Source organism: Anabas testudineus, chromosome 13 (assembly GCF_900324465.2).
Source record: "Anabas testudineus chromosome 13, fAnaTes1.2, whole genome shotgun sequence".
Lineage (NCBI taxonomy): Eukaryota > Metazoa > Chordata > Actinopteri > Anabantiformes > Anabantidae > Anabas > Anabas testudineus.
Window position 1 is genome coordinate 12,453,143 of NC_046622.1, and position 118,316 is coordinate 12,571,458.

The 118,316-nt window shown below is 39.9% G+C and overlaps 9 protein-coding genes across 10 annotated transcripts; 6 read left to right on the top strand and 3 right to left on the bottom strand.

The window, feature by feature from the left end:
• Positions 1-6,518: 6,518 nt before the first annotated feature.
• Positions 6,519-16,901, top strand: bace2 (beta-secretase 2). The gene is made up of 9 exons (XM_026363442.1): positions 6,519-7,084; positions 11,106-11,194; positions 11,548-11,764; positions 12,124-12,255; positions 12,895-13,029; positions 13,253-13,354; positions 13,745-13,888; positions 13,986-14,154; positions 15,151-16,901. The coding sequence occupies exons 1-9, from the start codon at positions 6,797-6,799 to the stop codon at positions 15,390-15,392; spliced, it is 1,518 nt and encodes a 505-aa protein (XP_026219227.1). The 5' UTR covers positions 6,519-6,796; the 3' UTR covers positions 15,393-16,901.
• Positions 16,902-17,520: 619 nt separating this feature from the next.
• Positions 17,521-40,398, bottom strand: atm (ATM serine/threonine kinase). Its single transcript, XM_026363430.1, has 63 exons — positions 40,303-40,398; positions 39,878-39,982; positions 39,626-39,738; positions 39,128-39,270; positions 38,807-38,971; positions 38,439-38,604; positions 38,054-38,292; positions 37,524-37,693; positions 37,190-37,368; positions 36,657-37,028; positions 36,341-36,544; positions 36,106-36,207; positions 35,713-35,947; positions 35,484-35,615; positions 35,280-35,405; positions 35,077-35,166; positions 34,754-34,946; positions 34,151-34,344; positions 33,998-34,077; positions 33,700-33,855; positions 33,458-33,533; positions 32,990-33,129; positions 32,776-32,893; positions 32,500-32,670; positions 32,173-32,348; positions 31,813-32,056; positions 31,372-31,487; positions 30,894-31,020; positions 29,780-29,979; positions 29,520-29,694; positions 28,946-29,104; positions 28,529-28,661; positions 28,344-28,439; positions 28,069-28,240; positions 27,838-27,979; positions 27,557-27,733; positions 27,068-27,245; positions 26,294-26,399; positions 25,957-26,115; positions 25,714-25,822; positions 25,286-25,374; positions 25,008-25,110; positions 24,674-24,822; positions 24,472-24,576; positions 24,254-24,373; positions 23,920-24,154; positions 23,668-23,838; positions 23,314-23,433; positions 22,803-23,017; positions 22,471-22,678; positions 22,183-22,308; positions 21,844-21,984; positions 21,259-21,397; positions 20,827-20,909; positions 20,529-20,669; positions 20,266-20,382; positions 19,913-20,062; positions 19,535-19,700; positions 19,355-19,441; positions 19,106-19,220; positions 18,839-18,902; positions 18,586-18,728; positions 17,521-18,356 (listed from the first exon to the last, which is right to left on the bottom strand). Exons 2-63 carry the CDS (start codon positions 39,947-39,949, stop codon positions 18,176-18,178), a joined length of 9,273 nt encoding a protein of 3,090 aa, XP_026219215.1. The 5' UTR covers positions 39,950-39,982; positions 40,303-40,398; the 3' UTR covers positions 17,521-18,175.
• A 343-nt stretch (positions 40,399-40,741) lies between these two features.
• On the top strand, positions 40,742-50,477 carry npat (nuclear protein, ataxia-telangiectasia locus). The gene is made up of 17 exons (XM_026377965.1): positions 40,742-40,919; positions 41,121-41,239; positions 41,344-41,404; positions 41,512-41,584; positions 41,732-41,772; positions 41,928-42,170; positions 42,430-42,505; positions 44,245-44,368; positions 44,618-44,709; positions 44,872-44,953; positions 45,050-45,146; positions 45,253-45,369; positions 45,615-47,006; positions 47,131-47,231; positions 47,621-47,714; positions 47,872-49,205; positions 49,784-50,477. The coding sequence occupies exons 1-17, from the start codon at positions 40,883-40,885 to the stop codon at positions 49,862-49,864; spliced, it is 4,164 nt and encodes a 1,387-aa protein (XP_026233750.1). The 5' UTR covers positions 40,742-40,882; the 3' UTR covers positions 49,865-50,477.
• Positions 50,478-51,081: 604 nt separating this feature from the next.
• Positions 51,082-65,356, top strand: vmp1 (vacuole membrane protein 1). 2 transcript variants are annotated; one of them, XM_026378918.1, is made up of 12 exons: positions 51,082-51,160; positions 51,654-51,761; positions 52,113-52,245; positions 52,598-52,688; positions 53,242-53,352; positions 58,202-58,366; positions 58,706-58,837; positions 60,407-60,487; positions 60,686-60,802; positions 62,037-62,098; positions 63,757-63,856; positions 64,333-65,356. In XM_026378918.1, the coding sequence occupies exons 2-12, from the start codon at positions 51,683-51,685 to the stop codon at positions 64,474-64,476; spliced, it is 1,215 nt and encodes a 404-aa protein (XP_026234703.1). In that variant the 5' UTR covers positions 51,082-51,160; positions 51,654-51,682; the 3' UTR covers positions 64,477-65,356. The 2 variants fall into 2 exon arrangements, with proteins under 2 accessions (XP_026234703.1, XP_026234696.1); XM_026378911.1 differs by lacking the exon at positions 51,082-51,160 and adding an exon at positions 51,167-51,264.
• Positions 65,357-66,673: 1,317 nt separating this feature from the next.
• Positions 66,674-69,923, bottom strand: tubd1 (tubulin, delta 1). Its single transcript, XM_026378900.1, has 8 exons — positions 69,634-69,923; positions 69,274-69,421; positions 68,732-68,948; positions 68,402-68,633; positions 68,075-68,239; positions 67,786-67,914; positions 67,380-67,563; positions 66,674-67,006 (listed from the first exon to the last, which is right to left on the bottom strand). Exons 1-8 carry the CDS (start codon positions 69,782-69,784, stop codon positions 66,901-66,903), a joined length of 1,332 nt encoding a protein of 443 aa, XP_026234685.1. The 5' UTR covers positions 69,785-69,923; the 3' UTR covers positions 66,674-66,900.
• A 949-nt stretch (positions 69,924-70,872) lies between these two features.
• Positions 70,873-79,390, top strand: rps6kb1b (ribosomal protein S6 kinase b, polypeptide 1b). Its single transcript, XM_026369641.1, has 15 exons — positions 70,873-71,035; positions 72,320-72,363; positions 72,463-72,583; positions 72,679-72,747; positions 74,181-74,328; positions 74,816-74,873; positions 75,001-75,101; positions 75,296-75,386; positions 75,529-75,619; positions 75,742-75,849; positions 76,312-76,374; positions 76,570-76,647; positions 76,856-76,963; positions 77,161-77,273; positions 77,577-79,390. Exons 1-15 carry the CDS (start codon positions 70,967-70,969, stop codon positions 77,824-77,826), a joined length of 1,512 nt encoding a protein of 503 aa, XP_026225426.1. The 5' UTR covers positions 70,873-70,966; the 3' UTR covers positions 77,827-79,390.
• On the bottom strand, positions 79,099-85,126 carry slc33a1 (solute carrier family 33 member 1). The gene is made up of 9 exons (XM_026369640.1): positions 85,045-85,126; positions 83,820-84,271; positions 83,553-83,706; positions 83,250-83,445; positions 82,750-82,949; positions 82,412-82,596; positions 82,202-82,319; positions 81,402-81,617; positions 79,099-81,302 (listed from the first exon to the last, which is right to left on the bottom strand). Exons 2-9 carry the CDS (start codon positions 84,227-84,229, stop codon positions 81,135-81,137), a joined length of 1,647 nt encoding a protein of 548 aa, XP_026225425.1. The 5' UTR covers positions 84,230-84,271; positions 85,045-85,126; the 3' UTR covers positions 79,099-81,134.
• A 2,238-nt stretch (positions 85,127-87,364) lies between these two features.
• gmps (guanine monophosphate synthase) lies at positions 87,365-100,437 on the top strand. Its single transcript, XM_026375223.1, has 16 exons — positions 87,365-87,512; positions 89,972-90,144; positions 90,301-90,415; positions 90,852-90,949; positions 91,946-92,049; positions 92,331-92,524; positions 93,159-93,324; positions 93,534-93,685; positions 94,015-94,188; positions 95,194-95,299; positions 95,515-95,630; positions 96,460-96,585; positions 97,286-97,401; positions 97,514-97,644; positions 98,122-98,294; positions 98,416-100,437. Exons 1-16 carry the CDS (start codon positions 87,486-87,488, stop codon positions 98,515-98,517), a joined length of 2,073 nt encoding a protein of 690 aa, XP_026231008.1. The 5' UTR covers positions 87,365-87,485; the 3' UTR covers positions 98,518-100,437.
• Positions 100,438-101,768: 1,331 nt separating this feature from the next.
• LOC113174483 (vomeronasal type-2 receptor 1) lies at positions 101,769-106,792 on the top strand. Its single transcript, XM_026378535.1, has 14 exons — positions 101,769-101,989; positions 102,497-102,788; positions 102,874-103,116; positions 103,231-103,422; positions 103,515-103,640; positions 103,713-103,894; positions 104,037-104,157; positions 104,245-104,472; positions 104,586-104,709; positions 104,991-105,151; positions 105,254-105,449; positions 105,665-105,897; positions 105,985-106,184; positions 106,456-106,792. Exons 1-14 carry the CDS (start codon positions 101,769-101,771, stop codon positions 106,763-106,765), a joined length of 2,829 nt encoding a protein of 942 aa, XP_026234320.1. The 3' UTR covers positions 106,766-106,792.
• The last annotated feature ends 11,524 nt before the right edge of the window (positions 106,793-118,316 follow it).

The window sequence follows — 118,316 nt, forward strand, 5'->3', positions numbered from 1 at the left end:
TTGCCCCACAGCACATATAAAGCTCACTAATTGGTTTGTTTTTATGGATTAAATAAACAAGATATAGTATATTCATTAGTGAGCAATTGTTTTTTTAACCTCAGACAGAGCCAGGCTAGCTTCACATAAGCAAGGGTATAAGTACTCTCATCTAACTCTTGCAAGAAAGTGAAAAATAAAAATGTCAGATGGCTTCGTTTTTCACTAAATTACTAATTCTACAGTAATAGTAAATTACTGTCAACACATATGAGAACATTTCCGAGGTTAGATGCAATATAGACCCAGATTTCCTGAAAACTGTATTTTAACCTATAAGATTTCAATTCCACGCTGCAGAATGGACCACAGCACATGCACTACAGTAACCTTTCATGATACTACCACCCTAGTCTGCTACAGCAACCCCAGCCAGTTTCCCATTGGTTAGCCCCAAGGCACAGAGGAGCATATCTGTAGCCAACCTTGACGTGCTAAACTAGGACGCTGAAGGGGACAGAAATGGGAGGAGAGGCAGGGGAACAAGGGAAAGGAGGAGAGAGGGGAAAATGTAATGTAAGGCTGCTGGAGGAGTGGCAGAAATAAGGAAGTGAGGTTAGAAAGCTGAGAGAATGATGGAGAGAGAGGGGATAGAGAAGGGAGAGGTGTAGAAGGAAGGGAGTGAAGGTGAAGAATGTAAGTAAAAGGAGGGAGAGAATAGGGGGGTTTTTGGTGATTTGTACTCTGACTGCATATACGCCTGGTCTCCATCTCCTCCATTCTCTGCTTGAAAACTGGAAAAATCAATACACCCACAGTCTAGTGTATCCCCACATGAACTGGATCATTAAAAATATATAATCAAACACCCCACCTTCATTTTTCATCACTATTACCATCATACGGATACTGCTATATCACCAAAATGGCTGTAACCATGTAATAACCTAATCAATGGCCTTCTAATTATTTCAGTGCCTCAGTTAATCGTCCAGTTAAAGCAGCCTTTCAGCCTTGACTCTGAGAATGGTACATGCAGACAGGCTGCTTGTTAACAAATGCACACAGCAGAACCAAAGCAGGGCTGTTGTAATAAGAATATCTGACTTCTCAGCTTCACAACTCAATCCAACTCAGGGTCGCAGTGTTGCCTAGTAACGATGGCACACTACTGACCTTATCTATGTGGTCATAAAAATGTATGAAGAAGCCCCCCCCTCTTGCCTTCCAACATCCTCCCTGCCAGCCTTCGTTCAGTCTACAACCTCCTCACAGCCCTTATCTCCCCCCTCTCTGAGTAACACCTAGCACGGGGGCAACCACCCTCCATGCTCTCCTACCCCTGCTAGGGCAGTTCTGTAGTGGGTGTTATGTGCCCAGGAGCTCCCTTTTGCAAAAACACAATGCGCTTGTGTGCACAGTATGTGCATAGTACATGCACGCAGAGCACAACAGATACAGCGCTGGTGGGCGGGTAGTGGGAGGCTGGAAGGATGCAGATTGCATGCTATGAAACTGATAGATAGCTGTAAGAACAGAGGGACACAGTCAAGCGCAAAGGAGACTCAATACCACATCGCAAGGTGAGTCAGTGAACCAGCCTTCATGAGAATATCAGTTCAGAGTGGAATTTCTGCTCTGCCTGCTGTGGGAAAACGGAGATATGGCAAAGTGTGGGAAAATGTGTTTTATAGGAGCAAACAGAAATACAGTAGGCTTACCTCTGCAATGAGCATCACAAGAGTAGTGCACTTGTGAAAGTAATTTGCTTGTGAGAGATGAGATGTATCTGATCTCTACCCACTCATGAGACCTGGGAGACAAGTTCAGCTTTTCTAATTGGCTTTCACCTTGGAGAGGCCCATCCTAATGAGGAAACAAACTCCAGGTGATGCACCTGACATAACCTCGGGGAGTCACACGGGGGGGACTGTGACACATACTGTATATACGCACACACACACCTGCTCCATCTGTTTGCTCCACGATTAACAGTGTCAGGCCGACATATGTCAGGACTCGCACAACAAAGTTGAAGTAAGAATTTGCAAATCGCCTTTATTCAGCTGTTGATAGGAAACACAGAGCTGTTGTATGTGTGAAAACACCTAAACCACCAAAGTGTGCTCAAATGTATATTTTCCTAAGCTAATTTTAACAAGTGAACATCTACGTCTGTTATTTCAATTACCACAAACTGGATAAACAGTCCTCACTGGAGTTATCATCGGCAAAAAGCTTTGGATGTTTTCAGATAGTTTCCACAAAGTAAATAAAACACACAAATCTCATTTGGGTCTTGGAGTAAATGCATTAAACTGATTCCAGTACAGAACAGCATCCTAACTAAGTTGACAAACAGCATCTGAATAATGAGGACGGCCACAGTCTGCCGCTCTCCTGCCCACTGCTACTGAAACATCTGGTCTGTGGCACCCAGCGCATCAGGTGGGATCGGTGGTATTTGAACAAACACAGGCGGCATGTGTGTGTGTATGTAAGTGTGAGAGTAACTAGGGATACTGGTATGAGTAGTGCCTCAAGGAGAGGAGCAGAAGGGTGGCAGGGTTGCTGACTCCCACCGCGGCCTGTTTAGACGTTAGCCTATGTGACTCATCTACATGTCACTAATGTTTTTCCTATGAATGAACAAACAGATAGAGATACACTGCAGTGAGGCAACGCCACCACCACAGGGGGTAGAGTAAGTGTGAATAGCCTGTGAGAATAGCATGCGCCATCCTTAGTCACACTCCCGCCTGTCTGAGCAGGGAGAGTTGCCATACAGTTACAAGTAATTGATCTAAAAAAACAAAATAAATCAAAACCAGCTGTCTTTTATATGACTGGAAGCACACAGTGTGGTACCAGTGAACGAGCAGTGATATACCCACGCACCTATTGTCTGTCTCATCCCTCTCATCTTATCCAGGCTCTCCTCATTTGGTCTGCTCTCCTGCAGTAGCAGCTGTGAATATGTACACCTTGTTATGAGGTTGACAGTTCTGGCAGAGGGAGAGACAGGGAAGTAGCTTGTTATGGAGAACAGGCTAACTATATGTCAATCCCTGCTACGCAGAAGCAGGGAACAAAAACAGAAGAATAAACGAGACATCTTCTTTAAAACACGAAAAGATGAAAATCATCTCTTCATCTCAGTCTAAATTTATTATCAAAGCAAAATACATTATATCCACTTAAACATTCAAAAGTACTAAACTAAAAGCTCATTGACCTTAGTCACTATACAAATAAAACAGTTTGGTAGACTGGATTTCACAGTGAGATTGTCTCAGAAACATGTGGCCCGGCCTGACGATTATGACCTGCCCCGCTATAATCCCCATTTACCGCTCATCCAGTTCTGTCATGTCTGTGCTTTAATTACACGGCATCTAATATAACAGGGAAACGCCACCAGATTCAGCAAATCTGTGATCAGCTTTATAGACTTACAGTGACTGGGCTGTCTGTGGGGCTGCTTATTACGGCCCCACATGATGCCAAAAAAGGCAGAGGGCTGGAGTCAATAAACAAGCAATAACATTAATTTAAGACTGTGGCCAAGCTTGCTAATGTCTGACTGAACTTTGAAAAGCCTAAATGTAATGTGGTACATTGAGATGTAAGTTCTCACTTCAAAAAACATACTTGATATTGTAAAAAAACGATAATAATAATGTGTTATTCTGTGACTTTTAACTGGTGTATGGCCCTAAAATGTCCATCACATTTACAGTTTGTTGATCATTTAAGTTTTCTAAATACTTATTAATATTTGTCTTTACTACGACTTTTGTATTGTAATGTGGATCTAGCCTGTTGACTCCCAGGTGTACACATTTTACACATGCTGAGAGTAGATGCATCTTTACTCAATTATTCACTTTACTGAATTGCATTAACAGTAACATTGCAGTGATCAGTCAATTAACCAGTTAACCATCAATAGTTGAAATAAGCTATTATTAACTTTAGCAATTTATCAAAAAAATAAATACAAAACTGTTTTTTCAAATGTATGTAAAAAGTATTTATTTTTTATTTTATTATATCATTATGCATATGTATATTTCTGGGTTTGGTCTGTTTCTGACATTGTGATATATCACTGTTGTTTTACAGACTAAATGATTAAACAATGAATAAAAGAAATATACAGATTAATCAGTAATGAAAATTATTAGTTGCAGCCTTATTGAGCAGTTTTGTCGCCCTGTTATATATATAAAAAAAAAAAAAAACATCAAGATGTTATTTTTAATTGGCTATTAGTGTTTAGACTATATAAAACTGTGTTTAACTTTTACAACTAAATATAAATATTTCTGTTTTTGAGATATTGGGCAATTTTATATCAATTAACCACAAAGCAAAATCCTGAATACACAAAGCTTATATCTGTGATCAGGTGGAGCCGGTGGTGTATTGTGAAGGGAAAGGAGGAGTGGGTGCATATGAGACACGGTGTAAAGCGCTTGCCTCCTGTCTCATCATCTGTAATGATCAGAGCTGTGGGGATTAGATACCAGTGTCCCAGTAAAGGAGCTTTGCACTGCCAAATGTAGGACCACTGGTTCTCCTAAGCCACCTAATTTGTTCACACGAACACACAATGCTACAGTGCCCTGTGATTGGATTAAAGGCACAGGAATGGTGTGGAGTGCCTTCCAGTGGCTAGCTGTGGCACTGCAGGAGGACGCTGCATGGAAACATGAGAAATACAGAAACAGGTTTCATTACTAGATTCGTAGTTTGTTTTTTTAAATTGACACCTAAAAAAATAGGTCATGAGACAGAAAGCCCTACGGAGATACAACACACATGATCAACCACTGGATTCAGTGTTTCATGGGTAGCATGAGACAAATAAACTATGTATTCCAGCACTCCCTTGCTTTTTATACACCCAGGCCAAGAAAGTAGAGTTGCAGGGAAGAAGAAAGAGCACTTGTGCTTAAATGGGTCATTCACAAGATTCAGTGCATGACAAGAAATACACTGGAATGCTAAATGTTTGTTGTCTTACCACACATCATTCAAGTTATTATAACTATAGTGCCTAGCTTCAGTAGAAAAAGAAAGAGAATTGGGGGTGAACATGTGACACTGTAACAGTGGACACATGAGGAATCTAGAGCGAGACAGTGCTTGTCTCTGTGTGAACCAGGCAGCATGGAGAAGACCTGTGACATTGATCTTGCCTTACCACTGGGATCTTCTTCCTCTTTCTCTGTAGTGTGAATGCAGCAACACAACCCTGGCTGAAATGAACAAACAAAAGAACAAAAACCTCTGAGGTTAAAGTGCTTTTTTCCATATGCAGTAGTTGGTACTACCATATTGTAGCAGACAATCATAGGCCAGCAGTAAAAGAAATGCATTCCTTTGTGTGGGATTTCTGGATGAATGAAATCATATAAAAACCTTTAACTTTACGGTATTGGCTGAAATGTAGATACAGTGTGGATGACTGGGTTTGAAAAACACTTACATTAGGCTTTAAAGCTTTGTCATACATGATATAGTTTATTGACATTTGTCAATTTGCTTATTTAGAGTAGATTATAGTGCAATACAAAAATAAGCATTTTGATATTTGAGATCAAATTAGGCTTCAAGTGGTGTGTAATAAATACAATGGGGCTAAATGAATTATTGATTTAATTGCGTTACATAAATCATACATTTGACATGTCACTATACCTTTATGTATTCTATATTGCAATATGTACAGTTCTGAAATACTTGTACCAGTGGCGGAAATAAATACATAAAACTTTGGGTATTACCTTTAAAATGTAATGATGTAATGTTACAGTTAGAGTAAGAAAAACTATAGTGTCTATGTACACAAATGTAGGCCTATATTTGAATAGTAGCAGTAAGACAAACATATCAAATGTTTTAACATGACAAACAATGGTTTTTAGGAATATCTCATTTCATAAGCAAAGACAAGAACACATGAGAGAATATGTAGACTAAAATACATGTGAGAGATTAACAAAAAAAGGACTGTTCTCACAACATTTGCAAATAATAAGATAAGATTACTTTTGCAGATCTTAATTGTACAAGGTATTCATCGGTGGGGGGGGGGGGGGTTCTTTTGACTGAACCCTTTTAAATCCACATCAAGTCAAACTAAAAGCGATGGGAAAATGTTGTAAAATGGGATTCGCAATACAAATGCGGACACATTAAGAGAAACTAATGACTTGATGTGTCCCTGCAGTGCTCACATGTGGTGGTGGGAAGTCGCTCACGTCCAAGTTTGGCTCCAGGCAAGCACCGGAAGTAGGGGACAACAAAAAAGGCCTTCCAACTAAATGGTTAGACTAAGGTTTTTGAATTAATAATAATAATTTGCCTTGAATACAATTGTATTTATAAAGTAGCAAAACATATGAGTTGTCCCACCTTTAACGTCAATCGACTACATAACGCGACTCGAAATGTACGTGACAAAAACAATAACTCCTACTTTAATTTGAAGGGAACGAGCGGAAGTGCCACCTCCTGCTCGGCGGGGTTGCTGTTGGAGCAGAGGTGGATGGAGGCGAAACAGGTTGGAGGAGTGTGTTGAACGCAGATTAACAGCTGCTGCTGCTGCTGCTGCTGCTGTCTCTCAGATTGAGTTACCATGTCAATATGTTTAGCTTGTTTTTGACGGCGGACGAGCGGTGTTTTTAATGGCGGCGCAGCCGTTTCCACGATGGCTAAACTGAAAAGTTAGGCAGCAAACTTTGAACACGGAGTTGGAGACTTTTTCCCAGACGTTACTGATAAACATAAAAAAAAAAAAAACGCCATCATGGCTCACAGTATTTCGGTTTCGATATGGGCATTTGTTTTTATTTTAAACATCGGCGTGTCCAAATGTTATTTTTCCGTACCACTGAAAATATACACAGGGAGGTACAACGTATCCTCGGCGGTGGATGTGACTCCTCTTCGCCGGGTAGCGTCTGATGGCAGCGGCCTGTCTCTGGCCTCTGATCCCAGTGGGATAGTGAACTTTCTGGACATGGTGAATAACTTAGAGGGAGACTCTGGAAGAGGCTACTACATAGAAATGTCAATTGGTACTCCGGGTCAAAAGGTAATGTATCCTAAACCCTGCTACTGTTTGTGGTTGTATGTATTGATATGATTTGGTTATGGTTGGTTCAAAGTGATCAACAGATTCACATATGTTCAAGTCTGGCTTAAAACAACAGTGAGGCACTCATATAGTGTAAACACCAAAAAGAGGTTTTACTTGCTTTACTTGCTGTGCTCCTATTTACATTGGCCATGGGTTGATCCTTCCCTACAGCCCCCTTCAACTGAAGTGAGACAGAGTCTGAGCAAAACTGTTTTCAAAATCTTCCACATGCAATCAAATCAAGTGGATATCTTTCACATTTGAAATCCCCTCGCTACGTTTTTGTTGAGTTGCAATGGGAGGAAAATGAGAAAAGAGGCAGCTTTGTACTAAAACACTACAACATTGGAAGATACAGGTTGATGCTATATGTTAAAGCTGCTACAGTGTTCACATAAGTACTTGACCATTGTTTTGAAATGCACTCAGTGAAATTAAATTTCTTTCTTTTAGTTCTTTTCTCTAATTTCCTCACTGGGTTTACAGTGTCAATTGTCATATTCAGTCACTGAGAGCAAATCTGTTGTGTCTGAAATGTGTGAACAGGGGCTGCTCTGTCCAAAATATGATCTATTGAAGGGGGTCTGTGTTAGAGAGTGGCCTCTGTGTGTTTGTCGTCTATGGTAGATTTAACATTTTAAACATACTTAACAACTTTTTGTTATTCCCCCTACAGCAGAACATTCACTTAGGTTTTGGGAAAATCATCCTTGGTATACTTAAAATCAAATCAGATATTTATTTCCAGGCCTGTCGGGAGCCATCATAGCAGCAGAATATCATAGCTGTAGGGTGCAGCAGCTGGTTCAGTTCCTTACAGCCTTGGGGTCTCTAGGTAGACTAAACCCCAGCTCACATGCACTCACATGATACTGCCTGTGAGGACCACTGTTTCTCACCAGGCAGCTGACTGGGATTATGAGGCTCCCAGTGAGCCAAGAGCAGCCCAGAGTTGTACAAAATGGTACATGCCCTGGTTCCAGCATATCTGCTGGGTATTTTCTCATGGTTGCGTGCAAATGTGCCTATGAAATTGTCAACATTTCATATTGCTTGTTATGTAAAGTGCCTAATAAGATCATATTAATGATTAAGGAGGGATAAATGGCCCCAGAAGAGTTGGAAGAGGGATTCTCCCATCACTATTAAAAATACATCATGCTTTAGGGTGTTGTAGGTTTAAGACTACACTCTACTGTCTTGTAAGTAGATGCGTTTCAAAGGGAGCTTAGAGCAAAGGTGAATTATCTCATTAGTAACTTGACCTCTTGTTCCTGGGCTTCTCAAGTTAAACAGATCAGAGCCTTTAAGACTCTTGGGTGGCACAGCTCAGTTTCTCAGGCTCACAGAGGCTTATCAGTACTGCCTGCCATGTCACTGCTGGGCCTGTGTCAACCTCTGAGAAGATAATGTTGCAATAGTTGCTCACGTACGGTTCTCACACTACTTTGCACCACTGCTCTAATCGAAGACCAAATGAGGAAATTCCTCAGAATTCATGTTTGTTCAGATGGCAATTATTTCAAAGCACCATTTTACTCCTGTGGATTTTTTTTGGGCATCCCAGAGGGCAAGTGGTACATTTACCTGTATGCCTGTATAGGTGTGGTAATTATATCAGATTTAGAATATTATCATTAGATTCCATCATGATTAAGTCTCAGGAGAAGTAGTCATGGCTTAATTTCAAACAAATCACCCACAGTATATTACAGTAAGAAATTAAAATACTAATATTTTGTAATTAGTGGATAAACGTAAGCTTTTGCTCTATAGGCATTACTGTTTTGAGTATATGTAATTAACTTTTATTGAACGTAATAATAGTAGCGTCAAGCATCTTTCACCTGTTGATTACTAATAAATCCTTTTGGCAAAACTACATATTATTATAGCGGACAAAAACAGATAGAACTAATCAGAGAGCCAGCATGAACAATACAGTACATTGTCCCTGAAACCAGTTCACGTTTATGAACATCAGTCATTGTTAACGTCACTAGTTACACCTGCAAATGTTATGTTTAAATGTTATATATGAATAATGGTACTGGGGGAGATGTGTTTTTCTCTCAAACAAAATATTTATCCTGATCTAATGACTTTTTAATGTACAGTATAGATGGCTAATGGCTTATATCTAGTATTTGTCCTCTGATTTTACAGCTGGAGTATGTCCATAGAAGCCATCACTTTTACATGTTAGCAGAACTCAGTACATTTATATATTGTTTATGATTTGCCAAAATGTCCTGTAATTCAATGCTATTGAGTTACACTCTCAGTATTATTCTAACTAAATGATGATGTGATTACAGGGCCGTGGTGTTAAATGAGGCACTATTCAAATGAGCCACTAATTGCCACATCTGTTGGCATGTGGCACTGTCAGGCTTAGGTGTCAGATGGGGAGCCTCACATCTGCTAATTGGTACAAACAGGTAGCAGATGCACGATGCCGCCATGGAGCCACTGCCAATTAGACAGTGAACATTTAGCTATAGGCAACTGCAGCCTGCTGCTGCAGCGGGGAATGAGATTTGCCCAGGGCTCAGGAGCCAAGCTGAGGTAGGATGGTGTGACTAGAAAAGATAGGCGGTGCTGGCATAAGGAAATGCCACTGCTTCCTCTTCTTCACCACGCGGTTCCTGTATTTTCCAGTTTGGCCTGTACTCCTGGTTCATTCCTTGTATGAGTGGACTGACGCCATCTGCAAAGAGGCAGACGGGTTTTTAGATGGCACAGTCACAGTGATGGGACCAGGGCCAGTTCAATGAAGAGTAAATGATAAGCCTCACTCCTGCACTACGGGGACTTTCTGTGTCTGACTAAACCATTTGATAAGACGTGGTTGATAATTACAGTGTTTCATAATGATTACATGCATACCTGACCATGACAGTGGGCTGTCGACTATAAGAAATTATATTTAAAATGCGATCGTGTGTTTCTGGGCAAATAGTGCAGTATAATGGTGAACTGGCTCTAGTTAGATGTGGTTTATGTATGATTTCCCTGAACAACAAAGCTTCAGGCAGCATATTTCTTCTTGTTATGTTTGGAGGAACTGTGAATTTTAAATAAACCACTTCCAGTTGTTCTGGTCTATGGGAAACTAAGGCAGCCACAGAGGGATGATAACTGATTTACTGCTGGAGTTACTTTTTCCTTCGCTTGCAGCTGAGCATGCTGAATGAACACTTGGTATTTTCATAGACTGTGTCATGTGACATTGTTGAAGATCCACTATATAGACCTCTTTGTTGTCAAGTCATCAGGTGGCTGTGGGGCATTAGGTTTACGACCCTGTCACAGTGGGGAACGCATGCTAGTGAGTGTGACCACTGCTCAGTAGTGGAGGTGACAGAAGTCTGCTAGCCAATTAGTTCCCCCTCGTTGATTTGAAGCCTCAAAGACAACATTATCTCAACTGTTGTTAGTCTGCACACACTGTGCACATGACACATACCAGAATGGCTGAGTATGTCGTACTGCCATGTCAGTGGCTTGAGGCCATCATGTTTGACTCATAGTTCACACATTAGAGAGTAGTTATATTAGAGGTTCATAATAATTAGTAAATCATTTATGTGTGACACTGAAATCTAAATCTACTCTAGCTTGTCCAGGTTCATGTGAAATCTTTGATTATGCCCAGTACCAAAGTTATGGTTAAGGCTAAGTTATGAAATAGCTGTATAGTGTGCACTGTGTAGCTAAAATATTTGAGACGTGAAATATTTCATAACTGCAAAAAAAAAAAAAACTTAAAGACACTTATAATTAAATGCTAAATTAGAAATATTACATTTTCCAACATAATTTCACCTAGCAAACATTTTAGCTGTTTGTTGCCATGGCTTACAGTAAAGCACTGTACAAAATGTTTTTGTTTCTGTCATCCTGTCCCTTTTTCCTTTACTAACTGTAATGGTTGTTAAAGCAAACTGTTCCTTCTTGTTTTGTTTTTTCCCAGTTGAACATCCTGGTGGATACAGGCAGCAGTAACTTTGCCGTGGCTGCAGCCCCACACCCATATATTACTCACTACTTCAACACTGCACTGTGAGTGACTGCAGCACTATTTGTAATCTGATATGCCAGAGTCTTCAGAGTTCAGTTCTTGTTTTACCTTGTCTGCTCTCTCATGACAGAGGCAGCTTCGTCACACAAAGAATGGACATTCCGAACCTTTCTATATTCATTAACTAAATTTATAAGAATATTATGTAATTAATTTTGTTTTTGCTTTGCTTTAACTTTGCTAAAACTAAAATAAAATAAAGGTTTCAATTTAAATGTATCTTTAGAAATAGCTCCTTTATTATTGTCTTAATCCTTGTCTTTTTTTCTATTTATTTACTTACTACAGACCTTTGTAATTATTCATACTTCTTGGCTTCTTTCCCTGTGTTTAGCTCCAGTACCTACAGGTCACCTGGCCGCACTGTTGCTGTGAAATACACCCAGGGCAATTGGGAAGGTGAACTAGGCATAGATCGTGTCTCCATACCCCAAGGCCCAAATGGGACATTCATAATCAACATAGCCGTCATCCTGTCTTCTGAGGGTTTCTTTCTTCCTGGGGTAAACTGGCAGGGAATCCTGGGACTGGCCTATCCCATGTTGGCACGGGTGAGATGAGAGAGAGAGACAAGAGAACATCCTGTATTGTTTAAATTTATTCTTGTATGTTTTTTGTTTCATCTTTATTAGAAGAAATAGCCATTTCAAAAACTCACTGTAATTGCAACAATAAAAGAAGCCAGCAGTATCAGCAATAGTTGCAATGCACTGCCAGCAGTTAACTTTGCATACTGTATCTCCGATGTTTTAAGTGAAACTCCTGTCTGGCTCCACATACAGATAGTGGGTGAGGGTGTTTTAACATTCACATTCATATTGTTAATGTAAACAATAAGACAAGCTAAAAGCGTAAAACTCAACTCGATTTTCACAAGTTAACCATTATACATCTTGTGCCTCTTGATCAGCCTGACTCTTCTGTGGAGCCCTTCTTCAACTCTATGGTGCGACAGTTTGGAATTCCTGACATCTTCTCCCTTCAGATGTGTGGAGCTGGACTTTCAGCCAGCAACACAGCGGACCCCGCTGGTGGCAGTCTTGTGAGTAGTCAGCTGGAGCTGCCTGGGGAAGAGTTTGTTAAAATTAACATATCAAATAAGGTTTGGTTGTAAAGTTTGCTCAAAGGCAATGAGCACAGTTGAGGAGAACAGTCACTTTTTATATTTTACGTGACTTCTGCCTCTAATTCTGTATTTTCGTGATACATTTTGTGCCTAGAATTATTTCATGTGCAGAATCAGTTGTGCACTTGACTGGATGTGGTTGAGTGCTCCTCTTCTTAGACTAAATAAAATGCTTCACTAGTGGATCAGACAGAGCAGCTCAGTGCAATTACACCTAATAGCTGGTATCCTCCTTGTCAATGTGGTTTCTCCATTGGAGGCCCAGTCTAGTTACAGTGAAGCTAATTAAGCTAATACAGTACCCTGCTGAGAGCAGGTCTGCCACTGTTATACGCATGGCCCTGATGCCTCACTAACTGCATCTTCATCATGTCACCCACTGATAGAGACAGATGGATAATATGGCAGGAGTGCGTGTGTGTGTGTTTGTGTGTGAGTTTATCTATGAGGCCAAAATGTGGCCAGAGAAAGCTTTGCTAGAGTGCACTAATGTTGGCTATTCAGTGTGTTGTTGTGGTCACAGTTGACCTATAGATGAGTTTTGTTCCTTCTCAGATCATGGGAGGGATTGAACCAACTTTGTATCGAGGGTCAATCTGGTATACACCCATAATAGAGGAGTGGTACTACCAAGTAGAGGTTTTGAGGCTGGAGGTTGGCGACCAGAATCTGGATCTTGATTGCAGAGAGGTAAACTACCATCCAAATGATCATTAAATGCCTGTAAATCAAATCATGTCTTTAATAGAGAAAAGAAATACTGAGGAGCACCACTGCAAGGTAGTGTAAACCAGTTTGTCTGCTTGTGAAAGAACCTTATTTATATTCTTTTGTACGCTCAAGGTCTTCCATAGGAACCTGTTGAATAAAGAAAAACCTTACTGCACTTCCCTCTTTCTCTCTTTTTTTTCAGTATAACATGGATAAAGCTATAGTTGACAGTGGGACGACGCTGCTGCGACTTCCTTTCAAAGTCTTCAATGCAGTGGTAGAAGCCATCACACGCAGCTCTCTGGTACGCTACCGCCTTCCCACAGACAATGATGAAACATGTTGTCAGAGCAAAGAGATGCTGGATAGGAATACACGTACTCCCTATTCAAGGACATAGTAGCTTTGAGTGGAAGATTTTTTTTTCCTCTTTTTTAGCTGTAAACATACGTTGGGCCATGCTTTTGTTGTGTTTTTTTTTTTTTTTTTCAGCTTTGCCATTTTCACCTTTTTATAGCTGCACACAAACAACACTCAAGGTTAATTTGAACCCGGAAGCTACATTTTCAATTAATGTACCCACGTTCTTGCAGATTAATCCCAAGTGACAAAATGAAAGACTGGCTAAACCTTTCTTGGCATTGTACTGACCTTCTGCTTTGCCTCTGTCTCTTTCTGTGCGGTTCATATCCAGGAGTTCTCTTCAGGGTTCTGGGATGGCACCAAGCTTGCATGCTGGATGAAGGGAGAGACTCCCTGGAGGTTTTTTCCCAAGCTGTCCATCTATCTGAGGGCCACAAACTCGAGCCAGTCCTTTCGTATCACTATCCTGCCTCAGGTATCTGGATAGACAGAAACTCTAGAGCTGCTCCATCAGCATAGGAAAGGAGAATTGTTTTTGTTCATCAGTCTTCTTCTGATTTGCCTTCCTGCAGCTGTACATCCAACAAATCAAAGACGTAGACGGCTCTCTGGACTGCTATCGTTTTGGGGTGTCTTCATCAGCTAATGGACTGGTGATCGGTGCTACTGTCATGGAAGGCTTCTATGTGGTGTTCGACCGTGCGCAGAAAAGACTCGGCTTTGCACTCAGCAACTGTGCAGGTGAGGGTTCGTACAAAAAATTACCAGGAAAAAAGCATATTAAACTCAACACAACTTACCTAAGTGCTGAAGTAACAACTCTCCACTGTATTTCTACTAAAAGAGCTCTAGTCACTAATGGCACTGAAACAATGATTAACTACAGCAGCTTTAAAGTGTTTCTACTGCTACAAACAAACGTATGAGGAAGTGAAGGCCCATTTATTACTGTCTGTTTATGTGGATGTGAAGATTATTTTATAGACTGATCTCTTTTTTTATCTGGTGGTAGATGTCATTTGCTGACATTATGTTAATATCTTTTATAGAAATGTTGCTGATATTGTTGCTTTGAGACCTTTTAACACTAAAAAAGTCAATAAATGGCAAAAAAGTCCATTGATTATGTAAAAGCAAGCTGTGCAATGTACTGTTTAATAAAACTTGAAAGTACAATGACCACCAAAGGTTTAACCTTAACCAAGAACACTTCCTTGAAGTTCTGTGTAAATATCATCTTGGGCAAGGTACAAAGATCACTTTTGTTCTGTGTTAAACAAACAGACATGTACACCTACAGCTGATGTAGGCACAGGGTTAAGGATGCAGGCTTGTGACGGTGAGGTTGTTGTAATTCCTGAAATGGCTGGTGAAATCCAGAAGGAAAAAAACTGATGTGTAATCAAATAAACTCAATATACTTCAACAAATATACTTCAACTATCCTGCTCAGCAGCTGTTTTAAGATGCTGCTTTTCATTATTTTTTATGTATAACAAATCCCCTCTACACCTGTCTTTCCAACATTTGTTTTATTAAAGTATTGAAAACATTTATCCTATTTATCCCATACATTGACCTTTTTTTTTTTTTTGAATTTACATTTTACGTCATCACTACATTTGTTTGTTGTATTGATATTTACGTGACCAGGTGGCGAGTGTTCAAGCACCTAACTTCAGATGTGATTCAGTGAGTGAGAACCTCTTTCTGTAACACTCATTTCTTTCTCTGCAGTGAGCGGTGGAGTGGCTCTGTCAGAGATTGCAGGATCCTTCTCAGCAGCAGATGTGGCTGCGAACTGCTCCGGTGGGACGCTGAAGGAACCTCTTCTGTGGGTCATCTCCTACACCCTGATGGCGATCTGCGCCGTGATACTCATCATCCTGTTGCTCCTGCTAGTCCTGCCCTGCCGACGCAGAGACCACTCCGGGGAGATAACGGACGAGTCCTCGCTGGTCCGCCACCGCATCAAGTGACTGAGAAGAAAGGGACAGGGGAACAGAGTGAGCGGGCAGGAGGACAGTGAGCAGAACCCATCCACAGTGGTGGAGAAAGGGGTGAGGATTGACTCTGAATGTCTAACTGACTCGAGACTGCATGCATCAACCTGGCCCATGGAGGTAGACATAGACAGATCAAGTGCCTCTTAAAGGGAAATATACCCTGAAACACTGCTGTTGATGTATTTATGATTCCAATTTCTTTCTTATTCATACTGATAATTTAGACACTGCGGCATAAGAACATCTTTTTCAACTGGAAAGACTCATGTTATCAACTCTATTCACCAACACCTGCTGAAATCAAGCAGGAGCTTGAGAGCACACTCAGATCAAGTTCAGGCTTTTTCTCTTTAGGCTTGGTCAAAAGGTATTATTTCAAACATAGGACATCACTATGAAACAGAGAATAATTTCTGTGCACACTAAACATCACACCAGCAATGATGTGTAACAATGCAGGAACATCTTACGCTGGTTTCTTCCTTAAAAACAATCCTAGACTGGGGAAGACATAAATAGTATGTGCTCAACAACGGCTGGTGCATTATTACACAGATTAAAAGTTACTGATGTTTTATTAATTTCTACGTGCACACAACGGATGAGAATTTGCCACCAACAGATCTTTGTTTTGTTTTTAGTTTTTTTTCTGATGTCGACTCAGTCATCAGTTTCTTGTGCCTCCTTAGATTGTAACGTTTACCTCTGGTCTTTTGTGGAGTGAAACGACTGCTTGTATCTACTGAAGTTGAGGAGAAATGCTGCTCCAACAATCACTGTTAATAGGAAGAATATTACACGTGTTTACAGCCTGTAGTGCCTTTAAGTCTCAGCTTAGTTTGAGATTCGCTCTGCTGAATGGCACTTTACTCCTGAAGTCGATCAAAAGTGTAACATAAAGCTAGAGATCAATATTGTAATGTAGTTTTACTTATTCAGTATACACCAAAATTTATATTCAAATATTTTTGAAAGTGATTGTATTATATTCATATCTTCGCTTTGTAGACCCGAGATGTTCAAGGGTACATATTTAAATTGGAAGCCAAAGGATTTCTTTTTTTAAACTGACACATTGAAAACACATGGATCCCTGGGGTACCTGTGGACTACACTTAACTTTCCAGCAAAGCTCAAAAATGTTGAGCTGACACTAGTGGTAATGTCATGTGTAGAAGTGGGTGGTACAGTGCTTCACAGTCAGGCATTGAAACTAGTGCTGATACTGTGGTTCTGATCATTATTTGAGCTGCACTAATGTCACTTATTGCCAAAATGTAAACGTCTGAAATGATTGAGTTACACTTGAATCTTTGAATGTTCACTTTTGTAAGTGTATGTTTCTGTGCCAAAATATTTAAATTAATTAAAACTACTTGTGACCAAATCAAAGAAGTTAACAATTTTGAACCTTTTTCTATTTCTTGTTGTTTAATTGTATTTAGTTTGGCCAATACCTATTAAACATAACGTGAAAACTAACATTTCCCCTATGACTTGTCATAAAGTTGCTTAAATAAGCTTAAGTACAACATTGTATTAAAACCCTAACTTGTATAACAGTCCTGCTGTGATTCAGACATATTGTAGGTATTGAGTACAGTCTAGCTATTCTGCTTGGAGGACCAAATATCTAATGCTTCTTATTGCATCTGGTCCTTCAAAGAGATTAAATCAAATGTTCTGAATGATTTATATATACACTGATATTAAATCACACAGCATGGAATGCAATCAGATTCTTTATGAAAGAGTGAAGGTCTCTACTAAAGCTTTAGATCTCAAACACTCAACAGAAAACTTACATCCCTGCATAGTTTCACCAAAACCAGTGTTCTAACGTCTCTGTCCTTCATACAGGAAGATGTTTATCTGCAGTGACTCCTCGTCTACAGTCATGTCAGAAAGGATTAACCTTTTACCTTTATAATGTTCTAAAGTGGAAAAATGTGATTTTGTTTCCCATCAGTCTACGCACAATAACCTGTAGTATATAAATATAAAAAACAAAAAATTTCTCATGTACAAAAGTATTCCCAGGAACACAGTGCCTTCAGTAACTGTGAAATGGAAGAAAAAAAAAAAACTGCTGAATAAAGCATTTCAATTTCAAGTGTAGTTTATTTAAAGAGACTTCATACATTCATAAAAATAGAAATCATGGTAAAGTGTTAAGGGTATTTATTGACAATAACTAAAATAATCCACATAGTCAACATAAAAAACAACAACTAACCATCACATCCCATTGGGTAAAACACAAATAGTATAGCTTTTACATGTCGTCCTTTAAACCAGGACAAAACAGTACATTGGTCTTTTTAATTTTCTTCAGAATACTGCTGTAAAAATCTTGCATTGTTGACAATTTTCCATATTTCTTTATTTTCTATTAAAGTGCAAAGATTTTTTTAAACCGATGATTTAAAGGCCAATACAGTGTTGATCTATTTGTATAATCTGTTTTTGCTGCTATAAGCTCAAGGGTAATGGGTACTTTGTACTTTATTTGTTAACTGTGGCCAAACATGAATGTTTCTATGTATTATATACATATATGTACATGTATGTATTCCAAAGCTTATTTGGAGAGTGTCTGTGCACTTTTTTTGTTCTTTGGGGTGATAGTCTCCTTTCACTTGAGAAAATTATCATGTATTACTTACAATTACTAAGCATCTGTCATCAAGGACAGTTTTGAATTGCGAATTCTTATTCCTGTTTTTGTCTGAAGTAGGAACCTCAGGTGTTCTCCTCTACACCCAGGCCTGCCAGCCAGGGAACAGTCTGCTGAGGTTTTTGGGGTCCATGGCTTGTTGGATGAGCAGGTTGACCTGCCCCCCAATGCTAAGTACTGTGCCCTCCTCCACCCCTTTTAGTTTCTCCTGCAGCCGCAGCAACACCCGCTCCGCCACCTTGTTGAAGCTCTGACTGTCACTGGAGGAAGATGATGAGAAGAGGAAGAAGAGTTTAAAGATACAGAATCAAGACCACAAACATCAATTATGAGGCTCTTATTTTGCATTTAAAGGAAACGATCCCTTAACATGGTTCCTGCAGCTTTCAACAACTGTTAAAACTTGTTAAAACTCTATCAGTAAGATATTAGATTATACATGTAGTGAGTTTCTAACAAGTTTTCTAAGCACATCCTCTTCTAGGTCACCTGGATTTGCGATGGTTATCTAAATCATCTCCCCCCATAGTGGAGCCGAGCGTTGCATTGAGCTCCTGCTGCTCGTCGTGCTGCAGGTAAAAAGCTTTCAGAGGGTTCATGGTCCAGTCGAACAAAGGGTCGTAGAGCAGCACCTGTTCCGCAAATCGACCAGCACACGAACACAAAAAGGACACAAATACCATGAGATTAAGAAAACACATAACTGATTTGATACCTTCTAAGACCATTTGTGCGTTTGTACCTCTACAATAGTCAGCACAGCTTCCTGAGAGTTCCTCATCACCTCCATAGTCTTCTCACAACATCTAACCAAAGCAAACAGGGGAGTTTTCCAGTGAGAAACAAAACGATACGAGCTTCCACACAGACAAATCACCAATACACTGGTCTTTTAGCTTTTAAATAACTTTAGTTAGCACCACAACTTAAAATAGTAACTCTGACTGAGACAAATACCATATGACACCACTCTAGATCAGCCCTGATCAACTCTCAGACTCTTCCTCACCTCCTGAAAACTCCTTCCACTCCAGTGATTCCCATTGCGTCCACGATGTCTCTGGAGAGTCTGAAGGGGACCGTCTCGGGGGTGGGGAGGATCTTCCCCTGCTCAAAGGCCACGCCTGAGCGCCAAGAGCATGAACAGGAAATAGAAAGAGGGACAGGTTACAATACACGTTTCAAGTTTTCACAATGTCTTTAAAATGTTGTTGTGCAGAGAAACAGTCTATGGATAATTAAGTTTAATTAAATGTACCTAAATCAATATGCACCAGCTCAGCAGTCTGCTCATCAATCAGGATGTTCTGAATGTGTCTGTCCCCCAAACCTACAATGTAGCCAACTGTGGTACAAAACAGAAATTGCAGACTGAAACAAACAGACTTGAGACTTGATGTTGGGTGTGACATGCTGTAGCCTACAGTACTGTTTGTACCTATGGAGGAGGTGGCCACGCTGCGGGTGTAAGCTAACCGTTTTTCCATCCACACTGCTGGGTCCAAGAATCGTTCCATGCAGAAATACCTGAAGACCGGCCTGAACTTCTTGCACACTTCGCTGTAGGCCTGCAGCTTCTCATCAAATCCGAGTCTCTGAGCCTCCTACGACGACAATACGACAGAGGATTTACAGGAAAAGGTTTTCAGCTTGGAGAGCATCCAGTTTTGATAGTATATGCAGGGCTAATGTTACTGTAGCCAAATCAACTTAAATGCAAAGGCTAAAGAAATAAAGAAACCCCAAAACTGATCAACCCATGAGCAAAGTGAGTGTGGGAGTGAGTTTTTCATTCAGCACAGTTTCTGAGCAGTACCATCATCTTCTTGCGACAGGCTAAATTAGTCATGTCTTGAGGTCGGAAGCGCTTGTGTGCTCCTTTACTGGGATCCACCAGGAACTCCCCGATGGGCACCGTGCCTGAACACCACTCCAACACGCCGCTGCGCTGCGAGAATGGCACCACCTGCAATGAAGTATGAGTGAAATGACACAGGGTGATGCAAGTGTATGTTTTTTTTTTTTATGCTTTGATGTTTTCCTTTAAGAAGACAAGGTAATTACAAGTAGAGATCAAAGGAAAGATCCATCATTTGAACTCAGTGCTGATTTATTATTCTTCTTGAATGAAAACTAAAGGCTTAAAGGCGAGTAAATTATGTGGGTAACCTTGTATCGTCTGATGTTGAGCTTCCTCTTGCGAGTGTCTGTGTTGCGTTGCAGCAGCATGGAGCACATGCTGAAGACCTGCTGCATCACTGCATCTTGCCGCAGGTCATCCTGACCCTGTTCACACACAAAGGGCACAAGTCACTGCATGTCATATAGTACACTAGCAGACTTGTGACTTATCAGACTTAAATTACACATTGACAGCATCCTTAGCTTCAAATAGTGAGGATTAGTTCAATTGAGAACACACACACACACACCTTGACCAGCTGTCTCCTGCTTTTGCCATCAGAGCCGACACAGTCAATGATCTTGGGCAGGTTGACTCCTCCGACCAGGTGATACTGGGGCATGAAGGATCTGACAGTCACCAGGTTGTCATAGCATCCAGATGGATCCACCTAGTTACACAATGATTCACTTCAATCCACTTTCCTTGTAAAACTTAACAAGGATCGCCTGTGATCTATAAACACATTTTCATATCTTCCTTTCTTCACAATCAGAGGTAATGAAAGTTGAGACATAGTTCAGCCTTTTTTTTTCTTTTTTTTTTACCTTGATCTCCATTGTGGGTATGACAACCTCACCCAGGTCTTTGATTTGCATGATGGGCTGATCAGCAGGAATGGGAATAGCCTCTGTAATGAAACAAGGACGCAGCAATGACTCAGCAGGTGGACACAGTAATATGCACATTTACAAGTAAGGAAAGAAAGTCGTCTTTCCCCTATGGTCACCCTAAACAAACAGAAATACCTCTCTTTGGTAGCTTCTATCTCTTTGCCCAAAATGTGTTTACTGTCCATGTAGACAAAAAAAAAATCAACATGTTATTTTTACTTTTGTAATTCTGCTGCCTAAGTGTGTAGCATCAGGATAAATGATGTAATTGTTTGATTTTTTTTTAAAGAAAATGGAAGTCCTAGACTCTTTGAAATGCCATCCAGTGTGTCTGTTTTTGTATGTCCCTGTGCTCAGACTACTCACTCTTCTCAGTCTTGTGCTTGCTGGCATCCATATAAGCCAGAGAGATATAGGCATCACACAGACGCTCGATCCCTCGGATCATCTCGCCTTTCTTTTTCCTTATCGCGCTGATAATCTTCCGGGCCACATCTGAACGGTCCTGGATGATGAAAACTGGACTGGTGATAACAGCACTAGCAAAGTATAAAACTACTGAAAAAATAACACTAATGGCTGTAAATAAAACACTGAATATCAAAATGTTATCCAGGAGAGCATCTTCTATTGTATCGGCTCACTGTTTGTAACAGCAGCATTCATTATGCTGCTCTTAAACTCTTAACGCCAATGACGAGATATCCTTAAAACAGACATCACAATTACAATTGTTAACTGCCGTAACTCTGGGAAGCTCATAAACCATGGCCTTAACAAAGACAAGTTAGTCTGCAGTAAACATACACTACTGTACTGAAGGCAGAGATTGCTTACTAGAATTCAGACATGCCGAAGTAAGTTAGTAAGCTAGTTAACACTTGAGGATAAAAACACATAAAACATACTTAAATATATATATATATATATATAAAAAACTAAATAACCTACCAAATCAAATGGTGATTGCTGCCGTGGGGTGCTCTTAGACAGCCTGCTCCTGCAGAAGTTCTCGTCTTTGTTGGCGTTCACCAAGGCGAAGATGATGAAGAGTGTGTGATGAGGATGCTCCAGAGATGCTCGGCAGATCAGCTAGGAGGGGAGCAGCCGTAACATTTTCAAATGCTGCTGCACTTACAGTATATTCATTATATGTATGAAGGTTCAAGCCATACTTCACTGACTTTTAGTGTTACTTAAAACAAATCATCAAGAAACGTAGGTTGGAACTGGCTGTGTCTTGCAGAAAATTTGCAATATACTGTTTGTTGTTGTATATAAATATATTACATCGTTGAGGACATTGTGGAAGCCTGTGTCCTCGCCCATGCCAGTTGCCATCTTGGTTCCCATGCGTGCAGCTAGCTGATACATGAGGGGCAGAAACTTGTAGGAGGGGATCTGCTTCACCCCTTTCTGAAAAAAAGAAATAAAAGAAATAAACAAATAGAAGAAAGACTAGATTAAAGGTAACAATTTTACATTTAACCAAGTGGCTTTCTTTCCAAGTTGTTCTAAACCTTTGCACATAAAGCACAAATACTGACAAATAGAAGACTTTCAGGTATTTTCACAAACCTTCATCATGTCATTTACAACCTTAACACCAGCGTTCTCGAGCCAGAGGGACGCCAGGCGGAACCCCCAGGTGTCGTGCTCTTCACCTTGTTCCAGACACTGGATGTAATTCTCCACTGCCTTACACAAGAAGCGTTGTCTGTCCGACTTCAGGTTGGACAGGGCCTTCTCGTCCAGTTCCAATTCTCTTTGCACCTTTACCGTATACCTGCAAGTCAGTGACAAGTGATGAGTAATTAGAGAAGAACATCCATAACTTCCCTGAGTACTTTAGAAAATTTGATTAAAATGCGAAAGCAGACAATGAGAAGAGCAGTAATAAAAGCACAGACCTGTTGGACACCTTACTCTCCTTTATTAAGTCCACTTCTTCTTTGGCCTTCTCCAGCAGGGCCTGCTTGTTCTCAAACTCAGACGAGTTCATGTATTTGTCGATGCTCTGATACTGAGCATCAGAGAAGCGTGCCAGAGACAAGAAGGCCTCAGTCCGCTGACTCTGCAGCCTGGAGTCCTGCATTCCCGATTCCTCCTCGATCACCTCCACTGCCTAAAAGAGCAGCACAGTAGAGACAGTGGGCACTAACGCATTCAGCTCTCTATAATTTGAAATATTTCATCAAGTTACATGTGTTTGCCTTTGAGAACAAGATAGACTTTTACGTCTCATTTCTTATTTTAAACCCTGAGTAAACATTTGTTTTTATTAAAACTGTTAATCTAATTATATTGGGAGGTTCTCCTGAGCAGATATCAAAGCTTATTCCTTGTCTGTAATCTGGGCCTATTATCTTTTAATAAAGCTGCTGTAGCCTGGGTTTTAGGATACCATACTCTTCCTCTTACCCTCTCCAGATACTTCTCCAGGATGACTCCAGGACTTTCCAGGCAACTCTCAGCTAGCCAGTTACCACAAAGCCTCAGGCTCTCAGTGTAGACAGGGACAAGAGCAGGATTGAAGTCCACCTGGTCAACATGCAGCAGAAAAACAGAGCAAAACAAAAAATATTTTTGATTTTATGATAAGAGCATGATGAAAAACAGACTTAGTTACTAAAATATAAACCTTGTAAGAATCCTATGCCTGTATTTTCTGTCTATGATCCTCTCAAAATTGAAGGAAATTATTTAAGAAAGTTAGAAGATTAGGAGAAAATTAGTTGTGATTGTACAACATAGGTGTATTTGTTTATTTCTGACCTTTTCTTCTAGGTTGTGGATCATCTGTCTCAGCAGGCCCAGAGCCAGACCCTGCTCTCCCTTTGCCCAGAACACCTGGGCCTCCTCCAGTTGCCATGATGACACAGGTGATGACCCCCAGGCTGCTCCACCACCATGCTGCTTCATCTGGTAGACTGCCCGCTCTGCCAACTGGACATATGTATTTAGTAAATTGGTTTACTTTTCTGAAAACTGCTGACGTGAATCTGACCGTACATGTTCAGATCCTACCTGTCTATTCCCAGCCTTGCGGGCCAGCCGGCAAAGCTCCATGAGGTGATCAGTGAGCACCGAGCTGAGGTATTCTGTGCTGTTGGGGTCTCCCACACTGGAAATTAGGGTTTGCTGGGACACAGAGCGGACAGCCAGAATGGGCTCCACCAAAGCAAAGTCACTATCACCGAGCAGCTGAGAGTGTTTACGCCACTGACTGCAAACATCCCTAAGGGTCACATCTGAGAAGGGCCTGTTATAAAAAAAGGATGTTAAAACATCATACATCTATGTTTATCCTACAAACTCTTCCTGACTGTGTTGTACGTTATTGCTTAACAGCATTTATCACCTAGAAAACAGCTGTTTAACACTCTCCAGCTCTCTGATGCTCTGCAGGTTCCTGAGGGCTGGGTACAGAGAAGACACGGCCTCCAAACTCCCTTTGCACAGCTCTTCCACTTCTGAAATCCTGTGGAAATAGACCAGCACACAGATGGGTGAATGAGTTTACCAATGGAGAACTGAATAAGTTAAAAATTCACACGCAGCTAAATGTTCCTTCCATACCTGGTCTGTTTCAACATTTCTTCAAATACGGAGAACTCTTTGTCTCTCAGTGCTTGCAGAGAACAAAACACTGATTCATGGAAGCCAGGTTTGGATATCTCATTCCTAACTAATATATATGAGGAAGAAAAGAAGTTGAGTGAGAGTTTAGGCTCTTAGCATCCTTTGATATGTATGTTTATGCCCCGCTCACTCCCCTCACCCGTCTGACAGCTCACAATCCCACTGGCTGTTCCTCCAGGCGGTCTGGAAGCGGAGCTCTCTCAGCTCAGCTCCCCACTCCACCCCTTCACTCTCCAAACCCCTCAAATAGGTGGTGAGGATGCTGCTCAGACCAAAGTTCTGCAGACCCTGGTGTCACATTTGTGAGAGAGAAATTACCACTGCAGTACACTGGTGTTAATTTAGGAGCGATTTCACGTTTAATTAAATCTGTTTATGGCTCTGACCACTAAGCAGAGTACAACACTATTTCTATTATATCATTGTAGTATTTTAACAGAAGAGCTTGCCAAGTGACACTTTCCCTGTCTTACCTCTACAATTCCTACTTGTCGAGTGACTTCAGGCAGAGTAGAGTGGAGGTCGTATGAACTCAGGGCTTTCCCCCACATAGCCTCATGCTCATAGGTACGAATCCTGTAACGTACATGACAAAATAAATTTGTGCTTTTGAAAATGATTCAATTTTGCTCGCAATTGGCTACACTAAGAAACGGAAAGAAGCATCATAAATTCTGCTTCCTTCTTATGATTGTAAAAACACACCTGATGTCAAACTACAATGTGTGTCAGTGACTTTGTCACTGTTTACCTGGTCAGTGGGCTGGTCATTGTTTCCCCTCCACAGCCATACAGGCTATCAGGCTCTCCAATGCTCCGATACACCTCAATAAGCAGCTCCTACAGACATGTAAAACAGTCATTAACAAGAACAACAAACCAAAAGTAATACACAAAGTAAATAAAACATTACATTACATGTAAATGAAGTTGTGTCCTGACCCAGTTTATTAACACATGAACATACAGTATATTAAGTTGTGACATTGATAGTTATTACACACACTTACACACTAAATTAAAATTGTGTAATAAACAATCAAACTGAAACAGTTATTTTCAGCTGGTATTTTCCAATATACCAATAATATGAGAAAACGTAATCAGTAACCTCCTTGTACTAATTACTTTAAAAACTAAAATTGAATTGCAAAAAGCACTAAAACATGAAGAACTGACCTGCAGACTAATGTTGGTGTCTTTCATGCTCCTCTCAGTCAAGCTGGAGATACTGAAGTTCTGACTACTTTCGTCAAAATTGATCTTACGGGAAGCTCTGGACTTGGTTCTGCAGATTTGGTAAATATCCCCCGAAAAAAAAGAAAGAACTGGATAAAACTCTCAAAAGACAGGAACCAGACTGTCCCATTATTGACTATAACTTGGAATAAAAAAGAACTACAAGAACTACTCCATGCATACCTGAGACTTTCCTCCATGTTAGCTTTGATTTTATCAACGTATATCTCAGTGTAAAGCAAAGCAGTGAAGTGAGCTGAGCAGGACTGAGCAGCTTTGGCCACCTCCAGATAATTCAGGTCCAGCCAGAAGTTTGAATCACACACTGTGCCGCAAGAGTTACTAGAAGAAAAAAATTATATCATTATACAATTGTTTTTGATTTTACAATCAGCTAATCAGCACCTATAGAGGTAAATACACAAGTTTCCCTTCAGTAGTAGTACCACATGAATAGAAGGTATAAACGTTTACTTCTATATATATAAAAAAAAAAAAAGATATGTATATAAATACAAACCTGTTGGAGTCCAGTGGTCTCTTTTGGTGTCTTAGGTAATCAATAACTGCCAGCATCGTTCGCAGAGAGGTTTGGTCGTACAAACCTTGACTGGCCGTGTCTGACTCTGTAAAGAATAACAGATGGTATCAAAAACAGCAAGCAAACACTTTGAGTATGTGAATGCAATGGTAAAATTTGATGGTTAAAATTAAACCAGTTAACAAATTGATTATAGTTAATATTTAAAATGTATTGATATGAAATAAATGAGTGAAAAAGTTAGACCATTCCCACTTTCTTTACTTCATGAGGATTAAGTAAAAAAAAAAAAAGTGTGAATATTACCACTAAAATAGTAAAACACTAAAATTTAAAAGCACAGAAAAATAGCAAATAAGTAAATCTCATAAATTAGAAGGCTCAATTACTCATTGGCTTATGTGACTGAGATTGTTGAAACAGTGAGCATTTTGGGTAAACAGCCAGAACAGTAAACATTTACTGAGATTTAAGTGGATTGTCACATCCTTCTCCTTTATTTGACAGCTAATATTGTAGATGAAGAAAATGTGGGCAGGCAGGAGGAGGATGCTGGGATATGTAGTATGTGACTTTTAACCAACGGGCCACTGGATGCCCTGAACTGCCCTGAACTTATCAAGCCACACCCTCAGACTTTCTGTGCTGACCCATGTTGTTCTAGGTGGAGCTGACCTACTGAGGAACTGATGAAGAGAACAGGCATCTGTAGTTATAACTAAAAGTTTTCTGGAATCAAAACCTCAAACTTACCAGAGTAAGAGTTGAGAGGTGTGGCAGACCGACTGGAAGCCTGTGCACTTCTTGAACAAAAGCTGAAGAAGTCCTGAATGTGGGATGACAGTAACTGCCTCCATGACCCATCTGAGTCCTCTAGCAGCATGGAGTGGATGATGAGGGGCAGCAGCCTCTGACAGCAGTCCACTCTCACCTGGAGACAGGGTGAGAGGAACAAGGTGTGGTTACATCTAGAGCTCTGGATTAGAGAGCAGATTTGACCAAAACTGGTTCAAACTGGTCTATATATACAGTATATGAAGAAATGTGAACGACAGAGGCTACAAAATGCTCTAAATCAAATACAAAGGTTAAACACTAGTTGTGATAATTTAATTATTACTTTCTAGAACAACCCCTGACCAGTCCTTCCCATTCTGTACATGTTGTGGAAACGTCAGCAGTTCTTTTGCTTCAAACAACACTTTTGTTAATTCCTGCTTAAAGTACCATCCATGTGCTCACCAGACAGAGTGGCCGTGACAGCACCAGAGACTCATTCCTGACTCCTCCACTGTCCAGGAGTGTGGTGCACAGAGTCTTTAGCCAGGCCTTGTGGCCACCCGCCTGAGGAATCCAAAACCTCTGACTCTGCAGCTTCTCTCTGGCCTCAGACGTCTCAGCAGCGCTCACAGTTACAACCTAATCAGGGACAAAAGTACAAAATACCCATGAGGGGGAAAACATAAGTACAAACTGTAAATAGGATACAAAAAATAATGGACATGTATATATCTCTAACTCACCTTGCTCTTCGCCTTTCTAAATGGATTCAGGTAGGCCAGCATGGGGTCTCTGTGGTCTTTGTGTTCCTCCCAGAAGTCCACTCCCGACTGAGTGGCGAGGATGTTTTTCACACACTGAGCTGCTGCCTGCCTCACATCAATACTGACGGAAAAGCACAGCACAGAACATTAAAACAATTCTCATCCATAATCAAACATAAAAAACATTTGGTTACAGAGGATTCACTGTACCGCTGCTGAGTGAGTGCATCGTTCATGCAGTTGAGGATGATGTACAGACACTGTGACTCAGTGCGGGTGAAGAGAGATACAGCCTTTTCATAGAGTGGGTCTCTGCCATGAAGTAGGGCAATGGTGGAGAAATCAATTGGACCCAGTTCTCCCAGACAGCTTCCTGCAGCCTCTGTAAAAACAGAAGGATATGCTTTTACTGAAAATGGTTAAATTATTCAGACATAGCAATGAAACTATTAACTATATTAATTGAACTGTTTAATTTAATTTACCAAGAACGCCAGATCCTTCAGGATGGTTGGCAGCTAACTTGCATAGCTGCAACAGACTAAGAACCAGTTTGACCAACACACTGTCAGTAGGGTCAGCTACAGCGAGGACAGAGAGGGAGAACATTTAGAAGAAGCACATAACATGTTTAACATGCAACAACTTTTTTAGTCAACTGGCATCAAACCATGGCACTCTTTAAGCAGCTCTCTGATCTGTCCCTTGTTGTCATGTAGTTGTCTGGTCAGCTCCTTTAGTCCTTCTAGTCTAGTCAGAGGTAGGGAGTCACAAGGTGTCACTGACAAAAAGTGGGTTATCTCCTGTAAAAGGCAAACATGGAGGATGTAGGTCAACAATAAAATCCAGAAATGTTAATTTTAAGTGATAACCACATGACCTTTCCATGCCTTGATTCACTTAGGAATTAAAGCTACATATAATAAAAAGAAAATTAGGAAATTCCTGTACTAATGCACTCATATCCTATCCACATATTAAAACAACAAATGCAGTAATACAAAGATCTATAACAGCTAATACACTAAAATTTAAACAGTAATGACAAAGTTATGTGTGGCTATTAGTTTGTATATTTTGCAGTTACCTGTCTCAGTGTAAAAGTCCCAGCATTATATTTGAGTTTGTGCTGTGCAGACCGCAGCTCTTTGAATTCAGGTAGGTCAGGAAAAGGCTCCAATCTGCTGAGAGAACCCTTCAACTTCTGTTGGTTCTCTATCACGAGAAACTGCAACAGATTAAGCACCTAGACGCCAGGAGAGAAACAAAAATATGTTGCAAAAAAAGATCAGCAAGTTATCAGAATGATAAATATGCAAAAATGAAACATGTCTTAGGGTTTGTTAAATGAGAAATTGTTTGGAAATTCCTGATACAGTGTGTACTGTACAAAGCAGCATAGACGCCGTTCAGTCAGAATACCTGTGCTAACCCGTTCACCACAGTATTCAAAGTCTAAGTGTGGGAAACACTGCTTGATAAGTTCATAGTGAAACAATATGCAGCAGCAAAATATCTTTAAAAATCACCACAAATCAAGACAAATGAATACCACGGTAAATAAAATATTACTTCAGTGGCCTTTGAAATGTTTGTTTATATGTATGCACAGTTTTTCTGCATTTGCCTCCATGATGCAAATCTGTTTAGAGGAATCTTGCCTGCTGTGAGATGATGGGCCGGCAGGTCACCAGAGCTGTGAGAGTCCCAACGATGACCTGTAGGTGGCAGTCTAGTGCATCATCACAGAACTGCAGCGCTGCGCGACACACAGAGGTCAAAAGGTCGCAGCAAAGAGAGAGGCTTCGGTTAGAAACCTCATCACCCTGAACTGGTCTGTGGATGAACGGAAAACAAAATGGTTCACCTGTGTGTCGTGTGTATGTATGTAGAGCCTGTGTGGTACCGCGTGTGCACCAACCTGCTGTTCATATGATGTATGACTGTGTAGATGATGTCTCTGAGGACAAATGCCCAGGCTCCTCCCAGGCCGTCCTTCACCTCTCTGAGCAGCAGGTTAACAAACAGGTGATACATGAGCAGGATACGATGTCGTTCGTAGCTGTTGGTTGTCTCTGCTGCTCTTTCACAAATCGCCAGCAGAATCCTCTGGATAGAAATCTACAGGGCCAAAAAAAAAAAAAAAAAAAAAAAGTCACCACCTTGATTTAACTAAGCAAATGTTTTATTATGTTTAAGCCTGATATGTTAATCTGTTTCCAAATGGTAAAATTATTGGTATGAATCAAGCAAAGAAAACATCTAAGGAGATTGATGAAACTACTAAAAGTGGGTTAAGAACTGTCCAATGGAAGGAGGTCAAGTGGTCTGATGAATCCAGATTTACCCTGTTCCAGAGTGATGGGCGCATCAGGGTAAGAAGAGAACCGGGTGAAGTGATGGACCAATCATGACTAGCACCTACTTTACTAGCCTGTGGGGGAAGTGCTATGATCTGGGGTTGCTGCAGTTGGTCAGGTCTAGGTTCAACAGCATTATGTGCACTAAGAATGAGGTCAGTTGACTACCTGAATATACTGAATGACCAAGTTATTCCATCTATATGTGATTTTTTTCTTCTCTCATGCCACGGGCATATTTCAAGATGACAATGCCAGGATTCATCAGACTCAAATTGTGAAAGAGTGGTTCAGGAAGCATGACACATCATTTTCACACATGGATTGGTCACCACAGAGTCCACACTTTAACCCCATTGAGGATCTTTGGGATGTGCTAAAAAAGACTTTGCACAGGGGTCCAATTCTCCCATCATCAGCACAAATTGATTGCAGCTCATTCAGGAATAAATGTTGTGACATTGCAGAAGCTATAGAAACCAGGCAGTAGTGAATGGGTTCTGTAATCAAAGCTAAAAGCTGTCCAATGAAATATTATAGCGTGTGACCTCTGTTGTGGACGGCAGTGTATAAAAATCATTACGTCAAACAGAGACAATGCATAGTCTCCAAAATTATATATGATGAGCAACAGCAAAAAAAGAAACCATTTACAATTTAAATGAAGCATCTTACCGGAGTTTTTGACAGAATGGCAACCAAAGACTTGTGGTTTGCACTGTGGCAGTTGCTGAGGTAGTCCAGAGTGGCTTTGATAACATAGGAGCTGAAGTATGGTGGATTTGGTACGGGGTCAAGCTCCCTGTGAGTAGGTAAAAAGTTACTGAGTCATACTTTATTTTTTCTTGAATATGTAAAAATATAGACTAGAACCAACTTAGTGTTAAATAAATTTAAAAAAAAAATTTAATTACTGATTGAAATGTGTGAATACTTGTTCATAGCTTAATTATAGCAGATCAAGTTTTTTATTGAACATACAGTAAATGAGAGCACCCTCTGTTGGTCATTTTACACAATGCAGAAACGCACATAACTCTCCATAAAAGATCATCATGATCATATAACCATGATTTGTCTAAATTTTCTAGAACTCACTCGTTGAAACATGATAAGAAAAACACATTATAAATAAATTTTAAATGATGAGTACCCTATAAAGCATTTCAAGTCTCCTCTGTCCCCTTCACGTCCACTTCCTTCATATAGAGTCATGAGCAGTTCCACCACTATGTCTGCCAGGTTACTGTGGATCAGGTTGTCGATTTGCTGCAGGTATGAGACAAAACATGGAGACAAAGATCAATTTGCTAAATCTTTACTAATATGTGGCCTACACCCCACATTGTGCCTGATTTCTTTGTAACTGTTAACAATCGCTATGTTACACATAACTTTCTTTCACTACAGATTTTACCTTAAACTTAGGATACAATTTAGATTTGAGTAAATGATGTACCCATTGTGTCTTTATCTGTTTTTTTTCTTTTCATTGCTTTTGAAACTGATTTTTTTTTTTTTTGCTGAATGTCATGTGGTGCAATTATAACAGCTGCATGAAACTTCAGGTGCTAATGTTATGTAGCTATTTTACCTGTTTGCCAAGACAGTTGGCATCTTTCAGCAGGTCGTACACCTTGTGGGCCTTCTCCCTCTGCTCTGCAACCTGTGAATCCTGACCAGACAAGGCAAAGTATGGCAGGATGTTGACCATGATCTTGGGGAAGCAGTTGGCCAATAGCTCTTTCCAATCTCTGCCGAGATATCTGCCGATAGACTTCACCTGTTCAAAGTCATCCAGGAAGACAAGGTGGGGGATAAGAACCTGGTAGGAAGAGCTAGAAGAAGAGGAGAGACAGAGAAGGTGGAAGTTATCATTAATCCAGCGGACACAGCACTAATTGTACTGCAGCTGGGACACCAAAAGAAAGATAGAAGATGTTTGTTTTCTCACTTATAGAAATCTTTGACCGTGTTGAGATCTAGCAGAGTGTAGGGGAAAGATCCAATGGTGTAGCGGTCATCCGATCGTCTCTGTGCAAGCCACTCAGCCACCAAGTAGTACAGGTGAGAACTGACAAAGGATTTTACACTCCTGTAGCCCAGTTCTCTGGATACACTGCACAGCATCTGTCAAGAAAAAGACAAAATCAAACATGTTACCCTGTTTCTGTAGTGTAATGTTTTCAAGGGGGGTAATTTCTGTGATTTTTAGGTTATTGTATATAGTAAAGCAAAAATTAAGTTGCAAAATTAAGACTTAAGAACACATACAAATTACCTTTTTGATGAGCAGCTCTTCAATATTGTTCTCCTTGTAGGACTGGAAGAGGGCAAACAGAGACTGTTTTTCACACACGGGGCTACAGCACAGCACAACAGACAAACTCTTCAGCAGGGTGGCCTTCCGGTTGAACGCCTCGTCCTGCTGGTCCTCTGAAGAGCTGCTTCTCTGTGTGCAATCACACAGACCAAAAAAGTGTTAGGAAAGTCAAACAGAGGCAGGAAATGCATATACAAACTATTCCTGATTTGAGGCAACAGTGGATGTCCTTACTGGGAGCTTCATTCCCTCTTGAGCCTTGAGGTAAACATTTTCAAAAGCAGCCTGCTGGTGTTTTAGTGGCAACATCTTCCGTTTATATGGATGTTCTGGGCTCACCTCCAGAAACAACCTGCATACAAAAGAGAATACAGTAATAGAAGAACAGGGTTTTTCATCTATTATAAAATAACATTTGTCTGTCTATGAAATGTATTTTAAAGACTACCTCTCCACTGATGTCGCTACCAGCATGCGGACTTGATGGTGAGCATCTGCCAGGTGAGAAGGAAGGATGACAGACACTGGATGGTCCTCTTTGTCAGTACCTCTCAGACTTAGGACTGCCCATTTACAACATGGATCAGCCTTTTAGAGAGGAGAGAGAAGAAAAAAATGGCAAACAGTACTTGACCGAGGTGCGAAGAAAACATAAAAAGATTGTTAAGAAAAATGTAAATGTTTTTTATTGAGTGGCAACTGGAAAAATCAATTTTTTAAATTGTGCATTGTCAAACCAAAGCTATGTTTGCTGTCAAACAAAAAAATTAACATGATCCTTTAAAGTTTGATGAGCTGTTAATATAGTGTCTACACATTTAATATATTTAGAGAGATCCATGAAAGATACAAATCTAACATTTTACTTTAGGGCAGAAAAGGCGTGGAACAATAGTAAATGTACTCGTGAACTTACCTCCAGCAAAGCGACCAGACATTGCACTAAAGCGACTCGTACAGTTACCATGCATTTCCCTGTTTGGCTCAGGAAGCTAAAAGAAAAAGAACAGTGGTACAACAAGTATAAAAAATGTAAATCATAGAATGTTTAGAAAGACATTTGTGCATAGACAGAAACACATTGTTTTGTGTTGACTAGGAGAGGAACATCAAAGTTCACTCCTAAAATTAGGCAGAAGCAGAAAATATGGTACTGACCTGAATCCAGACAACACTTGTAACAGAGATCCCTGAACATGTTTCATCTCATCTGGCATGTGATGGCTTTTCCCCATGCTCCTGATGTAGGGTAACAAACCCAGCAGCACAGCAGCACAAATCTCTTGGTCCTGACGGTACATATCGCACAGGTCTCTGTAAACACAACAAAGCTTTATTTTTTATTATTATTTTCTAGTTACTAAAGACCAAACTAACAGCTGAGATTAGACAAGCCTTTAGGCAAAATAAATATGATTAACTGCTATTATTTGTGCCACATGAAGCTTTTCCCTACGCCAGAGGACGAAGCAGCAAATCAAATTCTTCTGGACAAAGTGAATCTGCAGCAGGAAGCTTCTTCAACAGGACAAGATACTGGAAGAGAACCAGATATTAATGATCAGCAGGCAAAGAATCACTACTACCATAAACAGCAGCTGCTACTCACCATGTGGAGGTGCAGGGCTTTGCTGAAGTCTATCGGCTCCACTAGCAGCAGCAACCTGCGGCGCACTTCCTGTGGTTTAAAAAGGAGGCGGTGGATAGGCTGGACAGAGACGGATTTACACAAGAACTCCAAGACTGCAAGAAGAGCCAAGTCCTGCTGGGCCAGGTGATCCTCTGCTAACAGGCTTTTTGCACCTAACAGAAGACAGGACCATGATTTGTTATCAAATATCACAATATTATGTTTTGTGATACTATATCGATTCTCATTTTTTAAAATCTCCAGTCAGAAGATATAGTTGTGACTCTCATAAAAAGGATTTCTCCCTTTTTAGATTTTTTAAAATAAACTGTAAAAAGAAGGCATCAGTCTTGTGAAACCTGTTTTTTTACAGCCGATGTTTCAGATGAAACTATGATATTGAGACTGTAAGATACATATGCTGATGCTGACATGAGGTGGCGCCTCTGCATCAGGTCAATAACTTTATTAACCATAAAAAAAAAAAAAAAAAAAAAAAAAACACACCCCACAGAAAATGACAAAATTATGCATTTTTTATACTGCACCAATTTAGTAAATCAGAAAATAACTTCTCCCTACCTGGCCCACAGAAAGTATCAGTGTTGTCTGCTAGCTGTCTTTGGGTCCCCTTGGTGCTGCTATGAGGCTCTTCGTCATCTTCAAACAGGTCAAAATCATCCCCTTGTTGAGTTCTGGTAACTTCCAAGTCATCATCCATATGATCATCTTCATCCACTGACTGAACACTGATCCTTTTAGAAACACTGCTTAACTGAAAAGAAGCAAGGAAGGAAGAAAGTACGATAATTTCAATAAGTTATTTCAGTTCTTGTTTACCTTTGTGTCCCTAAGCTACTACCATTACACATAGTGTACATGCCATATACACCATAGACACTTACCAACAGCTTACAGATCTCTGCCAGATCACTAAGCAGACCAGCTGGCAAAATCATAACAAAAAGATTGGCGGGGACAGGACAAACATTACCCTGCAAAAAAAAGATAAAGTATTTACATTTGGACTGTGTGAGTGTGTGAAATGTAGGAAATGTGGTCAGATGGTTGATTTGTGATTCAGTTCAGACAGACAGGATTTTTTCACCTGGATTTTTCCAGTGGCTGATTGTGTGCAGAGCTTCATGATGGATATCAGAGTGGCCATGGTCCCCTCCTCTGTCATCTTCACTTTCACACTAGAAACAAAACTGCTGAAGTCCTGAGCCACAGCCTGGAAACAAGAGGACAGAAATTACCAAATGAAGAAAGGGCACAACATGATCAGGATGGGTTTTAATGAGTGAAATACCTTCGCTTTAGTGAAGAGCTGTGAGCGGCAGGCCTCCTCCTCAGTCAGACATCCAGTGGAGATGTAACCTGCTAGAACACCAGTGAGCAGACTGAAACAGCGCACCAGACACTCTGGAGGGGTGGACGGAGACTGTATAGAGTGCAGGATCAGCAGACTCACTGTCAATGTGATGATGATAAACAGAAGACAAAGAGAAAACAAACGTATACGCTGAACTTCCACTTACATCAGGAGAGTAGCAGTTGAGTAGGTTGTCAGCCACGCAAAGAAGGGACTGCTCCAATTTGTTTCTGAGGCCGGAGACAGCAGCAAATTGGCCGTTAGTTGAGGACACTTTCACTGACTCGTCATTTCCTTGGCCCTCTGAGGGCAGCGGGTTAAAGTTGAACTGCAAGTACAGCGTAACAATCTCTTCAAGTTTGTCTTTAGCATCAACGGGAACTTGTCCATGGACAGAGGAACTTGAAAAAGAAATTGAGAAATACATTATTTTAATTTATTTATCAGAGGTTTGAATCAGATAGCAGAGATTTTCTTTAAAATGAAATACAGTTGGCTGTGTATCAATCACAGACAACAGAACTGAAAAATGGACTTTCCTAAATTGTCTGTGCCTCACCTGTCTACTCCTTCTGCACCTAGAAGAAACTTCAGGCCAGCTCGGGTGTCTTTCAAAGTCAATGAGACCAAGATGTGAGCTATTAAATTGTGTGGAAAGTCTCTGCACACAAGATAATAAGAAAATATACAATTACAGACCTGCATCTTGATTAAAAGTCAACCGAGTTAAAAAAATGGAAAGAGCGTATGTTATGTTCAACTGAACCAGGATAAGACTATAACACAGTGCCAACCTGCAAATGATGGGATGAGGTCTGGAGGTCTCCTCCATCTCATCACTCTGATCGGTCATGAGTAGCCAGGCTATGAGGGTCTCCTTTAGGTTATGTGAACCAGACCCTTCTGTGATGCCCATGGAATCCCAACTTGAGCTCAATATGAGATTTTTAGGGACTGGACATTTCAGTAGGGCCTGAGAGAGACACAGTGCTGCACTCCTGGGCATCGAGACAAAAGGGAGGCTGTTGACGGGCTACATTAAATCATCATAACTCTACATTTTCAGTATTAACAGACAGAGTTCATTTAAGAAATGACTGAGATGCTTACTGGGATGGTTTGCATGCAGATCCCGAGAAGAGCTTCCAGAACTCTCTGTCCATATTGATCAGTTCACCGTGGACAATGGTGCTGAGCAGGTCCAAGCTGAGAGCTTCTGTTTGGGGCGAGCTGACCCCACGCATCGCCAGGGCCCACACCCGCCCCCACAGCCTACCCAGCTCGGCTCTGTGCACTTGTGCCCTCTCTGGGTAGCGAGCCTGGCACCTGGCCACCTCCCTCAGACAGCGCAGCACGTACGGCCCCCTCTCTCCTCTCCGCTGCTCTGTCAGGAGCTGGTACAACACTGACAACAGTGGGACCAGCTCCTGACTGGGCACCATGGACGGATACTTGGAAGCGACCACTGCTGTGATCTGCAGCCTGAGACGAGATAGGAGCTTTTTATTTGAGGACCTTTATACAAGGTTTTACTTTGCTGCCACAAAATTTAATAAATAAAGCCAATTTTAAAGTTATTGTGTCCAGTGCTTGTTATTTATCTTTAAAATGTTCTAAAATTAATTTAGTTGTGTTTTTTATACCATGGTATGACATCAAAGTCACTGTGCTGAGGCTGCAAATGGTCTCGCAGGACTTCCCAGCCTAGTTCAATGCGACGTCGCTTACTGGCTGAGCCATGGGTGGGACTGCCCATCTGGGTGGCTCTGATGGAAGCCTGGGTCACTTCCAATACATGGGTATCACTGTCATCAACGAACAGCTACAACATGCAAAAAACACAAAAAGAAGAAGGAAATGAATTAGTTTAGATCACAGTTTCTAACATCTATAAGGATAAACTGATAATATATCCTTAATAAAAAGACAAGATAAACTGTGGTTAATGGCAGTTCAATGAGACTTAATATTATTTACCTGGTGACAGATGTCAGCTGTGAGCTCGATGAGATTGTCTTTGACGGCTATATGTCTCGTCCCTGTGACATACTTTCCTCTGCTGCCAATATGGCTAATTTCTTTGACCAAAGCATCATACAAATTGAAGAGCAGACTCTGCCACTTAGTCCAGTCCTCAGCATAAGCTCCTGATTTATGAGAGAGGGGTAAACTGGTTATTGGTTGTTTAAGCAAGGATACACTGTGCTTTAATTTTTTTGTTGATTAGTTGTAAATTATATTGTCAACAATTTCCCAAACAAAGTTTCTAGAATATTCAAAAGATTTCAAATGAACTTGATCAGAAACTTGTGACTGTTTCATCTTCACACCCTCACATCCAACTTTAACCCTTGCAATCACTATTTAAGTCATTATTTATGTATTTATTCTATCACCGTTGTTAAAAGCACCGCATTTCTTTCTTTCTTGAACAACTTAGTTAGGTAGGAGTAAACGGCCATATGATACAATCCCATTACTCCGTTTCTTGGTTGCTTAGACTCTACCTGTGTCTTGCGTCTTCGCTCCTTTTGGGTGGTGAACACAAATCTGAAGATTGAAGAACTCCACAATATCCTCTTTGAGAGCAGCACTGGGCCTCATATCCACCCAGACGTTCAGTATAGAAGGCAGAAGCTCTTCACCCAGCTGACATACCCGCATCCGACAGTTCATGGCTGCAGATCTCAAGAAGATGTTGAGAGCTGAGACGAGGTGCTCCAAAACAGACAAGTGTTTCGCATGCCTAAAAAGTGTGGAATGGTTACATTTCTCATTTAAGGAAGAGGGCTTTTCATTCATAACATACTGTTTCTTTTCTAAAAAGACGCCAAATAATATTGAGGAATCATCAAAGAAAGTTAATTTGAAAGGCTTCGTGAACATCTTCACCTGGCATTAAGCAGTGCTTTGGAGAAGAAGCTGAACAGATCGTTGTTAAAGCCATCTGTCTGCATGCAGCATCCCCGCACCAGCATGTGGATAACTCTGCTGACCAGAACATGGTTGATGGATTTGGATGATGTAGTGAACAAGTTGCAGTACAGGTCCAAAAGATCTACAGATCCCCAAACAATAACCAGATGGGATTCAGTTTTTCACAGCATGTAAATGACTGCATTAGATATTAGAAATTAAAACACAATAGGTAAGAATCAGTTTTTACCCTTATCAGACTTTTCACGTTTACTTTGAAGAATTAATAATTTAATTTTAAGAGTAGTAAAATGTTCTAGCTACTTAAAAAATATCTCACTGACCGTGCCACTGATGTGGAGTGATGGCACACCAGTACTTGCGAACAGAAAGGATGTCCTTCACTAGAAGGCTGCTATAATCTTCTCCATAAGCTGAACAGCTGTATGAATTCTTCAGGACCTCCATCACATGTTTCAGCAGCTCACTGCACTTCAGACGAGGTCCGCCTGTAGAAAGAAAAAGAATTGTTAAAACCAGAGTCCCTACTGTACCTTAAACAGATGTACAGAGAGCAACATTTCACTGTGATGTGACATGAATCCTATGGGATAAATGTGCGACCTCAGTAAGTGCACTACTACTGGATCCCACAACAGACTTACGCTTGTTTGCATAGCGAATGAAGTATTTGATCAAACTGCATATTTCAGCCATCTTCTTCTTCCGTGTGGCCAGCGCTGTAGCTGTGACGGATCTGCTTGATTGCATGCTTTCTGTCTCCTTCTGAACATAACTCTGCAGGAATCTAACGGGCAAAAATTTAAAACAGAAAGTGTTAACTTTTTTTTTTCTGGCAGATAAACAAATCTCAATTTAGTGTACTTTTCAGTATGTTACATTTCCATTTGATTATTTTGCACAGAGAGGGGCCTGGATGTCAACTAGTGCAAAAATATTTAACATAAATAAATACATAAAAAAAGCAAACTATTCAAAATATATGTTTAAAAAAACTATATCCCACTAGGCCAATTATAGAAAATATCATTTCCAAGCATTCATAAAATCTCAAAGAACCAATCCATGACCTGAATCCCACTAGATAACATTAGCATTTTGCTGCACATGGACAAATATACAAAGCTGCAGAGCCAAGTTACCTGAAAACAGCATCCCATGTGAGTTGCTTGGAGCCTTTAGTTCCGGAGGAGCGATCCAACTCGAGCACCACCTCTGGGTTTCGAAGGAGTCGTCTGAAGCGTTCAGCTTCTTTCTGGAGGCACAAACAGTGGACAAAGTCAACGCCAATGCGTAGGATTTATACAACACTTATTGGTAAAACAATGCTACAGAAAGGCTGGCAAAGCCTTGGAGCAATTTATCTAATTTCATCCTCATGCAAGTGTGATTACCTTCCTCTCTGTTGCTTTGTCATTACCCAGCCCCCTGCAGCAGACCAGGAGATCATGTAGAGCCAGACTCATTGTGCTTCTCAGCTTTCATCAGTGGAGACTACTCTACATGCCAGGAAAGGACAGTTGATAAGAAAGCATGTTCCCATTGGTACACAGTACACATATAAATGAATATTAGTTAGCATGGGCATTACCTCTGCTTACTAACAAGCACTACTAACAATCATTTATCATGAAATGAAAGTAGAACTAGCTGCCATCTAGCTTAGCTATGCTACTAATGATGTAGAGCCACTAAGGCGCTATTAGATTAGCTACTTTAGCAACACAGCTCTGACAGACTAGACAGACTTTTATCAGTCATTCAACACCCCCCCAAAGTCTGTTCACGGACCTCAGAAGACTTTAATAGGAGATGTTACCTGAGGTGCTACAGTACTGGATGCGTCTGCTAGTGCTGTGTGTCCTGCTTCAACTTTGCCATCTTGACGTGCGTTCACAAACACCCTCACGCACGCGCACGCGCACGCACACGCACACGCCACACCACCACGCAGGAAATTGCCGCCCCGCAGTTGTGTTGAGGAGACACATCACATCCAGGTCACGGCTAGTAATTAGTGAGTCCGTTAAGGCGTCTTTTAACATCGCAACAGAGCCGCAGTCATTGTGAGTATTGTCATATTGTACTAATAAAAAACATGCAAAGTTATATATTTATACATTACAATCTCCCATATGTCTATAGCAACTAATAAAGCACAGCTAAGGTGGACATTTCGGATTGAACTACAACTACCAGGATTCCAATCGGCAGGGTTTGGGTACTTCCGGGTTACAGTGACTTGAGTTCCCCGCCTTTTGAGTGCAGTTCCCTCAGTGCGTCGCTTTCACAATAAGACCAATGACATTTTTTTATTTGGCGCTGTATAATGGATTTTTGAGACTTTTTAAGATGTAGCTAACTCTCCACTACTACACGCTGTATATTTACCATTAGACATGTTGCTACCATCCGACGTTGCTCGGCTCGTTTTGGGTAAGTTAATCTGTGACGTTAGCGTTAGCAAACAATGCTGCACTGTAAACAACGACTCAGACCTTAACGCAGTGAACTGTCGACAGGCAGCGACAAACACGCAGCGTATTTTGACTAACAATTTGTTTTTAAAGTCTTACGGTGCCGCTTTGTATCTCTAACTTGGTAGCTAAATGTCAAATGGTTCGTGTCTTTCTTTAGGGTATCTCCAAGAAGAGGGACTGACCGCTACAAGCCAAGCTTTTATTCATGAGAGCCCAAATCTGAAGGAGTATGCCGAGCACACCACAGCAGATGGGACTATTCCTGCTTGTGTATTTGTAAGTATTAATTTTTCTCTGATATGTTCTTACACAAACTGTCAACTGAATGGCCTACAGATAAAGATACAAAGCCCACCTATGATTCATTGTTTTCCCAACAGTCTGTCTTTGGGAAGGGCCTAACGACCATCTTAAACGAGTATGTGGCTGCCAAAACAAAAGGTAAGATTTTCTGATATTGCTCCCACCATTACATTTAGCAGTACATTTAAGTTGTACATGTGTTCTTCTGTGTGTATTGTTGGTAATTTGTAAATTTCCTTCATTAGAGTCTTGTCATGAGGTGCCTGCAATGTTGACCTCCTTGTGGAAAAAGCTGGATTTTACACTAAACCAGATCAAGTAATGAGCTTCAAGTTTCATTATCGTAAATCACTGCAAATCTAGTATTTTAGTTTGAAACCAACCACAATCTCAGTTCTTTTGAAGGTTGACTTTATATGAGATGTGTATTGCTTATATTCTTTTATATTCTATTTTTTTCCATAGGTCACTGCAGAATTCACCAGCTATATCAGCAAATCAAAGAAGTAAGAGCCTTGTTTTATTTTATTTACCTATGCCACTCTCAACACGTTGATTTAAAATATAACCAGAAGTACTATATTGATTGCATTGTCTAAGTTAACTGCATTAGCTCAAGTTTTGCTTAGACCTTTTATTTAATGGCTGCTGTCTATTGCAGCACGTTCACGCATTGGAGTAGCAAACATGGCCAGACAGCGGGTCCTGGCTGTGGCTTCAACTGCTGGTGTCATCTGCTCCTCCGTTTCTGAAACAAGCTCCATCATCAGCCCTGCACACACCTCTCACAGCATAATCAATCACTCCACTCCCATAAGCTACACTGCTCTGCAGACCAGACCAGCTTCTGGCAGTGGGACACCCCAGCAAATCCATGATGGCAACCGACAACTAAACATGCCCAGTCAGTATTACAGATCTATGGATATGCTTTACTTTCTGAATAATGTAGTTGCAGTTTGCAGAGTTTTCACCTCTAGTCCAGTCATTCTTTGAGTTTACTTAAATATTTCTCAACAAATTAATTTATTATTCACATTTTTAGCTGTGATGATCATCACTTCATCAATACAGGAAATAAAACATACATTTTAGAGTTGCAGTTTTCTGCAAAAAATATATTTATAGGCACAAAATAACTTGAAATTATTTGTCAATTACAGAGGATTCATCTGTACAGATAATCATCTCAGAACAAAGGTTAAATCCAGGACCAATGTCTCCTGGACGACGGAAATGGTAAGGAGTATTATTTTTGTTGTATTACAAATAGTAGTAGCAAATTCCATTGGCTGCTTCAATTTTAGGGGTCTGGTATTGTGCATGCTGGCTCACTGTCACACTTTCATGACTTATAGGGGCACAAAGTCATTACTTTATAAATACCTGTGCTTGTACTTCTAAAAACACAGCCTGCTTAAAATACTACTACACAAACATTATATGTTTTCAGGTTTTTATCAAACATAACATGTAAACATTCACAGTGCATGGTGGAAAAAGTATGTGAACCCCTAGCCTAATAACTTCTCCAAGAGCTAATTGGAACCAGGAGTGAGCCAACCTTGAGTCCAATCAGTGTGATGATATTGGATGTGTTGCTGAAAGCTGTCTTGCCCTTTAAAAACACACACCAGTTTTGGGTTTACTGGTTTCAAGAAGCACTGCCTGATGTGAACCATGCCTCGCAGAAAAGAGCTCTCAGAAGACCTACAATCAAGAATTGTTGACTTGCATGAAGCAGGAAAGGGTTACAAAAGTATCTCCAAAAGCCTTGATGTTCATGTGTCCACGGTAAGACAGACTGTCTACAAATGGAGAAAGTTCAGCACTGTTGCTACTCTCCCTAGGCGTGGTTGTCCTGTAAAGATGACTGCAAGAGCACAGCGCAGAATGCTGAATGAGGTAAAGAAGAATCCTAGAGTGTCAGCTAAAGACTTACAGAAATCTCTGGCACATGCTAACATTAGTAGTTGACACATCTACAATAAGGAAAACATCAAACAAGAATGGAGTACATGGGAGGACACCACGGAGGAAGCCATTGCTGTCCAAAAAAATATTGCAGCACGTTTGAAGTTTGCAAAAGAGCACCTGGATGTTCCACAGCACTACTGGCAAAATATTCTGTGGACAGATGAAACCAAAATTGAGTTGTTTGGAAAAAACACACAGCACTATGTTTGGAGAAAAAAAGGCACAGCACACCAACATCAAAACCTCATCCCCACTGTAAACATGGCGGAGGGAGCATCATGGTTTTGGGCTACTTTGCTGCCTCAAGGCCTGGACGGATTGTCATTGATGGAAAAATGAATTCCAGAGTTTATCAAGACATTTTGCAGGAAAACGTAAGACCATCTGTCCGCCAACTGAAGCTCCGCAGAGGATGGGAGATGCAACAGGACAATGATCCAAAGCATACAAGTAATTCAACAAAAGAATAGCTTCAACAGAACAAAATACACCTTCTGGAGTGGCCCAGTCAGAGTCCTGACCTCAACCTGATTGAAATGCTGTGGCATGACCTTAAGAGAGCCATTCACACCAGACATCCCAAGAATATTGCTACAGAGTTGTCCAAAATTACTCCAGATCATTGTGCAAGTCTGAAGTGCAACTACAGGAAACGTCTGGTTGAGGTTGTGGCTGCCAAAGAAGGGTCAAGCAGTTATTAAGTCCAAAGGTTCACATACTTTTTCCACCCTGCACTGTGAATGTTTACATGTTATGTTAAATAAAAACATGAAAACATATAATGTTTGTGTATTATTATTTTCAGCAGACTGTGTTTTTGTATTGTTGTGAGTTAGATGAAGATCGGAACACATTTTATGACCAATTCATGCAAAACTCCATGTAATCCCAAAGGGTTCACATACCATTACAACATTATTTTATGTGAAGCATTCATATTGTGTTGTTCAAGCTTTCTGCATGTTGACTGACAATTCTATATTATTTTCTGCTGCCTTCAGGGAAACTCCCAGAAAGAGAAGTGGTGCCCAGAGTGGGTCAAGTGGCTCTGGCAGATCTGCCACAACTGTCTGTAGCCTCAATGCAGAACCCCAGCCTGAAGAGGTTGTTGATGAGAATTTTCCTGTGAGTAGATCTGTGGGTCTCCTCAACATTGAGACTTTTGGAATAAACACAAACTTTTTGCACTCATACAAAGATCCTGGACTGTATTGTAAAATAAATGCTTTCATTTCTGGTTAAATAGGGTGAATGACATGATTCTTCATACATTTAACTTTTTACATGACATTTTTCTTGAAAGTATTGATGTTTTGCTGATTTGTGAATAATACATTTTATGAAATATGTCCATGTAATGTTCCATTTCCACAGCAACTTGTGATACAAAATGCACGTGATAAAATACTGGGGGACAGATTATTACAAGAGAAACTTGCTGAAAACATCAACAAAATCCTTGCCAAGTAAGTGCTGAGTTGGAACTTGGTATTGTCTCTGTGTATGTTGTCACGATAGATTATTCGTATATTTTTCTTTTCAGATTCAGTCAAGTTGTGACATGTTTTCAAGCAAGTTTAAAAAAAAAGGTTTTAATGTTTTCTTCTTTGTTTCATCTCTAATGTCAGTGAGCCAACACCCCAAACATCAAAAACCTCTTCAAGTACTGTGGAGGCCGACCAGTCTATAGATGAAATTCTTGGCTTACAGGTGCTGAAGAGTATAAATACTTAAACCAGTACAACTTCATACTATAATTTTGTTTTCTTCTTTCTGTAACGTATTTCCCTATATGTTGTTAAACAGGGGGAAATCCACATGAGTGATGATGCCATTCATGATATTTTGGAGCAAACAGAGTCTGATCCAGCTTTCCAAGCCCTCTTTGACCTCTTTGATTACAGTAATTATAGTTCTTTTCACTTGTTCACTTGTTACAGCTGTGTCTTGTACAGCATATAAAAAACATTCTCTGACAGTTACTTTATAACAAACATTTGCATTTGCAGATAAAACCAAATTCCCTGATGGAGACCCAGGTGATGGAGAAGTTAGCAGTATTCCAGAAGACAGTGACACTGCTGGATCTTCATCTATAGTCAGACCCCTTCAGACCGATGATCCAGGTAGTTCTACAATTTCATAGTAGGCTTCTGTAAAAGGAGACATCACTTTTGATTATTAACTTCCATCTCAAGACAGGTTACTTGAATACAAACTTTAAGTGAGAAAAGTGTCAATCTTATTGACAATACTGTGAAAACACATTTATGATTTATAATACAAAATAAAGGGAAAAGCATTTACTACATGGACAGGAACGGGTTATACATTAAATGATGTTCTACTGTTGTGTTTTTTTTTTTTTAAGGCACTACAAACAGCAGTACCGCTGCTTTGGAAACAACACAAATGACAGTCAAAATGAGAGCTGGGCAAGATCGTAAGACCAGAAAGTCTACAGCTCCCACCTTGTTAAAGAAAACTGCTCTTGCCCCCAGCAGCAGAGCATCACGGATTGAAAATAGTTCTCCTACATTGTTAGTGAGTCATCCGGAGCACAGAGGTATTTCATCTGCTGACGTGGACTCCAACAGGAAAAATAATGCCTTACTGTTCAATAATAGTGTAACGCCAATGGAGACTGATGTACCTCTGAGTACACTTTCCCCTCCTTCAAGCAGCATATCTACTCAGGAGTCTTCCGTGAAGAGCCGCACCTCCACCTCAACTGGCCTCAGTGAGTCAACTGCAGTTCCCTCAACAAGGGCCTCTGCTGCAATTACTATGCCGTTAGTGATATCAGCCTGTAATGTGGTCAAAACACAGGAGTATAAACAAGCACAAGGATCTAAAGATCAACTTTCTACAGCTCCCTCTTCTGCTCTGAGTAGTCTCCCTGCTTTTTTGTCCACTTTACCAGCTGACCTGAACACTCCAACACCGACTGCAGGCCTATCTCAAATGTCAATTTCAAGCAGTGGAGGAGATGCTCAGCCGTTGTCAACTGAATCTTCCTCTTCCGTATCTGCTTCTAGCCGGTTCACAGTTACAGCTGTGTCTGTCTCACCCCCAGCTTCAACTGGTGTGCCATTCACCACAACATCTGGCTCACCCACATCTGCTTCTACCTCTGCAATACTTACAGCCACACCTGCCTCATCCACACTTACCTCACCCACATTGTCATCCTCCAGTGCCCCAGTTGCAGCAACACCTGATTCTTCAATCACCGAATCCAGCACCACAACAAAGGCCGCAACTGATTCCAATAATATAGTATCTTTGAAGATCATCATCAGCGATAACCAGGAGGAGGAGTCTTCTACGGACACTGCCTTGAATCAGGCAATCTCAAGCATTTCTGGGGACAAAATACCTACCATCTATCTTTCCTCTCCAGCAAAGTCTCCTGGATGCCCCGGCACTCCAAAGGTCAACTTGGATGAGGCAGCACAGGCAGTTAGTGGGTTACAGAACTCTGAGGCATATGCTAGTCCTCTCAGTAGTAAGGCTGGAGCGCTGGTCACATCTCCATTACCAGGAACATCTCAGGCCCAGCAAAGCTATATAATTCAGCTACCCCAAACTAACCCTGTACTACAAGGAACTGCTGCCAGTTATGTACTTGTGTCTGAATCCCCAACCACAGATACTCCAACCAGGCAACTGATACTGCCTGCTGGTGTCTCAAAGGGACAACCTTTGTCCACCAACCCGTATGGAGTGAATGCACCAGCTCGTTCTCAGGGCTACTCCACCGGTAAGAGACAACAGACAAACAGAGTCATCTGTAATGCTGTTCACTGCTTTTTGTATTTCACCAAAACATTACTATTATGTTTAATTAATTACAGTATTACATAAAAAAAAAATTCTATTTGCAGGGTCAGCATTGATTTTACCATCACCTGTGAAACCCTTGATGCTTCCCGTTTCTGTAATGGGGCAGAATACTATCGGGAACGTCCAGATGGTGTCCAATCAGGTAGTGTAACATTATCTGCACTTAATTAGTTCATATTTCCTTTCCTGGTTCTTCCTATTCTCATTTTCACTTTTCACTTTTATCTATCACTCTGCCCCTGACATAAATTTTCTATTTATATATAACAGGATATCTTGAGATTTACTCCTAAAAGGTTAAGAACAACTCAGTCAGATCTCCATTACTTACTCGGAACAAATTTTGTCCTTAGAAACTAAGTTGTCCCAACTAATCTCACTATTTCTAAGCCTCCATCTCTGAGTATATTTTTCATTACATTTTTCATTAATAAATATTGTCATGTCAGGTTTCATTGACTGTAGACAATTAGTTTTGTCCAGAGCACTAATATTCATTAAAATAATATTGTTATATACAATCTATTCCAGCTTGTTGCCATGGCAAAGCCAGTACCGATACAGCAAACAGAATCTGTCAAACCCAAAACAACCACAGTAGCTGTCAAACAGTCCTCAACTGCTGGTAAGTTATAGGTTATATGTATTTAAGTCTCTAGCTTCAGATATACAGTATAATCATGGAAATAGCCTAACAGTGTTTTACTTTGTTACAAAATGATGTCCACAGTGCTGTCCTGCTTAGTGTTTTCATGTCACCGTCTTATTTTTCAAAATTTCAGGCACTGAGCAAAATGTGACTGGTAAAGTGATTCAGCCTGCATCTGCTGAAACTGCTAGCCAAAAGGATGCAGCAAAGGGATCCAGTCACAGGAGAATTTTAATTTTTGAGTCTTCAGCAGAAGTTCATCCACAAACTGCTGAAACAACACGAAACACCACGCCCTCTACTGCAAATACATTGATGTCCCGATCTGTCCAGCAGACTGAAAAAGATAATACACAACTTGCCCATAGGACTAAGCCTACTATCTTGGGTGGCAACAAGCCGAAGAGGAGGATAGAAACTGTCAGATGCTCAACAGATCCACAGGCTCAAAGAAGCTTGGTGAAGGAGACAGATGCGTCTATGCGTCTACAACAGAAAGATCCTGTTAAAAAGAATTCTCGCAAACAAGATCATAACATTCGTATCCAAGTTTCTCATAGTGCAAGTACAAGCAGGACTGATTTCTCACAACCGGAGGCTTTGAAGAAGCCAGAATCAGGAGGGCAATCAAAACCCGTCGACAGGAAACACAATCATGATAAGAGTAATGAAGCAAAAACTAAGTCACTATCCTGTGATTCTGCGTTGAAATCTGGAAGTAGAAAGGACAAAGAGGAGAGTGGCAGGCAAGAACCAGTAGAGAAAGCTCCTGCTAAATCCTGTGAGGTGCGTACGGAAAAGAGGGTTTCCTCTCAGGAGTCGCCAAATGTAACGGCTAACAAGGAAAATGAAATGAAGGGTAGAATGCAAGAGCAGCAACAGCAGTCAACACCATCACCCTCTCCATCAAGAGATTTTAGCCCTCCAGTTGTCATCCAGCCTACAATTAACACCCAGTCTATGGCTACAAAGGCTCCCTCAAAGACCAGCTCTCTAGCCAAGCAGGCAGCAGAGATGCTGCAGGACATCCAGGGCCTCAACTCTCCTACTTCTGGGGTGGGCAATTCAGACCTTATTCTTGCTCGGACCCCTGGAACTGGCCATAACCAGGAGGAGTCAGGTGACTGTCTCAGGACTCCTTCTCGACAGAAGAAGGGTAAAGATGGAGAGGGAACTCCAAAGCATCTAATGCCTCCCAACACCCCCGATGTCCCCACCTGCAGCCCTGCTAGTGAAGCTGGCAGTGAAAACAGCATTAATATGGCTGCTCACACACTTATGATTCTCTCCCGTGCTGCAATTGCCAGAACGGGGACACCACTGAAGGACAGTTTGCGTCAGGAGGGAGTAGGTGAAAAGTCGACCACAGGTTCAAAGATCTCTAAGAAACGCAAACAATCTTCACCCACAGCCAGTCCACCTGCAAAGAAAGAGTTAAAACAATCACCCAATAAAAAGAAAGATCGGGTGAGTATTACAAGTATTTAGTTAGGATGATGTGCAAGCAAGTCACTAACTTATTTTCTATTGCTCATCAATTAACTCACTCAGTGCTCCTGTTTCAGTGTCAGTGTTATTCAGGTTTCACGTTGTGGGTGTAAATATACATAAACAATATTTACAACTCCCACAATCCTGCAATACTAGTCAACATGTTAGTTTCCAGCTTGCTTAATTGTTTTAATAATAATGTAGACTGATGGAAATTAGGCTCAGTTTTGGCCTGAACCTGACAAGGTGAGTGTGCAAAGCTCTAAAATGGCCACAATACAAAGGATAAACTCGTTGACACATGCAGGTGAGGTGCACTGGAAACTGTACCTTTAGGTGTGTGTGGTTAGTGTTTCAGTGTGTAATGAGTATCACACAAATATAGGACTGCAAATCTGGATTTTTTCATTTAGATGGTAATAAAGGGTTTATATAAATCCTGCATGTTTGTATAGTTAGAACCCTGTACATATAATATATAAAGAGAAATTTAAATGTATATTTTGATTGTAATTTAGTTTGATGTAATTCTGATGTTCCATTTAATTCTGCAGGAAAGGAAGAAACTTATAGATTACTTTCCTCATGACTTGGATGTGGATAAGTTCCTGTCATCGCTTCACTATGATGAGTGAAACTGGACACACCAACAGATGCTACCATACCACTACCTGCTTAGGTTACTATCCAGGAATAGAACAAGCCATCTGCTAAACCAGTGCCTATGGTTTCTATTAGTGTCCTTGCCTGAGACCTTATAAGCTGCAGTCCCTCACTGGCTCCTTTAGCCAGTGACGGACTTTGGCTGACGAGTTTTCAGCGTGGACAATCTGTATAAAATCCTGTTATGTGCAACAACAGTAGGCCAACCATGGCACTTTCTTTTTTGTTTGAACCTCATTCTTCTGTTTTAATAATTGTTTTGTACTCCAACAGAATAATTGCACATTTGTGTTTGGGCACGTCGACATAATGGGTGCATGTTGTTGAAATGGGTGACTCAAAGCATTTACTCGGTCAATATTTGACTCTAATTTTGTTTTGTTTTGAAATATGTCTCTACCTTAATGAAGAGCTGTCTGTTAATGTTGTCTTGTTCAGAAAAGGTCTTGGTAATTAAAAACTGAGGTAATCAAATGTTATATTTTGTGGCATACACTCATTTTTTATATAGATATATATAGATATATATAGTAGAATCAAAAACATTCAGCATGACAGTGGCTGCCGCTTTTCTAGTTTGCATACTCTGGCTTCATTCATTGTTTTAATTAAAAAAAAACAAAAAACTAAGAAACGGTTATTCTGTGTACACATATTTTCCCCTTTCTATTGAACTATAAAATCATAGTTGGTCAGAGATTTTGTTTAACAGCTTGAAAGGTGTGTTAAAAGATGAAATGTCCCAAAATTTTGTAAAACCAATAGTTTTTTGTTTTGTTTTGGGTTTTTTTTTGTGGTGAAGAAGTTACAAGGTTTGCTTTTCATAATAAATTGTTCCTCATTCTGAAGAAGATCACCACTTCAGCACCCTCAAAGTACAGTTTGCAGCATTGGGGTTGAAAAAATAGAACTGTTCCACATTGGGACAGTCATTAAAATGTCCATTTGCGAAAATCTGGTATAAAATCCTTTCGCTGATTGATCCACTACGTTGGCGAATCTGGCAACCTCCTATTGGACCGTAAGAGACAACATACGGAAATACGCCTTTCACAATAAACGCATTTTGTCCATGAGTTGAAACCATACAGTACTTTGTATGAGATAGTTTCTATACACTCTATGGCCGCAGCTTTCTGCTACAAATACTTTTACCCTGTAACGTTAGTAGGACATGTTTGTACAGCATTTTCTTCACGGCTGAACCGCTGCACAATTTTACTTTGACACTGGAGCATTTGTTTCCGGGTGAAGAGGACAGGAAAGAGGTACGATTGTCATTTAATTTTCCCCTTGTCATAGCGAAACGTTATATTTTGTTATATCCATAACAGCACGTTGGCAAGGAACGATATTATACTACTCTCCACAAGTAAGGTGTCTTCTTATGGATTTTAAAACCCTTATTTTAATGTGCAGACGGCTAACGTGCTTATCTTAGCCGTTAGCATGTTGCTAACCGGTTAGCTTATGGATGATATGGTCGCTTCTGGCATCAGATCTGTGTTATAGATTGACGTTCATATTAACTTCCATTGTACGGTATTGTCATGAGAAGCTCGGTAATAGTAATGTTTAGCATGTTGGCCAAATGTTCGTTATGATAATGAGATATTTTATTGTTAAGAGTCACTGATAAGGATTTCATGACTAGTCTAAGTCCCAAGTTGCCGTTCGTTCTCTTGGTCAATAGGCTGCGAAAAAGCAGCGGCATTGCTGAAAGAGAAACATAAAATTGTCGTTTTGTCTTTTTCATCCTAGATTACTTGACTTGCTAGACGTCGACTGACATGGCAGCAAATGGAGCGAGCTGTGAACAGCCCCAGAAACGTGCAGGAGCTAAAGACAAACAAAATGGAAGGTCTACAGGTCAGTATTGGTAAACTACAACTTTTAAAATGTGCAAAACACACGTTAACGCTGACTTCATCTCACATGCTGCTGAAAAGTTCAGGTTGTGTAATCACTGATGGCATGGAGTAGATAATAACAACCACAAGACTCGTATCAGTAATAAAACTTTCAGGCTGATCCATTTTTTCACGTTTTAAAGGTCCAAGCAACTTGACCAGCATTGGAGCAAGAACAGACGCAGAAACTGACTTGTCGATGTCATATGTATCATATTTTTAGCTTTACCAATGCAACAGCATGCAGTAAGTGATGTAGTTATAAGTGTTGCACTATGTCAGAGTGATGGCAGTTATGTTTGTTCTCCAGATTTGTCAATAAGAGAAAGAAGACAGAAGGATAAGGAAGAGCGTTTGTCTCTCGTATTATGGAGGAGACCTGTCATCACATTACGTTACTTCCTCCTGGAGACCCTCATCAAGCTAAAGGAATGGACGTTTAAGTAAGAAGTTAAACAGGTTTCTCTAGTGTGCTTTGTCTCTTATGCTAATCCTCTGCTGATCTTATGTCCTGTTGCTGTTGGCTTTTACTGCAACTGCATTGCTCACCTATTAGTAAAGCAAACATATTGTATAGTCTAAACTTTTTTGCGTGATTTGTCTGCCTTTGAGAAGTTGGAGTAAATTTGTTAATGAGCTTACCTTTATAACAAAGACGTTGGGCAGGTGTTGTGATCAAAACCCACTGGGGATGTGGCCTTCAAATAAAATTTAACAGACAACATAATTTTTTCAGTTTGTATGTTCATAACTTGTTTCCTGGTTGACATTTTGTTTTCCTGCCTTCCTGTCCAGGCTTTGGCAACGTCGAGGCACAGTGTCCTTATTTTTGGTCTTATGTTCTGCCTCCTACTTGGCGTACTATACTGAGGGAACACATCAACAAGTAAGAAATGACAGTGATATTAATAAGAAACACAACTGCTTCATCACAAACTTGTTCAAAGGTTAAGGTTAAGTCACCCTTAATAAACCTTAACTGCTTCCCCCACCGGAAGATAACGTAGTCTGCACTGTTGTCAAGTAACCCTTGATCATGCAGTCAGTTGGCTGAACATTATGTTTACAAAGTCCTCTGTTCAATGGTGTGTTCAGTTCAGTTAAAGGGCTAAATTGGTGAGATTACTCACATTTTCAATGATGAATGAATACACAACTCAGTACAAGTTAAAAAGTAAAATACAAGCAAATTGACATTTTAAAACCATCACAGATGTTTCCCTCTAAAGCTAGGTGAATTAAATCTATTTTTACACTATTGCCATTTTGACCCTAATCATGCCATGATTACATGTTGTTACTCTTTAACTGATAAATTAATTCATATCAATGTAATGTAAATTTTTTTATCCTGAACAGACATTGCTACTGAAAGTGTCATAACAGTATTTAAAAACAATTTATTTAAGCATGTTTGCTTCCACTTTCTTTGACTGTAGTATGTTCAGTACCTGGAGAAGAAGTTCTTATGGTGTGCCTACTGGGTAGGTCTTGGGATCCTGTCCTCAGTAGGCCTTGGAACTGGACTGCACACCTTCCTTCTCTATCTGGTAAAAAAACAAAACAAAACACAAACTGTAATGAAATATGTGCACACAAAATGGCTCTACATGAATTAGCACAGACGACAGACAAACTCACAACCAATATACATGTTAATTTCCAGTGGGAATAAGTAACATTTGAATTCACAGACAACAGACATGTTTGATGTTTTTTTGTAGTGTAAGTCCTCAAAATGTATCAAATTGTTAGGCAACACTGCACTAATCAAGTTCTGCGCTGTCAGCAGGTGCAGGACAAGACACCTAAAGAGGATAAAGCTAACTCACTGCCAGATCAGTTGTTATCAGTAAAGAAATAATACATTTTATAATTAGCAACATAGCAGCAGAGACAAGTGAGAAAAGTAAAAATAGAGATGTGCTACACAGACACAATCCTTTGTGTCACATATCACCCACATGTTTTTTACGATCGTATAGTATATTTACATATTTCTATCTCTCTATTTCATATCTCACATGCTGCCTATATTTCAACAGCCAAATGTCTGTCTCTCTCTCTCTCTCTCTCTCTCTCTCTCTCTCTCTCTCTCTCAGATCTTCTCCTTCTTTATTTTGTTCTTTATTTTGGTCGCACATTAACCATTGCGGCTCCACGGTAAAAGTGGAAAAAGTGCTATGCAGATTCCTGCTCAGATCAAATACAAATAGTAGGACATATTGCATTAAGATTTGGATTTGTCTAGGACAAATGTCCCTAAGCTTAGGGAATACTGTTATCTTAAAGGGAAAACGTCAGAGAAAACTAGTGCATTTCCTAGGCAAATCACAGAGACTTTTGATTAGATGATTTATTGGTTGGAGCAATACACAAACCTTTAGCCATGGAGGCCACAGAGAAAGGTTACCTATGGAACCACTGAGCAGATCAAAATATATGTAAAGGTAAAACTGGTAACTATCATGATCTGGTCAGCTGCATCAAGATGTGTTATGTATATCTGATATATGTTGTAGGTGTTTTTTTTTTCGTTTTTTTTTTGTTAGCACATGGACTTTCATGAAGATGGTAGATATACCCAGGAAATTAGTCATGTTTAATACTGCTGGGTACTTTTCATGTGTCTGTTCCTATAATTGCCACAGGATGGCATCATACTCTATATTCAGTGTCTTTTAAATCTCAAAAACTCATTCCATTTTGTCATTTGTCATAACCAAGGATAACAAGGAGTTGGTCCTGGTTAAACCAAATGTCATTGTTCCCTGACAGGTCACAGTATGACTATATCACTGAGTCACTAAAATATGTGTTATTTGTGTTGCTTGTGGTTAAAAAGGACATTTTAGAAAAATGAGAGAGGGGAATAAATTCTGCACCATAGTTCACTTTAGTCTGATGATGTGGCTTCTGTTCTTTAAAAGTAGTGCAGATGTGGGCCAGCTGAGTCAGCTATTTCCATTATAATGTAATAATGGGAAAATATGGAACTGCGACCTTTCTGTTTTTCAGTACTGGTGTGTACTCCTATTAATGCCTTACAGCTCAGCTCAACATGTATTTGTTTGTGTATTTTTCTTCATCTTCAGCAATTTGGTCCAACAATAAAGCAGTAGGGGTGTGTATACTTTTGTGGAGACATACAGAAGGTGTGACCTCATCCTCTTTTCCCCTTCTGTTAAAGAAAGCTTTCTTTCTGAGTGGTTAGTGCTGTCATCTCTTCCATATGGAACAAAATGTTAAAACTGTTACTCTTATTCATTTTTTACAGTTACCAGCTTTTACTCTTTGCGATTGTGATGCTTTTTTTTAGACACTTTTTTTTCTCAACTTTATTTTGCATCCAAATTTGATGCCTTTCTGGGGCATCGTTGATAGTCTGCCTTATGTTACTCATCCTTTCTGACATTACACTTGGAAGTGATTAAAATTCATTGTGTCTAGACAATGAAATTGAAATCAGTCTACCTAAAAATGTAGTGGCTTTGATCTCCTGTCTAAGATGATATTGCTCTTTATTTGCAACTTACTATAGAAACTTATTTGGTTTGGACACTTGACAAAGCCTTTTCTCTGACATTTGGAAATACTTTGGGATACTGTGTTGCATATTTCCTTTAGGAGGTGAAAGGGCTCATGTGACTCCAAGAGCTAAAACTATGTTTTTGAAAAGACATAAAGACACACTTCAAACTACTGAATAAATGATTCATTTCAGCAGCACTCTCTGTGGGCTGTAGCTGTGGCACATAGCTTTTGAAGACTCGGAGGCGAATCTGTTGAATTATTATTTGAAACATGAGTAACATGTTTCTAAAATATGAGTTTTAATATTGCTCTCACTTTGACCACCCGAGGCATGTGTTGATCCAAGACGTTTGTCTAACAAAGCATCAGGTAGTTCCAATGCACAACCACTTGAGTTTTAACACTGGTATTGTGTTTTCGATTCACATAAGCATCCACATTAGTGCTCAAGGTGATTTTCGTAATGTGTGTGCCACCAATGACTCAAACCAGTGTTTGGCGGTGATTCAGTTTGGTTTTCTTGGTTTTCAGGCTGTGTAGATGGGAAATGAATTGATTATCTGCACTGCTGTAAGTGCAATTAAAGTTTGATTTACATAGCCAAAATTGTCAGTCGTGACAGACTGCAATTTACCTGTTATTTAAAAAAAAGGTGTTGCAATGACTTGTAATTCTTTAGGAAGCAGTAGCATCTCAATAAAACTAAGTCACCAAAACAATTGTCCAAATGGTATCTTTTATTGAGCTGTAGTGTAAGAAACACATTGTTTAACACGTCTCACTACCTACATGCCTTCTCCTGGCAACGTTGGGAATTCCAGTTGGGAATTCTAAATTAAGGATTAAATCAGACTTTTTGGCAGTTCAGAAGTGATTTCTTACTCTCAGACAATTGGTTTATGGTTTCCCCTTTGCTTTATTGTCATATGTCCTGTCATCTGCACAAGGCCAACAGTCTCTCACATACCAGCCCAGGTGTGTTCTTTATCTTATTCTTTAATAGTTTAAATTCCAGCATTATCATGTTGAAAGCTCTGATTTCCTCCAGCTTTTGTATGATCCTTTTAAACCCCATCTCATATTTATCTAGAAGGCTCTGGAGTTTATTCAGTATATGGTGTTTAAGAAATATCTCTTGTGAGAATAGTGTTAAGGCAGAAATTGATGCACATAGATATGTTGAGCAGCTTTGCGTGAATCTCACTGCTGATCCTGATCAGTTGAATCGAGAACACCACACAAAGCATCTCTGACCATCTACAATTTTTTTCCACAGAAAAGAAAAAACTTTGTTTACATTGTTAGTCACATAATTTAAGCCCTCTATGCACAAGGAGAATATATCCTGTTTCTCTCTTCATAAAACTTTGTGTTCACAGCAACTCCTATCCTTACTGCCCACTCAATGTTGATGTCAGCCATAGACAGGAAACTCCCTGCGTTCATTTTCAAGGAAAAACAGATGTAGCTTCAGCAGAGTTACACTGTGAGTCTACCTCAATCCTAAAGCATTGATAGCCCCATAGAGAGAATGAGATCATGGTGCTCATGGGAAAGCAGATTTACTCATCATTATGATCTAATGATTCATCGTGATGTTTTGGAGGTCGTTGCTTTGCATTTTAACTGTCTGATTCTAGTCATAACATTGTGGTAAACTTAAGATTAAAGAAGGAGATTGTTGCTTTTAGTTTTGGATCTGTCTGTTAGCCACTTCATCAGATCAACAATTTTTCCACTGTTTTCCATGATTTTCCACTGTAATGATGGAGCTAAAGATGTTGTCGTCCACCGCTGTGTCAGCCCTATTTACCTTATGTTTTTTCCTTTCTTGTCACTTTCCCAATAACGAATGCCTATTTAGACTCATTGCTGGTAAGTCTCTTAAGGACTTAAAAATTGTTGGTATGTTGTTTGTTCCATGTCAGACTTACATAAGCTAATAAATGGAATACTTCTAATGATATTTGTAGCCTCACAGATCAAGCTAGTGAGCAATGTTCTTAAATCAGTATCATTAGTAAATTAATAAATTGGGTAGGTACATGAAATGTACGGTATAAGTAGTAGCCAAAGAAGAGAAATGTATCTGACCTGTATGTGAAAAGTTATGTTATCCCAGAGGGGACTGAACAAAGGTTCAATGCAGAGCCACTGTATCACTTGTCAGACGAGTGAATCAGAATTTGTTCAAGTTTGAATCAGAGTGTAGTGTTTTTTCTTGTTAACACTTACTTGCTGTGTCATGAAGAAGTCTTGAAGTTTGGTTTGAAAGACTGCATTGTGTAAACTAAAGAAGCATCCTGTGTGCTCTTAGTCGGGTGGGGAGCAGTTGACACACTAATTGTGTTCCGTCCATCCACTGTCAGAGTAGCTTCTATCATCCTAAAGAGACATAATGGATTAGTTGTGCTGTAGTTACAGGTGGGCCAACTACTACTGAAGCCAGGTGCCACCTGGAGGGCTTTTTTCCCTTAATGATAAATGATGACATACCTACCTGTCAGAGAGAGTTCTTGGTAAAGACTGTGACTCAGCTCTTGTGTGTCTGTACCTGTGGCTCTATTAGCACATGAGCTGTGTTTAACCATGCAGCAACAGGTTTTAAGTAACTGGCGATATTTAAACCTTACTTAATTTTAAATAGATTAACTTTTTTGACATGCAATGTTAATAATCATACTTATAATGTGTAGCAAAATCTAATATCTGAGGGGTAGGTTTGTATTAACAGCAGTAAATGACACATTTACAATCTCATGTAGGCACATGCCCAAGTGGAATGATAGACACTAGTAATGATTGTCTGTGTGCATATAAGTAGTTTTCATCTGATTCTAATGCATCTGCCTGTCTCTGTTTTAGGGGCCTCACATAGCATCAGTAACCCTGGCAGCATATGAGTGCGGCTCCACAGACTTCCCAGAACCTCCATACCCAGACCAGATTATCTGTCCCCAGGATGAAGTGGATGGTAACATCTCCCTCTTCTCAATCATGTCAAAGGTCCGACTGGAAGCCTGCATGTGGGTGAGTAGTAGTTAGAACAAAGAGACAGTACGGTGATCAACATTAAACAATGACAAGAATGTTTGGCAGTGGGATCAGTAGGTTGTACTTTCCCAGGAATTTAAACTCCAGTTTACCCTATAAGCATGCTTATACACATGCCAGTACACACAGAACACTTTGGCATAATAATTTTAAAATGAACACTTTCACACACAGGTCAATTATGCATCATTTTAAAAGAAAGAATTCTTTCTTAAAGTTGTAGGTGGCATCAGTGGTTGTTTGTGTGTCAATATGGGAAATTAAAAAATCATTATCATGCTGAGATGTAACACTTTAAGGTGTGTGTGTGCCTAGGGTGCAGGCACTGCCATTGGAGAACTGCCTCCATATTTTATGGCCAGAGCGGCTCGTCAATCAGGAGCTGATCCTGATGATGAAGACTATGAGGAGTTTGAAGAGATGCTTGAGCAGGCTGAAGGTGCTCAGGTAAGAATTGCATACAAAGACATCTATTGTAACACTGGCATAGTCAGTATATTTTAGTAGAATCATTTTTCCCTTCTTATTTATTTTTTATTTTTCAACAAAATAATATGACTCATTTTTAATGTGAAAGATAACAGATTTAGTTTCCTGTCTTCCAAAGAAAACTCACTGCAACTACACTGAATAGTGATATGTATCTATTCCTGTTTTTGGTTCCATATTATTTTAGTTAATAATACTTTGCATACAGAGTCAGTATGATACGGTCCTATCAGATTTGGTTTCATCTTTATAATGTACAACTGACCATAGAGCCACTGTCCTGTGATTGGTCCTAAAGTGCCATGTGACTTCAGTGAAGCTCCTCCCACCTTACACTTCCAGTAAATCTTTGTGTTCGTGGGTGAGTCACCCTGAGCACAGCTCCCCCTTTAATCATCCCTCAGGCATCACTCTCTGTGCCTCCTTCTCTCTTTTCACCAGCCTCTAATTTGAATGACAGACACTTCTCTCAGGAATCAAATTCACATGATCAGATGCTGACTCAGCACAGCAAAAATCAGACAAGTGGGGTACTTTGTCTCCATCACCTATTCCCTCTTCACTGATTGTCAGCTGAATAGACAGAGGTGACCAACCTCACATCACATGTGTTTCATTATGGACATGTATTCAGGATTTTTAATAGTATTAATCTTACAGATAAGACAGAGGCACTTTATCTATCAACGCGTGCTTTATGGGAATGAATGTCACACAAAACATAAGAAAATAAGTTGTATATTGCTATAGTCAGTATACTCAAGACAAGCACAAAGATTTACATTAAAACGGTTCATTGACAATTATTGAATTTTTGTGATTATTAACTTTAAATGGCATTGAATAGTTTTATCTAAGTACAAAAAACAAAATTTTGCACAGCAAGATATGCACCCTAAATGCTAAATCCAAAAATACTTGATATAATTAAAAATTAGTTGGGTTTGAAGATGAAAACGTGTCAAGTAAGACCAAAATTTTAAATTGCTCCCAAATTTGACATTGATAAGATGCCAGGTTTTGAAATTGCCTCTTAATCTCCCTCCTGCATCGACTGTGATCCACACCATGTAACCACAGATGTTTCAGCCCCTTGGGGATGGCAATAGGATCAAAAGATCCTCTGCACTTCTTTGCCAAACGGTTTTTAGTTGTACTGCTACCAAAGTCACCAAAACAAACCAAAAAAAATCTTACAGTGCTCAGAAATAGCAGGTATCTCACCACAGTACTCTCACCAGGGTTCTTGTTCCTTGTAATTGCAAACACCACCGTTGTTTGGTTAAAAACCACACATCTGCACGAAGTACAGCATAGTTATTATAAGGAGGAAAAAAGAAGGGGATGATTATGTGCTCAGAGATATCCGTGTGTGTGTATGTAAAAATTTGTGATGCAGGCAAATGTAATAGGTTGTGAAAGTAGCACCAGAATATATTGGGCTATTTAAAAAGTTACACAAAGAGAGACCCAAATCTACTCATATGTCATATGTGGTACTAATGTTTAAATTTGTCTTTTTTGCAGGATTTTGTCACAAGAGCAAAACTTGGAGTCCAGCATATGGTGCAGAAAGTGGGATTCTTTGGGATCTTGGCTTGTGCCTCAGTGAGTACAAATTTTCATTGTTATGTGTAAAACACTTTTTACATAGATAATAAAACAATATTGGATAAATTTCTAATTTTACTTTTGTTACAACTGATTTTAAAGTTTAATCACAGTAAAGATACAGAGAGCTGTACTCCATACAGTCCCATATGTTTATGTCTAGATTATCAATCGGTAAAAAATTGTCTATTTCAGATTCCTAACCCTCTCTTTGACCTGGCGGGTATAACCTGTGGTCATTTCCTGGTTCCCTTCTGGACCTTCTTTGGAGCGACTCTAATTGGGAAAGCCATCATCAAGATGCATATACAGGTTGGTAGCTCAACTAAAACTAAAACATGGTTTGAAACTAGCAAAGAAGCAAATAACGCCACATTTTTTTTTCTTCATCTATAACATAAACCATGCAGGCACACACCACATACTCATTGCAACTTGGCTTCAGTTATTACTCATTATGCTTCTTGGTCCATGTCAAAAAATCCACTCATAAGAAAAAAGGGTATGCAGTGCTGACTGATTCACTAAACAATCCACACAACCTCAAGTAGTGTGGGAAAGATCAAACCGACTGCTTGGGACTTAGTGACTGTGAGAAACTCCTAATTGCGCGTTTCTGGTTAGCTCTTTCTGATGACACTCTGCTGCTGTGGGGATTCCTTATTCTGGTTTTAACTTTGAGATGTATCCAGATCATGTAGACAGGCTCTAGATGAAAGGACGGAAGCTTTTAAGACGTTGGTTTGGATTTTTAAAAATCTACTAGATTAAAGATAAACTTGTTAATTGGAGTGTATTGTTGAGTCTGCCACACCAGTGACTAATAGAAGCCTAACATGAGAGAAGCTGTCTGTGTGTGGCTGAGTTGCTAAGTGTCTTAACAAAACTCCATCTCTTGGTGGTACCAGCCAGTGATCTCACTCTGAGACCTTTTAGATAAAGAGGCCCGTCAGTCAGCAGGGGTTACAGAGGATATAGAGTGGACATAAGAAGCTTGATCTGAAAGAAGGAAATTGAGCAGACAGTATAAGGCTGAAGGGGAGGAGGGGGGGGGGGGGGGGGTCTCTTTTTAATTTTCTTGTTTGTACTTTGAACCCCTTGGACATTACGTGTCATATCCTGTCTTAATTTTTCCAGGGGGGCATGTGTCATGCTGTTTAAAGCTGATCACTTTCAGGACCAAGAAGGCTGTGGTTTTGCCCCCCTGCTTTGGCCTTTTGCAAACCACACAAAGCCCCTCACAGACCAAAATTTAGCCTACTGCCAGGTTTTCAGTTTTAAAATTAGTGTGTTTGTGGACAGTGACAGATGTGACCCTAATTTCCCACAGCTGTGCCTCTAAAATTAAGAATCAAAATATATGTCCATATATCTGTCTGGTATTTCTTCTAAAGGAAACTTTATTTAGATGTTTGTACAGATGTTTTTTTATGTTGGTTTGGTTTTGGCACATTTTAGGATGTTTTTTTGATTACAACGTATAACCTACCTCTAAATATTACCAAGAAGTAATGGGTGTTAAAATGTATTAATCTACCTCTTCCAGAAACTGTTTGTCATCATCACCTTCAGCAAGCACATAGTGGAGCAAATGGTTTTACTGATTGGGTAAGTGTCTGTCTTGATATGTTGTGTGTGCATGCGTGTGCTATTAATCAGCTACTATCATAGTCTTTCCCTTGGCTTTGTGGTTAGAAATGCATTTGTAAACATTTTCAGATGCATTTTGACCACTGATTGGGGTTCCTGTATGTATAAAGTCTTTCACTGCGGGGGTGTACGTGCATGCATCTTGCATTTTTCTTCACAAAGGTATTTCTTTTCCGCCACATGCCATCCGTCACCACAGCATTGGTGGTCAGGCGTGTGAGGTCCCATATGAACATGTTTGATCTGACTCACCATGTTCAGCTTTGACTGAGAGGGTCGCCCCAGTGAGGCATGAAACACAATCATGAACCTAGTAAAAAATCTTTAAGTGACTTATTACTTATGTCAGATTAAGTGAATTTTTTATACTCCTAATTTTAAAAATGTTGTGATTGTTGCAAGTGAAGTAAAGAAAAGTCAACAGGGACAATGTTTATATATATATATATATAAAAAAAAAAAAAGCCACCTCATGCTAAGTTAAGAAGTGTTATCCTGGTCTGTTGGCTATTCAGTGTTCACTTTCATTTTTACAACACCAATATTTTTAACCTTATTTTGACCTGAATCAATCCTTTTTTCTTTTCTTTTCTTTTTCTTTTTTTTTTTTTGATTAAAACTAAATACAAGGTTCTTTCCCATGAAGCCCAGATGGCAGTTGGTGACTCGCCATGATGCATTCGAATGGTGCTTCACTGCTGATACAGGATGTTTTTCTGCATTTGCTGTCCTTGTATTCATATGTTCTTGCATGCAGTGTAGGAGAGATAACAAGAATGAGTCAGTCAAAACTACTTAGGTTTATTTGAAATCAGCAATTACCCAGTCCCCCTCTGCTGTTTATTTTGTAAATCATCTCTCATGTTTTTTGCTTAGTCTAGTGAAGTCTAGACAACATGTTTATATCCTTTCTGGAGTCAGAATTGGATTTATGTAGTGGGATGGCTTTGTGTGCGAGTGTCCGCAGCCTACAGTATATTTTTCTTTTTATGGTAATGATAAGTTTGCCATCATGTAGAGATTCATTTAAACTGCTGCTGACCAAATGGTAAAACTACAGAAGCAAAGCCTCGACATGACATGAATTGATAAAATGGCATCCATTATGATTAACCCCTTGCTAAGCTAATGTTTACTTCCTAATAAGGACATGAACACGCCCTGATTAGATGTCCTTCCACCCAGAATGGTGGTAAAGGTGATGACATCATGTCGACTCACTTCCTGATTGAAGGGGCTGACACAGACGCCTATAGAGAGCTAAGAGGTATAAAAGGAAGGCTGTGGACTTTCTGCTTCATTCCTCTCTGCTGCCTGCTCCTGCTCACACTAACAGGTAGAGGAGGTAGAGGCCTCAACATAAGGGCCACTTGTAAGATGGAGCCCTCAGCAGCAGGTACCAGGATGATTGACTAGTGGATCAGTGAGGACCTTTGGTAGTGTTCAGGGAAAGAGAGGACTGCTCTCAGCCTCTTCATAGAGAATCTTTATTCTAAGGCTTCAGTTTTGGGCTCCATATCAAAGGAAGTGTGCTTGAAGGGTAAGTAATGTAATCTTCTTCCTTCTCCTGCTTTTGTCTCTTCTTTCTGTGGATGTATATGGGGATGCAACGCCAGGTCTGTGCCCAAAGTAGGACCAGCACTGCAAAAGCCATTCAGTCAGTACCTGGAAGCACAGCGGAACAAGTTGCACCATGCTGGAGGAAGTGTACCAGCGGTAAGAGCACCATGATTTTGCCTTGCACCACTTTCAAGGTGTGTGCTTTATTATTTTAAGAGTAACAGTAGATTTCATATCATACAAGAAAGACTTCATAAGATCAAGGGCCTTAATATTTTAGGAAGTTGGGAATTGTTTCTAGTATAATCCAGCTGCTACTTAATTTTTAGTATTAGTATTTGATAGTTCCCCCAGGGATTAATAACTATTCTATAAATGTGAGTTTTTTTTTTTTAGAGACAGCAAATGTTTCTAAATGACCTCAAATGTGTCTTGGTCATTACTGCAACTTATTTATCCCCAGTACCTATTTTTCTTTAGTCTGTTTTCTAAGGAAAAGAAATCAAGTCTTCAAATGGGGAAAAGTTGCTCTTGATATTGTTCTACTTTGATTTGTAGGCTCATGAAGTATATTACAATATGTTTGTATGAAGATAATTAATTGCACATCCACCCTAATTTGGGGTTTCCAGGATGAGAACTGGCTGTCGTGGGTGTTTGAGAAGGTGGTGCTGGTCATGGTCGGCTACTTTGTCATCTCAATTGTCAACTCCATGGCTCAGAGCTATGCCAAGAGGCTGCAGCAGCAGAGGCACTCTGAGGAGAAAACCAAGTGATGACGAGACAAAGCGGTACAAACATCCCAGTGACTGTGTTTCTGCTGCTGCTGAGAGCCCTCCACTCAGCCCCAGCCACTCACAACTTAACAAGTCTAACCCTCATTCATTCTCAAAGAGGCTAAACCCTCAAAAAAAAGACACTGTTTGTTGGTGTGTGTGCTTTCAAGGATGTATGTGCTGTTTGTCTCTCTTCAGGTTTTTCTTTTTTTTTTTTTTTTAAGTTCTTACTCTCATCTCACTCTGTGTGTAGTGTGATTGGTTCTACTGCTGATCTTAACATGTTACTTTAATATTAAATTAACTGATTAATTGACCTCAGAAGTAAAGCAGCGGTTTGGTGGTGACTGCTGTGTGTGGGGCAGTGCCCATCGGATGCTATGCCTTATGCAAGATGGGAAGGTCCGACTTCCCTTAAATAGAGTTCTTGACTTATAGACTTGATTTTTTTATTTAATTTTGCAACATTAATGTATGAATGGACCTTGATTTGTTTGTACAGTGTGCTGCCAGGATAACTGTTATTGAAGGTCCTTCTTTTCAGGGTTTAATTCTCCTCGTGTTTTTGTCCGGTTACACAGTAAGGCCAACTTGTCTTCTTTTGTTTCTGGAATTGTCATTTTAAAATGGTTGGAAAAAAAGCAATATCAACTTAAAACAGTGTGGTATTGACACATTGTGTAAATATCTTTTTGACAGTATGTGCGGATGTATTTCTATTCTAATGGTTTGTGAGGACACGAACTTGAACCAAAACACGAAAGAAAAGGTGATATCATTCGTAAAGTGACATTGTACTTTCAGCTAACTAGTCTCATTTATATTCTGTACATTTAGGTTGAAACATGGATCAGATCATATATAAAACATGTAAATCATGGCACTTGTTTCCAGGTCTGAGTCTGTCATTATTTCTATTCTCTTGTGGCACTAGACTAACTTTTAAGATTTTCATCCAGCTAAGCTCTGTTGCAATTGTGGGATGTTTAAACTGTTGTAATGACAGAACTATTGCAGAATGTCTTTCTCAGAAATGACCATCTTTAAGGTAAGTGATTGTTCAGCACACATACATTTCTCATTTAACTACTCCTTAGTAATTCCTGGGAACAAAATGCATCACATCTTAAATAGTTGCAGACGAACTTGTTCTTTGGTGGTTTTAATCTGAGTGGTTATCTGTTGCTCTGTGGTGATTCAGATTTTGTCTTTTCATTACCATCTTGAAACCCGAGTCATTACTGTAGCAGACTCTGTAGATTCTAACCACCTCTGTCTTGTAAATGAGACCCCCTTCTCAGTGGTGCACCCCTTTACACCAGTATCTCACCCCGTCAGCTAGCTTATCAGACTGGTGTTGGCTGTTAAATGAACACGGCAACAGCACTCTGTAAGCTGGCTGAAGTTGTGGGCTTTCAGCATTTCGCCTGTGCTTCAAGACTCAAGTGTACCATGACTGCACCTCAGGAGGCCCATTTGTGGATACAGCAACCTATTATTAGTGACACTGTGATTTTTTTACAATCATCCCAATTCTCGAAATACTTTCATGTAAAATGAATGAACAATAAAGTGGAGAAAATTATTGTGTCTTAATTGTCTCTGTGCAACACAGCTAGTACTGGAATTGCTGATCACACATTTTCAAAGGCTTATTTAGTAGCTGCTCGGGAGCTTTCATCACATGCCATGATCATCCTCAGCAGATGGAGACACCCTTGTTATGGAATTGTGGAAGTTAAAATTTCCAGTTGGAACATTTTAAACAATTCTTGTTTAGAGGTGGAAAAGACCTACAAATATTTAGTTACTTGATTACATAAATTTTATGCTAGTACTCCATAACGTGTATGTATGAAGTAATACACGATGGCTTAATTATACTCTATTCTCTATGGACCTTCCCTGGCGCTTTGTCTTTTATAAAGTTGAACTGACTGAACTGATCTGTTTTCTAATTTGGCCATCAGCGGAGACATTCCTTTTTTGGTTTTTATTTTGCTGATTTAATAAAAACATAGTTTTTCAATGCAGGAATTTTACTAATTAATAAGTAATATAAGTTATATAATTTGTACTTTGTATTTTTGGTACTTTAACCTAAATAAATAATTTAAGATTGTCTTCCCTCCTTTCATCTACACCATGTTGACTAAAAGGTTGGAGCACTTCATCTTGATACTGGAAACAGCAGCTGACAAAACCATCTTACAAAGTCCATAATATATCATTTAATAAAACCTACACCTTGAAGGGGCACTGACATTGCCTCTGTTCCTGTTGCCAGTTTACATTCAATAAAGCTCTCTGTAAACTAAAAAGTTGATTTAAATATTTTTCAGCATCATTAATATACCAACCATACAATGGTATTGTCTGCATACAGTCCAAAGGCAGGATGGTGCCTGTTAGTGTTTTGCATTTCTAGCATAGTTGACTGTAGCTGGAGATGACTTGCTCGAGAGATGTAAAGCTCTCTAGAAAATCCTCCTCTGAGATCCCAAATTTAGTGTACTGATGGATATAAGCCCTGTAACAAAGGAAAACAAAAATGGGGAGGGGAAATGAATAAAAATACTTTAAATTAAAAAACAACACAAATGAAAACTGCTTTCCAGCCTTAGGGTATTGATGTTAAAAAAGAAACTCATTTTGATACTACACACTTTATCTAAATAACTATTCCCTTAAATAGCATGTTCTCCCCATGCCTCCATGGGTTTTCTCCGGGTACTCTGGCTCCCTCCGAACAGTTTAAAGACATCATTAAGTTATCTGGTGACTCTAAATTGCTCATAGGTGTAAATGTGAGAGTGAATGTTTGTCTCTATATCGACCCTGAGACTGACTGGACAAAGCTTTTCCTATTATTCAAGCATTTTTAGGTAACAGAACTGACCCACCTGGAGGCAAACATGTTCCAGGCTTTTCCCACCATGTTATCCAGAGGTCTGAGCAGAGCCTGACTGTTACTGACCAGCGTGGCAGATTTTTCATACTTATTAAAAGGCACCTGGGATTTCCACTGTGTGAAAGCTTCTTCTGATGAAAGCCAGGATGTGTAAAGGGCTGGGTCCGCGAAGCCGCCTGTGAATAGTATTCAATTCACATCACTCATTCTGTACAATCTGAAGAATTGAAACATTTATAAGCTGTTTATGCTATTGAAAATGCTCATGTTACATGCATCACAGCAGCCTGGACTCAAATATGTCCTGTGTTTCAAAAACATCACCTTCATCTTCTTCCTGACAGCTGTGGAGAATTTATACTTCAATAAAATCCATATATTTCAACCAGTTATCTGACCTGTGTCTGCACTGTAGACATCTTTCCCTCTCAGTATGAGCAGGTTGGCCAAAGATGTGTTAAAGCAAGATCCTGTCAGACCTCTGGTTCGCTCAGAGCCTGTGGGCACACGCACCTGCCAGTCTATGCCTGTCACAGGACAAACAACAATGATCCTCAAACACAGGTTAACAGCTTAGGGTAAATTCAATCCACTTTCAATGCATATAATACCCTCTTAATTATGATATTATCTTTTCATAATATGCTAAACTGAAAGTGAAGTGGAAAATATTTTGACTAAACTTGCCTTCTTCCATTTTGCTGTTGGAGATGAGCATCTGTCGCAGGTGTTTGAGCAGCCCTGGCCAGCTGAACGTGCTGTAGGCTATGGAGGAACTAGGCATCTGAGGGATAGTACACACACTGAGCAGCTTGTACTCAGGGTGGCACGCAAGGGCGCTCACCAACTCACCTGAGGAAGAGAAACATCACAAAATAATACTATCAATGAGGTAGAGACTGGAAAACTACTATATGTTCACTTAGGTTAAACATGAAGTGAGCAGTGGGAGGTGTATTTCTATCAGATAACCCCTCAGGAATAAAACATGTCTTTCGTGTTGGCCTCTCTTACCCAGAGGATTTCTGCTGTAGACTCCGTGGGAGTCAGCAGTGAGTACAGGCTGCAGCACACTGCCCAGCTGGTGAGCGATGACCCTGTTAACGTCACTGAAAGAGATGTGTTTTATGGCGAGCAGCTGACTACAGATCCTGTGCACTGTGTCATTCTCGTGTACCAGGATGGCATCGGACAGTTGGTAGAGATGAGCCAGCGTCAGCACTGAGTTATAGTTCTGGACGATCACCTGAGAGGAAAGGTTAGAGGAAAAAAAGATTTTTATAACACATTATTTTAAATTAACGTTTTTTTTTACTAAAAAAGACTTGACACAAATCTCCATACCTCTCCGGTCCCGAACGGCCAGGTGAGGTGGTTGAGGATGAAGGACTTTGGGTAAACGTCTCTGAGACACTGAGTAACATACGTGCCAACGCCAGACCCCGTTCCCCCTGCCACACTCATCATGGCCATGAGCCCTGCTAATCTGTCACAGCGCTCCACCTCTCGCCTCACCAGTTCTTCCACCACCTCTCTGTGGCGAGGGCCATGGACACAATACCTAGAGTCACACATGAAGCATGTTTACTTTACTATTCAAGCGAAACCTTTTCCATATCATAAATACTAATAATCTTAATATCTTTGGATTTTGGACTCCTGATGGTGTGCTTGAAATATAGTGAGATTCATTTTACAAACTCATTACTAAATTAAATGATGAGGTGATAGATAATGTTTACATTTGCTGTAAACGAACTATTTCTTTGATAACAGTACTTTTAAAGGTTTTAAGGATTTTAATAATTAATCATTCATTGTGGGCATAGTGAAGTTCCCCAACTAACAAACTAGTGAAGTGGATTTTTTTTTTTTTTTTGCCTTACCCATTAGCCCAGTTATTTCCTGATCCCTGCTTCTGGCTGAAGTATGAATTGTCTCCATACTTCCACCTGCCAGACTTTGCAGCTTTGGTCCTGCTCTGGTTGATCACTTTAGGCTCCATGTCTATCAGCACTGCTCTGGCCACAGGATCTGGTAAATAAAAAGGAAAGAATGATTTTATTTATTGTGGTAATAATAATGTTATAATTTCATGTAAAGCCCCATATAGAAAATCCATTATAAATGCAGTGCTCTTAGTATTACTCTTAGTGGTAGTAGAGTATTTGTACTTTTCCTCAGTAAATACATTCTCCACATACACTGCAGGCACACACTGTTTTTAAATCCAGCTCGATGTTTACCTCCATGTCTGGTTTGATGGAAGAAGCGCTCGCAGCTGACGGTGCTGTATGTTTTCCTCTGTCCCTCCTGAGCATCGCTGCAGACCACGTCAAACAGCTCCTGACCCACCTGGTTTCCGCACTGACCCAGCTGAACTGTTACCACAGACATCTCCTCGACTTTCGTCGGGGATCAGCGGCTTTCCGATCAGCTAATAAGAGCAGGCGATGTGAATTCACCCGGTGATTAAAGCGTTTCCTGACTGTTTCCATGCAGCTGCAGGTCTCATGTTGTGTTTTAGAAAACGCTGCTGCTGCCGCCACAACAAGGTAGAACGTCACTTCCGGCCAAAACTGTCAGAACTTTCAAAATAAAAGCCATTCCTGTGAACCGAACGATGACTACATGTGTGTCTTTTTTAAGGAATCGATTTTTGTTAAGAAATACTATAATGCTGTGTTATAACGACAGTGTGTGTGTTTATTAAAATCAATGTTCGTCCAATGTTTAACATATATATGGAGACATATGTTTTTATTCATTTTGATTATGTCACACAGGAGTCATTGACAATTTTTCTCTATCACTCTACAATAAATAATGCATACTGACAGTTTTCAAATTTATTTATTTTTATTCGTTTTTGACAAATATATAGAAATATATATAATATATAAAGTTTTGCCCACTTGTAATTAAATGTATGACCAAATAACGTGTACAAAAAGTAAGGGATGGAGGGTAGTGTAGAATGTGTACGGCTCTATATTGTTCTTAATATATTTATTATTATTGTTGTTGTTTATGTTGTTAGAGTATTTGCCCTTAGATTGTAAACCGTTATATGAAATCAAAAGCACAAGTTCTGCAAAGCTAATGTCTTTCTTTTATTTTTTCTTTTCAGTGATTACAATGGTTTTAGTAAAATACTGTATGTGCATTAAGATGTTTAAATGACCTTGGTATTAACACGCGTGACCACAATTGTTGCATAGGATCCGGATCCTTATAATAATGATTTGAAAGGGTAAATTGGGTTGTTTTTTTTAGATGAACTTAGAGTTTGACTTGTCAGTATCTCTGAAATATGTTTTACATCTAATAAAGTTGGCGTAAATGAACTGGTGAATGACAGTGGAAGGATTTCTGAGGGTTTGTTTAATATTTAATCAGTGAGCTGCTTCTGTTTACGACAAAATAAGTCTTTGGTCGCCGCCCCTTTTGTGGAGTGTGTTGCTCTGCGCATGCTCAGTGTATTAGCCGGTTATGGCGGCGGTGTGTGATTGTCCATGAGGTGGGGGACGCCTGTTATTCCTGCGGTCTGTGACAGAGCGATCCGAGCGAAGCGCTGCCATGGCTGGAGTGTTTGATATTGATTTGGATCAGCCGGAGGAAAATGTCTCTGACGATGAGAATGAGGAGGTACTTTACAGGGAGATGTTGAACGTAACTAGTAGAGTTGTCACAGCAGAAACTCACCCAGCACAGTAGCTAGCTGTTAGCCTGGTAGCCTGCCAGCCACCGCAGGCCTGCTTCTGCAGCCGGAGCGCTCAGGCCTTTTCTTAATACCGTTAGCAGAGCTAACGCTAGCCCGTCCCCGCTGCTCTGAAAGCGATAACGAGCGAGCTGTCACCTGTTGTGTTTTTAATTGTACTAGTATCATTAGCTGGCGATGAAACGCATGCGTCGTTCATGCTGTCACGTTTAAAAACCATCGCTGTCATGTTGGGAGTTGTGCAAGCAAAGCCTTACTTGGCCAAAGGTGCTGCAGTGACAAATGTGGCTCGGTGTGCAAAAGTTTATTTTGGCAAGACTGTGACTGAGTGGGGCTGTGTTCGCTGAAAGCTGGTGCCTGCTTCACTTCACACTGAGCTAAATCAGTCTAAAGAGCTGATCTACAGCGTACATTTAACTTAAAGTTGGCATTCACATCGTGTCAGTGCTGCTTTATGTACAGTACATGTCAAACATCATCACCTGCTGCTACAGCAGTAGTACACAGATTACTACGTTCAGCATCTGCAAGCATGCACATTCTTTTCAACATTTATTTTTTGCCTTTTGCAACATGCCTACATCATGTTGATGTTCATGCAGCATTAGTTTGGGAAACTATTACAGAAGGACTCGTTTGTTAGTGTCATATCACAGCTTCTGTATAAATATTTTATTTGTAAGAAGGCTTTAGTTTTCTAAACATAATGTACAGCAGGATATAATGTACAATGGGCTGCAACTAATGCTTATTTTCTATTCAATCATTAATTTCTATATTAAATGATTAGTTTTGTCTGTAAAATTGTGAATATGAACTTGGATGAGATTCTGGGATTCAGACTTATGTTTTCAAATATCTTGTCTTGGTGGACTAATTTTAGAAACCCCCCAAATATGCAGTTTGTAATCGTATAAAACTGGGAAAAGCATCAAACCCTCAGACTGGAACATTTGGAATCAGAAAGTGATGAGGTATTTGATGGTATTTGTACTTGGAAAGTGACTCAAATAAAAGTTCTACATGCTAACCAAATAAAAGTGGAATAATGAATGGAACAAAAAAACAAAGCTATTAAATCAGACTGTGATTTCCGATACTGCTGTTCAGCATCTGTTTTCCACACCACTGTCCCTCTAGTTCCTCATTTGGCCCAAACACACTTATTGACTTGAAAATAACTATATGATGTATTTTATTTTTCATTTCAGGCCCAAATCAATGATATCATGGACCAGTGCAGTGGATTTGAATTGTAAGTATTCAATATGTCCATCTGCGGGTGCATGTCTGGGTTTATGGTGGAATTGGTGGAAAAAAGTGTGAGCACTGTGCATCGAATATATTTCTGCAGCAACATGGACGACTGTGAGAAGATTGAGATATCAGAGGACAACGTCAATCAGGGGACAGAGAGTATCAGACCGGAGTGTTTTGAGCTGCTGCGGGTCCTGGGGAAAGGAGGTTATGGAAAGGTACTTCTTTTTTTAAATAAATTGTTTTCACTCAGAATTGCTTCAAGTTTTCATTTTATTATCCTAAACATGCAAATGCCTTTTTTTCTGTGCAGGTATTTCAAGTTCGAAAAGTTGTCGGAGCTGCATCAGGCAAAATATTTGCCATGAAAGTTTTAAAAAAGGTATTTTTCATCACTGCTCAAACAAAATCTTGTTCCATTCACATCAATTAGAGATATGCAGCTGCTCTAAGTTTGTATCCTACGAACATAATGGCATGCTTGTTATTATAAATAAATATTGTGGTACTTCTGTTTGCAACTATTGACTGTCCATGAAGCCATTGGTGGGGTAAGATTTCACTGCTAGTTGGTAGATTGCCATCTGCGCTGTTCTGCTGCAGCATTGGCACTTAAAACACTCTGCCTCAGCCCATTAGATTCTGCTTGTTATTCAACCTGCTTTTGCTTGATTGGCTAAAATGACCCTGAGTTACATTAAAGACCTGATCATTTCCACCAGTTGTTTCAGTCGACATTAGCACCAAAGTGGCAATCATTTATGTTTAGACCTCTAATGTTAGGAGTTCAGTGGCCATATCATCAGCATCTCACAGTAGGAAATCAGTCCAGACTTGCCCAAACTTCTCAGACTGAGATAGATACAGTTTTCATTTAAGCAAAGAAGTGAAAGCACTTCATCATGTTTCTTAAATAAGGAAATTCTCTAGAATTTAGTACCACTGCAAAACTATCCTAACCTGTTAGGATTTCCCAGTAATCAGGAAAATATGCATCCCTGAAGCTGAAGAAACCTGAAATATAAAATGCTTGATTAAGCTTTTCCAAAACTGGGTTGAGGTGAAATGCGTTAAACAAAAAGAATTATTCCATATGTAAAAGCTAGACCCACTGCAGAAAAAGTTTAAAGGTTCTTGCAATTCTTGTTCTTACGTCGATAAGGACAAGAATATACAGTATAGCCACAATATAAATGATTTCAAAGCCATAAGAAGTCATAATTTTTCTCTTTATAGTTTTGAGTGTGTGTAAAAAAGCTCATAAATAACTCCTAGTTTGACATGTGTAATAAACACATAGTAGAGAAGTTATAAACTTGCTGGTAGCGGATGACAGTTTCTTTCAGCATATATTTGTAGGCCACTCAAAGGAGCACACACCCAGTTTGGAGCTGAAAGCCAATGCATAAGCCTTAATCAGCCACAATAAAAATGTCTTTTGTAGGCCTGCCTTTAAATCAAAAGGGCTGTCACAACCTCAGTCTGCCTGTTGGAGCTCCATCTGTTGTAGTTCTAACACTCAAAGCTGAGACAGTATTGTTGCTGACAAGCAGCTCTTTAGCGTTCTGACAGAAGTGGTTAAGAAACAAAAGCAGAACCAGGAACAGCAAAGAGGAGAGGGTTCGTGGTTTGTACAAGGAGTGTTTTTGGAGAGCTGGAAGTATACAATATATACAAGATATATATTTAGACACGTATACAGTAAATGTACACACCTCCTAAATCTGTTTTACTTTCAGTTGTAACACAATTCTTAATTTCATGCTGCTGCATCAGCCTTCTGACTAATTGTCATAAATGTCTTGGTGACACCAGGCTATGATTGTACGCAATGCAAAGGACACAGCCCATACCAAGGCAGAGAGGAACATCCTGGAGGAGGTCAAGCATCCCTTCATTGTCGACCTAATCTACGCTTTTCAGACAGGAGGAAAGTTGTACCTCATCTTGGAGTACCTAAGTGGTCAGTACAAGCAGTGCCCACACCGACGAGCACACACTCTGCAGTGATATTAATGCATGCAGTGTGAAATCACAGTTTGTACTGCAATCATTCACACCTGTTGTAATGAATCATGCCTACACTCTAAATTCAGTCAGCATTGGATAAGCTTGATCATTTAGGTGTTTTTGTTTTTTTACCCATATACATACATACAGTCCCCATTTCCTCCTCCTATTTCATTCTAAACCTTTTTAAAAACAGACTGAAGTTGTTGCTTGCTTCCTCTTTTTTGTTAACTATCAAGTGGCAAATGTTTTATGTGATACTATACTTTGCAGGTAGGTAGTTTATAATGAATCTATTATATACTCTAATTTATTATGGTTAGATGTTCAGATGCCCAGACTACAAACAACAAATAATTTCTAATATATTAGAGAGCAGCATATCTAGCCTTTGGAGATGATATGTGTGTTAAATGTGTACAATATGTCATTTTGTGCAGGAGGAGAACTTTTCATGCAACTGGAGAGGGAGGGCATCTTCATGGAAGACACAGCCTGGTGAGCTCTGTCTATTATCATATAGTTAGGTAGCTTGAGCTAAATGTACCTGTTATGAGTATTAATAGAAACTGGATGTTACCACACCCCAAATTTAGTCAAATGTGTTCTTTGTTTTTCTCTCTAGTTTCTACTTGGCAGAGATTTCCATGGCTCTGGGTCATCTGCACCAAAAAGGCATAATCTATAGAGACCTGAAGCCTGAAAACATCATGCTCAACAGCCAAGGTATGCTGGAAGGCTTTCTTTATATGTTTGAAGTTACATTTCTTTGTATTTAACCGTAAATATATCCATTGAAATTAATGTCATACAAATACAAGTGCAATCCCTTTAACATTGGAGCTTATTGTCATTTAATGTAGCTGTATATGTTCACCACAGTTGTAAATGATTCTGATTCTGTTATGTTTTCTTACTAGGCCATGTAAAATTAACAGACTTTGGGTTGTGTAAAGAGTCAATTCATGACGGCACAGTCACCCACACATTCTGTGGTACCATTGAATACATGTAAGTTCCCACTTCTTCAGTCACACAGTCTCATCCAGTTGCATTCACATCTTCCCTTTACTTGCTTTTCTTCCTTTTATGCTCACTTATAAACTTTACTGATTAATGCATTTATAAGAACTGTCCACTCACTTTATTACAGGGCTCCAGAAATCCTGATGAGAAGTGGACACAATAGAGCAGTGGACTGGTGGAGTCTGGGTGCTCTGATGTACGACATGCTCACAGGAGCGGTCAGTTAACATTTTACAACGCAGAGATGCCTTCTATTTCACTTTTGCTAATGCACTGTTATAAAATATAAATCATATTTTGAAATATTTGGGGTAACCCTGTTCCCTCTTTTTCACTGTAGCCACCATTTACTGGTGAAAATCGAAAAAAGACCATCGACAAGATCTTGAAGTGCAAGCTCAACCTCCCGCCCTACCTCACACAAGAAGCTAGAGATCTCTTGAAACGGGTATCTATTGGTTATTTTCCAGCTCATATTACAGCAGTGGCTGATTTCAGAAACCTGCAACACTTTGAACTCCAAAGTGATCAATCCTGAGATGGAAAAAGTAGTTTTCAGTTGTAGCACAGATAAGTGTCTAAAGCTTTACACAGATTTGAACAAAAAATGCAGTGATGTACAGTTCGTTTCACTTGACAGTCTGCAGATTCAAGTTAAAGGGCCATATAGATTTTATTCTAGGTGGAGGATTAATCTATAATCTGGGATATTTGATGCTAGAGACAGAGATAGCACAGAGAGATAGAGGTCTATGTCTTAATTTTGATGAATTGGTAACATGAGTAAAAAAGAATTTGGTTGATATCAATCAGCTTTTAAACTCCATCATAAACCTCTGTACAACAATATCCTCTGATACACGTGTTGTTGCGAGTGCAGTCTTTTGACGTGTGACTTCTGGTTGTACAGTTGCTGAAGAGAAACGCCTCTTCGCGGCTGGGAGCGGGAGCAGGAGATGCCACAGAGGTGCAGGTGAGAACACTGCCCTGGCTTTTGATTAATTTTTAATGTGGCTTGGGTTGTGCCTCAAACATCTCTGAAGACATGCATGTACTCACACTCATTCATTTAGAGTCAGTGGCAGTTTGTTTACATTTTCCCACGCTGAAGAACTATGTTTAATGACCCTTTGCTCATTTCGCCCCCTTTCTGTGTGATATCCCGTAGGCTCATCCCTTCTTTCGACACATCAACTGGGAGGATTTGCTGGCTCGGAAAGTAGAGCCTCCCTTCAAACCTTTCCTGGTGAGTATCCTCAGTTGGATACTACTGAGTCACACCACAATAAGTTATTTAATTCTGATCACTTTCCCGGATCAAACCAACTAAATAAGTTACAGTAATTGAAGCCCAGTTCTTCTCCTGTTTCACACCTCGCCCTGTTTTTCATGTAAACACATCTGCTCATGTTGCTACGCCTCCTGACTTGTGCTTGGTTTCTCTACCTTTTCAGCAATCAGCAGAAGATGTGAGTCAGTTTGACTCGAAGTTCACCAGTCAGACACCAGTTGATAGCCCCGATGACTCGACCCTCAGTGAGAGTGCCAATCAAGCCTTCCTGGTATACCTCTGACCACATATTTTGTCCTGTTATTATGTTGTCCTTTGCAATCAGAAATCATCAGAAACAAATCATGAAACACTATAAAATGAAACACATTTAAACACAACAACTTAAAACAGAGCTGTGTCACAGTACTGTACATCGCACAGCAGCAAAAATAACTTAGCACACCCCTGATTTCACATTTTTTGTAGGGTTTCACATATGTCGCTCCATCTGTCCTGGAAAACATCAAAGAAAAGTTCTCATTTGAGCCAAAAATCCGCTCACCTCGACGAATCATGGGAAGCCCAAGAACACCACTCAGGTAGGTCAGCACCTCTGCAAAGGTGGTGAGATACGATGTATCTGCAGACCAGTGACATTCAAACTTTTTACTTAAAGAAAAATAAACTGTGCAAAGCACGTGGGACAGAATGTAATTTGTGACTTTTTTTATATTTTTGCCTAAATTTTAAATTTTACTGTGAGTTTTGGTCACTATACTTGAATTTATCCTTTTTTCTTACACAAGAAAATGCAGTAGAAAAGCTAAGCCAAAAAATACACATATTCATATTAAACATATTTGTGTTTTTTAAAATCTCTCCACTGTCCTCTGCCCTGTCAGTCCAGTTAAGTTCTCAGGTGGGGACTGCTGGTCTCGGAGCCCTCTTAGCAGAGGACCAAGTGTCCTTCAGTCACCTCAGGACCAGGCCATGGAACTGTCCACCCCAGAACAGATGGATGTCACAACCAGCTCCGAGGCCTCGGCCCCTCTTCCCATTCGTCAGCCTGCTGGGGTCAACCTGGCTCAAATGAAGCAACAAGCCTATCCTGTCGTGGCCAAAAGGCCCGAACATCTACGTATGAACCTATGACCCACCGCGCCTCTACAGAGTTTATTTCTTGACTCTATATGTTTTTCTTTGTTGACATTTTTTTAAGAAACAAAGCAAAAAGATACGGATGCCAGAGACAATGAAAATCAAAAATTGCACATCCACACACTACATATACTGTCACAACCTGGAGTTTGTGCGTGAATGTTGAACTCCAACGTGCTGCAGTTAAGAGCTACAGACCGACATCACCGTCTCACCACTTTTGCGACGACACCTCAGGTCTCATGGCCTTTATCTTCTGAACACCCCTCCCTACCCCTTTCTGAACTGGACTAGTAGAACTGGAAATCTGGAACTACATCCTTTTGTGAGATCAAAGGCAGCGATAATGTATCACATGGTATGCAATTGATTTCAAACATGACGTCCAAAGTGCTTTGTATTATTTGAATTATTTGAATGAATGCCAGTGAGGAAATTACTTCCACTGGGAGATTCTGACAGTACTTCTTACAGAAAAAATGCTTCCTGGCTCTGGATGAAATGACACGAATTAGGTCCATTACTGAAAATCATCAAAGAAATTGTGAGCAGCGGACAAGCAGAGATTCTAGTATTGGTGAATATAGCTTTATGTCTTATGTTTTACAAAATGCATTAACTGTGCTAAACATCAATGATGAATCAGAGCCTAAATTAAAAAAAAGAAAAAGACATGTTTCATTGCTCAGCATTGATGTTGTGGATGACTTGTTGTTGGTTTATTTGATGTGGGATCCATACTTCAATTATTTTATCTTCAGGCCCACTTCACTATGGGATGCATCACAGGATTAGTTGACGTGTCACCCCATAATTCAGCTTGATGCAACGTTAGCGTCACCCATTCCCATCACCACCTGAAACATCACACTGATCTCAGTGCTGCTTTGCGTGACCCGCCCACTCTGACCACCCAGGAGACAGTGGACCTCAGCAGCGATGGGATGTTGGGTCCCATCCAACACTTGAGTGAATTTATATTGGAGACTGTGGCACCAGTTGATCTGGACACTGTTTGCAATTGTGAGGTTTTAATACTCCAAAAACTTGGCAACATTTACAGCCTCATGGATCAGCGTTTATTTGTTTAGGAGGTCAATTTTAGAATTCCTGAACAGCAAGGAAAATTATAATAAAATGTAAAAAAAAAAAAAAAAAAAAAAAAAGGGTCCATTGTGTTTTTTGTGTGTATAAAGATAAATATCTGTATTATGACTTTGAGGAAATACAACCAGAACTTCACAAGTATGCTTTTTTAAAATTACACGTAAGATTTGTTTCCAATATTATCAATATTCATGTGCATCACAAGAACATTACAGGACACTGCTGCTAGCATTTTAATAGTATAATTTTCCCAGGATACATTTACCTTGTGCTATCTTTTTTACTGATTGGAAATTTACCTATTATAATCAAAATAAAATAAGAATCACAAATTTACATAAACATCAAACTTCAATTAAATGGAAGTGAGGTAACAATGTAATTTACATTGTTTTCTGCAGCTGAAGAAACCACATTCACCACCATCAAAAGCCAATATTAACTAATCTGACACCCCAATCTGAAAATATTATAAAATCTAATGCACGTGCTCTAATGAACAGTCACACATTTAATCTACTACTGTTTCTTAAAAAGAAAAAAAATGGCAAGAAAGCTGTGATGTTGAAGACGTACAAATGAACATAAAAGGCACAGTAAATATCACGGTAAAGTCATGTATTATGAAGTGAAAAGCCTGCCATCATAGTAATCCAAAACTGTTTGACCTTTGACATGTGGTTTACAAAGTCATAAACAAGGCATGAAAAAAAAAATCAGACACTGCAAAACCAGTTAACAAATTATTGATATGATCTCTTATGAACCCCGATTGAATACTGTAACATTTAGATCAGTCAACAAAACCTTTAGACTAGACTGGCTAGACGAGCCTCCCTAGGCTCCAGTCTGCCAAGTAGAAAAGGGTATTACAAATCAAGGTGAGTAATGCTCACTGATGGCTCGTGTTCAATTTGTCACCCACCTCTTGGATCTTTTTTCTACAGTGCACAAGGGGATTTCAAGAATTAAATGACATCAAGGAATATTTTAGAAGCTAGTTCCCTTCTTGCAACTTAAATATATTTTAGTTAAAATAATTTACCAACCAGGTCCTATTAATAACCGAGATGCTCTGATAGTATAAAGCTGCACTGGCCAAAAACGGAAAAATGAAAGCACCGCTCCAACTAAAACTATATTTTATGTCTTACTTCATTCATTACTTTAATATTATGCATATATCACTGTGCAAATTAAATTCTTAATAGGGAATGTGTACTCAGTTCTCAGTCATGCATGGGTTATGGAAAATAAAAAACAAAACAGGAATAACTGAAGTAATGAAAGCCAACATGTTCTGTGTAATCTAGCAACTACAGTACAACAATAAAATCACTTGAATTGCATCTTTATGTTGCCTGCCTTGACTATTTCACTACAGCTTCAGCCAGGGTTGGCTCTGAATTGTTGATGCTGCATATCTTCAACATCAAGAGACTTTGATATGGTAAGCAAGGCACAAAAAATTTAGAGGAAAAACTATATTTAAATAATCATAAAAGAAAATGGTTCTGAGTCAGAAAGCAATAGTTATTCCTCGCACTGGGTTTAACCTCGGTTGCCTACCAGATGGGTAATGTTTGACAACATTATCACAGTTCAGTTAATTTGAGGCAAGAATAAAAACATCTCAAAAATAGATTTTTTTTTGTATATACATGACTGCTATACAGAATAAGTACTCCTGTTACTTTAAATACCAATTTGAGGCTGCAGAGTAGAGACTCAGTGGGGCTCAAATTTAAGTGAGTAATCTATGTACTGCCATTTCTCTTTGGATGATTAAATGTAACAAACCCAACCCCACCTGGTGATTTGCGCAGGTTAAAACAAACCCAGAGAATTATTTTAGGTACTCTTTGACGCAGCTCTGGTTTGGCTAAGCTGTTTCAGCAGCGGAGTATGCAGTTTAATTTCTATCAGAGTTTGTCGCTGTAGCATGAGAGATGACAAGAAGGACTTTGGTGGACCATTTCTTCTTCAGATTTATGTACTTCAAGATGGTGACGCTGACCATGTGTGAGAACTGTTTAACTGTCTTCTAAAACCGCGAGACCGGAGGAACTAAATCGGGCAGATGAGGGTGGAATTACAGTACGTCCAGCATTTAGAACAGTTTGAAGCTGAATATGCGGAGGTGCAGAGTCTGTGGTTTGATGATACCATCTACCATCCACAAAGCCACAGCATCATCAGTGGTTAACTCTACATCTCCACGCAGCAGGGCTCTGTTCTTGCAGTCGCTTCATTTTCTTCCCTAACCAAACCCACCAGGCTAAACCAATCACAACACACACAACTGACTCCACATAGTAACCGTCCAGTGTTGTCACACAAACACCGCCCTCTTTAATGCACAGCTAGAGATGGAGACAGGGACAAAAGAAGAATAGTCAATTCAAACTGTCTAGATAGGAACATACACTGTCTCTCATTTCATCCTCTCACTGATCACTTACCCCTGCCTCTTCTGGAGAGCTGCAGCTCTGCCCAACAGCCCCCTGGCACTCCTTAGAGGTCAGAGGATCCACCAACCACAGAGCCATGGTGGAGGGCCAGTTTCCTCCAAGGTTAGTGACTGTATTCAGTAGAGTCATGTAGGTTCCGCCAATGAGTGGGTCACTCACTTTGGCATGAAAGGCCATGCAGGCCACATACATACTGTACAGTGCCACCTTGGATAAAAACAAGAAAAACATTTGTTAAAGCCGATAATTGTCAAAGACACAGTAACATCCCAAGCCCTTATTCTGATGTAATCTCTATAAAATTATTTGTTGGCCCAAGTACTACATAACACTTTCACTAAAAGAACTAACCGGCATACTGTCTGACAGATATCAGAACCGAATCTCTTTTCTAAGCGATATCCCTGTTAGTTATGTGATTCTTCTGTTGCACAGTGACATCTGGGGGCAGAGATAGTAAATGAGTATGAATCAAATGAGAAAAAAGGAAAACCCCTGAACGCTTGCTGGTCCTGATATATTTCACCTGATGGTACATTTGTAGTTATGTAAAACATTCAAGTATTATGTCCACTAATGTGACCATCATATTTGAGTTTGCTTTATTTAAATCACCCTTTCTTCAAGAAGACTTGGAAATCCCGTATATAATATGCAATGTGTTAAATGTTTTTTCTTAGAAGCAGTTTGGAGCCATCGATTATCACTTGAGAAACTATGTCAGTGACTGGACTACAGGAAGGGAAAAGAGGAAAAAGGTAGGAAAATAAAGGTAACAGGAAATAACAAACCTGATGCAATGCGTAGCTAAGCAGCACTATGGCATAGTAGTAAACAGGGTACCCTCCTTCTTGTTTTAAACTGGGGGTCCACCACACCAGCAGAGCGTACTCCAGCCCTATAAGTAACCTACAATAAAGGGCAAGTACTCTCTGTTAGCTTTTAGTTTACTGAATGTGTGTATGCATGGGTTTGTGTGTATAGTAGGTGTTTGTTATGACCTAAAAGGGAAGGCCTTGTAGAATACATCCAGAGGTCTGGGCCCTGCTGTGTATTTACTGATAACCACTGGTAGAAGGATCTGCAGAGGCACCATAGGTACTGCCAACAGTGCCAGCTGTTCCTTGGGAACTCCAGCCTCCACCAGCTTCAGACCTGTCACTGCATCTGCTGCAGAGAAACCGATCTGAAATATACATAGAAGACATAAAACTTAACTTCACAGAGGATATTCACATTAAGCAGCACAGGTGCGTTTGCTTTATAAAGCTGTATTTCAAGAGCAAGACAAAATGTAAATGTTAATATAATCTAAATATTTATTTATTTATTTGCGTACTTTAGCAGTAAGAAGTAGGGCACAAAAGGTGAAGACTGTGGGCATCTTGATTATAGAGAATAGCAACTTGTAGGTTTCCATGACGCCTTGTGTCTCCTCCTGGACTCTCCTCTTGCCTATGCTGTGCTCATTTTCCCTTTTAATGATGGCTACCAATGTTGTGGAAACCAGAAACACCATTCCCCAGAAAAACAAGAAATCTGGAGCAGAGGAACAGTAAGCATTAGAAAAAAACATTTAATTTCAGTAATCAACCAAATTACTGTTCTGTTATAAACCGTCACAAAAGATTAACTGGATGTTGGGTTTTTTCTAGTGTGAATGTTTCACTAATGAGAGGACTAAAGAAGCTACTCGGACAAGTAGTGAAATGTTTCAAACTAGCAAGACAGAAGTCCAGCTGTCAAGCACCAACTGCCAGATAACCTCACCCATATGACAACCCTCATACATACAAACATATTTTGTTTATCTAGTATTAGCTGGGGGACAGAAAATACCTGACAAGGTAATGATGCCTGTCTCTTTGGGCTCTATTCTGAGGTATTTGTTGCAGAAGTCAGCAGATTCCAGAGCCAGAAAGAGCACGTTCCCCAGAAAATAGCCAGCTGTTTGGCCTACAGAGTTGCATGTAGATGCATAACCCACATTCTCTCTGGATAACATGGTCAGGGCCCAGCCATCCACAGCTATATCCTTAGTGACAGAGAAGAGAGAGCAATTGGAGAACTGGGCGGAAATGTACTTGGATGTATTTATCTCTCTGAATATGTGTTTATATTACAGTGTTTATGATTGCCTACCTGTGTGGCTGCCAGGAATGCAAGCATAAAGAAGACTGCAGTAAGTGTTACCACATTTGGTCCTTCCTCACTCTGAAGCAGTGAATCGACCGTTACAGACAAATACAGCATGAATAGGCCCAAAAGGTACTGTGTGGGCACCAGCCAAGACTTTCTGCAGAAAATGATGTGTAGACGGCACAGAAATAATCAGAAAAAATAGATGTAAGCTGTAAAAAAAAAAAAAAAGTACAGAATATATATAAACAATAAATGTGTCCTTCATACCTTCTACCAAACCTGCTGAAGTAGAGAGCATCCACCAGTGGTGCCCACAGAAGCTTAAGACTAAATGGCCAAAAGACAAAGCTAAAGAAGGCTTGGTCTTTGTAACTGACACTCTTACTCTGTAAGATCAGAGGGATGCTTCCAGCCAGTCCCAGAGGAATCCCTTGCAGCACATAGAGAAACAAAAGAAGCAATACATTCCCTAACTCGCCACGAATACCAGGCCGGACTCTGTGCCTCCTGTCCTCTGAGTCTGACTCTCTTATAAGACCCTCCATTTCCTCTTCTACATCAGGCTCGGAGGCACTTGTCTCTCCCTTGTCCATGTCCCTCATGTTTACTTGTGGGAGGCTGGCACCCACTAGCTTCCTCTGACGCCCATTCTTGTGTATGATCAAATCTGACTCCATTTTGAAGCAGCGGGCATCAAACCTGCTGAGCCCTCAACAAATCTGTAGAAAAACATGAGAGATCTGGTGAAACAGCTGAACTGATTGCTGATTAACTGCAAGCCTCTGGAGTTACTGTGAGGCCCATCATTTATTTCCACTATGATATAACAAGATGCCAACGGGACAGGTGGAGAAACATTCAGTGAGCGTTGAGCATTAAAAAACTGTACATTGATCAATGGGCCTTGTGATTTTCTGACTAACTATTTGCATGGTGAGCTGAATCTTCAGGCCAAACTTATGACACTTTATTGGGGTTTTAGGTGAGTGGTTAGGGGTCCACAAAAAATCCTGGACTGAGTTTATTAAAAAGTAAAGGTATATTAAGGGCCCAATTGAAAGCAGTTTGTATTTCATAAAGTAATAAACAGGTGAACTGCTGCATTTTCAATCTCTGACATGAGGCTAATTATGGAGCAGGTAAATCACTGCGTTAACTTTAGTCGGCATATGTCACCTTTAAATTACCCAGCGTTACGTTACCTACAAATAAAGAACACAATACACTTATAGAAACAAAACTGTAATCGGTTTTCATTTGACAATGAGGGGAAATATAAAGACATGCACAGGTAAAGTATGAGATGAAAAACTAAAGAGGAAACAGGAGTAGATCAATTCGTGCATACAACGACAATGACAGCGTGCCAAATCAACAAACAGAACACAAACGGCTCAGTTACAATCAGCGGGAAACCGACATGATGCTACGTTTAATTTATCACAAATTAATGACACATTAGCCAAGATAAGAAACATAGGAAAATAACTACCGTTTCACTTAAAAAGATCACATCGGTGAGCATCAACAAACATAAGCCAGGAAGTCCATCTTGTGCAGCGTCTAAATGTTTCCGGCACCTACAGTTGACGTGTCAAAATACGCACGACAATTGTTCCGCTTCAGTGCAAATACACAGTATCATACGGTAAAAGAAAAACAATTTCAGGACTGTAAAAAAATGAAAATACAAATTACCGGTGGTGGGACAGGTTTTACAAAGTATTAATTTACAAAATACAGTGTAATAAGTGAAATTCCCATATTCCAAATCTTGTTTGAATAAAACCTATACGTATTATCTGCAAAATGTAATTGAAGTACCAAAGTACAGTCTATGTAACATGACCTTTGAAATGTAACCAGCTGTAGTACAACAAATGCTACTCATTTTATTAACTGTAGGAGAGTTTAATGAACTATACTGTTCATAGACTATACTGATATACTTGTAAAACACAGCTCTTGTATAATGATAAAAATCATAGCAACGTAAATGTTAATATAATCTAAATATTTATCGACAAATGGTGACTTACAGCTAGCTGAGTAAAAAGTATTCACCTCTAAAGTGGAGATAAAGTGTAAAGCAATTTTATTGCATGCAAGTACTGAAACATTGCACTCATGTGCAGTGGCCTACTTCTGTATGCGATCTGAATAACAATATAATAGCGTAAGAAAAGTAAGACCTGGCCTGAATTCAAACTTCAAATAAACTTCTGGTCATCAGAATAGCTGTTGGCTCTTACACTGATGGTCTTCACATGCTCATAAATGCATGCACTCACACCCACACTTACACAGCTGACTGGTAATGCTTTTGGGATGCTTTGAGATTGTTAACAGAGGCTGAATTCCCAGAGGTAAGAAATATCACTCCAATAATTACATCAGTTTCACAACACACCCAATTAACCAGTACAGTTAAAGCAAAATAGATTTAAAATAGCCATGGCATGAAACTTTCACTGATACCCTGTCTAATTTGCTGTTATGTTACACTCACATGACAATCAATACAAAGACACTGCTTTTACTACACCATCATCAAATATCAGACACCAGCACATAGACAGGATAATGGACCTATCATGCCACATTTAAGTTAGAGATAACCAATAACGGCATGCTGCACATTGTGGTTGCTATGAATGCATGTGAAATTACTTATCCCCTCGGATGCCATGTGACAGTATAGATGGGTGGATTAGCATGTGACAACAGGATCACTGTGAAGTTGCAGTGGTAACCATGTGAGAGACACTTTGGTGTGGTATAAATAATCAAGAATTATAATAACTGATAGTCTGATGCAAGGATGGGTCTTATTGATCAGCTTTGACACTTGTGTGCAAGCAAATCATAATTTAGGTTAAATTGGTCTTGGTTAGTGTAGTTCATTGTATCTTCCACTGGATGGCGCTGATATGTCACATCTGAGTATCTTATTTCTGGTTGTTCTTTACTTATTAATACACCTTAAAATGTTTTATCATCTCATCATACGTGTGTATAATTAGTTTCTCCCTTTTGTGAATTGAATCTTCACTAAGATTTTGTGATCTTTAAAAGCAGAGCCCCCCAAAATCTTTAAAACGCTGGTTTAGGTTCTTCAAACTCATCCTATAATGCAATGCTGGAATTACTCATGTAAGTAGTTTCACATGTGGTCCAAATACCTGCTTTCAGAAAGGTCTGTTTAAGTTTTACTACACATTTACACCCTGTTTTCCACCTTCAATATGAAAACAACTGCCTTTGCCCTCCTGAAAACTATTTTGAGACTTTGACACTGTGAGTGTCACATTTTTAATCGGAGTAAGCTATATAGATAAACACAAACTATAAAACTTGCTCAGCACAGTGTTGAATTTGACATTGTTTATACAATCTATTATCTACTATTTTTGAAAAAGTCTTGAGATTGTTTTGTTTGTATTAATCCGTGATTGGCAGTGTCACAAATAGGCCTACAGTAAATTAGGAGGGTCTGTTTATGCTAATAAAAAACAACTGTTATGCTACTGGTTAAATTCTAGCTAAAGTTCTGGATTATTAAATTCAATTTATACTTTCATTTCATAATGTACTAAATGTTCCTATGCTGTCTAGTCCAGGCCCCACTGCCCACTCTCCACTGCATTATTTGGATTTAACTTCGCGCTCCACCCATGTCCCACAGTGACATCTATTTAGTCTGCTCCCACTCTGAAAGTTATTCCCAGGCTCAGAGGGCTGACTGTGACTGTGACTGTGACAGTGACAGTCCACCATCAACCATCAACCCAATCTGCTGCTCAAACAGTAGTCGGCGTGCTGAGCCAGGAACTAACCACTAGCTCCCTCTCTCTCTCTCTCTCTCTCTCTCTCTGTGAGACCTGGGACACCGAGGCGAAGTGGAAAGCTCATTCCACAACACGGCGGTCCTCCATGGCTCTGTGCAACGGAGACAGCAAGGTCAGTGGAGCCGGGACTACCCTGTGCTCCGGTACTGGGTGGCCCATTCGACTTCATGTTAGGACCCTGGTTGCGGGTGTAGCCCCCCCTGGTTAATTACGGCCTGTTTGCACCTCGGGGGGAAAGTTAGAGAGCGTGTAACGTTACCACCAGTGCCGCTGAACAGCACCGAGTGCGCTGCTCTGTGCCTGTTGCAGTGTTACGTTAACATGTTGCTCATAGTTGCTAACTAGCCAGATAGGATATCTCCGTGACGTTTAGCATAAATGTAATCTTAAGTATATTCTGCCTTCTTCCTATCGGGAGCCCCCCCAAGACCCTTTGCCTCCAAGCACCGCGTGGGTTTTAGCATAGCTCCGCTAACTTAGCCAGCTACTCACAGTGCATGCTAACAGGCTAATGCTAATTACTACTGTTTATATTATGTGAGCTAGCATGCTACATATGTAATTTATTAGCTAGCTTTAGCCGTGTAGAATTCGCAGTGACAGTGCTGCTAAGCTAAAGTCTTGCATTGTGATGTTTTGGTGTTGATTTTGGGAAGAGACACTGAGCTTCTGGTAAACCAATTTATTTCGCACGACCGCTGTGACACTTTGAGCTAACGTTAACTGACATGTTGCTAACGTCGTCACTAAGCTAGTAGGACCCAACTTGTGTTGCCGGTGTGATAACGGGAGGCACTACTCCGCTGTTACCAGCTGCTGTGGTAAAGTTTGCGCTATAGCTGTCTGGTATTTTGCCTCGTAGCTATACTGCTCGAGCTGCAATGATTGGTGACAGTGTGTTATAATCACGTCTAATCTATTTTAGACAACAAATCGGAGGCGATGGGCAGCATGGCTAATGCAAGTTGTTTTTAGAGACGGCGGAAGTGTTTGCACTAACCACGTGGGATCATGTTTCTTATCTGGCTCTCCTCGTCCAACTCGTATATGGACATATATTAGCTGTTAGTGATCTGACTCTTTTAAGTTCTTGTACTGAAATTGTTTCCACAAACGCGTGTATTCATAAAATAGTATTACAGATAGAAAATAGATGACAGGGTTGTGTCAAAGCACAGTAGATGAACGTCGTTCCTCATTAGATTTGTTGTAGTGGTTCAAGGACCTTTACTACAAGTAAAGAACCTTTGACAAACTTGTGGGTTTCATGTGATTCTCTTAATGGGCTGAGTGGTTGCAGCACACTTCACCCAAGTGACTGTCTTGTCTGTGTTATGGCTCACATGTCCATAATTATGTTAGGCCTGATTGAGTAGAATTTTCCATGGGTAGATCAGTGGTAGAGCACAGTAAAGTCTAGAATGAATAGGATACCCTTTTTCACCTGTCACATAACCAGGCATGCCTATTTTTTTGTGCAATAGTGTCCTGTCACAAAACCCTCTGTTTAAAGCATACAGTGGCAAGAGAAAGTATGTGAACCTTTTGGAATTTAATGGTTTTCTGCATTAATTTGGCGTAAAATGCTATCTGATCTAAGTCAAAAACAACCATAAAAACTTCACAGTGCAAGTATGTGTAAGAATGTGAACCTTTGAAATAATGACCTCAAAAAAGCGAATTGATGTCGGGCATTAACACAAGTTAAGAAAATTAGTTTGGAGGTGTGGAGTAGGGGTAATGCAATTGACAAATATTTTATTTTATTAATTTTTATTTTATACCGTGCCTCGCCAAAATGAGCTTTGAGGATATACGATCAAGAATTGTTGATTTACAAAAAAGCTGGAAAGTTACAAAGGGATGTCAAATAAATTCACCAGTCTACAGTTAGGTAAACAATCTACAAATGGAGACACTTTGGGACTGTGGCTGCTCTAACAAGAAGTGGGCTGTCAGTCAAAATCAGCCTAAGAGCACAACAAACACTCATTATTGAGGTAAAGAACAAACCCCGAGTGACAGCCAAAGATTTGAAGGCATCATTTGAACTGGCTAACATCTGTGTTCATGAGTCTACAGTAGATAAAACATTGAAAAAGCAGAGTGTCAATGACAGGACACTATGAAGGTGCTGCACAACTCAAGTTTGTCAAAGACCACATTGACACTCTATAGCGGTGTTGGCAAAATCTTTTGTGGACTATATTGAACTATTTGGAAAGAATACACAGCACTGCATTTAACGTAAAAAGGTCACTGCATATCATTATGAAAACATAATCTCAATCGTAAAGTATGGTGGACAAAACATCAACCAACCAGTAATGAATTCCAAGGGTTCACATACTTTTTCCACTATCACAGAGGTTTTTATGGTTGTTCTCAATAAAACATAAAAGATCAGAATTTCTTTATTATTTTAAGCACATTAATTAGATGAAGGTTCACATACATTTTCTTGCCACTGTGTATGCTTGTCTGTTCACTAAGTTCAGAACAAACCCTGCAAGGACTTTGAACAAATTAAAAGTTTTATTTTATTATTTTTTTTGATGTGTGTGTCAACAGCTGGAGATCAACAGCGCAGAGCAGAATGGGTCATGTGAGGGAGCAGTGGCGATCCTGGATGCTGGGGCTCAATATGGCAAGGTGATTGACAGACGGGTGCGAGAGCTATGTGTACGCTCTGAGATACTCCCTTTAGAGACCCCAGCATTTGCTATTAGAGAACAGGGCTACAGGTGAGCATGAAATGCACTTTATTCAATATTTACATTATATCTTTATGAGACATTATTGTCCTTATTTCACTGTTTTGTGAAAACTTATCTATATTTTGTTCATATGTTTTATAATCCATATTAACTTAATTGTTCTTCTCTTCATTGCCTTCTTAGGGCAATTATTATTTCAGGAGGTCCAGCCTCTGTTTATGCAGAAGATGCCCCCTGGTTTGACCCTGCCATATTCACCATTGGAAAACCTGTCCTTGGTATTTGCTATGGGATGCAGGTAACTATACACATGCATGCATGCATACACACAACTGTGTAAGGGGAGCTTTTGTAAAGATTAGTTCGGCTATCTGTCTTCCACAGTGCCTTTGCTCATGCATTTCTGTTAAAACCTAGTCACTGAGATTAGCCGGGTTTTGCTATGATGCTACACCAGGCCGCTGTTCAGCTCTCCTGGGACTTCACCACCTTCTTCAAGGGCACTTTGACACTAGCTGAGGGAGATGGGAGCATTACTCGCTCAATTTTCTTAGCTATCCCGGAAATTAAAATGTCCAGCCATCCATTCTCTATCACATTTTTCTGTGATGCAGAAAGATGTAGCATCACAGGACTCATATTGAAATGTCAAAACGATAATTCTGTTGTGTGTGTGTGTGTGTGTGTGTGTGTGTGTGTGTGTGTGTGTGTGTGTGTGTGCATTTGTGTTGCAGATGATGAATAAAGTTTTTGGTGGCACAGTACACAAAAAGAGTGTACGGGAAGATGGAGTGTTCAGTATTGGACTTGACAACACTTGTTCCCTATTCAGGTAATGATTTATCATGCAGACAACACAAGTTATTATAATATGTGATATTTTTCTTTTGCCAGCATCATACGTTTACCTGCTGTACACACATGTAGCTGCAGGGGGAGGGCATTGAAGGTGTTACATACTAATATATACTAATTATGTATGTTAATTTGTTACTGAAATACAGTCCTTTTATTTAATGAAACATCCAGTATGTCTAGAGAAGCCACTGTGAATCACTGTCGGTGAGCTGTGTTGTGCTAAGACATTGTGCAGGCATTCGTTATCTGTCACTGAAGCTCGATATTGTTACATTGTATTCTGTTATTAATCAGATTCTGAGATTTGATCAGAAATTTTATCAAACGCATTGTCAGATAATGCATTTTTGTAGCTGTTACTAAGAAATATGTCAGTATTAGTGTGAAGGTTCGTGTATAAACTGAACACCTTACTTATCAACAGAAATTGCTACCATCACCGTATAACGTCACATAATTAAAGGCCTGATATTTATTTGTAAAATGAGTCATATTATAATTAATGCTTGTGCTAATTTGAATGTAAATCAGGCAGCAAACACTCATTCTGCTGATGTAAAACAGCTAAAGAAAAAAGTCCTTTTTACGTGGATTAGCCTGATATAGTCAATGTAGTCATCTACTCACTCATCACTAAAAATAAACACTTATTGATTAATCAGCAACCATATGGTGCCATTTTCTCTATTAAGAAGATGTGGACAGTGTGTACAACACAACGGCTGCTTAGCCGGTTTGTTCCAGTGCCATATTTGCTTTTTAAACTGCTGAAGCGTTCCAGCAGTCGTATTTCCCCTGGTTGTTTAACAAATACTGTAGAGTCTGAAATAGAAGAATATAGTAATGTATTAAAGTCAACTTCTCACATTTAACTCAAATGCACATACTGAAAAAGAAACAACTATAATGTGCCATGTTGTTGAACACAACACATCATCTTCTGACATCTTATGTGTGCTTGTCTTATCAGAGGCCTTCAGAAGGAGGAACTGGTCCTGCTGACCCACGGAGACAGTGTAGATAAAGTCGCTGATGGCTTTAAAGTGGTGGCCCAATCAGGAAACATCATTGCGGGTGAGCAACATGCTCCATGTAATCCAAAATTAGAAAGGAAGGAAGGGGAAAAAATGCTTTTTTTGTTTGTTTGTTTTAGAAAGCCTCAGACTGTGTGTGTATTTAAACCCGACACAGCCTGTGAGAAGAATGTTTAATCTGTATGTTGAGTGTTTTTCTTCAGATCAATCTGAAATCCTAATTTATATGTTGTACTAGTTTTTCTTAAATGTCCTCTTTAAAAGTGGCCCTCAAACACCGGAATGCAACAATACAGTACATATCTCTATTATCATCATCAGGGATTGCTAATGAACAGAAGAAACTGTATGGGACACAGTTTCACCCTGAAGTTGACCTGACAGAGCGAGGCATGGAGATGCTGCGAAACTTCCTCTTTGAGATTGCAGGATGCACAAATAACTTCACTGTACAGAACCGCCAACAGACCTGCATCAATGACATCAGAGAAAAAGTCGACAAATCTAAAGTGCTGGTGAGTGAAACTGTGTTGAGTGTGTGTGTGTGTGTTTTTATTCAAACCAAAAATTAGATAACAGAACTAATATTTTATCAGCATATTTAATGTGTTATGGGTATAATATGACTGAACATCTACTGTTGTGTTTTTGAGTGTGAAGTGTGGGAGCTGCTCAGAGTGATGACAGCAGAACTGGTGGGAAGTTAATTAGAACCAATTCAATTCTCAAATTAAACTCTGCTATAGGAGCAGTTTCAAACTAGGCTTCATCTCAGGGGAGTGTGAAGGCAATAAATGAGTGTAGAAAATGGGCTCAAAGCAGAGGATTTATATTTAAAGAAATACACTGAACCTCTGTGCCTTGTTCCTCTACTAAAGTTAAAGGGTTACATACCTCACTATTTGTTACTATTCTGTGTCAGAGCATGTTCCTCTGGTAGTATTTGGTATTTTGTGTAACTCCCAAGAACTGGTGAGTTAATTAGAAGTAAAGTGAGGACAAAGCTGTAGTGATCACTTTCTTTACAGCCTGCAAGAAGATAAAATGCCAGAAATGTGGCATGGGGTGTTTACCTGGCTAATATGATTCTAGTTCAGCAACATTATATATTTACTTTACTTAGTAACTAGTTTTGGATGATTTCCTCAGGTGCTGCTGAGTGGTGGAGTTGACTCAACAGTCTGCACAGCTCTGCTTAACAAAGCTTTAAACCAGGACCAGGTAATAGCAGTTCACATTGACAATGGCTTCATGAGGAAAAGAGAGAGCCAGAGTGTGGAGGAGGCCCTCACCAAGCTGGGCATCAAAGTCAAAGGTAGGAGCGAAGAAGAGGTGGTATAATAACACCTACCTATCTAATAACAAGTTGGACTTGTCCTGTGCTGACATAATTGTATAACTCTTTGCACTACAATTGCTGAGAAAATTTTGTCATTAACAATTTTGGAACTCTTTTCATTATACTTACTTTGTCTATGATGTGATCTCTGTTTTTCCTCTCATCTTAAATGTTGCTCTCTTCAGTGGTGAATGCAGCTCATACCTTTTATAATGGAACAACAACTCTTCCCATATCTGAGGAGGATAGGACACCACGGAAACGCATCAGCAAGACCTTGAATATGACTACAAATCCAGAAGAGAAAAGGAAAATTATTGGAGACACATTTGTCAAAGTTAGTGTTAGCTTTGAAGTTAAGAAATATGTGATATGTAAATAAGTATTCACAGCCTTTGCCATGAAACTCAAAATTGAGCTCTGGTGCATCTTGTTTCCTTTAATAGATGTGTGTGACTAAATTTGTTTTTTTTACATTTTAAATTTGTTAGCTAGTCTGTAGCCTTGTTACCATGCATTACATATCAATTATCACATTGTGACTTCAGCTCAGTTATTTTGTGCATTTATTTATTTATTTAGTTTATTCATTTAAAAGTTTTTGTTTTAGAATTTTTCTTTGATTTACTAGTTGAATCTGACTTTGTAAATTGTGTTGCTTCACAGGTGGCAAATGAAGTGATTGGTGAGATGAATCTGAAGCCAGAGGAGGTTTTCTTGGCCCAGGGTACCTTGAGGCCTGATCTCATTGAGAGTGCGTCTCATATTGCCAGCGGCAAAGCAGAGGTCATCAAAACGCACCACAACGACACTGAGCTCATCCGCAAACTTAGAGATGAGGTATTACATATACTAACACGCCTACACATTTTGTAATGTCATTCATTTCTGTGTATATTCCAGGACATGATTCACTACATACTTAAATCCACTGTGCCTTTTTGAATTGTGATAGTCAAGTGGAAAAGCCACAAAAATGAAAACCTGTCAGTAGGTGAAGACTGATTATACTAAGGGTCATTGTTAATTATACATGTCAACATCTTACCTCTGCACATGTTTTCTTCACCTACTGTCTCTCATATATTTGTTATTATATCTATACAGTACCTTGCAGTAGTGGAGAATGTTGCATAGCCTACGTGGCTATAAAATGTTTTTTCATAGTGCTAAAATAACTTGAAGTTCCCTCAATATTTTAAGTTGAAGTAAAAACAGGTATTGGGAACAGCAGATTACTGCTGCTTTGACGGATGAGACTTTAATGGATTTTGCAGCACTTTGCACCAGAAACGGTTTGATTCTTTGGTTGTGCAGCCTCTTAGAATTTCTGGTTCTTCTGTAATTTTGACTTCTACATCTAGGACTTCTTGATGCACGAGTTGTATTTACTTCTGCTTTGCACCGAAAATCATTAAGACTGCGTAAAAAGAGCATCTGCTATTGCAGACAAGAGGAGAGATTATGTAATTCAGAATGGCTGAGCTATCATGCAGTCCCTCATAGTCTTTAAAATCCCATAATAGCTTTAACTTGCTTTTCCCATAAACAGACACATTTATGATCTCATCTCTCCACACAATCATGGAATGATTCTAAAAAACTAGAAGTTTGTCAAATGTCTAAGTATCTCAAAGATGCTCAGCTTCTCGGAGGACATTTCAGCATTATCCTGCACTATTACACTCAAAGGAGCATTGAAGCTGCTGTTTAGTTCTCATATATTATTCGTTGTATAGGTGCTTTTCTCAGCCCTTCTCTATAAATGCACAACTGAATCACCTCAGCACATCCCTCATTCCCTCATGGATAAAATGCGGTTTCTACTTGTTTGTGATTCACCAGGGAAAAGTAATCGAACCATTGAAAGATTTCCATAAAGATGAGGTCAGAGCGCTGGGGAGAGAGCTGGGCCTACCAGAGGAGATTGTCTCTCGACATCCTTTCCCTGGCAAGTATCTGAATATACACACACACTATGTGACTAGTCTAACAAAACATCATAAATTTGATCCATATTAACAAATCACTTTGTTCAGTTGAATTTTGATGTGCTTTTGCCTTAATCTGTCTCTTTTATCTCACATGTAGCCAGTCAGTTAGTCCATCGAACTCAAAATACTTCTGCATTGCAACACTTCACTCCTTATTTGCTTTTGCCTTTAGGTCCTGGTTTGTCCATCAGAGTGATTTGTGCAGAGGAGCCTTACATCTGTAAGGATTTTGCTGAAACAAACAACATCCTCAAAATCATCACAGACTTTTCTGCAAGTGTCAAAAAGGTCAGAACAATACAGATAGAAATCTGTCTGAGCATAACCACTGTGTGGACTAGTTATAACTGTACACACTAATATAATTTATTTTGTAGTTTAGAAAAATAACAAAAATAAAGATGTCATGCTATTGGCAAGGGCAATTGTAACCAGTCAGTTTAATGCAATGCTGCCCACACACCAAAGCAGAAGGTGTTTAGTCAATAGCTAAGTTAATATTTTGCAACCTCTGCTGGTTTGTTGGCTGCATAGCAGCAATATCTAACAGAGATGTTTTTCTTTTCTTTTTTTTTAACATTGTTTTTCACTTTGCTGCTGAGAAGAATGTGGGGAAAAAGATCACATATGCAGAAGTTACACTACGTACTGACAAAATGACAAATCTAGAACTAGTCAGTAATTTACCATGTCATGTAGAACATTAGATTAATAATAGAAGTTCAATCTTTAAATTTAGTCATTTGGCAGACGCTTTTGTCAAAAGTGACTTACAAGTAAGGTACAAGGGTAGGCAAGATAAGGTAGGCGTCTTGCCTAAGACCCCTACTGGAAGTAGGCCGCAGCTGGGATTCGAACCCCAAACTTGCCACTACACTATCCAACTGCAATCTTCTAGATTATTTTTTTTTTATTTTGTAGCTGTATTGCTAAGTTAAAGGTTATTTCAAGCTGACATGCTATATTGATCTGATTTATTTAGACATGTTGTATCTGTGGTATTATAGTAAAAAACAGCTTGTTTAAGTGTTGTCAGAATAAGTAAAAATATGTCTGCAACAGCATTTGTCATATTTGTCCAATTTTACGTTTTAAAATCGGTCTCTCTCTTCTGCAGCCACATGCTTTGCTGCAGAGAGTCAAGTCATGCATATCAGATGAGGAGGAGGAGAAGCTCATGCAGATCACCAGCCTTCATTCACTCAATGCCTTCCTGTTGCCCATCAAAACTGTCGGCGTCCAGGTAAAAAGGTTTCATAACACAAGAAATAATTCAGTTATCTCTGTGAATAGCAGAAAACATTGCATCACTCTTGCTGTTTGTCTCTTTGTTTTTTAACTATAATTTAGTGGTTAACCATGAGGCACACCCACATAGATCCCACACAGATTTCATACTTAACTCAGTCTTGTCTAGGAGAGAAAATCTGGGACATTGCAGTGGTTTTTCTCTATGTGCTCTGTAGAAATGGTTAAATGTGGCCAAACATCACTTTCCACTCATTTTACAAAGACCTTCAGTGTTGCCTGGAGAGAATGATGGGCATGACTTTCCTCACCCAAACATTGCTTTCAGACTGTTTGTATGTGTGGGCGTCTCCTATTATTTCCTGTTTGAAGCCAGAGGTTTAAATTTAAGCTAAACCTCAAATTGTGGGTCAGACTGGAAATGTTACATAAACATGTGCAGCTTTCACTGTCTGGGGAGTTTGCTGGAAGTTAAAACCTTATTCAAACTCTTATTTATAGAAACTTCACTGTTTAACAGAAAAAAAAAATCAGAGCGTGTTAGGAAGAGTGCAAATATGCATACACTGATCTAAAATTTTATTTAATGTTTTTGTTGGTATATCGTCTTTGTAGCTCTGTAAGATTTAATTAAAGAAAGCCTGTTTTTATAATGACTATACAAATGCATTAAAATAACTTTGTTTGTGTCTCAGGGTGATTGCCGGTCCTATAGTTACGTGTGCGGCGTCACGAGTAAAGAGTCTCCACACTGGGAATCTCTCATGTTCCTGGCCAGACTTATCCCGCGCATGTGCCATAGCATCAATAGGTAATAAACAGAAGTTTGCCTACAGTTTTACTGTTCCTCTGTTGTCAGTGATGTGCCATAGAAGACACAGTGGAACACACAGACGCTTACAATTCTTCATTCATGTTTCCAGAGTTGTGTATGTATTTGGGTCCCACGTGAAAGAGCCGCCAACAGACATTACCCCAACCTTCCTGACCACAGGGGTCCTGAGCACACTCAGACAGGCTGACTTTGTTGCTCACTCCATCCTGAGAGAGTCTGGTAAGTGTGTGTGCTGGAGTGATTTCAGACATTTGAATAAGGCTTTATGTACTGAAGCATTACAGATTTTTGGTAGGATTTATATATGGCAAATATGTGTGAGCAGCTTGAGTAAATCCAAAAAGGATGCAACCACGGTTCTAACAATACAGTTTCTGAGGCCCATCCACTCCTTTTTTTTTTTGTAAACTCTCCTATTTAACTAGAACTGTGTACTTTGCATACCTGCAGCCTCATTCTGTGTAGATAGTTAGGACATGTTTTGTGTATATCTCAAAAATAGTCCACAGTCTAAATAGTTTTGTTTCATTAAGATGTTGTTTTTTAAGGCATTACAGTCATGTGAGCAAAAAATTGACAGAGGCTCTACTTGAAGTATTGGCATTGTCAAATGGACAGGTGCAGGGTAACATTCAGTGTAAATGTCTCTGAATATAGAGATGGTAGAGATGTCTGAACAATTTGTTTTACTTTCAGGCTACTCTGGTAAGATCAGCCAGATGCCGGTCATCCTGACCCCCCTGCACTTTGACCGTGACCCACTGCAAAAGCAGCCATCTTGTCGGCGCTCTGTGGTGATCCGTACCTTTATCACCAGCGACTTCATGACCGGTATCCCTGCCATGCCAGGCAACCATATCCCAGAGGAGGTATGTAGCCCCTTAAATCTTACTTAGTAATTTGGATTAACCTAGATTTAGTTGTAAACAAAAAGTGTCTCTGGATTTGTTCAGTTTTAAATAATCATTTTTTTCTGATTTGATATATCAGGTGGTGCTGAAGATGGTAAATGAGATCAAGAAGATCCCAGGCATTTCCAGAGTCATGTATGATCTGACCTCCAAACCACCTGGCACCACAGAGTGGGAATAAAACATAACCTGACGTCATGCTAATAGGACACACATTCACACACATTGCACAAACACACAACATATTTGAGAGAGGGCTTGCAAACTCCTCTCCTTCCCTTTTGTCCTTCCCTCCTTCCAACTCGCCTCCCTCTCCCCCTCCCATCTGCTTTCCCCCCCCCCTCTCTCCGACATTCCGATGGAAGGCAGACCGTACTGTGACGGGCGCACATGCAAAGGCGCTACTACTCTGCTTTCCACCAATCCTCCCTGGTCTTAATATTTTTGGCGCTAGGCATTGATCAGTGTTGGTTATTGATAATATATTGTCGTTTTTGTTCCATCTACAACAAAGAATTTTCCTCTCTGATGAAAAGCTAAACTGCTGCTTCCTTTTGTGACGACAACCATGTTAGGCAAGTGACAAGAAGCTGTGAATGTTCAGGAAGTGGACTTGATGTTGTGCCTCAGGTTGCATTATCAGATGAGAGAAATGAAATGAAAGCAAACAATATTGTGATTTAAAAAAAAGAAAAAAAAAAAAAGAAAGAACAGCAGGAGAGTTTAAACATCTGCAAATGTTTTCTGCCTTTTTGTTGGATGTTATTCTTTTACTGTTGTAGGGCAGAATGTTCTCAGCCTAAGACTATCCTCTCTATTTGTTTATTTTCACTTTCTGCCTGTATACTGTGCTATGAGAAAGGTTGTTGTGCAGTGATTCGGCTGAACAGACAACCTCTGTGACCAATCAACAATTTTAAAGCTTTTTGTTTTGCCAAAAGTACAATATGCTGTGGTGGTATATAACATTTTGGGCTCCACTAGCGATCTTCTCCAAATGACAATTATTATTGTGGAATACTCGTTGTGGACAGCAGTCGACTCAAGACTGGCTTTGTTGTGATGACTGGTGTGCAGCTGTGCAGAAGGTCAATATGATGGGTAACTTTGTACGTGCCTGTTCTATTGTTTTATTTTTCTTTGGTGTGACCTGACCTGGACTCTGATGTATCCAGAAAGGAGGATGTAACACTGTTTCTCCTCGTGCTGCAATATGTATGCTCTTTATTAATAAACATGACAAGAGGACTAACTAATAACAAAATTATACAGTAGAGTTTATAGCCACATTGTGTAAATTGCTGTTGTCACTTCATTGTTTGGCTGCTCTTTTGTTACGCAGGGGAACATTTTTGCACATGCTGTTCTTTTCACCCATAAAGCCTCGGTGCTTTATCAAACATAACAGAATCATACATCCAGTGGGAACTTCACCTTATAGAGTGTGTCGCTGTGTAGTGTCAAAGTTCGGGTTAAGAGTACTGTCTGTTGCCACCTCCTCTAACATAAATTCACTGTGTCTCAGAAAGGCATTATTGTTTCATTTTCTTCTGTACTGTCACACATGAAGTACATTATAACCTCTAGTCTACAGTCTTGTTATTTAGACCTCAGTGAATATAGTGCTCAGGTTTAACTGAGTTTTAAAAGTGTATTGTACCCTGTTAGAGACATTTTCACTTGGACATGGTGGTTCTCTTGCCTCCAGAATTTGTCTTTGTGCCTCTCATCCTCTGTTATATCCTTAACCTTTAGTGGCAAAATACTCGAGACTAACTTGTCTTAACTGCTATTAGTGTTGTTCCATATGTTCTGCCTTTTATACGTGTGTATTTTATGTTACATATGTCTCAATAGAAAACAGCAGCTTTATAATAACAGACATATTAAGTTGTAGATTGATTTAATTGTAATACCAATAACATTAAGTTATGCAATTTATGTCTGACTTTTTTCTTTTCTCATCTTTTTTTGTTCGGCAATGCTCATTCTCCTTAGTAACGTGCCTCAAACCAAGCCACTGCATGCAGTTTCAACTATGATGACATTTGTACAATGGAAAACTGAGCTTTAATAAAGATCTCCATGTTGAAACTTCTCACTTCTCGCATATAACATCTTATCTACTTTGGACTTTCTTAGATTTTCTTTTTACACTTTAAACCAAGTACAAGTCATCGCTATCTACTGCCGAATGCAGTAGATAAAAAAGATGTGTTAACAGTAATTAATAACAATGATAACAGTTATGGATCTTCTTGAGAAAACTGGTGCACAGGCTGCAGGTCACTGTAGGTCTCAGATCTGAAATGGTCCTGTGGATTGTGACTACAGACGTGCCTGTGGTTCAGTCGTATGCTGCTGACTGTACGTCTATATGCAGAGTGACCGAACAACTATTTATCCTGCTCTTGTCAAAGAAGCGATAAATGTATCTCTCATTATATCTCCTTATACATCCATTGTTGTGTAACGCGTTGACACAGTATCCTCCATCCCTCTAAGTTACAGTGATACTTGTTGACCAGCAGACACAGCTGCGTAGTTTAAAGGTCTTGTTTGAAATAGAGTTCATCAGTCAGACGTCTCTCAGGTGAGACCGATCACAAGGGCTCAATCACAAACTCGCATACTGAAAATAATCATTTATCATTGCAACTATACAAGAAATACATCTGAATATCTCCTACACTGTATGTACGTTTTTTTTTTTTTTTTAATAAAGCCCATTTGTGCGCAGTCAGCCATTGTTACCCAGCAGATGTCCCTCTGTGTGCCAGGGGTTCAGGTGTGTGCTTGTCCCCACTGACTGAGAGACAAGAGCAGACAAGTTCAGTCACCCATCAACATGCCACAGAGCCGCGCTCAGGGGACGAAGCACGGCTTTGGAACAGTATCCGTGCTTTAAAGTTGCAACTGTACAAGTCACCACATGCAGCTGGCAATTAACTCCTGGCCTGTGGCAGTTTGGCTTCGGGACTTGACCGCTGCACAAACGAATAAAGTGGGCGAAGTGAACGCAGAAGACATGAAATGATGGGATGATTCTGTTATATTTCAAATAATTTATTAATTTACTTGACGTGTAAGTGTGTATGTGCATGTGTTTTGTGGTCCAGGCCCAGGATCATATTTGTGTTCATAGAGGGACCTGTGTGCCACCTTTTGAACCTCACCTCATTTATACAGCATTAATAAGATAATTATATGTTAACATTTAATAAAATTACCCAAATCATTCTCATTAAATAGAAGTTAATACTGAGCCACTCACTATAATCCAGCGTCACCCTCTTCGTCACTTTTGCATTGCTGAAACTGTTTTCAGTTTACCTCCCTTGAGAGCAGATAAAGCACCTGTCACACTTCACTGTCTACCACAGAGAGAGAGAGAGAGCTCGCACCACCGACTCCTTTCTGCGTCCAAATAACATGGAAATCAAACGCTTTGTGTTTGGATTATGTGTCTTTTTTTGCTTTTACAGGTCTGTCTCAGCATCCACATGCAAGCTGAAGGCCAAGTTCAACCTGAGTGGCTACAAGAATACAGACAAAAAGAAGGTTGTTGTTGGGGGGATGTTTCCCGTCCACATGCGGATTGCTTCTAGTAATGGCAACACTTCCAATGTGCCTGTGTCCGCGGGGTGTGTAGGGTGAGTTGAGCCGTCTTTCACCTGCTCGAATGTGTTTTTTGGTTAATGTGACTGTGTTGGTTTTAGTCTCCTGTAGCTTAAGTTGTTAGGATGAATTGAAATAACCACAGATAATGTTAAACTCCCAACAAAGATAGTTAATTTAAAATTTTTGCCTTTAAATGAGAAATAATTTGATTGGAGTGACTTAATTATGTGTTTCAACTACATAGTGTCCTCCTGAGAGCTCTTAAAGTCACGATTTTACTGCAGAAATTAAGATGGAGCACAGCGGCGCCCCATGAGGCCAATTAGCCACAGTAGCGCATAATATTATGAAGACAGGCTTTTAAAGTGCAGTGTTCAACAGTAAACAGCAAGTCTGTAAACTGTCCTCTTGTGGCTGATTTAGGTAACAACAATAATACTGAAGGAGTGTTTTTCTCTGTGTTGAAGCCACAAAAGACATCAGGGCTGTAGATTCATAGAAATGTACTGCTATTTCATCACCCTCCCATGATTCTTTAGGTTTAACTTTCGTACCTTCCGCTGGACACAGACCATGCTATTTGCAATCAATGAAATAAACACTAGGAAAGACCTATTGCCCAATACCGAGCTGGGATATGTTATCTACGATTCCTGCTTCACCATCTCCAAGGCCGTGGAGGGCACTCTTACTTATCTAACGGGCCAAGACGAGGCTGTACCCAACTACCGCTGTGGCACTGGGGCACCTCTGGCCGCTCTAGTGGGTGCTGGGGGCTCAGATCTGTCCATCGCCACTGCTCGAATAATGGGACTTTATCACTTCCCACAGGTAGGTGGCTGACAACAGGATAGACAGAAATGAGGAAAATGAACACAATGAGATATCGACATCTTCATCCTCCTCATCATTTTAGGTCAGCTATTGTTCATCATGCTCTGCCCTGGAAAGTAAGTTCCAGTTTCCCACCTTCCTGAGGACCATTCCCAATGACAGGAACCAGTCCACAGCTATGGCCCAGCTGGTGCTGCACTTTGGCTGGACCTGGGTGGGCACAATAGCTGCTGATGATGACTATGGCAAGTATGGCATCAAAGACTTCAAGGACCAGGTGGAGGAGGCCGGAGTCTGTATCTCCTTCTCTGAGACCCTGCCAAAGGTGATCCGTTCATCTGTCCAGTCAATATTTCACTCTCACACCTGTTATTTTGATCACATCAATCACCTCTAACATATTTTCTTTCCCCTCTTCTACCACTTGTATAAATCTCAGGTGAGTTCCCCACAGGACATCCAACGTATTGTTAAAACTGTTGCTGAGTCCACGGCGAAGATCATCGTGGTCTTCTCTTCAGACGTGGACCTTAGTCCTCTCATTGCTGAGCTGATTCAGCACAATGTGACCAACCGCACCTGGATCGCCAGTGAGGCCTGGGTCACCTCTGCTCTTATCAACCAGCCCGGCGTGAGTGCTTAGAGTCTGAACATCCATCGGCACGAGCCACAGTGTACGCAGCAGTTGAAGCTGAAGTTGATAACATGCATGGTTTCATTCAGGTGAGCTCGTTGTTGGGTGGTACTCTTGGCTTTGGGGTGAAGAGGGCTGACATACCTGGTCTTCAGGAGCATCTACTGAACCTGGACCCCTATGCTGACTTGCTCACTGAGGAATTCTGGGAGAAGGTACGTTCATTAAAAAGACTGGAGTAACAAGTCGTATAGACGTGAAGTTTTTGACCATATTTTACCTTACAGTTATTTAACTGCACATTGAACTATGGTAAAGCTCTGAGTCAGACCAAAAGCGCTATGGTGGCTAATGGTACACTGTCCAGAACAGCGAGGTCAGTTCCTGATGGGCTGTGCACAGGAAAAGAGTCTCTGGCAAAAATGAACAGCACCTACTCTGATGTCTCCCAGTTACGAATCACTTACAGGTCAGTTCTCAACACAAAGTACAACTACAAGTATCATAGATGCTTATAATGTTACAGCCACTGCTACAAAATAATGTTTCCCTTAATTAGAAGTGTAATCAGATTTATTTATAAGCACTAAGGAATTTGTGTCTCCTTACAGTGTGTACAAAGCTGTGTACGCTGTGGCTTTTGCTTTGCACAACCTGGAGTACTGTGTCCCCGGACAGGGACCATTCGTTGGAAATAGCTGTGCTGACATCACCAACTTCGAGCCATGGCAGGTAAGCCTGTGTGCATGTTCATCTAGATTCATATGCAGTATGCTGAATGTGCATGTGACTTAAATTTGGCACGATTTTTCTCTCCAGCTGATGTACTACCTGAAGAATGTGCGTTTCAAAGTGCCGCACACAGATGAAGAGATCTATTTCAACGAGGGAGATGTGGAGGGCCTTTATGACATCATTAATTGGCAGGTGAATAGCGATGGGGAAATATCCTATGTCACTATAGGACTCTACAATGGCTCAGCAGCCCCTGGAGACCGGATGACCATAAAGAATAACTCCATTATATGGAACAACCAAGTGCTGGAGGTCAGTAACAAAATAAGATTTTAACCAGTTGACAAATATACCTGTTAGTGTGTATTTTTATCACACAGTCATAAGTGCCTCCATATGTGTGTGTGTGTGTGTTTGTGCTGCAGCCTCCTCGGTCAGTGTGCAGTGAAAACTGTCAGCCTGGAACCAGGAAGGGGATTCGGCAGGGAGAGCCAGTCTGCTGCTTTGACTGTATCCCTTGTGCTGATGGAGAGATTAGCAACACAACAAGTCAGTATACAGATTTAAAAATTGAATCTTAGAGATAAAGAAACATTAAAAAAAATAATCAAATGTTTTCCACATAAGCTGCAAATAACGTGTACTTAAAGATCAGAACTGTCATATGTGGGCTAAATAGTCATTTTAAGTTTTCAAAGGACAATGGCATCTATTAAGGTGCCATTTAACTCTGAATTAATAAAGACACATAATTATAGCTGTTCAGTATAAACGTGATACAAAAACATCATAAGATAAACCTGCTATCCCCACCCCCCCATTTCTGACAGACGCTCGCGAATGTATTCTGTGCAGCGGGGACTACTGGTCAAATGATGCTCATGATGTCTGTGTACCAAAAATCATTGAGTTCCTGGCCTTTGGAGAGCCTCTGGGCATCACTCTCATAGCTATCTCTGCGTTTGGAGCTCTAGTCACCATTGCCGTCATGGTGAGATATGCACCTGGAAATCCACTGTACCTCCTAAAGATGCCATCAGACTTCTTGTTGAGGATGTTATGGAGCTAAAATGTTCTGTTCTACCTTGTCCAGATAGTGTTTATCATGCACATTGGCACCCCTCTGGTGAAGGCCAATGATGCTCTGTTGAGTTTCACACTGCTCCTTTCACTGGTGGTAACCTTCCTCTGCTCCATCGTCTACCTCGGAGAGCCTCAGAAATGGAGCTGCATGACCAGCCAAGTGGCCCTGGCCCTGGGCTTTGCTCTCTGCCTCTCCTCCATGATGGGTAGGTACACTGCTACGAAAGGTCTAAGTGATTTATGTATTTGTGCGTTTGTTTGCCTGGAAATAATACCATGTATCTCTGTCTATCCCTGTCTAAGTATCTTCAGGGTTCTCACTCTTTTAGTTGCCTTGGTAAAAACAACAATATCAAAATTGCAATATATTGTCCAAGGGTAAAATGCACTCTGCACTTACATTGATCTTTCTTTGCTTCAGGTAAGGCAGTGGTGTTGATGATGAGAGCTCAGGCATTAAAAGCAGTCCGAACCAAAGCCAAAGCAGCTGCCAAAGCCGCAAAAGCAGCAGCTGAGGCAGCAGCCAAAAGTCCTGACGTTATTGTTACCAGCACCAGTAACAACAACGACACCAGTGCTGCGGCCAAGCCTGAAGTTGACAGGCTCACCTGTGCCCACCAGAGGGCGATAGCTGCTGTGGCAACATTGATACAAGTAAATGCATTTTAAAATGGAAACTTGTACCTAACTCCTGTTACTACTGTCAGGTGTAATTTCTGACATTATCATCTCTCGGCCCAGGCTGTAGCATGTACAGTGTGGCTCCTCATCCTCCCTCCACACCCACGAAAAAACACAGCAGCCCAGAATATAAAGATCATTCTCGAGTGTGATGAAGGCTCTGTGATCTTCATCTGCTGTATCTTTGGCTATGACATCCTGCTGGCTCTGGTGGCCTTCATCTTTGCCTTCATAGCGCGCAAACTGGAGGACAACTTCAGGTAGGGAGCACAAAGGATGAGCAATTAGGAAAGCTCTAAGAGCCCTGGCTCACTGGGGGCAAGGGAAATAAATCATAACGTAATATATCTGTCTGGTGGTATAAGGAAAAATCATAAAATGCAGAATATACTATATAAAACTCATCTACAATAGGAGATTAAGTAATGACACATTTTTTCTGCGTTCAGCAAGAATAACCACTTTGGTTTTTAAGAATGCTTCTTCTAACCACACAGAGCCACGATGCATGTTTTTTTGTTTATCTTCCAGTGAGGGTAAGTGCATGACCTTCGGCTTGCTGGTCTTCTTCATTGTGTGGATCTCCTTTGTCCCTGCTTACCTGAGCACACGTGGAAAGTTCATGGTTGCCGTCCAGATTTTTGCCATTCTGGCTTCCAGCTTTGGCGTCCTGACCTGCATCTTTTTGCCCAAGTGCTACGTTCTTTTGGTCAAACCTGAACGCAACACGGAGGAAATGTTGAAGCCCCGTCCCAAACCAAAAGAGGGGACCTTAACTGGGACCTCACTCTCACTTGCTACTTCTGCTACTGAGGTCCATGCTACCACCGCTATTGATTAGTGGTGTGACAGTAAGAGCTACACTGAACCACGGTAATAAATCTATAAGCCATATCCATGAGGAGAGATAACCGCTACCTCAACAATTAGTAAGAAAAAAAGAAAAACAAAACTATTACAGGAAATGAAACGTTAATATTTAACATAACATAATAAGATTACTTCACTTGCTTTGCTGTGATGTCTGTTATGTTCTGCTAAAACACTTTTTTTTATTAAGTTCAGACTCTTAATGTCACTGTTTCACTAACTGTTTCAGAGGTGGTAGGAAAATTTAAATATTTATATTGAGTACATTTCTGTTATAGCTATAAATCAGTTTCAAACACATCTGACAACTTATACCACTTATGCTACAGTTAAAATATTTTATAAAATGTTGTAACTGCTTTTAACACAGTATGTAAATTAATAAACTCTGATCTTAATAAAAGCTTTACTTAAAACTTAATAAATGGTATTTTCAGCCACTGTAATAAATGTTATTGTTAAAAAACTATATTCATTTCAAATGGCTGCAGTTTACAAGTCCTCTGACCCTGCAAACTAAAAGGTAAAACCTTCTTTAGTACCTTGCTCTCTTAAGGTTGAAAACTAAAAAGCTAAAACATAATTAAATATTGCCAGGTAGATGGAAATGTAACACTGAATTAATGATTATGGAGCCAGTTTTGTTTCTCTCTGGTAAGATCAATGCTGTTGTGGTAAGAGTAGTAATTCACAGTTACATTTTTGTACCTTCAGGTACAGTATCAGGTACATTTCCTCAAAGATGAATTTATTTAGAGTACTTTTAAGTTAAAGGAAAATTAATTATATTGGAACCCGTGACTTAGAGTTCCATACCATATGATGAGAGTAAGCACGTAAACAAGTTAGAAATTACTGCAAAATCATAAGACCCAGAGAATTATGATATCAATGCGTGGATGTGTTCACTCTCTGATGAATCACAGAGAGCTTTGCTCACACATATTGCAATGTTTTCTGCTTTTAGTCGAATCTTTTCTTTCTTCTTCAAGAAACTGAAACATTTGCAGGCAGCTGACCCCGTTACTCGTGTTTTTCTGCTCGACATGCAGTTTTGTGCAGGAGACCTTTATCTTTATCTTGTGTGTATTACGTGTGAGCATGTGGCTTTCCAGGAATCTGTGAAGCTGTGAACTGTGTCCAATCAAAGCTGTCAGCGTGGACGCTGATAAATTCTGCTGGTGACAGAGCAGCGAAGGAATGTGTTTATAATTTAATGTCAGCTGGCAGGAGCGGACAGGAGCGCTGCTGCTAAATCAAGACGAAATGTGTGCACGTGCATCAGCGCATGCGTGTGTGTTTACTTTGCTCATTTTCCTTTTGCGTGTGTCTGTGTGTCTCCATGCATACAGTAATGTTAACCTGCTAAATGTTAAAGTTAGTGACTTCACACTTTTTTTTTTTTTACTTGATTTATAAAATCTATGTGCTCCTTTTTGTTTTACTCCATTTAAAATGTTTAATTTAATTTAAAACTTTAATACTTTGTATTGTATTTCTAATTTAGCATTTTTGGACAATTAGTGAATTTAGACATAATGTTTTAAAAAATGTTTGCCTCTGATAGCTAAATAGTCAAACAGTTTTAAAGCTAAGGAGCATTCCTTTTAAAAAATTGACCAGCCAAAACACAAAAGCTGTTATCAATAGATACAAGCTGTATGTTACATGTTCTTATTTTCCGTCATGAGCTTTTTACAGTTATGTCTTAAGTGTGCTTCTGCTACAAAATGGGAAAGTTGATTGCAAAAAAAGTTAAGGACAACTGCGTTCTGACGTTATCTGCATTGCTTCATAATTAACTAACTTTAAGAGGTTCTTATCCCCACAAATGCCTGAAGAACTTTCTATCATTCATTTATCTTGCTCAGTCCCCATGTGATTAATTCAGAATAAAGGGAGTGTGACACAATCCAAATGAGCCAAAGATCTAAAGTCATTTGTTTTTTTTTTTTACCAAATGATGAAGCAGCAAACATCACGGTAGTGAACCGTGTTCACTGAAGCCTGCTGACAGGCTGCTAATGGAAGAACGGGAGACGACCAAGTAATCGACCTTCAATCAATGGAGACAGAAACTCTCAGGGGATGCACACAGGACCCTTTGCTAATCATGGAGACGCATCGTCCTGGCCTTAAGAACAATCTATGCAGTGTTTATCTGTGTGTTGAAAACTAAATTTCTGCAATACAATTAGTAAGTACAACATACACCAGTAGAGGAAGATGGCAACTGATACTGATGCAGCTACCAACAAGTTCTTCATCCTACAGTAAATGACCATAGATATCACTTGTCCCTCTCATGTGACCCATACGAGCGTCTGTCGAAGTCACACTCGTATGCCCCCTGGCTACCAGATCTGCCTTGTCATGGAAACAATCATAAACACAGCAAATAATGTTACTCTTGGTATAATTGAAGAGTGATTGAATGATTGAATGATTGAATAAACATAAAGCAAACAGCTGGGAATACATTCAGGTTGCTGTAAACGGTAAACAAAATCAAGGACTTCTCATCATCATCATCATAATCACACTAGTCACTTAAGAATAATTTCCAGGGGACATTTCGTGTTATTGTTTATGTGGAAATAATATCTTGCACTTGGCGACTCAGGAGGATCCTTTGAGCTTCTTTGAAGAGTCATGAACAATTTCAACTTATTCACAGTGATGGACATATTTATTCTTCATTTTCCTTGACACATAATCTGTTACGTAAGTCCACTGTGAGTACGATTTCTGTGAAATGCAGACAGGTAACAGTCTGACTTCAAAAAGACGAAAGAAGATCTGTTTTGTTCTTGTCAGTACAGAAGTGAAGAGGTTCAAGGAGACGGATAAACTACACTTATAAACAAGCACCTACACTCAAAATGCATTTTTAAAAAACTTTCTGTTTGGTTTTGATCTAATAATTTAAAAGCTGATTTGTTTCAGAGCCAAATGACTCACCTGGGACAGAATGCTGAACATTTTATTCTTTAAAATAATGAATGTCCACTTTAAAAGACCACAAGTAGGAAATGATTAGATGATAGTATCACTTGTCAGTTTCAGTATGTATAGATTTTTTCCACTTATACACTTTTTTTCCACCTCATATTCAACTTCAGAGTTGGATCTGTACTTTGCATGTCCTTACTTTCTTCCTCCCTTTTATCTCTCTTTAAAATCATTTCCCACTCAACAAGATGTAACCTCATATAACTGAAGACTGTTAACTTTACTCAACTTAAACAGTTTAAATGAAAGCTTTGAATGTAATGTTTAAAGTGAACGACCACTTAAGTAATTCAGACATGGAAACACTGACACAAAAATAATAAAATATTCAGGCTTTTGAACTTGAACTTGATGTTAAGATCGTTTGTCTACCTTTTGTCTCAAATTGCTCAGATTTTACCTGCTGATGTCTGTCTAGACTTTTATTTATTCTGAAAACTTTAATGAGCTTCATCTCAGAACAATTCTAAAGGCTGCCAGAAGCCTGTAAGCTTAAGCAGCAACTGTTTAAAAGTGTGAAAGGTCAACTGGTTCTGACTTTATGTATGGTAATTACGCATAACCACATCTGATACCTGCATTTGTACACCCGCCTCTGTGTACAAGTTTACTGCAGTAAAGCAGCTGATGATAACAGTTTCACATGCCTGTGTGTGTCTGTGCGTCTGTGTCTGTGTGTTCGCATTGCACACTATCAGTTTGCGTCTCAGTAGGTGTTCAGGAGAAAGCACTTGAATGTTGGATTTTGTCCATGCTAGAATTTCCCTGTTAGTGACGATGACATCACAAGTCAGATTAGATTCACTCTGTGGGACGAATCTCCTCAGGCAGTGACCTTGAGGGACTATTTGAAGTACTGTGCACAAGTCATGAACATCCAAAGAGATCTACAGTACACAATTAAACACTGTTAGAAATAAACCTCGAACTGGGACACGGTTTGAGCTCTGAGGCACACAAGATCATAACAGGAAAAGAAAGTATTATTCTTATAATTACTCCTGTAGAGACTAATCCTGAACAATAATTAAATAAAATCAATGAACGCTGCAATGCTCAGAACAATCAGAGATATCACTGTAAGGACAGCAGCCTTATTATAATCTATGGCAGTTCATATATTTCTGCCCGTTCATGCTCTTATCCCCCACTCATACTCCAGTGGCTTAAAATATACCACACATCTGCAGTATTCTTTGCAGGATACTGCAGATCCCTAAATTTCCCATCCAAGTTAACTTTCCTCCTTAGACACAGTCATTGCTTCACAGTGTAGCGTCAGCACTGACCCCTAGGCCCCTCAGACCTGTCCAGTGATCCAGGGTCTCGTTACCTGGTTGAATAATTCAGGGCTGACACTCCATCGCTGATCTATTCACTTGACCTCTGTGGACACCAGGCTCTGGGTATCTGCTTAGGTATCATGAGGCTCCTCAGACCACACAGTTTGACCACAAAGAGCCAATTAATGAATGAGTCAAGGTTATAGTAATTTTCCATTTTTACATTATTATGTTAATAATATTTTTGGACTCAATCTGAATTTCCTTTTAGTTTTATTAAGGTTGATCAGCTGTTTTTATTTGATGGACTCCATTCATGGACTAGATTTCTATTTTGTTTCAGCTTATTATAGTTGTTTTTCTAATTATAGTTGAGTGTGGCGTGAAGAATCATTTACTAATCATTGACCAGTAATCATCAGCCCATCAAGAATAAAATCCACTGACACATGCAAAGAAAGTGTTGCAGCTGGCAAAGCCTGTTATTTACAGCCCTGTGCACCGTGCCACTTTTCTGTACGCAACTCTCTCAACTTTTTTTTTGACTCTTTGAGTTTCACTTCACATTTTCAGCTCAGTCAAGGGATTGATGTGTGCAGCCCCTGGAGCTCTGAAGTGTGCATTAAGGGCAGCAGTAAATTGATGACTGTGTGCTGATAGTCTAGGTCCATTGTTTATTAATCAATTAATGGACCCAGCACAAACTGAGTTTGTTGGGAATTATATAAAAAGGCCAACGTGTGGTTGGCATATCTACTGTATGCTTTTCCTGCTCTGTGCAGAAGTTGGCTCTGTGTCAGATTTTACGTCGGTGTTAGCAGCTCAGTTTCGAGAGGTTTACTGCAGCATGTTCAGCCAAATCATTAAAGTTACATCAGCCGAACACATGGGTTAGCAGTGCCTTATCATAAAAACATGTTAAAAACATGGCATTTTGGTAACTATGCACAGGTTTGACTGGATGATTTTAGATTTTTTTCTTGAGGTATCCAACATATTATATAAAAAAGCGCTACACCACAATGCTATTCTAAACTATATATCGTCTGCTGGCGATGATGCCATTCCTTTCCTCATGCAGCTTTAACTTCAGTCTTTTAGCAGGATATCATAAAGTTGTGACAGTCTAACTTGAATGGTTTTTCAACAAATTCAGTGGCCTCTAGTACAATCTACCTATGACAGCTTTGCAAATGTGCAAGGAAATCTTTCTTGGCTTCACTTCATTTGCACTTGTCACGTTAAATTCAAATATTTGTTCAAGTGCCCCCTATTTTTGTTTGGATAAGTGAGCCAGCACTTTACTTTACTTCACAGTGAATGAACTCCGTGCTCCGTCCAAATTGTCTTTGTTCTTTTCTTCTGTCTTTATTCATCCCCTTCTTTTGCTATTAACAGACTGGGTCTGATCTGTGTTGAATCATGTTGTAAAGGGCCACACCAGCCCACTGTTCTCCTGCAGTACCTGACATACTGTATATAAGCACATCTCCAGCGGATAATCCCTCTCCACAACATAGAAGATGATTCAATGAATGTGTCACTAACCGTAAGTATAAATAAATACTCCTTTCCTTTTTTACTTTGCTGCTATGCTGTTTTGTCTCTCTCTCTCTCTCTCTGGTGCATTCAGGCAGAAAGTAAAGTTTGCATTTGGCTGTGTTCAGAAAAACTTAACAGGAGGATAATTTAAAGTATGCTTGAAACCCTCTGAAGGGTTTTAACTGTATGTGTGTATTCGAACTTTAAACCCCCAGTGGGATAAACAGAGATGATCAATCGCGCACAAAGCCCCTATATGGCTATGCCGTAGCTCTTTCAATACTTTATACATCGTAAAAATGTAATGGCCAAATAACTATTTTTGTGCTTTGGCAAAAGAGGATTTGTGAAACACCACAAATATTTAACATAGTGTCAATGTCTGTGCTGCCGTATTTTTAAAGTGTGCTGCAGCCAAATGTCTGTGTTTCCACATTGTTATGCTTGATAAATGTACGTTTGTCTCACTCCAGTCTGGAGTCTTATGACTGAGGAATGGTGTTAATACTTCAAGACTCTGAATTAGACCAGGGGAGTGTGTAAATATAGGTCTGTAGATAAAAACAATCTCTGTGTGCCATTGCACATAAGCTCTTTGTTAACAATTGTTAATAAGTCTGCATTAAACAATTTCCATTTTGTTTATCGTGTAAATCCACACATTTTCTTCTTCTTCATTCTTCACTGAACTTTTCACTGACTACATGCCACTAATTGTGTGTGTGTGTGGGGGTGTGAATTGGGTGTGTGAGCCTATGGTTACACAGCTAATGTACAGTATTTAATATATATATATTGCTTTAGATGCATCCGTGTGCACCTATCGTGTGTGATCATGTGTGATTGTGTACACATTATCGACACCCTGGCATGTTTGGCTCCCTCCTTTTAGGCCAGAGCAGCCTGTGACGAGACAAGGAAACCAGGATCCTGTTTCAGGCTGGATGAGGCTATAAGAGACAGAGAGCACACTGCACAGACAGAAAGACAGAGAGACAGGCACACAGAGGAGAACTCTGAACAGATAGACAGAAGATAATAATAATAATAAGAAGAAGGTCAAACAGTAGAGAGACAAAGAACTGACTAGACAGAGTCAAACAAAACTAGCCTACTTAAACATGAAGCTGGACTGAGCAGGCGTCTGAAAAGAGGGAAAAGGACGTGAACCACTTGGAGACCTGAAGCTTCCTCGTCTTTACCTTGCTCCCTGAACTCTGCCCTTGAGGGGAGGGGGCAGCCATGCTAGCTGCCCGGAGCAGCGGAGGGGGCGTTGGCGGACACCAGCCACCCCACGTGCACCGCAAACACTCTGTGGCCTCTCTCAGCGGGACGAGAACCCACCGCAGCAACTCCCAGGATGCCAAGCGCAGTTCCTCCTCTGGGAAGCAGGGGGCGCAGCACCGACACAAGGCCGTGCTGATCAGAGAGATGGAGACCAACTGGTACCTGAAAATGCTGGGATTGAGCAAAGAAGAGACAGTTGCACATAAGACTGGCATGCCCTACAGGTCAGTTAAAGAAAGAGAGCTTAAATAACCCTCACGAGGCCGTTCCCGAGTCAGTGTAAACACACTGAAGGCCTAATGTATTACACTGAGCTGCTTGTTGATGCACAAAATCATTTGGCTCCATGGATATACTTACCTCACACATACTCACATGCTCCTTTAAAGACACACAGAAGTATCAAGGGCTTTTTGCTTCTCTACACATGATTAACGTTGATAGATTCAAGTATTTTTGGACTGGGCCAACGGTCCTGTCTGATGACAAACCCTAACCTTCCTGCCCTGTCATTTCATTTGTGAGCACTGTGTGTCACAGGAGTCAGCCTGGACATAATGACCTCCAGTTTAGAGTTCTGTCAGCTGGTCTGGCTGCAATGCTAACGGGCAGCATCTGTCTTGCAGCATTAGACTGTGTTGACATCTTCTAACACCATGGTGACAAAACATATGGAGGCTGGAAGGAGTATTTTGATTCTTGTTTGTGTGATTGGCAGGCAGAAAGCACCAATAGCGTCTGTTAGTGACATGCACCAGCATTTCTACTATTGTAAGTTAGACTATGAGTAAAGGAAGTGTTGATAATCTTTTCCCCCCTCTCTCCTTCTCCTCCCCTTCCTTCTCACACATGGATATTTTCAGTATTGACTTACTACTCGCCTTCCCCTGTCATGTCTTCCCTCTCATCACTCTACTCGTCTTTCTTATTGCTAAATGCCTAATCTGTCTGCGTCCCATTCCAATCATTCAAGCTTAATGCTCCACATTCATCAGCCTGCAGTCCAACGTCTCCTTTCCTAATCTCTCCTCTCTCTTATCCGTCCTCGCTTTATTCTACAACCTCCCAGTTGATTTTGGCTTAGTTTGCTCTCTAATTTAGAAAAACAAAGCAGAGCAAGTGACAAAGATGATAAAGAAGCAAGGGCACAGTGTGGCGTTAAAAAAAGAAAAAAAAAAAAGCGAGGTTCATTTGTGTTGTAGAGCAACACAGCACAGCATTGCATGATTCAAAAGAATTTTTATAATCCGAATGTGTTTGATTACTATTCAGAGGAAATGAATTGGCAGAAGGTTACAGAAACATAATGTGTGAACTGGCAAAAGCAGTGAGGTACTTTTTCCAAAACAGGTAAACATGCTTCATGCCATTTTCTCCTCCATTTGCTTTAACTAAGTGTTTTTGCACCAGCACCTGCTGAATTATATACTGTGTTTTATTGGCCTAGTAGACAGCATTAATATCTGAATTTGATTGTGTCATGTGTGGCTTGCATAGCCTGTAACATTTATGTTAGTGTGTATGTTTGTGAAGACCACTGAACGTTTACATTCTCCATGCTGACTATTGTATGTGGGCTCATTCACATTTTTTAGGTGCCACCAACTGAACAAAATCTTTGTTAAAACTCAAACTATGGGGACAGTGCAGAACTCTAGACTCATCATAGACAATATGAAGGAAGGGCCATAACAGAAAAGCACTACAGGGTGATATTACAGTTTCACTGTTTCAATTATCTGACCCAGCATGACTCCTGCCTCAGTGCCCCTCTCACCTAAACACCCATTTAGAGCTAATGCACTTGTTGGATTGTAGCCCATTTATGTTACTACAACTAAATCCTTCTTTAACCTGTGACTTGTTATTTAAACTCTGTTCATGGACATCCACACAGTTTCACTTGCAACGTGGTTCATATTAACTCAAAACACATGTCCAACACTTCATCAGTTTATTATTTCTGATGTGGCCTTTAAATGTTATTTAAGAGTTGGCTTGGTGACATGTTGGTGGCTGAACACTTCACATGCTTTTTATTTACAGGCTCATAAAGATATGATGAGAGCTTTGTTTGGGTTGACTGACAGACTGACAGGTGCATGTGGAGTGTGAGGAGCGGTGTGTCTGTGTCTCTGTGAGTGTGTGTATATTTGAGTGTGTTTAATAGTTTCCAAACTGATGAGCTCAGTGGACCTCCAATAAAAAGGGTTACACTGTGTGAATAAATGTAAGATTAGCACGACCTTCACACATGCACATGTGGACATATACTTACACACAAACACACACAGATAAAAGAAGTATTTTAAAGTAAATCATCACTGGGACTCCGTTACTCTAATGTGGAGTGTCATCTCCCACTTCACAGAACTGAGTGTGACCTAGAAAAGATGGGAGGACGACATGAAACCCCCCAAAAGTCCCCATATTACAAATCAGCCAACTTGTGCCTCATGCACACACAGACATGCATGATGTCTGCCAGATCTCTTTTCTGAAGCCCTGGTGTCGATGCCAAACATAGATGACTGGATATTCCCTCTCTCATTTGAATCAGAACAATTGCTGCAGTTTTTAGCTCTCTGGTGTTTATGAATAAAAACCTAGGCCAGAATATAACCACACAATTCCCATGCTTTTATAATAGAACTAAAAATAGCAATTTGTGTTTTTATTTCACCCACAAATTAATCTAATGTTAATTGACAGAAACTGTATAATTAAACAGTATTTCTTATTCTTCTTTCTTCTTAATTTGTATTGTGCAAGTATTGAAATTCTAATTAATGTTTTCTGCATATTTTTCTGTCACGGACTAATGACACAAATATCCTTGTAAATATTTGTTTAAATGGTAATTTGCATGGTTTACATGCTGTCATACACAAAAAGTCATGTGCTGTTTTGGGACAACACTATATGCACAGAACCTATGTTGTAAATTGCCTAGTTTTATGTAGCTCTGCTGGCATAAGAAGTACCGTATTTTAATTAGTTTGACAAGGAAACATGTATAAAATGTCAGATGACATGGAGTTCACAGGATTAAATTAGATGAAATCATTGTACAAAATACTTTATGAGGCTAAACAAGTAAACTGTTTCTCATTGTTAGATGCCTGCTTGGTTGCCAACTTGATTGGACACCACTCAGAAACATCATCCCTTTAATGAGCAGGTGCCACCACCACCTGATAACACCTTCATGGTACAGTGATTCTCACATGTGCAAACAATTTAGTTAACTCACCAGAAAAATAAAAAGCGAAAAAAGAATTTCTCATGAATATGAAATCTTTTTAGAGACTTATTAGATGTTTAAACCTCTTTTACAACAACATTAAGTCGGCAGGTTCCAGGCTCCATAGTAAAACCTGAGAGGTTCAAATGATAATGACAGCCAACAGTATCACTGCCCTCCTCTGACCAGGTATTGGGATTATATTTCCTCATAACACCAGGGACAAAGGTGTAGAAACATGAAACTATTGCATGGAGAACAATGACACGTTTCATGGATGAATCATTGGGAGACTGCCAAGATTAGTGGTTTGACATGAGCAGCTTTTTACACTTGCGTTGGAGCACAATAGAAGTATCCATGCCTCAATGGATGAAATACTGTAACGCTAAGTTAAATATTATCCGCTGCTCCCAACCACAAATTGCATTTGAGAAGTTTGTTCTATTCATCTTTTCATCTACAACCTCTTGAATAATTAAGGGGATAATAGGGAAGGCAGAGGAGTCTTAAGAAAGCTCAAATGATGCAGTGTCCATTTAATTTATAGAGTCATTGTAATATAATATTATCAAGCTTTTGTTCTTCAGCATTAAGCTAGATTTTCAATCAAAATAACAATGGGATTTAGTGGAAAATGTAGGCCAACACGCTGGTGTTAAACAGGAGCAGGACAGTCCCTGAGGGCTATAGACTGATCACTGGCATAATTATTGCTGCCACAGAGTCAGATGACATAGAAAATCAAGCACAACACACACAGACGTGTTGTTCTATACACTGCAGACCGTGAGTAAGAGGTTACGACGTCGGCATAAACCTCAGTCATCAATCTTTTTTTTAAATTTATCCATGTAAACAATGCAAAATGTGCTATGACATGCAGCTCTACATGTTCTGTTTCTACCGTGCTGTGCTCACTAGATAATTATCAGACATTTCTAATCATTATATAGGGATTCACTCACTGGAGGGAGTGTATGAGGGGGTGGTGGGGGCAAAATGAGAGAGACAGAAAAAGGCAGCTAATTAGTCTCAGGGAACAAGAAGCTGATGGGAAAGGTTCAGAATGAAAAAGAAGGAAAAAAAGACAGATGATATGAATGTGATGACAGGGCGGCCTGAAACAGAAATGTCTGAACCTAGTTTCACTT

Bases quoted from the DNA above. Each gene is read 5' to 3' on its own strand.
- atm (XM_026363430.1), bottom strand. From the start codon at position 39,949: ATGAGTCTGGCTCTACATGATCTCCTGGTCTGCTGCAGGGGGCTGGGT. The intron at 35,616-35,712 runs GTAAGTGGAAGT...CACTCTATACAG, and splicing joins TCAACTGCTACTCTCCTGAT to TCTCCGTCCACCCCTCCAGA. The intron at 34,078-34,150 runs GTGAGTAGCAGC...GTTCTCTTCCAG, and splicing joins AAGCCCTGCACCTCCACATG to TATCTTGTCCTGTTGAAGAA.
- slc33a1 (XM_026369640.1), bottom strand. From the start codon at position 84,229: ATGGAGTCAGATTTGATCATACACAAGAATGGGCGTCAGAGGAAGCTA. The intron at 83,707-83,819 runs GTATGAAGGACA...CATTTTCTGCAG, and splicing joins TTCAGCAGGTTTGGTAGAAG to AAAGTCTTGGCTGGTGCCCA. The intron at 81,618-82,201 runs GTTTGTTATTTC...TTTTTATCCAAG, and splicing joins TTAGCTACGCATTGCATCAG to GTGGCACTGTACAGTATGTA.
- vmp1 (XM_026378918.1), top strand. From the start codon at position 51,683: ATGGCAGCAAATGGAGCGAGCTGTGAACAGCCCCAGAAACGTGCAGGA. The intron at 53,353-58,201 runs GTAAAAAAACAA...TCTCTGTTTTAG, and splicing joins ACACCTTCCTTCTCTATCTG to GGGCCTCACATAGCATCAGT. The intron at 60,803-62,036 runs GTTGGTAGCTCA...TACCTCTTCCAG, and splicing joins TCATCAAGATGCATATACAG to AAACTGTTTGTCATCATCAC.
- tubd1 (XM_026378900.1), bottom strand. From the start codon at position 69,784: ATGTCTGTGGTAACAGTTCAGCTGGGTCAGTGCGGAAACCAGGTGGGT. The intron at 68,634-68,731 runs GTATGGAGATTT...CTTTCCTCTCAG, and splicing joins GGCCGTTCGGGACCGGAGAG to GTGATCGTCCAGAACTATAA. The intron at 68,240-68,401 runs GTAAGAGAGGCC...TCTCTTCCTCAG, and splicing joins CTACAGCAGAAATCCTCTGG to GTGAGTTGGTGAGCGCCCTT.
- LOC113174483 (XM_026378535.1), top strand. From the start codon at position 101,769: ATGGAAATCAAACGCTTTGTGTTTGGATTATGTGTCTTTTTTTGCTTT. The intron at 103,641-103,712 runs GTACGTTCATTA...TTTACCTTACAG, and splicing joins CTGAGGAATTCTGGGAGAAG to TTATTTAACTGCACATTGAA. The intron at 104,710-104,990 runs GTCAGTATACAG...CATTTCTGACAG, and splicing joins AGAGATTAGCAACACAACAA to ACGCTCGCGAATGTATTCTG.
- bace2 (XM_026363442.1), top strand. From the start codon at position 6,797: ATGGCTCACAGTATTTCGGTTTCGATATGGGCATTTGTTTTTATTTTA. The intron at 7,085-11,105 runs GTAATGTATCCT...GTTTTTTCCCAG, and splicing joins TTGGTACTCCGGGTCAAAAG to TTGAACATCCTGGTGGATAC. The intron at 11,195-11,547 runs GTGAGTGACTGC...CCCTGTGTTTAG, and splicing joins CACTACTTCAACACTGCACT to CTCCAGTACCTACAGGTCAC.
- rps6kb1b (XM_026369641.1), top strand. From the start codon at position 70,967: ATGGCTGGAGTGTTTGATATTGATTTGGATCAGCCGGAGGAAAATGTC. The intron at 75,102-75,295 runs GTATGCTGGAAG...TTTTCTTACTAG, and splicing joins CATCATGCTCAACAGCCAAG to GCCATGTAAAATTAACAGAC. The intron at 76,375-76,569 runs GTGAGAACACTG...GATATCCCGTAG, and splicing joins GAGATGCCACAGAGGTGCAG to GCTCATCCCTTCTTTCGACA.
- npat (XM_026377965.1), top strand. From the start codon at position 40,883: ATGTTGCTACCATCCGACGTTGCTCGGCTCGTTTTGG. The intron at 41,585-41,731 runs GTAATGAGCTTC...TTTTTTCCATAG, and splicing joins TTTACACTAAACCAGATCAA to GTCACTGCAGAATTCACCAG. The intron at 47,715-47,871 runs GTAAGTTATAGG...TCAAAATTTCAG, and splicing joins CAAACAGTCCTCAACTGCTG to GCACTGAGCAAAATGTGACT.
- gmps (XM_026375223.1), top strand. From the start codon at position 87,486: ATGGCTCTGTGCAACGGAGACAGCAAG. The intron at 90,416-90,851 runs GTAACTATACAC...TTTGTGTTGCAG, and splicing joins GTATTTGCTATGGGATGCAG to ATGATGAATAAAGTTTTTGG. The intron at 93,325-93,533 runs GTAGGAGCGAAG...TGCTCTCTTCAG, and splicing joins GCTGGGCATCAAAGTCAAAG to TGGTGAATGCAGCTCATACC.